Here is a 141,368-nt window from a genome sequence, read left to right as displayed (position 1 = left end):
TGAGACACGTTGGAGCAGTAGTCATGTTCCTCAAGGACCTACTCCCCTAACATAGACATAACCCCAACCCCTGGGATGTTAAATTAATCCTCTTTCTGTTTTGCACATGAAAAAAGTCAAAGCTGACTATGAAACACTTATCCTACTGATCTAGAGCAGCTGAGTTAGGAGAACACTCTCTAGTCTCACCAAGTCAAACTAAAGAGGAAAATCACCCCAGGTGTTCCTGCCCAGTCTGTCACCACAGCTCTTGGTTTCGGGAAAGACACAGCTCTAGAGACTCAAAGCACACACTTATGAGTGTGATGAGGTCTTGGCACATGTTGCCAAGAGAAGCTGTGACTGCCTCATCCCTGGAAGTGTTCAAGGCCAGGCTGGAAAGGGCTTGGAGGAACTGGATAGTGGAAGGTGTCCCTGGCCGTGACAGGGGGTTTGGAATGAGATGATCTTTGAAGTCACTTCCAATCCAAACCTTTCTATGATTCTATGATTCTAGGAACACAGCTAAGACTAATTGCAGAATAATCCATATTATCTCCATGTCCCCTTTCCTTTCAGCTATTTTTTTGCAAGTAGGAAGATACTTGGTCACGAAAGAAACCATGTGTATGTCTGAGAACACTCTACTGGGTCCTATGAATGTATCACTGAGACAGAAAAACACTTGATTTAAGACTGTTATGTAATTTACATAGAAAAGATTAGTTCTTGTGGTACAATACAAACCCTCTGTATTAAGAATACATTTCCAAATTTAAAAGAAACTAACTATGTCTCCTATATTCTATAATTACAGTATGGCTGTATTGATCTTCTAGTTAGCCTTTATTTTTTATTAAGTCTTGCTGCCCATTAACTAGAAATATTGCCCCTTTTAATCTCCTTGTATGCCAATCAAATTCCTTACTGAAATATAGACCTTCATAATCTTATTTTTTCTCACTATTATTTGCTTTGACACCCCTTGAGAGAACTCAGGAAAGATGTTACTGTTACAAAGTTCCTTCTAGCTTTTCATCACAGTGGAATTCCCAGAGAATCTGCAATGTCGTTTTCCATGTATCTAAACTCCTAAAGAAAATTCAAGATATCTTGCCTAACTGCAGATTTCTTAATGTGAAGGATCTGATCCAATGTAGCCTTTTACATTTTCCTTGGATAAAATGAATTTCTTGTAGAGAATGTTTTATCCTACTTTTCAGAGACATCTGCAAAGTGATGTACAGCCCTCTCACAGTTGCCCATCTCTCTTTATCTGCTGCATAGGAAGCTTAAACAACCTTTTAGATTGGAGACTTAATATGAGAAGATTAATTTAGGTCAGATGAATTCTACCTACTGTTGAACTACTACGTAGTTGTATTTCAGTGGAGTAATTATGAATCAGGCGAAAACCAGAACAAAGGAATGAGATCCAATTTCTGCAACTATTTATTTATTTATTTATTTATTATTTATTTATTTATTTGGATAGATAGATAGATAAATAGATAGATAGATAGATAGTATAAAATATCCCCTTTTTAATTCTAGAAGAGTCAAATTAAGGAATTCTCTTGTAGGCACATGTTAGGAACACACTCCTAACTTTTGCTCAGCCTGAAATTCAAGAATTTGAAGAACACAAAAAAAAGGAAGCCTGGCATTTAAGCAAACTGACATCTGTTTCATTAACAGACAACCTGGATAACTTGGTTTTGTGAGTAAGAAGGTTTGATTTGTCGTAACTCTGCAAACGGAAGGAACTGTTTAATCAGCTTCAGCAGAGCACAATCCCTGAGCTTTGATACTTTCCCCTCACAGCACTTAGCAATGCAAACAATATTATGGATACCCAGAAGCATTGCAGCAGATTCACAATAGCAACCTGTCATAGTCTGCCCAGGTGAAATTGTTCCTGAGAAAACAACAAAAAAGAAGGAAATTACCAAGAGAAAATGAATGTCATTTGGGAAATTCATATTAATTGCCTACAGTCATAGTCAATGTGAACCTACTCAGCAAGGAATATTTAACATCAAGGTTTGAGTAGTCCCCAGAAAATCAACCTCTGTTTTAAGTCAGCTGCACACTTGAACAACTGGCAGAAGAGGATTTTCAGTAAGCCAGTTACTCCATTGATCTGGAAATGACAAGATTTAGGGCACACATTTGTGCAGAACAGAGGTGGGGACAGCTTGAACAGTTAGCAGGATATGGAAATTTTCAGGAACGTAAACCTGAGGTTCCCATCATGGGCCATATGTGTGCCCCCAAGAGGCACCACCAAATAGGTTATCATGGGTGACTAAAGCTGTTTCAGACTGGCAGTGAGCAAGTCAGAAACATGGAGAGCACAAAGTGTTGACAAATGCAGGAATTATTCAAGCAGATAAAGTTTAAAACAAACAAACAAAAAAACTCAAAGCAAAACAAAAGAAAAAAACCACGAAAGCAGAAGCTCTCATTCATCCTCTGTGAACATCCCTGGACTGCAAGAGAATCAAGATAATCCATCCCTCCTCAAAACAGTTGGGGGAAAGAAGGGGGAAGGAAAAGAGGCAGAATGACAAAAATCATCCATATTAATCCCTGAGATCTCTATGATTGTCATGGTGGTCTGGTTCCTTCAGGACACATGACAATATAGTTCTGTTTATCATCCTTTATCGGTATGGAAACCACTGTCTTCCATAATGTTAGTGCTGATGAAGGTCTCATTTTCCTTTCTCATAGGCTTCACACAACATATAAACCACTATATGGGACCTTTTTTTTTCACCACACCTCTTTCTCCCACCTTGATTTAGCACCCATACCCCTCCCCTTGTGCATTTTTTCTGTATGTCTCTGAGAAGAATCTGTATCTGTGTTCTCTGCAGTCCCTGCTGGAATATAAATTACATATTCCTTGCTGATCTTCTCTTTTCCAAGCTGAACAAATGCAGCTCCCTCACCATCTTTTCTTAAGTCATTAACTCCTGCCCCCAGACATCTTCATGGAATATTTGGCAGCATTTAGGTTCATATTTGTGTTCTTACCCTTTACATGTGCTCTGCTTTTCTTCTGGGCTTAATGTGCAAATTCAAAAGATGAAAACTGCAGTTCATTTTAACATTAGGAAAAATCTATAATTCTAAATCCAAACTAGCTGCTTGAGAAATGAAAAGTACCGCAAATGGAGTTAGCATATAGCTCAGAAAACCACCAAATAAATTATTGATGCTTTCTCCAGACTCTTCTTTCCAGGCTCTGTTTGTTGTACCAGCAGGATCTTCTATGAGGAACCCTGATACCTGCAAGATTCCCAGGTGCTGTTGGAATCAATGCAGAATCAACAGCAATTGCTGAGATTTTGCTGGGTGTTTAAGAAATCAGTCATCTAGAAGAGTTGTAACACCAAATGAATTCCCCTTGACATATCAAAGCTCTGGAGATTTATCTCACTGAAACAATAAACTATTTCTGAGCAGAGCCATTGCTTCCTAAAATGTCACATTGCAGCTGAATGACACAAGGTTGTGCAACTACTAAAGTGCAGAAGAAAGTGTCAAGAAGTTCAGAAGAAAATAGGATATTTATCAGTCCTTCCAGGACTGGCACAGAAATGGGTACAAACAGTGATTAGTAAAATGGTGAAAGTGTTTCATTCCACCTGTAAATAATTATAAAATAATTGGTGTGACTATTTAATATGAGGGTGAGATGATTTATTTCTTTGTTTACAGATTCTTACATAACCTTGTTTAAAAGCTTTAATTAATTACTCAGGATTTTTTTTTTAAGTAGCAAAGTTACTTCTGTCTTTACCAAAACAAAAACAAACAAACAAACAAAAACAAAAAACAAACAAAAATAAAACAAGCAAACAATCAAACAAACAAAAACTTAAGTAGAAAGAAAAATCTTCATTCAGAAGTCCAAATTTTGAGTGTTTAGAAGAAAGTAAGATCTTTTATTTCAGTGATTTGTAAGACAGACATCTGTGCCCAATATCTCTGCAATCAAGGGAGCAGTGCAAGCATTTCCAGAATGTAATGGTCTTTAGTTATCCAAGTGGGTTAAATCCTGCTCCTGATGTCTTTTTCAGTCCAATCACTACAGGACATCTATATGATTATCTTAGATCAGACATCAGACTTTAACACATGAAGATTTTGTTGAAAAATTGCCTCACCATTCATACCTGAATATGGTTATGTTATTCTTTGATATAAAAAAAGAAAAATACCAGTTTTGCATAACTCTGATCAATAATAAGCCCTTGTTCTTTTATAAATTGAGTGAAAACTAATTTCTTCTATGAAGAAACATTTTCAATGCATCTGTAGCTTATTTAGACTAATGCAATTTTGGGCTGCGTGTGCAGATCCGGTGAATACAAAGAAGCTACTGAATGGTGAGACAATGGCAACTGCTTGAGATTACAAAAAATTAATAGAGAAAGAGCCCACCTTTGTCTATAATTTAATTCCCAGATATACTGTTATATAGCAACATTAGGGCATAATGAATGTGCTCTGTTATTTGCTGCACGGTGGGCTTGGAGCCAGGGCGTCATTCTGCCCGAGAGACAAAAGACGCTCTGTCTCTGCAGAGATCCCTGAATCTTCCCAACACATTTCCTCATGCATTTTGTGAACTGTCTTTCCCCTCCCCTCTCCCTCTGTTATGTGAGCTGTGAACTGCAGTGAAAATCTGTCTGTGACAGACACTTTCGGTACTTGGTCAGCTGTCAGACAAGCACGAGGTGAAAGACTTCAAATATGGCATTGTGCTCACAAACACACACACACACACACACATACAGAGAGAAACAGCATCACTGGCTACTGCTCATGTCCAAGCACGAAAACAACAACAAAACACCAAAAAAAACCAAACACCCCCCACCCAAAAAAAAAAACCACCACAAGGGAGAAAGTGCTTCTATATAAGTCTGAGATCTTGCAAACAAAGAAGGAATATTTTACAGTTTTCACAGGATCACAGAATCATAGAATGGGTCAAGTTGAAAAGGACCACAATGGGTCATCTGGTCCAACCTACCTGCTCAAGCAGGGTCATCCCAGAGCACATTTTTTTGTTTGTTTTATTAAAATCAAACACATAAGACCTAAACTGCAAGAGCATCTTCATTCTGTAATCAGAACTCATCCGTGACAGTATTTTCTGGAGGAGATTTTCACTTTGAAAGTTGTTTCCGTGAATCATTGAATATAGAATGGTTTGGGTTGGAAGGGACCTTAAAGCTTATTAGTTCCAAGCCTTTGCCATGGCCAAAGACACCTTCCACTAGACCAGGTTGCCCCAAGACCCATCCAGCCTTGTTCATGCTCTCAGGATGGTGTAATCACACCACATAAGTCTAAGGTTCATTGCATTGAAGTCAGTGTTTATCCAACGTGCTCCAAGTGAAATATCCTCTCTGGATCCTGTGCCATAGCAAAAGACTGTTGTCTCCTCCTACAGCATCAGCTAAATTCTGCCTATAAACACAATTCATTATTCAGGGAAAGCAAAGGAAGCATTCCAGCTGGATCCAGTTTGAGATCAGGTCCTGAAAAGCCTTCTTTGTTCAAGATCTCACCAAACTGTGCACCTGGGCTGGAGTACTCAAATGACACAAGAAACATCTTGATTTATTTTTGGTTCTGAGAGGGATATTTTAGATCCACTAGGCTGCAGATGTCTTTTAGTGTAACTTTTAAATCTAAACAAACCACGTGGCCCACATGAGTATCTCTAATATTCAAAGGTATTCCTAAAGTCTCTGGATGCCTGTAGATAACTCAGTTTTACTGCCAGAGTTTACAAGAGTCAGGACATCCTGGTCAAGCACAGACACCTACAATTAGGTATGTGAACTTGAATCTTGTCATAAGCTCATTTCTAGTCACTGGAGAAATATAGGCACCCAAAGTGGATGGTTCACCCTTTTCTAAGGTTGGATAAAGACATGTCAAGTATAAATTTGACAGAAGTGTCTGAAATTTCTCTTCATTGAGTCCTAAGGTGGACTAAATGGCTACCCTTTAGAGAGCTGAGTGTCCATTTCTCTCCCTGAGCTATTTTTGGCTGCCTAAAATGCCCTGACATACCTGAGACATCCCCCCAGGCTGTCAGACATGACAAAACATCAATGGGAAGCTCAAAATTCCTGAAGCAGCAGCTAATATTAAGGCATAATATTTTACAGAATCTCAAGATGGTCCCAGGCTCTGAAGCTGAGTAAATTAAATTATCGTTTGAAGGAAAGTGGCTGAATCAGAGAGAGGACTCTACTCATCTGCCCAGACTTTGGGATTTAGCATCATGTATCCCAACAAAGAGGAAGTCAGGCAAAAACACCAGAACAGGTTGTTCCTGGACATACTCAAACACAGAAAGGAAGCAGCTGACAGATAATTTCTGGTAAATCCTCAGAGTTTGGAAGCATAGCTAGGGCCAGGCAAGTTGACTCATTATGTGTGAAGCAATAGGGATGTGATTCATTTGCCTAAATATAGACATTTAGTGCTATTTTAAGTGCTGCAGGATGTCCTACCTAGGCTCCATCTGACACTCCAGAAGGGGAGTCTCTGACAAGGGCTGTGTGATACCTGTTAGTCCCATGCATATGTCTCAAATATGCTGCAGCAAAATTGGCATCAGACGTCCCTGTTTCAGCAACAAAATCCTCCCCTACATGTCTGCACTTCCAACTTCCCTGAGCATTTGGAAAACCCACCTTGCAAGTTGTCACCCAAATATCACAGAGCAGCAAGTGTCAGCCAGTGATGGCACAGAGCAGCACAGTGCAGTCTGGTGTGTGATCCAAGGCACATAACCCTCATTCCCGGGCAGTGCACATGGCTCTGGGAATGGAGACATTTGTTCCTTCCTTTCCAGCCAGCTGGGAGTTGGTCTCTTAACCCAAGCAACAAGCAACAGGACAAAACCACATGGCCTCAACATGTGCCATGGGAGGTTTATATTGGATATTAGGAAAAAACTTCTTCAGTGAAAGGGTGGTCAGGCATTGGAACTGGCTTTTGTAGGGATTTAAAAGATGTGTAGATGTGTCACCTGGGGACATGGTTTAGTGGTGGGCTTGGTAGTGCTGGGATAATGGTTGGACTCAATGATCTTTATCATCAGGTCTTTTTCAACCTTAACAAATCTGTGATTCTATAATTTTGGCAAATAATCTAAGCTTGTTCAGCTTTCCCTGCACTTAATATTGATGACATACCCAGAGAAGATGCTCAGACCCTTCTGGTGGATGAACAGCACATGGGTTAAGATCTGCATCATAAACATTTCTCGAATGACACTTGTTTTAAGAGTAGATGAAAGGAAGGGCTGGCCTTGTGTACAGAAGTTGAGTTCCATTTTTGACTGAGCCACAGCCTTCCTGCATTTGACAAGGAGGTCTTTTCCTCTTGTATCCTCTTATCTCATCCTCTAATTAACATTACTTCCCATTTTCTGATATAACTGAGGTGGACACATTCATTGATGTTTATCAAATATGTTCAGAAATACCTTTACCACTGAAACTTTTAAAATCCTTGGGGATTCTCACCCCAGGGATAATAATCCGAGTTTCCTCCCGACAGTCCTGAACTTTTTCACTTACCTTCCACTCCTCTTGTCCTTCTTATTTCCTTTCTGATGAGCACCAAAAAGCCCCTGTTAAGCTCCACAAAGTTAGCCTTCATCTAAAAACAGAGTTCACTTTCTTTTCCACAGCTTAGCTGTTGGTATTCTCTTCCATTTGCTCTGACTCTGACTGATTTCTACCTTTTTTTGGTCTATCTTCACAAGTGTGTCATACCCCAACCCTCTGAGAAACCAGAGAAAATTGTACAAAAACCAGAGAGAAGCTACAGAGTTTCTCCAGGAAAAGAAGAACAGAAAAGACTAGCTTTCCAGGGATGTGCATCAGCTCTGAATAGGTTATTCCCTTCCTTCAACGAATTCCCTCACCTTCTGTTACACATGTTTAGCCTAATAAGGCAAACTTTTAGTATCCCTTTCATTCGTTAGTTAAATAAAAATAATGGAAATAAAAAGGCAGAATTAAGAATATATGAAACTTTAATATGACCATTCAAGAATCATAAAATAAACAAGTACTTCTAGGTCACCACATGATTTTGTTTTGATGTCAAGTTCAGGATGAAATGAGACATGAAAGATGCCTGTTAATTTCTGAAGTCTGTGAAAGGACTCTTGCTCAAATACAGATGCTTTTGGTTATTTAAATTAATTCCATTTCAGGTACATAAATGACTTGTAGAATGTGGTCTTAATGATCTTCACAGTATTCCTTTCTCCAGAAATTTTTATCATCTTTCTTGGTGAATCTTGTTTTTAAGTGAATTCAAAGGGGATGTGACTACATAGACTACTAATACAGGAGATAGCCACAGCTATAATGTTGTGTAAACTGCATACTCATACTTCTTAAAAAGAATCGAAATGCACAACTTGGTAGAATTATCTATATTTGTATCTTCTACTGTTTTGACACAGCAGTTCTTCAGATGTGTAGGTTGATAGATAAAGTTTCTTGTATTGTGTATGTCTATTAACATAAAAGACCTGACAAAAAAAGATTCAACTTCTATTTTCTTTATACACATAGGGTTTAGTGTGATGATGGAGACAATACTACTTCCGAAGCCATTAGGGATCATGGCCTGGTACTTGATAGCAGGATATGTTTTAAACTATGGAAGAAATGGAAATTACTCCTAAATATTTTGGGGTTTCCCAATAAAACTGGAAATAAATAATTATTAAGCTTTCTGACTCTGGAAAATTTGTGCTTGAACATTTCCTGTGCATGGTATTAAACCAAGACCTTTTTGTGAGAACCAGTTCAAAAGAATTTGGGTTTTTTTCCTTTCTGTGGCAGGTCACAAGTTGTAATCCTGCACTGCCATGAAAGAGGACCTAAGTGCGTTCATAGACATGTTAAAAAGGTTCACAGGGGCTCTTCTGGTTTTTGGAGGCCTTTCTTTCTCCTATATATTCATGAAGGATATACTAAAGAGTACACAAGATATTGGGATTCATGTTTGAGTGGACACCCTGGCTTTGGCCATAAGAGATGTGACATTTCAGCTCTCAGGTCCTTTCACGTGCTAACACGTGCACCAAAACAGACAGTGAAATAATGACTGAATGTCCTACCAAATTGTCCTGTGTCAGCCTCACAGACTTGAAGATTTGTTCTGATGTGCAGTGCCTGGGGAACTACAGATGTTGGAACAAAATGAATTTGCACTGTGAACACAACTCTCCTTGACCAGAGGATTTCAGTCTCTATTCTGAGTCACTGAGAGATAAATAAACACATACAGAGACATGGAAAAAAGGGAAATATATTTTGGCCAAAAAATTTTCCTTAATGGAGTAAATTTTTAAATCCAATTCTACTTTCTTTATAAAGTACGCTGCTAGTCTTAAACACATTGCTGTTTCTGTAAAGGACTCTTGCTTTAGACAACCTCAGAGTCTGATCAGGCTAAAAACCAGGCTGTTCCTTAAAAATCCCATTGGGAAGAAGAGAAACGAATGCTCCACTAGTCCAGTTTGGAAATCAATGATGAAACTGAATTTTGGAACTTTGCCATGGACGTACTCTTTCCTTCAATGATCCATGTGCAACAAAGGGTATGAAATTTATATAAGTTATTTATAAAAACCCACAGAATGCTTGTGCTCTATCATTTTTTTCCAGGCACAAAATGCTTATCGCAAACGTTCTCTTCAATGACATCTAACATTTTCTTCCTGACCTTTTAAAATCAGCATAGATAACAGAAGGCATGCTGGGAATTAACTCTACCAAAGATAAGGCCTTATAGGAAAGCTTGCTATGGAATAAGGATGTTGTTATACAACCTTGCTATACTGCTAAAATAGTGGCAAACAACATCTCACCCTAAACACAAAAACACTTCTTTCAGATAAATTATGCAAATTTAATTTCATTTTTAGCTACATTTCTCTTGTGACTGCCTGGTCAAGTAGATCCTTGAAACAGAATCCTTCTAAATAAACACACTGTTGCTAAATGCATTTGCCATGGCAGAAGTCTGAAATTACAAAAAATTAATCTTCTTCAAGGTCATGCTTGCTTGGAGTTACTGGCTGTGGGAAGAGTTACAGAAGGGTCTGGGTTTTGTGCCCTCAGTAGAAGTTGGGGATGATGGAGAGGGAAGAAAGAGCCATTAACTTCTGAAAGAGCCAGCATCATCTTTAAGATGGAAGCACTGTGCTCCAGTGGTTGACTTTGCAATCAGTCTGTTCCTAGTGACACACAGTGGAGGCTCCAGGCTGCTGTTTTCCAAAGGTTTTGCTTAATGTCACAACGTTTCCACCAGTTTACTTGTAAAATTAAAGCCCCTGGGAAACACAAAAGCGAGGTAGAAATAAAAGCCAAGGCATTATGTTTCTCTTGGGATTATTAATATAGTTTGGAATCTCTGTAATGGACTCAAAGTACTTACCAAGCATGTTATCTGAGGTTTCACTGTTCACAAAGGAATTACCTCCCTGAGATAAATGCAGATACATTGGAAAGAGCACATTTTTGTTCAGGCTAGTAAAAAAATTGTATGCTCGAATAAATGAGAAAATTTTCATCATATGGAACATGAGAAGAGAATGTGGCTGATTATACCTCAAATACCAGTGGGAAAACTGCCAAGAAGGCTTTTAAGAACAATACATTTATTGACTGTTCCATTTGTGTAACAGTCATGAAACTCCAGATGAGCATTTGGGTTTTCAGTTTGCAGCGGACAGAAAATGAGACAACTCTCCCCATTTATAATGCAGGGCTGATGAATAGAAAAGGATTGTGTGGTTGTGAAGGTGAAATATCTCTCTCAAATGTTTTGACATCTCTAATTCAGGTGTCTGCTTTATTCGGTGAACAGCAATGTCACCCAAGGTTGGCATCTAAGTAAGATGAATCTGAAGGTTACCCACCACTGAAAGACTAAACTTGAGAAAAAATTTCTTTACAGTGAGGATGATCAAGCACTGAAACAGCTTACCTGGAGAGATTGTGGAGTGTCCATCTTTGGAGACATTCAAATCCCAGGTTGTCCTAAGTGACAGGATTTTGAGCAGGAAGACTAAACTAGGTAATGATCCCATTCCTGTGGAAGGTTGGACCAGGTGATTTTTCAAGGTCCCTTCCAACCTGAGGTGTTCTATGATTCTGGGAAAATAAATTACAGGAACAATTTTTGAAGAGTCATGACAGAACCTCAATTCACAGAAATGTTATTACTGGGCAGGATGTTGTTCTGAATCATTCACTTGGGTTTACAAACAGCTCTTACACTTGAATGGGGAGTTGATTCACAAGGTTTCAGTGTATATTAGGCAGAGAGATGAATGACAAACATAATCGGATATAGTCTTTACCTCATTGTTCACTGATCACCTGCATATAATCTTTTCATTAGTAATGGTTATAACAATTAAGCTACTAACACTTGTTTTCTCATATAACAATTAGAGCTTCTTATTGTAATTAATTCAACTGTCATATATGTCAACAAGTAAAATAATACAAATCTCATTTTGTGCCTTTCCAGTGTAACCAATATTAAATCACACAAGCTTAGAATAGTTGTGCAGGATCTCTGAAGCCCATCTGGTCCATGTTCAACCTCGTGTCTGTGTTGTAAAAGAGTCAGTCTCTGCCTTTCCCCTTTCAAACATAGTGGCTGTTTGTTGGCCTTACTCCTGTTTGTTAAAGTCTTTCCTGCACTGGGGACTCCAAAACTCGACACAGTAGTCCCGACACAGTTTCTAAGTTGCTGAAAAAGTGGGTACAATCACTATTTTCAGTACTCGCACTACTTGGTGACTAAAGCAGTGCCCTCACGTTTGCAAGGGAGCACTGATGACTCGTATGCAACTTGTCCTGGAGTCATAGAATCATTTACGTTGGAAAAGACTTCTAAGATCATCCTACTCATGGCAGGAGGTTTGGAACTGGATGATCTTAAAGATCCCTCACAAGCTAAACCATCTTATGACCCACAAGTCCAATCCCTCAGTGTTTTTACTACAGCTGCTCCCTGGACACCTGGTCTCTCCCCATTATTTTCAGATCTTTTTCATCAAATCACTTCTTCAGGTTTTTGAGATTCATCTGAATGACAGCCTTGTTATCCAGCATACAGACTGCTCCCTGCAATTTGGTGTCAACCCCAAACTTGCTGATAGAGTGTTTCTTTCTCTGTAATTACAAATCAACAAATCACACCTTTACCATTTCATCTGACAGATGTTTCCAGGTTTTCCAGGTACTGAAAAGTAAAGGCCTGTTCTGAAATCTTCACAAGGGACTGGGGTAGGAGTTGTGTGACTACAAAGAGGGAAGACCTGAATTTAAATAGAAAAATAACAATATTTGATATAAAAGCAAGCAATGACAACTGATCTGGTTAGCAATTACTTGTGACTGAATGTGGACAGTCAATGTGCACACAAATCCCTTCTGACCTGGTAATATCTCCACCCATGGCAATGTTTCTCACCACATGTACCCGGAAATGCCAAAACAAATATGTGTTTTAATGTTAGTGCACACAGTAATCTTTTAATCTTTATCCAATATTGGGTGAAAGTATAAACTACAGAAATATCCTTGTCTCCTTTTTTGACTTTTACACTATAGGATGGATGTAAAGAAGCCACAGCTTGAACAGGAACTTGGCCCAAGACTTTTTAAATCCCCATGGAAAAATCAACAGGCAAGATTCCATCTTGGTTAGAACAATGTCAGTCTGGAGACAGCTCAGTAGCCACCTGAGGTTATTGGCATTGCTGGAGATTAGGATCAAGTGCTGCTACAACTGGACATGTCAATCATTAGCAGAGAGCTTTGTACCACGTTCCCTCTGACTGCAAATTTCACATATAAGGAGTAATACACCCAAAACTCATTTCAGAGTATTCCATCTCTTCCAGTACAAGAAGAGGAAATTAAAATGGAACAAAAGCAAACAACCTCGTTTTTGGGTGAATTTGCACTTGAAAAATACATTGTTCTCTCTGGTCAGTACTTGAATTTTGCAATACCTGTGACGTTGAGTCACCTTGTCCTATCAGGAAGCAGAGGAACTATAAATCACCCTCCAGGGAAGAAGTCTGGTCACTGCCACAACTACCTGAAGAAATATAGAAGAAATTTCTGATCTTCTTGGAAACAAAAGGTAGGATTTACATTGATTTGTTGGCTTTGAGTACTGCAATTTTTTTCATGTATTAAAGTACAACTTATTGTCAGAAGGCTTCTTGAACAACTTAGAGCAGCCTCAGAAAGAGGATTTTATTTAGCGAAAAATAAGGATTACATAGGTAACCTTGTAACAAAGCTGGGAAAAAAAAGGGGAAAAAATTGATGAACAATCAGAAATGACAGATGAAAAGACACCTGTGTGCAAGAGAGAGTATCTTGGCAGATTATATGCACATAGAGAAAGGGACAGAGAGACAGTCAAACATATTGAATGGGATATACATTGAGCTCGGTATATTTTATTGGTATATGTTACTATCATCACCTATTTTCAGAGTGATGAAATTACTTTACTCCTCTTGTGCAAGGTGGCTGCTAAGTAAGACTTTGTGCAATAATGTTGTACAAGTGGAATGCCAGAGACTATATTCCAGGTCTTCTTCAAGAATAATAAAAAAATAATAGGGATGTTCTTTTGTAATGGATATTCAATTCAATGAATAATTTAGGATACACTTTTTTTTTTTTTTAGAAGGAGAGATGGAAAAACATATTCACACAAGTTTGCCAAATTGATACAAACTAGGGATGCTAAAGCACCATCTTTCAGTGGCAGATACTGGTATACAGATGGATTTGCGGGAAAGTCAGTAAGACTTGGCACATGTCCTGATTTATGTTTGATTGAGGGGGAACAGGGGAGGGGGAGAGAGAGACTGATTTTAGGACCAATGCCTAGAAATTAATGCAGAGCAATTAAATTTACATCTCATAAACTGTAAGCATTTGGTTGAAATCAGTGGGATTGCCAAAAGTATGTTAATATCTTGGAGTGGGAAACCCACTGGGTCTTAAAAAGCATTCCAATGGCATTTTGAAACTTGTATCATGTATTAAATTACCAATTATATTTAATTGTAAGTTAATTCATAGAAAATATTACAGTGAATGAATACTTTGCCTATGTCTCTAAGTTAGCTTTACTAAATAGAAAGCTTCAGAATTTCAGCAAAGAGTTATTTTTCCTTTAAAATGTGTTTTACATGCAAAAAGGATTGTTTGTATTTGCATATCATCATATTTTGCACTCAAAGGACATATTTTTGCTTGTAACTTGAATACAGCTAAAAATAACCCCCAACTCTACTTAATTTCTAGCTAAAAATTAGGTGAAAAGAATCATTTTTTCATGATATTGGGAGTATAATCTTTTGTTGCTAAACACCTAGATCAGATACATTGCAAAGTTTTGGAATGGCTCTGGGAAATAAGTGTTCGAAAATTTAATAAGAAAAAAATTCTGTTATCATAAAGCATTTAAAGGAGGCACAGGTGATGGCAGAGCTCAAAGCAAGTGACATAAAGCAGTACCAAGAACAGGAAATCAATTACTTTTACTGTTAAATATCAGTATGCTTTCCCCTGGATCAACCAGATTTTTTTCTCAAGTACAGGTGTTTGGAATAAGTCACTTTATTTTGAAGGCTGTGAGAGATTAATTGGACAGATGTGACCAGTCTGTCCAGTTTTTTAGCCTCTGAGCTGCAGCTGCCCGTAGTCACAGTCCACTTCAAAGGGCTTTGCTGTTTAGCAGAGCTGGAGCAGCGTCTCTGCCTACAGGTTGGGAACTGTGGGTCTCTTCCAGTGCCAGGTAATGAAGCTGGTGAGAAGCAGAGACCTTGCTGTATCAGTTGGAAAAGGGTAGTTTTTCTTTTCCACATGTTCTCCACAAATACAAATAGTGTTCTCCAGGGCACCTTGTGTTTTATATAAACTGGTTGCCTCAAGGGAAAGGGGCTTTGCTGAACATGAAAAGATCAGCAAACCCTATTGGCCTTCCCCCAAGAATAACTTAAAACCAAAACCAGCAGCCCCTCAAGACCAAATAAGTTAAGCTAATAATATATCTCTGTGGTAACATGCCCATAAATTCCCTTGGGTGGGAGGCTGGGAAAAATGCCAAAATGAGTAAATTCCACTCTAGTCACCTGCTTGCCTGTCCATCGTAACAGAAACAAGCTGCATGTAATTCGTATGACTAATTGTAGATACCTGAACTTTGCAGTGACCTCCTGGGTCACTGGAGTGGGGTGATGTGGTGCTTTGAGCCTCTAAAGTAAATGGAGACTTGGAGTCCAGATTCTGGTGGATGCTTCTTCAGTTAGAATCATATACATGTAGAATATCCTGAGTTGAAAGGGACCCACAAGGGTCATCAAAGTCCAGCTCCTGGACCTGCAGAGCACATCCCCAAGAATCACACAGTTAGAGAAGGCTCTGGTTTCTGTTGACATTCCACACTACCTGTAATATAATCAAGAGTTGTCTTAGACAAAAACAAATAAAGCTTTCTGAAACGGGTCTTTCCCTGGTCCATTTTTGGCCCAGCCAGTTCTGCCCCAGCTCACATGCAAGGCTTCACAATGCTGCTCATTGACTTTTAGGGTTTGAATCCTGACTCCTGGGTCTGCACAAGGATCAGTGTCTAATTCCCATTTCAAACTATGCACTCCAGTCAAAGTAGGCAAATAGGAGTAGGGAAATTTTCAGGCTAACCTAGACATAGAAACAAGCTAAAAGTAGCATCCTATCCCATTCCAGTTTGGCAATGGGCATAAGGCTTCTTACAGAAAGGGAAGCACAAACACCTCTGAATTCAGGTGGAGATATTCAGCCAGGATGACAGTAGGAAGTATGAGATATACAAAGCAATTCATTCATAGAAATTTGGAAGTGTGGGGGAATTAATTTTATTATTTTACTTGTAAAATGGGGGGAGGTGAGGAGGAAACAAAGAAAAAACCATATTACATTGCTACTTGGGCAAAAGTCAGGAAATGCACTGGAAAAAGATGCATTAATTATCAGAGAAATGAAAGCTATATAAAAAATAAATCAAATCCTCATTCTCCCTTTTCAGAGATGATTCTGCCAGTGGTGTTCCTGTGTCTCACGGCTGCACTGCCTCCGTCCACTGCACAGGTAGGATCCACACTTTGTACTCAGAAAATTTGGGTGGGCCCTGAGGCACTTGTGTTCTGACTGAATATGGCTTTTCCTGTACACACCAACCTCATGCATAAAGAGTCTGATTAGATATCTAGGATCTGGAAAACTTTCATCTTTGACGTCTGCTTCCATTTGAAGCAGTCAACTGGATGCACACTTGCACAATAAACCATCTAAAGATTCACTGTTACTTATGAATTGGACCAGAGAGAACTATATTTTCCAGAAGTTTCCATACACAGATCCAGGAATCAGGTTCTCCCAAAGATCCAGCCCTCTTCCCATTAGTTTCCCACAGGTTTACAGACAGCACTTACCTAATTCCTTCCTCATCCTACAGACGCTGAGCTATGTGCCTCTCCCTTTGCTCAAACGTCCATCCTCTCATCATGTGTCCCTGATTTCCTTAAAACAGCTAAATTAAGATACTGAATGCACACACATAGTGGTTCCTCCCAACCCATACTTAGACTGAAGTCTGTAGTTTGCTACTTCTGCTTCAGAATCATTATGACTGAAGCTCTGATTACTTTTTTTTAAATTATTTTCCCTCTAACTCTTCAATTTCTGCTCTCCAAGCTGCAGTCTAGAAGACTAGTTGAGAATTAATGTACAGAAGAGACTGAGTTCTTCACATGGCTCTTTTTTAATTAGAGAACACATGAAAAGTTTGAGAAATGCTATCAGTTATGGCAGAATTGTAACAAAATCTATAGCGTGAAAGTATAGGCATTCATTTCCTGCTCAGTGGGATGTGCTGGTGAAGTACCACAAGAGGTCTGTGATGATCCTGTGATTAAACAACAGTTTCCCTCAATTAAAAAAAAATAAATTGATAGACATAGTATAAGATACAGAAGAAGGGAACTACATTATAACAACATTCATGTCTTCAGCTGATTTTTAGATCCTGTTTCCTCACAACCTCATGTAGGAAATTATAATAATAGTAAACAAGCCTGATTTTGTTGCCTAAATTTAAGAGTCTACAGGCACAAGAGGCATTCCAGAATACCTCAGTCCTCCACAGAGGGTTGGAAGATACAATACAGGAATCAGTGTTGTTATTGCTAAGCTCCATGCCATGGAATCACTGTCATGCTGCTCCACATGGAAGTTCTCCTAGAGATACTTGGGAGATAAAACAGTAATCACAGAACCTCCTCCATCCCAAGGATCATCTCTTTGATCAATATAATTGATCAATACAATTATTTTGGTATTTTAGTATTTCTTAGAAAGGATACAGGATTTAGTTACATTCAAATAAAACAGAAATATAACATGTTCTTCCCTTTTAGGAGGCTGAAGGTGTCGATGCTCTGTCAACCAGCAGAGCAGATCAGCAAAAGCTGATTGTTGACAGACATAATGCCCTCAGGAGAGGAGTAAAACCAACTGCCAGCAACATGATGAAGATGGTAAGTTGTGTGCTGTAAATCTATTTTTAATGAGTAATGGACTCTATGAGAGGCACAAGACTGTATGCAGCTTACATTATTTTGTTTAGCTACAAATTCATTCTTCAGACCTTTCTCAAGGCCAGCACCAAGAGAAACATAAAGCTGGACAGATGAAAAAAACTTCTGAAAAATTTTGTGTTGTATGAAAAATAATGCCTCTTTCTTTTGGAGGAAAATGAAAAAGAGAAGAAGGATCCATGGCATTATTAATTTCTTTTCGATACATTCTTCATCAGTCTCCACAGTTTCTATTCCCTGGATGCATAGTAACTTTTTGCCTACCCATCCCTTCCCCCCAAAAAGGGGGATGAAAAGGATTTTATATTTTACTTTTTCTGCTTTAGAATGTAATCTCCAAATGTTGTTCCCTTATGAGGGGCTATTCATTGGCATGTGTCTGAATGACTGGTATTTTATTCTTTCATTAAGGAATGGTGTCCTCGGGCTGCAGAGAATGCCCAAAAATGGGCCAATCAATGTACTTTAAGTCACAGTCCTCCTAATCTGAGGAGAACAGGTAAGTGAAGCACAAGTGTAACTGAATAATGTCACATATGTTGTTGATGTGACCAGTTTTGAATTTGTTTGTTGGGGTTTTTTGAGATACAATTCATATAACATTTAGATTTTTTTGGGACAAAGGAAAATTTCTCGATATAAATCTGTCCAGCAAGCGAGAAAACTTCAATCCCATTCTCATCCCAGTTGCATCAGTTTTACATAGGAATATCCCACTTTCTACAGTAGATGAAAAAATATCATAGAGATAAAGCATATTCTTCCAAAATACCCACCAGAAAGAAGAGAATCTAAACCAAATCTAAGGTAGGAACCAGTTTGCATGTGCTGGCCCAAAGTATCTGGAAAGAAAGGGGTAAGGGGTGAAGATCCAAAATTGGCTGGTGGTGCTAAGCATAGTTTCTAAGACATGACAAATCCCCAGGCAACTTGCAGTCTTTGAGGTTCAGATTAACACTTCAGTCCTTGGATATTGAAGTTACAGCCATACTATGTTAACAACAGTCAGTGCCCAATGTGGTGCTCACTGACTTCTCTCTAGGTCACATTTAAGATATGGACAGTCCTGTCCATACTTTTTGCCTAAAACCCAAATTGTCTGTTTTTTGTTAAGGTGAATCCCAGATGAGAACTAATGCAATAAGTTTGGACCTAAATAAAAACAGTAGGTCAAGATAATGTGGACATCTTCTTGTGTACCAGGAGTTAACTTTGGATTATTGGGATTTTCCCAAGATTACTGGGCTGTGACCTGAATAATGATGGGGTTGGTAACTTCTAAATAACAAAATTAGTCATGAACCTGTGCTGCACATGTGCAGGTGTATCTGTAGTCATGCAGAAGGTCTGTCAACAACCAAACTACCAGACAGACTGGCTGGCCACGCTGCAAACTGGTCAAGTGACAACCTCTGTATTAACAAAGAATGATGTCACAGAACTGGAAAAAAACAACATCCTGCTGCTCCATCTGGGATGAGAATTTCTGTGAAAATCATCCCACCTTTTGTTGGGTTTTTTGGGTTTTTTTTTTCCTCACATGTGTATCCTTTATGCCTTTCTCAGGATCTTTCTCTTTTCAGATGTACTATGTGGTGAAAATATCTTCATGTCAACCGCCCCATTCTCATGGTCAGATGTTCTTCAGGCTTGGTACGATGAGGAGAAAAATTTCAAATACGGAACTGGAGCAAAAACAAAAGGTGCTATGATTGGCCATTACACTCAGGTAGATGCATTTATACATATATATATTTCAGGCTGAATAAATAAATATGTACATGTTAGTTAAGCAACTGTTACCCTTTCATTTTTAAAGGAAATAAGTGCAATAGAGAACTAAAGGGTTATTCTGACAAAACAAGATGGAAACTTTCAAACTAACAGAATTAAAATGAAAATAATAGGCTAAGTGTCTTATGGAATAAAGAGTAAAGATAATGGTATTTAAAGACTTCAGGAGGAAGCAACTTTTTTGTTTAACATCTGAAAATTGTCCAGACACTAGAAAAACAAGGTTATTAAAGTATCAACAACAAAATATAAATAGATTTGTTGCAGTCTACAAAGTTCCATTGACTCAGAGAGTTTCCAGTTGGTCAACAGCTTATCATAACCTACTTTTGTTCACCTGCACAAAACACAGGATACAAAATTTCACATAATGATTCCCACATTAACAATCTGCATTGAATGAAAATATAAGTAATGGAGACATTTTAACTCAGAGATTTTATATATATGTGTGATTAATTATCATCATATCCTCAATATTCTTTGGTTGAATAGGGGTGAAAGGAAGTTTTCAGCAAGGTAGGACTCATATTTTAATATAAAGGGCAAATAAGTGACTTCATTGCAAACATTTCTGTAATGCATATTGCAGTTAAATGATTTTCAAATATGTATTTTTCATCCTTCTATGATTTTTATTCTTATACCTACAGATGGTTTGGCACAATTCCTATAAAGTTGCATGTGGTCTCGCTTCCTGTAGCAACAGCAGATTCAAATACTTTTATGTCTGCCAGTACTGCCCCATGTAAGTATTGATTCTGATTTTGGAACTTCTTATTGCATTATCAAAATTACTTGGGAGATGGTGACATTTGTAATAGAGCACATCACTCACTTATAGCTGAGGAAGAGGTTTGAAGGGTGTATTAGGAATATCAAAAGACAGAAAGATGCTCATCAAAAGAGTTGTCAAAGAAGCAAAATCATAAAACACATAAAAGCAACATCCATTTTCAAATTAAACTTCATTTGCCTAAAAATCCCAATTTTCATAGCAGTAAATCGGAAAAAAAGTGTTTTCAACATTCAACTTGAAATCTCAGTTCAGAAAGGCAGATCAATATGTACAGTACAGTGAAGACTATAATTAATACCAAATAAACTTTAGTGGGAATTTTAAGGTAGAGTGATTATTTCATATGTTGCCTAAAATTCATTTCCACATTCACAGCGTAATATCTTGTGGTGGGTTGACCTTGACAGACCATCAGTAGTCCACCCCTCTATGATTCTTCTCCTCAACTGGACAGGGGAATTAAAAATATAACAAAAAGTTCATGAGTCAAGATAAGGGCAGAGGAGATCACTCATCACCATCATGGGAAAAACTGACTTGGCTTTGGGAAATTAATTTATTACCAGTCAAATCAGAAGGGGATAAAAAGAAACAAACCCAAACCTAAAAACACCTCCCACCTACCCCTCCCTTCTTCCCAAGCTCAAATTCACTCCTGATTTTTTCCACCTCCTGCCCCTCAGCAGCACAGTGGGATGGGAATGGGGACTCTGATCACTTCATCATACACTGCCTCTGCAGCTCCTTCCTCCTCATGCTCTTCCCCTGTTCCAGTGGGGGATCCATCTCGTGGGAGGCAGTCCCTCCATGAACTTCAGTGTGGGTCCTTCCCACAGGCTGCAGTTCTTCAGAAACTGCTCCATGGGTTCCTTCCATGGGGTGAAGTCCTCCGGGAATGGACTGCTGCAGCGTGGGTCCCCCACAGGGTCACAGGTCCTGCCAGGAACCTGCTCCAGCAGGGCCTTCCCACAGGACCACAGCCTCCTTCAGGCATCCTCCTGCTCCGGTGTGGGATGCTCCATGGGCTGCAGGTGAATCTCTGGTCCCCTGTGGAGCTGCAGGGGCACAGCTGCCTCACCATGGGCTGCACCATGGGCTGCAGGGGAATTTCAGCTCCAGCACCTGGAGCACCTCCTGTCCCTCTTCCTTCACTGACCTGGGTGGCTGCAGAGTTATTTCTCTCTGAGTCTCACTCCTTTCTTCTGCACAGCAGTTTTTACCCTTCCCTAAATGTGTTATCACAGAGGCTCTGCTGTCACTGGTGGGCTCAGACTTGAGCGGCAGCAGGTCCAACCTGGATCTGGCCAGCACTGGCTCTGTCTGAAATAGGGGCAGCTTCTGGTATCTTCTCACAAAAGCCAGTCCTGCAAATTCTCTCCCCTTTGCCCTCTCTGCCCACTGCCAAAACCTTTACAGATAAACCCAATACATATATAAAAATTGACATATAACCAAAGAGTGAGTGCAAATTAGTATACATAAACTCCTTTCTAATTATATTTTCTTCTCAGATATTGTATAATGTCTTCATAGCTTATGTTGATAACGTTGGTTTTTCAGGGGGAATCTACTAAGTTCCATGAAGACACCCTACAAGGAAGGAAAGCCCTGTGGGGATTGCCCTAATGCTTGTGAGGATGGATTGTGCAGTAAGTTCTAAGTATTTCAATTGTGTCCTGGGTAAAGTTGATGCTTTAAAAAAAAATAATAATTTATACAAATTGAATTTTTTTGGAATTATTTGCTTAAATACAGGGCCAAAAGCACTATTACAGAATCACATTTTACCATGTTGGTGCTTTACCTGGGTGAGATGAACTGTGAAATGAATTCAAAGAAGCAGGAGCCTGTGACAAGGGTGGGCAAATGTTAGACAGTGGTTGGTGTACACCAGTGTCCCAAATCCCTTAATTAAAGATGACAATGTCTGAATCTCCATGTGGAAACTCTCATGAACACTTTCCATCATAAGAAGAGTCGTGGTCTGCAAGTGAGGTCAAAGATATATTTATACCAACGATAGCACAGAAGTGTGAGCTCCAGATTTCCAGCAGCAATACATGTGCTTTTCTGTGCCCAGGAGAGACAATTCCCATCCTTGCATCTAGGAAATGCCAGGGAAGAAGGCAGCTTCTTTATCTTTTCTTCTTCTTCCTCCTCTGAATGATAGTGGCTGATCAGGTGGCAGTAGCAACACACTTGATGAGGGCAAGTAGCAGACCTGAGTTTTTAGAATTCTAATAGAAATCAAAACATATGGGCTGAGCATCACAGTGCAAGGTTCAGTCTTCTGTTATGGAATTAACCAAATTCTCACCATGGCCTGTAGCATAAAGGAAGAAAGCTTCAAAACACCTCGCTGGTCCAGTGAGAAATCTCCTTGAGGGAACTAAGAATTTTGGATGTGTGTGTTTGGATGCTCCTGTGAAGTAAATCACAACAACAAAGAAAAAAATTACAGAGAAAATAAAGGTTGATGAAAAACTATTCTGAAAAGAAACGCTGTAGGTCTTCATTTCCCACTCATGATTAATTTTGTGTTTCAATTCATTTTCAGCCAAGCCATGAAAGTTTGAAGATATTTTTTTCCAACTCCCTTGACAAAGTCTCCTGGAAGTACCCAGAGCTTCCTCAAGTTCATCACCCTGGTTCCTGACAATGCAAAACTGAAATAAAGTAACAGGCTCAGCTTTTCCCTTCCTGGACATCCATCCATCTTTCACAAAAGCTGCTTCCATCCAGCCTCTCCCACATATGCAGAAGGACCAACTTCAGTCCAGTGACTCCCACAAGAAAAAAAGCTGTTGGAGGATGTATATATTCTCTTTGTGTAATGGTCTAGAACATAGAGGTCTCAACTGAAATTTGTCATTTGATTGCTAGATACATTTAATATTTAGCTTTTTTCATCTTTCTTTTCCCAAAACACTGCCTAATGAGCATTGTTTAAAGTTCTATGATTCCATATATTTCATATGTTCTCAACATAGATGGAGAGTGCTTGGTCATGCAACTAGTTTAACTTGATGGACATTTTAAATTAATGTACTATGAACACCAGAAAATAAACAAGATTGTTTGAAACATGTTTTTCTTATAGTATAAGATTGCACTTCGGATAAATACAGGTACCTGAACCTGCCTTCTAATGGAAAAGGACTGTCTGAGAAAAGGGCTTTATTCACATTAACAGACAGTCAAGTGGGAAAGGTCCCTGTGTTTGGAAACTTTGATTTTACTAACAAGAAGAGGTGCCTTCCAAAATTATTTTTGCAATATCTTCTTTTGCTGTATCAGTTATTAAATTATTCATTCTTCACTGACTAATTCATCACAATTTTCATTCTTTCTTATTACTAGGAAACAAAGTTCACTAAACTTCCACCAACTTTATTAGCATTCGGTCCTGAGGGGAACCTAAATCTTTAGCAGCATAAGCACAAACAGGTCATGTGAGAAACTGAAGATTTCCTAGGCAAAAACAGAAGTCAGGTAAACAACCTTTCATAGGACTCTCTTTCAGAAAGAAGTAAAAATTAGAATAAATAACATGGAATCCCCACTCTGTGACCTTTGGGTGGCAAGATGTTCTTCTGTGCAGTCAGCAGTGGGAATAAATATTATTTTAGTCTCACCTTCCAATGGCTTCCCATTCCAGTCCTCTTTTACTGAGAAAGCTGCTTGAAGATTTCAAGTCCCAGAGCCTTTGGCACGGAATAATTTCAGCATACATTTATGACTCATTCATTTCAGTGGCATTTCTTCTAGTGTGAAAATGATTATTAAGTAAAAACCCCAATTTCACAACTCAGAGTGCTTGATGTTTCAGCTGTTTTTTTTCTCATTCATCTCCACCACTTTTCCCCTCCATGACATCCTGCCCTACCAGCTGGGGACATGCCTACTAGTAAATTGGGCAATGCCAGGGCACAGGTGTGAGTGCTGGAACATGACTTACTGCACCCTTGAATAATTAACACAGATCCAAGTAAGAATGAGGATATAGCAATAGCTAATCCAATGTTATTACCATTAAGGAAATAGGCAGAACCATCACCCTCATTCCTAAGAGAGTCCTTTACTATGAAGAAAGAAATCATAGAATCATTAAGGTTGGAAAAGACCTCTAAGATCATCGAGTCCAACCATTTACCTAACACAGCCAGGTCCACCAGTAAACCATATCCCTAAGCACCATAGTTACGCTTTTTTTAACACTTCCAGGAGTAGTGATTCCACCACTTCCCTGAACAGCCTGTTCCAGTGCTTGACAACCCTTTCTGTGAAGAAGTTTTCACTAATGTACAATCTAAACCTCTCCTTGCACAATTTGAGGACATTTCTTCTTGTCCCATCTCTTGTTACCTGGGAGAAGAACCTGACCCCTACCTGGCTACAACCTCCTTTCAGGGAGTTGTAGAGAGCAATAATGTTGTCCCTTTCTCCAGGTTGAGCCCTCCCAGCTCCCTCAGCAGCTTCTCATCAGATTTGTGCTCCAGACCCTTCCCCAGCTTCACTGCCCTTCTCTGGACTCACTCCAACCCCTCAATGTCTTTCTTGTAGTGATTTCTATTCCCTTCCACTGTAACTTATACTATAAGAACTGATTTTTCTGTCACTTGTAAGAGCAAAGTAGTGCAATGACGTAAAAATCAATCCTCATACATCTCACCCCTGAAGACACGGGGAATAAAGGTCAATAAGCCTAATTTAGATCTCCAGGGAGATAATGAAGCTAATTTTTTACCTGTCATTCTGTAATCAGTAGAGCATAAAATATCAGCATGGATCCTTCATGAACTCTTCTTGCCAAAACAAATTCTCTTCAGTGAGTCACTCAGATGAGTGGATGCTGTTTTGGCTTTGGTAACATGTTTGACAAAGCCACAAAAGTAATTTCCAAATTAGGGAGATATGGTTCAAATGAAAGTAATAAGACCTAGCACATACATACTGTTGAACACACACATCCATGATCCTCCTGTGCAGAGGGCAGAGATGGAGACTTCTGGCACTGCAGGGAGTAGCTGCACAGATGGACAGTACCCACAGCCAGAGTTAATTGCACAGTTCTTCCATGTGATGTCCATAACCTTCCTCTGGGGGCTGACCTGGTGGAAAGCAGCTCTGCAGAGAAGGACCTGGGGGTCCCGGTGGATAATAAGCTTCTCTGTGAGCCAGAAGGGTACCCTGGGGGCCAAGAAAGCCAGTGGTATCCTGGGGTGCATTAGGTAAAGCACTGTCAGTAGGTCTAGGGAGGTGATTCTGCCCCTCTGCTCAGCCCTGGTGAGGCACATCTGCAGTGCTGTGGCCAGTTCTGGGCTCCTCATCACAAGAGAGACATGGACCTCCTGGAGCAGGTCGAGTGGAGGGTGACAAAGATGATGAAGGGACTGGAGCATCTCTGATGAGGAAAGGCTGAGGGAGCTGGGGCTGTTCAGCCTCGAGAGGAGGCTGAGAGGGGACTTCATCCATTTCTGTCAGTGTCTGCAGGGAAGGGGCAGATGATGGACCAGGCTCTGCTCAGGGATGCCCAGCAATGGGACAAAATGCTACGGGCAGGAACTGATGCCCAGGAAGTTCCACCTGAACAGGAGGAAGAAGTTCTTTCCTGTGCAGTGACTGAGCACTGGAACAGACTGTCCAGAAGGGTTGTGGAGTTTTCCTCACTGGAGATATTCCAGAACCATCTGGACACAATCCTATGCCATGTGCTCTATGACCACTGCTTTATGTGTGGTCCAGCTACCGATGTTTCTAGGGCATGAGGGCAGTTCAGTGACTGACTGTGGTATCAAAGGGTCATGTTGCAATAAGACAGTGATGGTAAAAGACTTAAAAACCATTATAATACATTCTTCATAATTGCAAGGCAGCATGCCTTGTCCCTGATAGGTCCCTATGGTCACTGGGATCCCCATATCAGACCATACACTCCTCCTCTCGCATACTGTTCCCACTTTATTTCACCTTTCGAGGTGAAACCCTTGATACCTTAAGAACAGGACCTTAAGCAACAGGATGTGCTTGACTTGCCTGTACCCTGTACCTGCCCTAAGCTGCTGCAAATTAAATTCCCACATTCTCTCAGAGATGGAGCCATTCCTGAGGTGTGGGGAATGGCTAAACAAGAATATGTTTCTAGTTTAAATGTGCCTTAAGATCTTCAGCTGCAACGCTCGAACAAAATAGAAAACAGGTCAAACGAAGTACTCGTTAGTTGAAACCCCTCTACAGTGTTACTGCTAAGAATTTAGTGCCAGGGGAATACATTGCAGAGTCTGTTATGTATTTATCTCTCAGCTTATTAGAGGATGGTGTCAAAGAAAATGATAAGTAAAAGATAAGCTCATTCCAGACTGACAAGACCATGTTGTCTAGGTGGCTTGAACAGCGACGCAGCAATGTGTTAACCAGCATCATTAGCAGAATCAAGAGCAGGGATTGCATGCCTGATGGCACTTGTGAGGAGCAGCCACTATCTAATGAGTGCCACGGGTCCATGGTTAGTGCCATGTACTGCCAGCTACATCTGTGAAACAAGGTGAAGATAAAAGATAAGGAATAATAAAGCAGGATGTCATTAATCAGCTCCTACAGAAGTAGCGTATCAGTAGATAGCATTTAATAATACATTGCCCCAAGCAGCTCAGTGTCTGAGCCTGATCTCATCTTCTGCACAAAGCATCTCCCCTGAGCCCCAGCTGTCTTTGTTCACTTTGTGAACTGCAGCATCGGACCTGCTCTGCCGTCAGTGGGTGGCAGCAGGAGGCCCATCCTGCCAGGAAGGGATACACAATACACATGTTTTCTTCTGCTGCATTTAAGGAAATAACACCAAACAACAAGGCCATTTAGGCTGACCCCTCACCTAATGAGCCATAGTTGCCAGCCAGTCCATGCATTACCAGTTAATATAAAACAAGATTATACAGGTAGAGCACTGGTTGGCCAAGAGGGACCACACAGCTCCTGAGTAAACCAAAGCAAAGTTTACCCATTAAAACATCAGGAAAATTAATATAGGAGGTAAGATCCATAGAATCACAGAATCGTGGAATGGTTTGGGTTAGAAGGGATGTTAAAGATCATCTAGTTCCAACCCCCTGACATGGGTAAGGATACCTTCCACTAGAACAGGTCACTCAAAGACCCTTCCAACTTGGCCTTGAACACTTCCAGGGATGGGGCAGCCACAGCTTCTCTGGGTAACCTGTGCTAGTACCTCACCACCCTCACAGGGAACAATTCCTTCCCAATTTCTAGCATAAATCTACCCTCCTTCAGCTTAAAGCCTTGTCCTATCATTGCATGCCCATCTTGAATTACTCTAGCCATCTACATCAAGTTTAGTCCTACTGACAGTCTTTAGAGGGGATAAGGGAGAGAAACTGGTGAATTTGTGGAACAATTCGTAAGAAACTCAATTTATCTCAAACAGAGACATTATGTCATAATCTGTGTTGGCAAACATCTACACACAGGTCTGGTGCTGCACTGCAGGATCTACAGAAAAATGAGGGGATCATTTCAGACTGCTAAAAGCAATTGCTATTGGTCTTCATCTTTGTAGTCAGTGAAACTGTTTGCCACTATATTGACTTGACTGGACTAGAATTAATTTTCTTCATGGTAACTCTTAATGTTTTGGATTTGTAATCAAATCAATGTTGATTACACACTGGTGTTTTAGCCACTGCTGAGCAGGGCTTACACAGAGTCAAGGTTTTCTCTGCCTCTCATGCTGCCCCACAAGTGAGGGACCTGTGGGTGCAGAAGAAACTGAAAGGGGACGCAGGTGGAAGAGCTGATCCCAACTGACCAAAGGGATATTCTGTAACATATAACATCATGCTCAGCAACAAAAGCTGTGGGAAAGAAGGAGGAGGGGAGGGACTTCTCGAATAATGGTATTTGTCTTTCCAAGTCACCATTACATGGGATGGATCCCTACTTTCCTGGGGATGGCTGAACACCTGCCTGCCCTTGGGAAATAGTGAATGAACTCCATATTTTGCTTTGTACGTGTGCAGCTTTTGTTTCACCTATTAAACTGTCTTTACCTCAACCCACAAGCTTTTGCACTTTTACCCTTCTGATTCTCTCCCCCATCCTACAAAGGTGGAGTGAACGAGCAGCTGTGGGGCTCAGCTCCCCCTGAGGGCTAAACCACAGCAGCCATAAAAGCTTTGCCTTCTCTCAGTGTCTCTGTCCATTTTAGGAGGGCTAGAAGTAGATGATCTTTCAATGTCCCTTCCAACCATTCTATGACTCTATGACAAAGGAGGCTGTAGTCAGGTGGGGGTCGGTCTCTTCTCCCAGGCAACCAGCAGTAGGATAAGAGGGTACAGTCTTAATCTGCGACAGGGGAGATTTATGTTGGACATTAGGAAGAAATTCTTTACAGAGAGAGTGATCAGACACTGGAATGGGCTGCCCTGGGAGGTGGTGGATTCACCATCCCTGGAGGTGTTTAAGAAGACATTGGATGTGGCACTTTGTGCCATGGTCTGGTTGACATGGTGGTGTTGAGTCATTGGTTGGACTTGATAATCTCAGAGGTCTTTTCCAACTTAGTTGATCCTGTTATTCTGTGATTCTGTGAGATGTGTGTTATGTTAAGCACACCATGTGGGTGTATGAGCTCAGTTCTGGGGAAGCAGCAGGCAGGTTTCAAAGACAAAGTAGCAGTTGTGCAGCATGCCTGAATATTCCATATATATGGAATACATGTGCTGTGTGTAATGTTGTCACTTCCCATGAGGTATGTTGCATGTTCTGTGACTATGCCACTGGGAAGCATGCCAGCAAATGCACACTCTAAAAATAACCCTGGGATCTAGGGCAGGAGTGGGTGATGTGTGTACACATCACTGTGTGTTCACACATAGTGGGAATGATATAGTTGTGAGCAGCTAAGCAGCTGAAGAAGGGAAGAGGTATGATTTTGCACTGATTCTCACAGAGGAAACAGCACAATTTGATCATTCCTAGAGACCATATAGAGACACCATCAAGCAGGCTCCAAAGGTAACACGCTGATGAGAAGATGAATCCATTGGGAGTAGGTTTTCCTTCTGGTGACCTTGCACTTCTGTTTTGAATAAACATGAACTCACTCACATGGGTCTTCCTCACATGTGTCCATTGTAGAATAAAACACATTCCCTGTGTATTTTAGTGGATACATACACACTGTTGTCCATCACTAATTGATTTCTACAGTAGGAAGAGTAAATGCTGTCTCCATGGCATGACCTGAATCTGTTCTTAGCTTTAGGCCTTTCTTTTCTAGGTCTTCCTCTGAAACCTTTCCATCCATTCTTTTTTCCATGTCCATTTGTACTGACACATTACAGAGAGGCAGAACATAGGCTTGAGTACTAACATGGTTTTCTGTACCTTTATAATCTTAGTCCTTGACATTAGTTTGACTTAGACCAACCATCATGAACTTCCAAAAAAGTCTTGGTATGGTTGAAAGGTTAATAATGCCAAAGACCTTTCATTATCAGCAGCTTGGAAGACATGGTTCAAGAGGTAGAGTGTCCAGACCCAAACCAGCTGGCCTTGAGACCCAAAAGTTATCCTAGACACATAGTACTATAGACATAGCATTCATGTCCTTGCAGCTCTCCCTTACTTCTGTTCTCAAAACAATTATCTTCCTCAACCTTACCCTGAAAGAGATGTAGAATAGTGAATGGCTTCACCTATATGATACTTTTTTAAAAAATCTTGGTCATGTTCAAGCAGTCATTTACTTTATCTGCTTATCCAGCCTGTCTCAGGCACCTGCTGTAAGAAGAGGAGGTGAAATGCAGACCTGAAGTGCCTCCATTATGTCCAAAGGCAGCAGAAGGAGAATGGCTCAGAAGGAGAACCCTGGTTTCTAGAGCTGGCTGAGACAAATCCCACTCCAGCAGTCCAGATCATGCTCTTGCGGGGACAGGTCTTCCTCATCATCTGCAAATCCAAGTGACCTGTATCTATAGAGAGGTTAATTTTAATGACAACAGGCTTGGCTGGGGTGGAGCTGGGAGGTGAGGGATGTGCAGGGCAAAAGGGTGGTGGTTGAAAAGCCAGAAACTGAACAGTGGAGATACCGGCAGGTGGTTAAACACTGAGAGATTTTCTGCACTTGGTCAAGAGAAGAAGTTTAAGAAACACATTAAGACAAGTAGTTGTGAAACACTGCAGAGAAGTGAAGTGACTAATCCCACCAGATGAACTAGTTATTTTCCCCTTTTCAAATCCTGAAAGCACAGAGATCATCTACAACATGACACGTTCACAGGAGACCCCAAATTCTTGATCTCCCTTCAATTATATTACAGATGATGAGTCTGGTCAAAGCAGACAGTGACTGAGGCACAGGAGGCAGCAAGAGGGAGAGGTGTCACCACAGAACCATGCAGCCAAACAAATCATCTCTGTAGAATCATAGAATGGCTTGGGTTGGAAGGGACCTTGAAGACCTTATTACAAAGAGCATTTGTAACTAAAAGCTGCCTGGTTTTTCTCTGTTATTTTCTCTGATTCTGACTAGACCAGCGGGTCACAGCTGTGTGACATCTGTAGGGCCAGTGAAGAGCAGTGATTCTGTAAGCACCTCTCGCAGAGCTATAACCAGCTGGGAAAAAAATTTGTGAAAGAAAAAAATGTACTAAAAGTGTCCACAGGAAAAACACAACTGAGAAGAAAGGACTGAAAAAAGGGCACGTGGTCACCCCTGTGTTAGCTAAGCCTGGCTCTCCCTTGTGTTGTCTCACCTGAATGCAGGTTAACAGAGATGTTTCACTGGAGCAGAGTTGAGTGTGACAGTCTGATTTCAGGCTGTTCCTTCTCACTGACTTTAGAAGAAGGGTAAAGTATTCACCTGTTCAGTTTACGACTTGCTGTGAGAATCTGTCACTTTTGACATGGTGCCAGAACATGTAAATTGTTTGGTTTGCCATAATTCCAATCTCTGCTGACTCTGTTCATATATATTTTGATCAAATTACCAGAAGATCTTATATCCTCCTTAAGCTGCCTTTGCCAAATCTTCCAGTAACTAAAGAATTAATCTAACTTTAATAAATCCCTAGGAAGTAATTCAGCCTTGACAGAGCCTGTTAAGAAATGTGGTTTAATTTTGTGTGCCTAATAAAACAAACTTCTAATTTTCTAAAGCATTTTTCATCAGAAAGCCTTGGCTTTTTTTTTCCCCAAAAAAACTATGCTTTCTCTTCTGTCATCAATATACAAACTGCCTGGATTTTCTTCCTCCAAGTGTTTACCTTAACTACTGAAATATCATTCTAAAACCAAATAAAAGCTAAAATAGGGTCAAAAAAGCACTATAATATATGATAAGGATATATATACACATATATATGATATACATATATACATATATACATATATACATATATGTCCCTGACAGGGACAGAGTCCAGCTAAACTGACAGATGCTTCAGTTTCTACAGATCTGACTGCAGATAGTTGGTTTTTTATTATATATTGATATAAATTATTGGGTATCAAAACTACACAATCAACCCAAGCTGCATCAACTGTGGAAGTGATTTAATTTTTGTAACAGTGTGTATTTTCATGAACAAAGGTAAAATCACAGGACAGTGCAAGGGATACTGTATTTCCTAAAAAATGCTGAAATCTGGTACCAACACTGGTGAGACAGGAGGCCTTTTTCCTCCTCAGGAGGAAGATCCATATCCCTTGAATCCTGCATTAATCTGATCCTGGCCATATCAGACACTGTGCGTATGAACTGATTATTTATTTCACATGCATCAGCCTGACACAGGTGCAATCCTGAAGCCTTGCTGTGCCCCATCAGATGTCAGGAGGTTGCCCAGTGATACCCAGTGCTGGCAGATGTGTGACCAGGTGATTCTGCTCCCGCATTTTTCCCCTTACCGTGTTGCAGCTGGAATTGCAACACACTCACCAAGCTACGAAAAACTGCTCAGTCTTGTTCAGAAACTTGACTTCATTGAAAATATAGGAGTGCCCTCTGGTGGAAAACTGAACAGCTGAAGTTTCAGTGTCACTAAAAGTTTCCATTTTTCCTCAAATGCAAATAAGAATTTGTTGCTAGTAAACCAGAAGGTCAAGTCAATTCTTAGTTACGTTACTGGATATTTCAAGGTCAGGTTGGTCCTGAGTTTTGCCAACCTGCAAGGAAGCCTTCAGAGCCCTGAGGTTCCAGATTGTTATCCCAGGGGCAATGGTTAGATGAAAATGTCATAGAATCATAGAATGTTAAGGGTTGGAAGGGACTTTATACATCATCTAGTCCCAACCCCCCTTCCATGGGCAGGGACACCTTCCACTGGTTGCTCAAGGCCTTATCCAAGCCTGGTCTTGAGCACTGCCAGGGTTGGGACATCCACAACCTCCCTGGACAACCTGTTCCATCATTTCACCATCCTCACAGTAAAGAATTTCTTCCTAATATCTAACCTAAATTTCCCCTCTTTCAAGTTGCACCCATAAAAAGCATCTTCCATAAGGAAACCACACTGGGCAGGGTACTTCACATTAAAGTGAAAATTTCCGGGGACTCCTAAAAACACTGTCATCAACCCAAGGACAACTAAAGCAGCACAAGTCAAGACTGTAATTTCAGTTGCTCTGACATGAAAATGTCTGCTGGTGATACAACTGTCCCTGCTGGGAGTGGGTCTGTGTTAATATAATAACTCTGTGTCAGTATAAAGCCCTTCTGTCTGTATGTCAGTGTGTGTAGGTTTGAAACTTCAATCAGATACCACTGCCTGAGCAAATCTATCAAAATCATACAAAAATGTGGAAAAATAGAGCTTGCAAAGAGATAAGAAAGCCTCTGTCATGACACCCACGCAGTTGTATCCCCAGACTGTCTATCCAACAAGTTGTTGTGTGTGAAAGAGTGTGTCCTTAGCCATCCTGCCCCGCCCAGGAAGGGGATAGATATATGGTCTCCATCAGAAAGCAAAGGGACACCACTCTCACAGGACAAGTGCTGTCTGGAGCTGCTTATTAGTGAGAATATTCAGCAGTACATGGGGTTACATTCACTTTCTCCATGTTCAAAGGCTGAGCCTACATTTTAACTCGTGTGCTTGGTCATTCCTGGAGGCTGGAGGTGCAAAACCTCCACATAGATTGGAAGTAGTCCCCTAAGGCATCCTGGGAAAACCCCTGCACAGAAGTGGAGCATATAGAATCATAAAGTCATAGAGTCATAGAATCCTAGAATGGCTGGGACAGTAAAGGACCTTAAAGATTCTCTATTTCCAACCCCCTGCCATGGGCAGGGACAACTTCCACTAGACCAGGTTGCTCCAAGTTCCATCCAGCTTGGCCTTGAACACTTCCAGGGATGGGCAGCCACAGCTTCACTGGGCAACCTCTGCCACCACCCTCACACCAAAGAATTTCTTCCCAATATCTAATCTAAATCTCTCATCCTTTAGTTTAAAGCCTCTCTCCCTTGACCTATCCCTACCTGCCCATGTAAAATGTTGCTCTCCTTCCTTTTTTTTAAGCCCCCTTTGAGTCCTGGAAAGTCACAATAAGGTGTCCCTGGAGCCTTCTCTTCTCCAGGCTGAAGTTGTGATGCACAACTTCGACAGCCAGCTGAGCAATCTCATCCTCATCAATGCTAGAAAGAAAAGAAAGAAAAGAAAGAAAAGAAAAAAAAGAAAGAAAGGAAAGGAAGAAAGGAAGAAAGGAAGAAAGGAAGGAAAGGAAGGAAGAAAGGAAGAAAGAAAGAAAGGAAGGAAGAAAGGAAGAAAGAAAGAAAAAAGTATTTAGGGAGGAAAATCAAGGAAAGGAGTAGTAATTTGTTCTTAAACTCACACCCTCAGATGATGACGTTCTTTTAAAGTAAATATACATTAACTTGTATAAGTTATTATTTGATAACCTCAACAGAGTTTGTGATTTGGTGCTTGGCACTAAAAGTGTTCTTGTAGCAGATGAAAAAAATCCCTGCTTGTACAATATGGAATATTAGAGAAAAATTACTTTGACAAACAGCAAATTTCCTGGTAAACACTCTCTGGCTCTGTGGGAGTGGTACCTCACTGACTCAAAGTGTTTGCTTTCCACAGAGCAAAGGACAAGCAAGACAAAAGTCTGTGGGACTGCAACCTGCAGATCTGTCATATGAGAATGTCATGATGTAAAAGCTTTTTTCTGTCTCTCTCCTAATACTGCACAGGTATGGGGATAATCCAGGCAGTGACATTTAAACCCCTGGCCATACACAGGGGAAATGCAATAAATCTCCATGTAAATGGTACTCATGCAATGGAACACAGGACAGATCCACCTGCAAGATTACAGAGAGCAGTGAAATGGCAGAGGTGGAGTCAAGGCTGATGGAATTCACCTCCGATACTTAAAAGAACTAATTGAACAAACCTTTGAACTACGAACAAGTTTCGAGGCCAGGTTGGACAGGGCTCTGAGCATCATGTCATCCCTGCCCATTGGCATGAGGTGATCTTTAAGGTCCTTTCCAACCCAAACCACTCAGTCATTCTATGATTCCAACACCCGACTACATGAAGGCATTCATCACACAGAAGTATTTAGAGCTTTGCAAAGATAGATATGGAACTTCCACTGAAAAAAATTCCTAAAGGAGCATTTGAATCATTGACCTCATTTGATCTGAATCAAACTACTGAAAAAGCAATGCAAAAATCCATGGAAGCTATGTTGTAGCAAAACACATCTAATATTTCAAACTTCCATCAAGCAAGCCTGTGAGATGAAGAGGCCTTTTGGTAGCAAAGTCCTTAAAAGGGAACTTTTACATTTTCCTTTACGTACCCAAAGCAGAAATGTGAAACAAGTTACTCTGCTGCTCTGGTATGCAAACTGCTGGCACATGAGATAAGAACCTGCTTGTGTTCAAGTGGGAGAATCAAGGCTCAAATGGAATAATTATGTCAAGTGGTTGGATATGGTAAATTAAATACAGACAATATGAACAGAAAAATGGTAGGGCTGGTTTGGTTTGCAATGGCACTCACACTTACTGTGCCAGTAATACCATACACAGTCAAGACTGCAGAGGGAATGCTCAGAAATGTGGTTTGGATACATTAGAAGTAAAACTAGGTTTTAGGGGGAAAATGGGATTAGGAAAGGATTGTTTATTTGAGAGGGGTTGAAGAGGAGGTAATGGGGCATGAGGTCAGGGAAAATCTGGGGTCAAACTCAGAAAAAATGGAAAATGAAGAATAGAATCAAAGGGCACTAGAAAGTGAATCTTCTGGCAGCAAGAGTGTGGACACCTGCAGGCATCAGTGATACCAGCCTGTGGACATGAGTCCCCCAGAACAGCAGAGGGGCACCCACTGAACAACCCAATGTACTTTTTATCAGGTCAACATCTTGGCAGGGGGAAGAGGATTGGGTCACATTATTTATAAAATTGTAATCTGGATCTGTATCTTAAATTAGATTTAAGAGCTATAATTAATAATTTCATAGTTGCACATAACGCCTGCATTGCTATAGAGCAGTCAATTAATATTCATAGAATGACTTGTGTAGGAAGGGACCTTAAATATCATCAAGTTCCAAACCTCCCCACCATGGGCAGAGATGCCACACACTAGACCAGGTTGCTCCAAGCCCCATCAACTGGACTTGAACACTTCCAGGGATGGAGCAGCCACAACTTATCTGGGCAACCTGTGCCAGGGTCTCACCACTCTCTGAGTAAAGAATTTCTTCCTAATATCTGATCTAACCCTGCCCTCTGTCAGTTTGAAGTCATCACCCTTGTCCACAGTCCCTCTTGAGCTCTCTTGGAGCCCCTTTATGTACTGAAAGGTGCTCTAAAGTCTCCCTGGAGCCTTCTTTTCTCCAGGTTGAACAATTCCAGTTCCCTCAGCCTTTCACATTCATCTAAGCATTTAGTTCAGTTGAGTCCACAACTTCCTGAGGTGTCCCAGGGTATCCTGCCAGGGCTCCAACTACAATCTGGAAAGGTCTTCCACATGTACTTTGCAACATCTTTAGCACTTCAAGGGTGTCTTGGACATCTTGTTTTATATGAAATGGTGCCAAGTGCCTCCATACGGGTGCTGCATTTAGACTTAGGTCTCCACTAACCTAGAAGATCTCCTTCCCTCTGTCAGATTTAGAAATCTACATTTTAGATACCGTCTTTTAGTCAGACACAACTGTATTTTATGACTTCTCTCAAAAGAGTCTATTCATCGATTTATGAAGAATTGTATGTATTTGCTTTTCCCTGCCTTTTCCACAGAAAAGCACTAACATAAGCACGTGTACCAAGATATCATTGATACTGCTGTGAATAACTGGATATTCTCCAGCAGCAAAAAGCTGTAAAAGATGAGTATCAGTTTCAATTAGGAAATATTATTTCCTTACCAGTTATTTTTCTGCAGTCCATTACAGAACAGAGTGTTCTAGGTTCCTCTCTCTGGAATGAGTGTACATTTCCTATCAGATCATGTCTCTCTAAAGGGGAAAACATTGCAGGATGCAGAAACCAGAAATCTATGCCTCTCTTTACAGCACTTTTTCTCAGGGCCTTTTTCAGGAAATTACATACTCCTTGCCTTTTTTCCCACCCCATGTTTCCTGCACGTCAGGCTATGGAATGGCTCAGCTTTAGTGAGGGGTGTGGAAAGCCCTCTCAGGCAAGATATTCTGTGAATGTGTATATAAAAGACCCTCTGGTTATGTATGTTAGATCCATCTTTTATTAAGTATTTTCCAAATTCAGAGTGTTATAAAATCTATGCTATTACAAAAGAAATGGTGAGAAGCCACTCCACAAAGAACCTTGGCTGTGTCTATATGTAGTTAGTTCAGAAATTATTATGAGTCAAACTGCAATTAATCAGCAATATCATTTCCAAATGGCTCTTCAAGCTCGGATTCCATGATTTTAAATGGAGATTCAGTGAATACTTCTTTTCACTGCTCCAAATGTTTATCATTTGCTTACTATAACCAGTCCAATGGAATGCTCCATGTAAGATTTACTGATTTGTAAATTGGATTTTCCTTATATCTTTTACATTTTAACATAACTTTCTATTGCACCAAGTTCAAGATATTTTTTACCAACTGAACACTATTACAAGAAGACCAACCTTCTTTCTGTGCCATCTACAATGCCTCTGGTTTACTCTTAAGTCAAATGCAAGACTAAAATGCTCATATATAAACATTTAAGGAATATAAGTATGCAAAAGAATTCATTTAGGGCCCACCTTTTTTTAAAGATTTCACAGTAGAAGATCCTACATTGTTGTCACTATTGCTAAATTAGAGGAAACCTTTTTTCAAGCAAATTCATGAAGCAAACAAAAAGGAATTAACAAAAATCTTCAATTTGTGTAGCTTGTTTTTCACAGACACCCATGTCTGAAGTCATTAACAGTGTAAACTGAAGTTGAGCCTGTAAAACCATTTTTATCCATGAGTACAAAGCAAATATCTCCAGATCATCATTAAATTTGAGATGTCAATGACAATTTGAGTCTGCATTTTTTTGTGTCTTCCACTATCAACCGGAGGAAAACGGATGTATTTTCCACTTTCTTTGAAAAAAAAAAAAAAGAAATAAATAACTCACTTATTAATAACTATATCAAAGGTCAGTTTGCATTCTAAGAAATGTTACTTTGGTTTGTTTTCTCTGTTTCCTGTTCACCAGATTTATTTGAAATAACAGATTTGGTCTAAAAGATCCACTGTGCATGAATATGTTTTGTTTGGTTACACCTGACTATTGCAGACAAAGACATGTCTGAAAAAAATAGTGCTGTTCTACGTGAGGTTTCCGTGCTGAATTCCTTTGTGTTTACTTTCCTTGTATCCTTCCATATTATTAACATTCACTCATGACAACCATTCGTTTATTTGTTTTATGGGAGAGATGTGATTGAAGGGATGTAGCTTATCTCTGTCATTGACCTGTATCTGATAGCTTCACTTATTCTAATCTAATATTTTAAATAAATTAGATAAGCTGCTTCCTAAAGGCAACTTTAGAAGTGTGTTTTATCTATTTACTAAAAAGGAGATGAAAATGTCTAACTCAAATACAAGATTTTCACTTTTGAGTTGTCCCAGGAGTTGGAATGAGTTTTACCCCAGATTTCTTTTCTGGAGGTAGATTCTTGATGTCTCATAGAGTTAGAAAATGTTTCTAATTAATTACTACATCCAAAGTGTAGCTGAAGTGCCAATCTGTACATGCTTAAAAAAGACTATTATGCATTTTTACCCTGCTCAGCTTTGCCGCATTTCAACAGAGAAGATTGAAAAGAGCATGAACACACACACATATTGAGCTTTGATATGAAAAGTGTATCATTTTAGTGATTGACTCATTTACTAATTCATTTTGGACCTCATGAAAATGACTTTTACACACACACACAGAGCTTCCTTCTGCAATTCCATATGTTAGACTTTAAAAGCAGTTATAGAGCAGTAAGACTAGGAAAGAACAAGGTTTATTATCCAGGGAAACCATGAACTCTCCTTGCTGCAAATTTTTTAGAACCATGTAGAAAAACAACTCTAAGGCACAGCCTACTTTTCACAGATCATTTTATGGGGGCAGGAGGGATAACAATTTTTTTTTCAATTATTCCATAATACCGTGTTTATGTACAGTTACTGTTGGTTCATTTAGGTTTTTTGTTTATTTTCCTTGGTGATGAATAGTCACCAAGGCAATGGTTTCAAGTTTCACAGTGTCATGAAAGGACTTACTGTAATCACAGAACCCCTGAATGGTTTGGGTTGGAAGGAACCTTAAAGATCACCAGGTTCCAAACCCTGCCACAGGCAGGGACATCTTCCATTAGACCAGGTTACTCAGAGCCCCATCCAACTTGGCCCTGAACATTTCCAGGGATGGGGCAGCCACAACACACTGCCAGCCTGCAGGTCTTCCTCCAACAGCACACCTGAGAGGTCACCTGGAGTCAATGGTCCCTAAAATGTCTTCTTTTAAAGAAAATTTCAATCCCTAAAGGCTGCAGATGTGCCACAGAGGGCTCCAAGCTGACCAGAACATCTGTTTGGACTGAAAGGTGCTGGAGAAGTGCCATGATGAGTAGCTTGGCTCTCTGAAGACCAAAGGTAGACATGGAATGCTGTGTTTTTCTGAGAAGCGCGGATTTTATCTACCTGCTTTTCATCCTGGTTGAACACACACCTCCTCCAGTTCAACACTGATGGTGGAGAATTAGAATGCTGCTGCAGTCACAGTTTCCAGTTTGCAGGTCATCTGTGCCCAGTACCTCAGCCCTGGTAGTCCAACAGCCTTCAAAGACACTGTTGGCATTTTCGTGCCTTGCCTTTGCCTGGGAGAGATTTTTGGTGAGGCATCCACCCCTCTGACAGTAACTGATTGATTTATTAATTGATTGATTGATTACTCTGTTGGTTGTCTCCTCAATAATAATAATATGGAGAGGAAGGTGAGTTGGGTCACTTGGAAAAAATCAATAATGTTCCTTTTTGTCAAACAAGGTTAAGCCTGCAAGGTGTTCTGCATAGCTAAGAAAAAGATTTATACAAACTCTGAACCACACAGAACTGCCTGAATTTTAATGTAAAGCATTACTTGAGCTGTCATTAACTTCATTGGAAATAAAGAATTGAAGAAACTGGATTTTTGTCTTCCTTGCTCAAGATTAAATCACATTTTTGCAGCTCAGGTTTGCGCAAGTGTTGGAAGAAGAACTTACAGTCAAATGTCTCAAGCTGAAATTTTTTAAGAACTTTCCATAGGTTTATGTTTAAAAATATACATATATTTGCAGAACTCTCTGGAATTAATTCTTAATTTATTTTTTTAATTAAATTGTTCCATCCCTTCAGGTAATCCACATGAGGAACTGGAAATTGCTATGCTACATTGTTCTTTGTACCATGGTTTTGGATGTCAGTTTTGTTAATCTTTTTTTTACTTTCCAAGTATTTTAGTCATGGACCACTAATTGTAGCATATCTGACAATAATTCTTTATGGAACAAATGGGTTTAAGTATTTAAACAGGTGTGGCATGTTTCAAAGAAATACTTTGAGTAGTACAATTTCATTTGAACTGTACAAATAAAGCTCAGGTGACTGTAGAGAATCAATGAAAATTTCTAGGTACAATGGATGGAGTAAAATAATGGAAGTGCCTCCCAGGACACTGAGAAACTGGAGATCCTAGACTGTCTCCCCTCACAGTCAAGAAAAATCCAATCTTAATAATCATGGTAGGTGGCTTATTAGGCTTTCTCGTGGTGATAACCTTGGTCTCATCAAAATTGTCCCAAGCACTTCAGATAAAAAAGCACCTTTTCCCTTATCTCAAAACATGGAAGGATGTGGGAGACCTTATCACAAGTGACTTCCCATCAGTGCTGCCCGCTATACAAACAAAGAACAAGGGCAGCTGTGTTTTCCAACACAGGGGTTATAATTCGAGATTAAAATGCTGGCAACAGCACATAGCTGCAGAAATTCTGCAGAAATCTGGAGACAATGAAACAATATTGTATTGTGGGCAGCAACCTCAACCCAGCATGGTGAAAAGGGTGCTCAGTGCAACACACCACAGCAAAGGCAAGGACGAGGAAGGGAACTCAAGAAAGGACAGGGGAGATGTGCTGATGCTTTATGCCTTCTGAAAGCCAACAGACACCACAGAAAGAAGCAAGACAGGTTGTGTTTGAGCAACAAGGACCTGTCAAAGCTGCCTTTGTGATATTACCTTATAAGCGAGTGAAAGCAAAGAGTCTGCAAAAAGGAAAGGTGAGTTGAGTGATGCCAAGTTGGACAGGGCTCTGAACAATCTGGTCTAGTGGAAGGTGTTCCTGCTCATGGTAAGGGGTTGAAACTAGAAGATCTTTAGGTTCCTTTCCAACCCAAATCATTCTATGCCTCATTAGAGCAAAACACATGTTCCTCATCCCTCCAAAGAAGGAAAATGGAACACTTGCAGCCATTCTGCAAGTACCTTACTCTTAAACAACACATGGAGTGAGCTCTGTGTACAATAACCACAAAATCACAGAATCACAGAATCACAGAATGGTTTGGCTTGGAAGGAACCTTAAACACCATCCAGTTTCAACCACCCTTCCATGGACAGGGCACCTTCCACTAGCCCAGGTTGCTCCAAGCCTCATCCAACCTGGCTTTGAACACTTCCAGGGATGGGGCAGCCACAGCTACTCTGGGCAACTTGTTCCAGGGTCTCACCATGCACTTAATAAGAATTTCTTCTTAATATCTGGTATAAACCTGCCTTCTTTCAGTTTAAAGTCATTCCTACTTGTCCTATCACTGCATGCCCTTGTAAAAAGTGATGCCTAGTGCCACATCCTTAGTGAGCTAATGGAATACAAACTTTATTCAGCAAATGGAAGTTCAGGAACCACTTGGAAGAAAATACCACTGTGTTGCCCACTGTGCAACATTGGGCATTCTGCACGTGGCAAAGTTGCTGACTTACGTCTCTCCCTCAAAATATTTATCCCACTCTTTTGCCAGGGTCAGAAAAGACAATTGCAAAGCAACCAGTCCTAACTTCAAGCTTTTACTTTGTGAGCACATAAGCACTGTAGCTTGCTAAGCAAACTAGAAGCATTTTGGCCCAGTCAAAGTCAAAATGCTGCAAAAGGACAGGTCTTTCATCTTCTCTTTTTCCTTACCCTGGAGACAAGCAAAAGGAATCCAGAACAATGGAGCTGTATTGGTTAACTTTCAGGCACCTGTTTCTTGAGAAAATTCCTTCTTCCAAAATGGGCAGCCCCAAAGCTGATGTCATTTATCAGCAATAAATATTGACAAGGAAAAAGAAGGGAACATGTATATATAAAGAGAGCACTGGGTTGAGGAGAGCCTCTCCCTCTCCTGCCACTTCCTTAGACGCAGAAGGACTCTGGCTGGCTGAAGGTAAAGTATGCAAAATTTAACTTCAGGTTTAGGATTTTATCCAAAGAGTCACTTGGGCAGTATTGATTGGGCACTGTGCTATGGAGGTTAATGGAGTTAATATCCAAGCACTGTCAAATGTGATAATTAAAAGAAAATGCTTATATTATCTCAGAGGAAGAATGTAAAATAAATAGTATCTTCTGCTCTGAAAGCACATCCTCCACCAGTGGGGGTGAGAAATGGCATCAGTGGAGTCTAATTCCCATATTTCTTTAGATCAAAATGTACCACTTGGACCCACTTGCTTCATTCTTCAACTGTGAACATAAATAAATTCCTTTTACAGAGCATGGTCCACAATGGGAAGTGTTTTTCTAATTTCTTTTGGATTATTTTTATGTTGAATTTATTTCACCTGAATATTGGGATATACCAGTACAGCTGAACTCAGAATTGTGTCATCTCTAAATGTTAACTATCTGTCCGAGTTTTCACTATTTAGGCTACTAAAATATCTAATACATATTATGTATGCAATAAGCTGATTGTCTTTTCTTGATACAGAGTGAATTTTTTTTTAAATGAAAATAGTGTAAAATCAGAGAAGAAAAAAGCTATCAAAGTTTCTGAAAAGACAAATATTCCCCCTTTTCCAAACTTTCAAACCTGGTTTGCCCTGAAAGCTGATTTAGCTGGCAGGAGAAAGGTTCTGCTGAGGAGTGAAACACCAGGCTAACCATGACTGTATTTTTAAAACAGAACATGGTTTCTAGCTTTGTAGCTATCAATTTTTATTTTTTTTACACTTAATCAAATTAGCATGAAACCTCAGGTTTTCATGTAGAGCTACCTAAAAGTACATTGCTGGCATTTGTCTTTTCAGAAGGATAGAAATAATTTAGTGGATTGAACACTATTGACAGTGAAGGATAATTGTATCTGGGAATCACCATCTTTTGACTTTGAAAGTAAAACCCAACACTTTTAGTCCAAGGGACAGATTTGACGGTACAGTCGAAGATGTGCAGAAGTATTTTAACTGTTTAACTCTGGATCTGGAAATGTTTTATGTTTCCAGCTGCAGCACTTATCTGGGGAGTCCCAGGGAGATTTCGTTTCTGCATGTAAAGGCAAGATAACTACTCAGTGGCCAAAGATACCCCTTCAGTTTATGAATTTATTCATCAATATCAGTGAGATCCCTGCCTCTACCTCACGCAAGTGATTTCCCTATGAACTTATGGGAAAACAAGCTAAAGACCAAATATCTGAATGACATGATAGGACAAGGGGTAATGGTTCTAAAGTAAAGGAGGGTCAATTTAGAGCAGATGTAAGAAGGAATTTTACAGTGTTAGTTTCCCTATCAGGCAGGATTTCCTAGATCTCTACCACTGACTTGTACTGCTCACATTGTGGATTTTTCTCAGAGGCCAGATCTAAGGTTTATTATGTTTAATGGTTTTTGTCTATTTTCCTCTTACTTCAATCTGTTTTAAGGTAGCCTCTTGAGTTCAGCTAGTCTTTCTCAGGGTTTTGCCACATCTTTGCATTAACTCTTATATATCCTCATCAGTACAAAGACATGTATTTTTTGCTTCTTCTCATTTGTAGAAAAAACATCCTATATACACAAGTGGGTTTCAGACTGTCTGTGTATCTCTGTGGTATTTGCTTCTATAAGGTGTCTTAGGAGTCAGAGGGCAATAGTCAACATTATTTGGTAATATTATCATATATGAAAGTTTTCTTTATGTCTCAGTGTCAGGTGTAACATGAGGGTGATCACCACCATTAAATCAGCCCTTATGAGTTTGATTTAATGAGGAAACAGGGAGCAGGGACAGAAAGGGAGACAACTGTTGGTGTGTTTAGTGCTCCACACAAAAAAAACAGTTCTCACTATGGGTGATGCTTGAGCAGGACACTGATGTGACAGCACTGAACACATTAATGGTTTTTTTTTTTAATACAAGGAAGTAAAGATGAAAGAAATGCTGCAAATTCAAGATATCTTGAATAAAGGAGTTCAAAGGGGGACTGATCCAAGGAACACATACCTTTATGCTACTTACAGTCCCTGCTTCAATGCAAGGTGGAATCTTCTGTCTGTAGGAGACAGTGGTGCCCATGCACCATCATACACTCACTTGCACAGTTTCAGCACATCCAACTTATATTCAGGATCCACTAAAATAAACTTCTTTGTGCAGGCTTGACTTTGTAACAGTTTTGCATCTCTCTCACATACCACGTTATGTCATGAACTATATGGAACAGAGATTAATGGACTTTGGGGTTTTGTGGTTTTTTTCCCTCTGTAGAAATGAATCTACTAACTGCAATCATTTTCCTGGCTGCTCTGCTACACCAGTGTGATGGACAGGTAGGAATATTCATCTATGCAAAACAGTCATATCTGAGCACATTGTGCAGGTACCTGACCTGGTCCAGTCTGGTCTAGTGATCTCCAGATATTTACAGTTCAGGGGTGGAATTATTGTTAACATATTAATATAGCACACCAAAGATGAACACTTATATTTCATGAGGTTTGTATTATTATTGTTATTATTATTGTTATTGTTATTATTATTATTATTATTATTTGTATATTGGTTGAGCAACCTGATCTAGTGGAAAGTGTCCCTGTCCATGACAGGGGGGTTGGAGCTACTGAATCTTTAAGGCACCTTCCAACCCAAACCATTCTGTGATTCTGCCTATCAAAATATTCTTCCCTTTGTGAGATTAATTTTAAAAACACATTTTCCACAGATAAATAAACAATTTAGCTAAGAACCGGAAATATGATTTTTAAATCTCTTAGAGAGGATTAACCTTGTAAGATGTAGAGATCTATTATGTAGGAATTTAAATGTGAGCTGTTTATCAAGATCTTATTAATGAATGAAAATAAATAAGTACTTCAGGGAACAAAATAATCTCTTTCTTCTATAAATCTCAGGGGAAATAGGTCTTAAGTTGCTTCTTTCCTTTACCTGAGTATAGCAGCAGCCTAAAATAAGTAGCTGAGTTGTTATTTCTACCACTGCAAATGTCTTAATTTAAACAAGATGTACTACACTTCTTCTTGGGGTAGGTTCAGTTGCCCAAACACGTCTCAGTGCAGCTTGAGACTCTCCAGGGTCCCTGAGCCACTCACAAGTGGCTGTACAGTGAGCTACACATATCTAGGGCTCTCTGGACACCTCAAATGGCATTAGATGCCATTTTAAGCTACTAACTACATTCCTTAAAACCTAGAGTTGAGCTGTGAAGGCAAAGCAGTGGGATTCATTCATAACATTTGGACATTTCAAAATTTAGTCTCATTTTATGTTTTTTTCATTGACCATAAAGGTAAACTGAGATGACTTTTGGATATTTACATTTATTCTATTGATATCTAGAACTAAATAAGATGAACCAGTACCTAGAAAAGAGACCTTTGCACCAATGGTAGAACCCATCTCACTGACTTCAGCATCAAAGTATTAGTTGTTCAAATCTCTGTCAGTCTCACTACTAATGGAGGAGGAGGTACTTAAGAAAACGCTTCTTCCAGTTCTAAAATGAAGTGCAGATGTCATGGACTGAGCTTCCTGTGCCCTCTCCAGTAATGACAAAGACAATGAAGGTGTCTATCTTAGGCTGATTTGCCTCAGGTTTAGATATTAAGTAGGAAGAATCTTTTCCTGAGGGATGTTTTAGCCTGAAAACTCCAATGTAAGCATTGCAGCTCCTTTTCTGTGCAAGGATTGATGCCCTCACAACATTATTTAAGAGACAATCCAAGTCATTCATTGCTTTCTTGACCTAAAGTACTTCAGAAGGTCTGCAAACAGTCCTAAGTTCTAATGCAGCTTCACATACTTCCAGAGTTTACAACACACAAGAGCTAGAAGAGGCTTTCTCCAGTGCACACAAGAGGTCTAAGCCAGCCTTGAGATTTGGTTCCAGAGCTAAGCTTTCTCCATGTTTGATGTGGAGAAATCTGAAGGCAGTATTCCTACCTACAAATCTCATTTAAGGTCACATCTCCTAATGAAAAGTGCACTTTAAACCAAGGAGGGAAGGAAAAAAATATTGTAATAATAGAAGAACAAATAAAAGATTGTTGAGAATTTCCAAGAAACTTTGTATTGAGAAGCTCATAATTTATCTTGTTTATTAAACTTCTGTTGACTGCGACCTTCATTGTTGTTGTTTTCCAGGGTTTTCCAGATAAAATAGCAAAAACTTTGTCCTTTCCTCATTCTAAGTCTAAAAACCAAAAAGAGATCCTTGATCAACACAATGAAATACGCAGATCTGTACTTCCCACGGCCAGGAACATGTTGAAGATGGTAAGCTATGCATTACAACTTGCCTGCTTTTCCCTTAAAAGAGAGGATAGAGAAACCCCAGTATCAAAGCAGTCTGAGGGATGAAGAGGTTGAGAGCAGCCCTGAAAAGAAGGACTTGGGGGTGTTGGTGGATGAGAAACTCAACATGAGCCAGCAATGCCCACGTGCAGCCCAGAAAGCAAACTGTGTCCTGGGCTCCTCCCCAGCAGTGTGGGCAGAAGGGAAAGGGAGGGAATTCTGCCCCCTCAGGTGAGATCCCACCTGCAGAGCTGCCTCCAGCTCTGGGGTCCCCAACATCAGAAGGACATGGAACTGGTGGAGTGAGTCCAAGGGAGACCACAAAATCAGAGGGCTGGAGCAGAGGGCTGTCTGCTGTGCAGACAGACTGAGAAAATTGAGGCTGTTCAGCCTGGAGAAGAGAACGCTCTAAGGAGACCTTAGAGCCCCTTCCAGTACCTAAAGTGGGTCTATAAGAAAGATGGGGGAAAACATTTTATCAGGCCCTCTTGCAATAACAGAAGGGTTAATGGTGTTCATTTAAAAGAGGGTTGATTTAGATTAGATATAGGAAGAAGATTTTTAATGATAAGGGTGGTGAAACACTGGCAGAGATTGCCAAGAGAAGCTGTGGCTGCCCCATCCCTGGAACTGTTCAAGGACAGGTTGAATGGAGCTCTGAGCAGCCTGGTCTAGTTGAAGGTGTCCCTGCTCATTGCAGAGGGTTTGGACTAGATGACCCTTCGAGGTCCATTCCAACCCAAACTATCTATGATTCCATAATTCCTAAAAGCAAAACACATGCCCTGGATGAAGCAAAGAGCATGTGAAGCAAAGGTGGAGCAGCAGCTTCTGAGTCACACACTGTCAGGGGGGAGATAAAAGACCTAGATCTGCATAACCATTTGTCCTCACCTGAGTTTGCTTTGCCCATCATTTCTCCCATCCCTTTCACTCCTGATATTCCTTGTTATCCCTATCCCATGAGCAGATGAGCTGGTTGGTGCTTTGTGGTTAAGCCTGCACAGTGAGACTTGGAAACATTCCCCAGGTTCAAAGCCCAGCTGGTGCTTCTTGGTCCATCTCAGCTGTACCTGGGGCGAAAATCAGTTCTATACTATTTAGTGCACTGCTCCCTGCACTGTTCACTCAGACACGTCTGACAGAAAGCAACAATATGTTATAAAAATCCTAATAATGGAGAGCATCTGGAAACCAAGATTGATAAAACTGTGTAGAGTTACCTGCTCTGGAATCTTCAAGAGCAGAAAAATGTGGTTCCTGTGCCCCAGGAGTGTAAACTGGCATGACTCCTTTTCTTTCTGTTGAGGACCATGGGAACATTCAGTACCAAAGACCCAAGCCATTCCTCATTTTTTTTTTTATTTCTCATGAACAGCACTAACCTATTTATGACCTGGATACTTCTTCCTTTGTGTCTTTCAGGTGTGGAGTGATAAAGCTGCCAAAAATGCTCAGAAGTGGGCAAATACGTGTCAGATGAGAGTCAGTCCAAGGGAGCAGAGAACCCTTAATGGTAGTGACAAGGATGGAACCTGAGCTGATGGGTTAATGTTTGCAGATGACCCCTGGGAACGTGAAATAGAAATAAAGATAACTTTTAATCTGTTGTAGAACTGCTTTTTAGGATTATAAGAATAGTTATTATTATTAGAATACCTTTTTAGGACCTGGTCTAGCAAAAGGTGTCCCCATATGTGGCAGAGGGACTGGAACTACAACCCAAACCATTCTATGATTCTATGATTATTAAACACAAACCCATCATCTTTGTCAGATAAATACCCCAAAGGACAATTTGTTTGAACTGGAGAGTATGTACTTGCCCTATATTTGTACCTTTCAAGTGTCCACTTTTGTCTCCCACTGGAAACAAGACAGTGCCATAGATGACTGTTGGTGTGACTAAATACAGACATTTTTGTGTAAAGTTTTGTGGTCTAAGTATCTGTGCCTGAAAGCTCATAAAATCAGAGTAACATTTCCTGCAGCTTTCAGAGGATGAGGTGGACTGTCCTCCTCTTAAAATCACAGGACAAAGAGGTTGGCATCCCAGACTTTTTTTTTTTAGACTAAAACTCCAACCCTTCTGTCCCACCTCCCACCCCACAGCTTACTTCTCTCCTAAGGAATAAACCAAACTTATTTCTGCTGCAGGAGTCACCTGTGGTGAGAATGTGCTGCTATCATCTTACCCAAGAACATGGCCTGAAACAATCCAAACATGGTACAGTCAGTCCTCCAATTTCAAATATGGGTATGGAGCAACCTCCAAAAATGTCAACATCGAGAGCTACACTCAGGTAAGGAAAACTGAAACACAGTGCACTAAAATTACAGCAGTACAGTTAAGGCAGCTGGGAGTTATCTATAATTATTAAAAAAAAATATGAGTGTCATCAAACTATTATCTATCATGTACATTCTGATGCGAAGATGAATGATAAATTAAAATTCTTTTCTATCTAATTATGCAGCAATGGAACCAGTATTTTTTAAGAGCTGTCCATAAAAGAAACACTATTCTGTAGAAATAATTTAGAAATACCTTTAATTTAAAAATACCTTTAATTTAAAAATATCTTTAAATAAATACGTTTAATTTAGAAATAAATACGTTTAATTTAGAAATAAATATTTTCTATATATGGATTAAATTCCTGATAAGAATTGTCAAAACAAAATACCCAAGATGAAAGTATTTGACCTTAAACTTAAGTCTCCTCCCAGAAAATATGTTCAAAAACATTTGGAGATGATAAACTCGTATTTCTACGTATTCTTTCTGACTACTAAACTGTAAACTTAAAAGCTAAATAGAAAAAAAAATGAAAGAAAAAATACCTTCTGTTATTTTGTGAGCTTTTTGTTGAGAATTCAATAAAGATGATTGAAATAACGTGCTTATTTTTTATTCTACAGCTAATCTGGTACAACAGTTACCAGGTTGGATGTGCAGTTTCCTACTGCCCTACCAACTCCTACAAGTACTTTTACGTTTGCCAATACTGCCCTGCGTACGTACTGCCTGCTTACTCATTATGGATATGGATAATTGTGGATTAGGGATATGTTTCCCAACCCCCCTGTGCCCCACTGGCCATGTGTAGGATAAAATGACTGCAGTCTACTTTAACCTTTTATAGTTTTAAAAATACTGATGTGAATTGTGAGCTTAACAGCAGGTTTAAATAGCAATATTTATTTTATTTCACATTGAAACAGTTATTAGGGAAATTTCAGCAGATGAACAAAGGTGTATGTCTGGCAGAATCAGGCATAAACCATGCTATAACTTGGACCACAAAGCAGAAAGTCAGATGCAAAATGAAAGCCAACAGCAAATGAATATTTAGAGGTAAATAGCCCATCTCAAGCAGCTGGTGTCAGAAAGGGTCTGCTGAGGTTATTAAGCAACCTGGTCTAGTGGAAGGTGTCCCTGCCCATGGCAGGGGGTTGGAACAGGGTGATCTTTAAGGTGTCTCCCAACCCAAACAATTTTATGATTCTGTGATTTTATGATTGCCTTATAAGCCCCAAACACTTGCAAACCATTAGAAAAGCAGAGCTAGAAAGCACATAATTTTTTTGTAGATAATGCTACACAAGTAGTCAATTAATTTTGTTTCTCTAAACCTTATTGTCCCTCTTATTTAAAATCAAATTTATTGTTTTCTATGAATATCTGAAATTAAAACATGACTGCCTATGAAAATACTTTTACCCAAAAACTTCTGGTTGCCTTTCACTGCGATAACTCCTCTTAATGGCCCAGATCTTCATGTTAATCTTGTCATGCCTTGTATTTCTTTCGAATTTCAGAGGAAATAATGCAATGCAAATAGCTACACCTTACAGAAGTGGACCAAAATGTGCAGACTGTCCTGGCCACTGTGACAAAGGGCTTTGCAGTAAGTGACTCTGTTCTCCTCCTGAAAACAAACATTGCATTACCTCAGATAGTGATGTTGATCCTGTGTAGCATTTTACTTTTGCATAGTTATTTCTTGCTAATCTGGATGAAAGATCCTAGAGCTGCCCCTTTCATTACCCACCCCTTGCAATAATAGTGGTTAAATATCCCACCAGAACAGGCACAACCCTGAGCAGGGGCGGGTTGGACCAGATGACCTCCAGAGGTGCCTTCCAATCTCAACCAGGTGGTTGATGCCCACCTTTCCACCTGCATTCCCTTTCTATAATATTCAAGCAACATTAACAGCAGAGAAAAAGTACAAAGGTTATATAGACAAGAAAAACTCAAATCTTTTTGGAAAATGCAGAAGTATCAAACCAAAACTTGGTTTTCAATTAATATTTCACGTCTTTGTTTCTCTCTCTTTTATTCTAGCCAATCCTTGCAAGTATCAAGACTTCCTTGGAAACTGCAAGAACCTGAAAGCTTTGTTTGGCTGTAGCCACTCACTGGTGAAGCAGAAGTGTCCTGCAACCTGCAAATGCACCACTCAAATCATATAAAGTCCTGGTGGATGTCATTACAGTTGCTGTGAGACTCATAGGAGAAGCGTAGAACTCACTGTGAAGTGTATTCACCCTCAGTGCATCTGCTCAGATTGACCTATAGATAACAATTTTATCTGGAATCTGACCATTACTTTAGTCCTAAATTAGACTAGTACCCCAAAATAAGTTCTGATGTTATTTTAGGCTTTGTAAAAATTATGCTTAAGCTACTAAGGTGTTATTTTGTGGCTTTCCTTGCAGTGGATCTGCCACTGATTAATTTCTTTTTAATGGGAAAAACACTTTTAAGACACTTCAGGGGTTTTTTGCATAATATATTAAATGCCACTAAACTTTCTTCTGTTACCTTTTTGCTGATTGTCAGTGGAACATATTCCTGCTAAATAAACACATGATTTACCACTGGTTCACAAACAGAGCTTTTAATCAAAGTTATTTGTAAATCAAGGGTTTGGTTTTTTTAATTTGGAAAATTCTTGCTGGATATTTTGAGGCTCTTTTACACTTCATGTGACTGTGGACGAGACAGGAAGAGAAATACAAAGCAAAGAGAGATGTAAGTTTTGTACAGGCGAAATAGGAGGCACACATTGAATCTGACAACTTGTACTTTGTGATCTAAACACAAAGATTCTGATAAATCTGTTTGTGCGGGTGATAAACGGTGCCTTCCTACTAATCTTTTTCCTTACGCTTTCCCAAAATGATACATCCTGGTGCCATTCAGGATTCACTAGGATGCCCCAGAGGCACTCCAAGTGCTCCTCAAGATTGCTGCTGGTCTTCCATAGCTCTCCAGTCACATATACCAGCCCTGAGCAGGGCAGATCCTACTTGTCACCTTCCCTTCCTATTTTAGACCAGTAAAAATAATTTTCTCCTTAGGACTGCAATTCTGGTTCAAGACACAGGAGGGTGAACCATACCCAGACATTGATCTGCTTCGCTTTTTTCATTTTGCTACCTGTATAAAGGATTTCTCCTTCCTTTAGATATTAAATTTCTGGGCCTGCCATGGCCTGATTTTAACACTTGCTTGCACAGAATTTCTTAGTTAATACTGGCTGAATAAATAATCACTATATATAGAAGCTGTTTGGGAGTGGTTTCTTCCCCTCTATTGTCTCATCCTGTCTCTGTTGGTCAGATTACTATCATATTAAAGCAATTGATAGCATCAAATTAAGGTTTCCAGGATATCCATGACTAATTCTGGTAGGCTTGATTTTCTCCCTACCTGAAGCTCAGTTTCACCATCAAGACTGTGCCACAATGCAGGGCTCTGAGAAAGCTGGAGAGGGACTTTTTACAAAGACATGGAGTGACAGGACAAGGGGGAATAGCTTCACATTGACAGAGGGCAGGGTTATATTAGATAACAGGAAAATATCCTGGACAGTGAGGGTGCTGAGGCCCTGGAACAGTTTTCCCCAGAGAAGCTGAGGATGCCCCATCCCTGGAAGTGTTCAAGGCCAGGTTGAGTGGAGCTTGCAGCAACCTGGTCTTGGAACAACATGATCTTTTAGGTCCTTTCGAACCCAAACCATTCTGTCATTTGTGGAAAGTGTAATTCAAACCAAAGCTGTGTGGAAATTTCCTAAGTAACCTATGTTTTCCTCAGAAAATACTATTCTATGAAACCTCAACTCTCTTACAGGAATATACACGATTTTGGAAAAACTTTCAGGTGTTTTCTGGGTTATTTTTCAAGATTTATTTTTTGCTTTAAACCAAAGACATGGATGTTAAAACTCCTTCCACACACACATTTCCTCTTTCCTCCTTCTCTCTCTGGGCTGATAAATATTTAACAAGGAATTATTTTATTATTAGAGATTTCTGAGAGAGTTGCCTCCCCAAAGATCCAGCTTTTGTGCTCTGTATATCTGGCTATGGTGTTCGAGCATGGAAGCAGCAGGAACTGGAAGGGATCTTCTGCAACCTGAAGTGCCTCAAGTGAACCAACTTGGTTACTGCTGGGTATCCAGGTACAACTTTTATACTTCTATAGGGGATTTCATAAGATTTTGCTTCCCTACCAGTGTGGAATAGAACAAATAGTAGGTGAGATTAAATGCCACCTGGATGTTCCTTTTTCTTAGCACAGGCACCAAGGAGTCCTTGGATCACTTAGTTGTTCATGTCCCTGGAAAGACTGAGATGCTGCTGAACGTGGGCTTATCAAACACAGATGAGGTAAAAGCAATATGGTAAAAGCAATATGACATTCACTGAGATCCAGCATTTCAAATGAAATTTTTCTTCGTTCTTTGACTGTATTTTCACAAATTTATTTTTCATACTGATGTCTTGACAGTTGTTTCCTTTATGGTACTAGCAGATGCTTTTGGAATGTGCTGCATTGTGCTACGTTTTAGGTGTTAGTCCAGGCATGAAACAAATAACACCAGGAATTTCTTACAATTTCTGTTCTGGTTCCAGATATACTCACAAGAAGCACATATGCTGAGAGATGATAAGAGCAACTACTATGGTACAAGTCTAAGTCTTATCTGTGGGGAGTGGTGTAAGAGCTCTTCAGCAGATAATTTACATGACAAGGGTTTTAAACATAGTTTTGAACAAATGTTATGAAGTAACTTAACAGTCTGACAGCTTCTGAAGAAAGAACATTTTTTGATATTTAAAATGCACCAACTGCAATAGTACCATTATCTAATTTGGCTGCCTGAGAATCAGCCTCTGGGCTAAGCCCAGTGGAGGTCTTTCACTTCCAGTATCTCAAAGCCTTGCTGAGAGGTATGGACCTGTATCTTACCTGTTTTTCTCCAGCTGTTGGTATGTTAGAACAAATCTTCCATCAAACTTGCCTCACTGATGTCTTTAACATATCTCACCTACAGTAACAACAGGTTAAGCAGCAAATTGCAGAATAATTAAGGTTGGAAAAGACCTCTAAGATCATCTAGTCCAACCCTTAACCCAGCACCACCACGTTCACCACTAAACCACGTCCTCAAAGTGCCCCATCCACATACCTTTTAAACACCTACTGGGATGGTGACTTCACCACTTCCCTGGGCAGCCTGTCCCAGTGTTTGACAACCCTGTCCACGAGGAAATTTTTCCTAATACCCAACCTAAACCTCCCCTGGAGAAACTTGAGGCCACTTCCTCAGGACCTTATACTAAATGGAAAGCAAGGGCTGAAAACCTTCACATGCCATTAGAAATTTGTGTTGTCAGAATGCCTCCAAAAAACCAAAAGTCTGGCAAGATGGTTGAGCAAGACCAAGCAGCAAAGGTCCATCAGAGCAGGAACAGGACAAGGATGTTTCCCACCGCTGGGCTGCTCCTGGTTTTCTAGGCCAGGCTGCCAAAAATTGCATTCCTCTAAATGTAAGGGCCACAGCTAAACTGTGGAAAAACAGAAGATGAACTTTCTCATTAAGAAGTTTCTTGACAGCTACTATCTCTGCTCTGGGCTGAGAGCAAGACATTTAACCTTGAGCTTCAGACCCACCGACTGCAGCACAGAGATAATCCAAGACATTCAGGGTAAGGAAGATTAATTAGTGAACGCTGAGAAAGAACCTATGAAGCACTGAGACCTGTTAAATATAGTATCACATTTGATAGCCACACCTCCAGTGTAATTGTATCTCAGTTTGACCACGAGTCAAGGGGACAGGGGGCACCAGGAGATACAAGGAAGGAGGTGACACTCCCTCCCACGCCGCGTGGCTGGTGACATCTGAAGGTTCATGGGCTGGTCACTGGGCTCAGTCCTCTGCTCTGGGGTCTGTGCAGTGCCACAGCTGGGCTGTTCCCTAGGACTAACAGAGATACTCTGTCACCAGCATCAATAACAAGTCCCGCAGAAAGGCAGTTTTTAGGAAAAGTTAGGGCAGCAGATCGACATGGAAATGCTCTCCCCCCACATTGAAGAAACGGCCCATATTAACTATTCAGTCTGTTATTGATGGGCAACCCGAGGCTCAGCAGGTGAGTAACTGAAAGTGACTCTTTAAAATGGTTATCATCACATTCCTGGGGATTTTTTTCCACAGTGATGGAAATGACCATTTCAAAACAAATGACATTTGTCACTTTCTGTTTTGTGTCAATAACACTCCTCTGCTTTCTGCTCTACCTCCCACTTCTGCATAAATTGGTGGAAGTAAAGGAGGAAAGCCAAGCTGCCACACTAAAATCAAATTAAGGCTTTTGTTCATTTTGTTGACAAATTTTGAATGAAGTACAAAATTTTTTATTTCATTGATTGACTTTAAAACACGAATTTTTATTTTAGGGCAGGAAAAACCATTCACCTATCTTCTTTTAAAAGTCTTTTCCCAATGGAAACAAATTCCAGAAATGTATACTGAAGATAATAAGGAAATATATGTTAAACCATGTTATTTTTATTTAGCAATACACAGCACTCTTTGTACAGACACATATGATAACTCAAGTTTCCCACCAAGTGATTTCTAAAAGGACAAAAGATGTTTATTTCAGCAAAAAAATGTAGCCCTTGTGATTTTTGCATAGGACTGAAACACTGAGGAGTAGGGGAGAGTTTCTAAGAACTACTAAGACACAGAAATTACATTATTTCTGCAAATTCAAAGCAAGAATGGATTCACCTCTTGTGCAAATGTGACTGCGCAGCTCTGGCCATACAGTGGAGGAGATTTTCCACCCTCACCCAATAATGTATCAGAAAACATATAAAATATCTCCTGTTTTTTTGGAAACAGACTCTTAAGTTGATGGGTTTTTTAGGAGTGGCTCCTGTGCAGCTGTCACTATTTCTTATGGCAGGAGATGTTTCTCAACATCTTGGTCTTCATTCTTAATTTTTAGCACAAAATCAAGGGTATATATACTGTGTGACCAAATTTGGTGAAAAAAAAAGTTCTAAACATTAAAACTGGAAAAGTCAGCAGCAGCCTTCTATTGGAATGAATCATAGAATCAATCACAGAATCATAGAATCAACTGGGTTGGAAAAGACCTCCGAGATCATCAAGTCCAACCCTTGATGAAGAGGGACATAAAAACTTCACAAATAGAGAGGAAAACATTTATCTAAGGTGGTATGTACTAGCCTACCTACAATTGCAGGAAAAGTCCTCAATGACCTAAAAATTCCATGTTTCTAAGCAGACAAATGCTGGGTGATTGAAGAGGCAAAAAAAATTGGCCACAATAAATAAGGTGTTGGAAGCAGCAATCTTGTTTCTTCCACAATGTTCCTGAGGAAATCAGTTTATAAATCAGAAAGGAGAGAAGAGGCAATGGAAATGAAATGTATAAAGGACCATGAGGGAAAAGTGAAATGAAAGCAAACTGTAGAGTGTAAAGATTGGGAGAAAAAACTTGTGATAAGGCAGAAGCCATCAAAAAATTTAGAAAGCTTGCTGGACAGACAAAAATCATCAGAAATATCAATAGTCATCCAAACTCAGTATTTAATAATGAGCATTAAGGAGTTTTTAGTGTACTCAGGGCACTCATGTTAATGTCCCTGACCAACTCCCCTTGAAGGTTCTCCCACCACCTGCCCATGGCCCCAGGAGCCCCATTTTGGCTCAGCCTGTCTCATCTGTGCCTGTCTCTAGTCTTGGGTTTGGCCCTGTCTCCTGGATTAGCCTTGGACCATCCTTTCTGTAATCAATAAACATAAGGATGGATGCATTTGAAACCCAAAACCAATCCAGATGACTTTGACATAATATTGACCATACTAAGTCATAAACCAAGCTTTAACCCTTGGAGCTTAGATTATTCCAGCAGGTTCACGCTGGGAGTCATTGCAGATCTAGACAGATCTGTTGAACAAACCAGTGTAAAAGATTTTTATCCAGTCCTATTTATTTATTGCTTCTATGCATGTTTTAGAGGTAAATGGGAAGTATCTAAGGACTATATGGCATCTAATGAGCTATGGCATGAAAACTTGTGTCTTTCACAGGTTGGCATGAATGTTTCAGAGACTGGATTTTTCCACTGAGGTTATTTTTCTTTATATACCCATTTATTTGCTCCCAATTCACAGTAGTACCTCCAGTGCTGGCTTGTCCAGGAAGGGGTGTTGTGTTTTAGATAGTAAGTTGGGTTGCAGTTGTTCATTGAATTTGTCCTTGGCCCACTGTGAGGAAATAATAAATTCATCTTGTCAGTTCAATAGCACAGGGCTACCTCTGGTTACTCAGTGATTTAGTATCCACTTCCTGATAACTAAAAAACCAGCGATGTAAATTAATTATGAAAGTCACAAATCGTGGCTTTCATCTGGTCAGTTCTCAAGCTGCAAACAAAGTCCCTACTGTCTCAATATTCAGGCAACTGCAGGAGATGTTAGTTGTACACAGGAAAAACAAACAATAGGGTAGTTTCTTGTAGGAATTTGTTATGTACTAATTGTTCTACCCACATTTGCAGCTCGTGCCAAGGTCAAAATGATTAGAACCTGTGGATCAGTGTTAACACAAGTACAAACCACACGGTTTATGTTGGAGTTTAAGTTGTGGTGTGGCTCAGAGATTACTGCTTTCTGCAGTCTCAATCTACCAAACACCCCCTCCAGTCTGGCTGCTGTGGATGGATCGTTGTGCAAAGGAACCCAGGAGCTCCCTTAGCTAGGGAAATTGAAGCTAACAGACCTTTCCATTGAGGAACATTCCCTGATTTTGACTCTTTGAACCCTCTTTGACTCTTCATGCATGAATTGCAATTATTGTGGCAAACTTAGCATCATGTATCTCATTTGAAATTTCAGTACCATTTGTACATTCTGCAAGATTTGGAGGAGAGAGAAGTATTTAACCTTCTCAACAGGAGGGCAAAATGAAGGGGAAGGCATGGGAACAGGCTCTCTTGCTGAAACAGAAAACATGCTAGTTTTCCTGGAATCATCACTCAGGTGATGTGGCTTTTCCTTACAACAAAGAGAGCACACAGGACTTTTGCAGGAACAGCACAGCCTTTTACTGAGTAATGTTGTAACTGTGAATCATCATCTGTGGCAAAATAAATAAAGAGGATTCATGAAGTTGAAAGGGACATATCCAGTTTACAGAAAATGGGGAAATGGAAATCACCAAAATTACCATTCACAAATAGTGGAAGAGACACCTTAAAATTCAGTAACACAGAAAAGTGGTAAAAATTTGATACAAGGAAAAAAAGATCCTGGGCCACAAGGCAGGGATTATAATTCAGCTTGTTACAGACAAGGCAAAGAGATGAATACACTTAACACTGCAGTTACATCAACTAATGTCATAGTTGTCTAGAGACACTATTTCTCAAGGCATGTACTGACAGGACATGGGGTAAGGGCTTTAAACTGGCAGAGGGCAGGTTTAGATTGGATATGAGGTAGAATTTCTTTGCTGTGAAGGTCATGAGGCCCTGGCACAAAGAAGCTGTGGCTGCCCCATCCCTGGAAGTGTTCAAGGCCATGTTGGACAGGGCTTGGAGCAACCTGGGATAATGGAAGACGTCCCTGCCCATGGAAGGGGGGTTGGAATGAGGTGATCTTTAAAGGTTCCTACTTGTGCCAGTGCCTCAACACCCTCACAGTAAAGAATTCCTTCATAATACCCAAGACTCAACCCAATTCTCTTCAACTTTCTTTAGAAGTGCCCTTTCCTAATGCTCTTCTGGTACGATGCAAAGAGTGAACACAAATACAGGTGTACTCGCAGCTACAGCCTGGATTTTGAAATCTAGAAGGAATCCTCTGTGAGGAAAGACAACTGAAATGACACACTGCCATGTCTGCAGTCATCTCCTTGGGCTTTTTCAGAAGCTTAACACCTACTTACCCTCAGAGCAAGATTTGGTAAAGGACTTTATGCTGGCAGGAGCAGCCACCTCAAGTGCCCAATTGTGAGTAAGCACAGAGAACTACTGGGGAGCAAGAAAAACACAGTAACATAAGAAAAGTCAATAGACATACATGACTTATCACTAGCAATTTTTGTAAGCGCCATCTGAGACTTAAAAACAGACATGTAATTGTTGCTATTTTACTCTTTCTTATTGCTCTCACAGGATAATAGGTAGAGCCTTTAGGTGTATGCAAATCATCCATCTTAGCAGAAGTAAGCCCTTTTTATCACCAGAGCAGTACAAACAAGCTCACTGGCCCTTGTAGAAGGGAGAAGAGCCCTGTTATCTCTTGTAAACAGCTTTTCTGCAACTTTGGGATACACCTCAACCAAAAGCTTCTGCCTCTGTATTTTATTCCTGCTTTGCAATGCTCATGCAATAAAAGTCAAATATGAAAGAGTCAAGTTTTTAAGCCAACCATGCTCCTTTTCAAGTCCCACTTTAGCCAAACACATTTTAGCTGCATGTAATTCTCTGGAATTCCTTCTAGTGTTTACTCCTATGAGTTCTTTGTGCACTGGAAAGAATAAAAGTATTGTATAGTAATCAAGTAAAGTCTTAGAGAACAAAGTCTGTAAGCTTTCAAATGGAAAAACAAAATGCAATTACTTCAGCAAGAGGCATTGTAATATTGACCTAAACTAAACCATCATCTACCTATAATCTGTGACTGGTTTTTGTCCATTTCCACTTGCTCTTCTGGTGGACATCTTAGTGTTTCCTGTAATAGATTTTAAGTGGTGCCTTAGTGACTTTATTTTCCCCACATTTGCAAGAAATCAGGTAAGAGGCTGGTGGGGGTGATATGGACCCACTGAAGACAATCTCGTTGCTGTCCAAGGAGTTGCAAAACCCACTTGCTGTTAGTTCCCTCTTTAAGGTGAAGGCTATTTAAGGACTGCATGGACAAACTGCATTTACTTGGCTGAGCTTTCAACTTGAGGAGAGGTAGGAGGTCTGCTGACTTAAAGAATTAAAGTTAGTGTTTAATGAAAAAACACTTCTACTGTGACACCACAGAAATAGGATAAATGTCAATGTTCTGAAAAAAACTTACTCAGCTCAAAGGCCAGGAGATCTAAGAAATGTTTTTGCTACAGTGTGCTCATGGGCTGCACCTTATCCTACCTCCCTGCTCTCTGTAGCTGTGTTCACAGCAAGAGCACACACCAAGAAGTAGCTTAAAGATTGGTGTGCACCCAGGTCATGCTCTGTAAATCCATATCACTGACTGGGGGATATTCATATCTCAAACTTCAATGAACTGAGCTCAGAGTCTCAAATAACATCAGCTTCTTCTAGGAGACATCCTGAACTTGATTTGAGCGTTTGTCAGCCAACAAACATGTCCAAAGGGGATTTTACTGTCCTAGAATCCTGAAACTCTGCCATAACTGTTCTCATTTATTTACATAGAGGTTGTGCTATGCCACCAACACCCTCTTTTTTCATCATTTGGAAAAATAGGATAAAAGCCCCAACAGCCATTTAAAAGACAAATACCTAAAGTTACTTAGTAGATCCAGGTGTGCAACAATATTTATAAAAGAACAATCTCACTTCTTCCATTGCATTTATAGCCATCTGGATTGGGATGAAGCTAATCAGGAGACACAAGGGAATTTCCTGAAGACCAGCAGGTCCAGTTGTGTACATTTTGATTGCCCTATGCAGCATCTGGATGGACACAGAAAGACTTTGAAATGAGATGTTGCAGGTGGTTGCTGCCCATCACCTGAAAAACCTGTGTCAGAAACAAGACAATCAGGAAAATAAAATGGGAATGACCAACAGCCATTGATATGGAAGTTGCTTCAGCTGGGAAATATCCAAAATGCAGAACCTACTAATTTTCTTCTGTGAACAAAGGTTTCAACTGTGCTCTAGGGCTGCAGGATCCAGCCCTTGTTTTCATGATTTAACAGGATAAACATGCCATATTCTCCACAGATGGCATGATCTAGGGCCCATGACCATCTGTAGAAGTTTAGCAATTTAGTAGGGAACTTCATTCATACACAAAACACCTAAAAAAAAGTGGGAATAATCTCCTTTCCTTTAGATAATTTCCCCCAGAGAATTTCCACTAGAGAAATGAAGCTATTTTTGTTTAGAGCTGTGTATACAGGGGACAGTGGTTACAGATCCTTGTCAGTGCCAAATGCTCCTCGTGATTTGATTTTCCCTTTTTTCTTGGAGAAATCAGATTTGGCAGAGAGGGGAGTCTACATGCTGTGAACATGCCTTTTTGCTGTCCTGTGAAATTCTTATCAGGTTGGGATGAGCTACAAAGAGTCTAAAACTGTCATTTTCAGTGCTCTGGTTAGAGCAGCATCTTGTCACAGTCACAGAGAACAACAATCCAAGGTTTAGCTGAGGAAAGCCAGGACTGTTTTCCTTGCCACCACTAGTGACTCAGGGTATGGATATTCATCCTTGGAGAGGCTTGAAGAGAATATCCAAAAGACCTGCCATTTCCTCAAGCAGTGCCCAGACCCAAATTTGACACAAGTTAAAGCCCATTGTAACAGGCAAAAAGAGAGGGTACGAGTCAGGCCAAACTGGGTTTTCCAAAAAAAATCCAGTGAACAAAGTAGCTCAGCTCCACCCTCTGGATAAAACAACTCCTTTCTCCCTGGCAGCTGATGGTACCAGCCCTTTTTTTGCTTAATGCTGGCAATATTTGAAGTTAATTGGTGACAGATTCCACCTTGTTCATGGTAAGAGAGAAATGTTTCATTTATTTAGAAGAAAAAAATACTGGAGTATAAAAATATTGAAATATAATTTCTCCAGAGTGCCTATTTGCATGCAAATCATCTGTACATATCTATGACCCAATGATCTGTGGCTGCTTGACATTGGTCCACCTCAGCAGGATAACAGCTTAGTTACTATTTCTGGCCCCAAAAAAAAAAAAAAAAGAAAAAGGCATGAATACTCTTTCGATATAAGTGGTGTGTCTGTGTGTTTATGTATCTGAATGCGATTTAAGATATAAAGTAATAACCACAGAGAAAGTCCTGATTGAATGGAGCTGACCCATTTCAAATTTTAAACACTATTAAAAGGCACTTTCCCCAGTAAGATTTCAACAAGGAAACTTTTCCGTGCCCCTGAGAGGACTTCAAATAAGAATTGCACATATGTCATGTGAGATCTTCACCAGGGAAAGCATTATGTAACTGAAAAACACAAGATATTTATGGCCGAGCTCTGGGTAAAAATCAATGAACTTTGCTCATGAGTTTGTTCTTTTTTAATCACTTCCCGTGCTAATGTAAGAGCTCACAAGTCCTCACAGTCAAACCTGGCTGTCTGTCTTATCCTGTGGCACAGCAAGGATGAGCAACAGTATTTTAACAAAGCCCTGTTTCCTCTCTTTGAGCTGTTTGAATGAAATACAGTCTCTACAAGGAAAAAAAACCACGTATGTTCTTATTTTAGCTTTACCACTTGTTTGATTCTGTGATAGACTGGTGTGTTCTTGCTGAATAATTTGATTTCCCTTCCAAATGCACAGATTCATTTGCGAGGAGAAAAAGCTGAGATAATTTTAAACTTAGTTTGGATTACTGCCTAATTCTACCATCATATTAGAAAACTGTGAATTGGACTTAGGAACAGAGAAAAAGCCATGGCACTGCCCTGTGCACCAGTACAGAGCTACTTTAAAAATAACTGAGTTCTTTAAATCTCATGTGAGCAGTTTTCCAACAGTATCTCTCCAGGACAGTAGCCCAGTGGAACATCATCTCCAAGAATCTATATATTAAGCTGATTTCTATACCCAAGGACTGATACAGTGTTTTACTGCTGTACCCTGGCTCTACTGCTTCATCACCAGTTAGTCTACTACTGCAATATCATCCCTTTTTTTATTAGGTACAATTTTCTATTAAATAAAGGCTCCTACTATACAATTTTGACCTGTCTTCTGACGAATGAAATAAGAGAGACCAAGTTACTCACCATCACATCAGTATGACTTTTTATCCTTGAAACTTTGAGGAGCCAAAACAAATTTTGACAAGTGATGTGACTCTCAAGAGCAAAAGATCATGCAACAACAATCTAGGTGAAATTTGGGGTTCTCCTTCATTTTTTGAGAAAGCTTATAATCTGAGCTTTTTAAAACCGTGTAACAGATTTGGTCTCTGACCTATTTGCATTGTCTGAGTTAAGGGAAATGCAAAAAAAAAAAGGCAATAATTCAAATTGAAAAATTGAGTTGTTTTCTTCAAATTCCTTTTTAATAATGTAAAGCTTTCTTTTTTAAGAACTAGGAATAACCTTTCTACTTATAAAGAAATACAATCATTTTCTTTCTAAATAAAAGTTTACAATTACACTTTGTGCTCTGAGAATGAGAACTTCACAGTGAAATAAAACCAAGTATGTCTTCAGGATGCTGAAAGAGATTCTCTTTGCTTTATCACATCCTATATGAGAAGGCAGGAGATTTTCCATGCTTTATTTGAGATGAGAAATTATTTACCTTTTCAAAGAAGAGCTACAACTTGAAAATATTATTGACTACAGGAAACACAGTTGAGAGTTGCTGTGTTCCTTACTACGTGCAGCAAACCAGGGTCTGTGAGATTTTCTTGAAGGCTATTTCCTTTTTGAAGGGAGGCAGTGAGAAGCACAACTGTAGCTGAATGAGCTGGTTTGCAATACACATTGTGGGGGGGGAAAGGCATGTAAGCAGGATTTCACACACAGAAATAGCCTGGGAAATAGAAATCGCCGTGTTGATCCAAAATATTTCCCTCCCATGGTGGGTGTGACGGTGTGTTCGTTCCCCTGTATCTCTTTTTTTTTTGCTGTATCACCCAGACCCACTGAATTAGGCAGCTCTGCTGGAGGCAAACGCCCATTATCAAGCTCTCCCAGCCCCCTGCTCTGCAGCAATGCCTTCAGCCTCGGACACCAACATGAGGTTCAAGTTCTCCATCCTAGCGCTCCTTCTGGAAGTGATCACCATTGTTTTGTTTGGGATATTTGTGGAATATAAAATCGGTAGTGACTCTGACGCCTTATACCCACGTAAGTGTTGCTGTCTAAGAATTATTGAAGTTAGAATTTCTTTAAGCTAATCCTAGGCAAGATTTCTGAATAACTTAAGAGACCTGCTGATACAGACAGAAAATAAAGTCGTGCTTTGGGGCAAACAAATTTTTCTGAGGTGTGAAAGCAGCAGGCTTCAAAGATAAATTCAAGTTGAGCACATATAAAATTCTGTAAGTACCTAACTGCTGAGAATTTCACTGTTCTGGGAGAGAAGAGTCCTGAAAATAGTTCTAGTGTTTGCACAACAGGTCAAAACTTGGAGAACTATGTATTGCTTTGAAAGATTCTAGCATTTTCCAGAGATGGATGGGAGCGTTTCTTGCCAGAACTTCTATCCTGATAACTGTATTAAATAGTTAAAATTATTAGAACATTAATCATCCAGGTTTTGAAAGGTTGTCTTATGAGAACATGGAAACTGGGCAGCATGTGCATCATCATTACAAAATGTTTGCAGAATACAGACTCCATGAAGGGCCATAGTTTTTGTGAGAAGGTGGATAACCCCCTGCTCTCTTCCAAAGCAGTGGCTCCCTTAGGCAATGATAGTTTAGCCTTCAAATGTTTCTGTTGATTTGTTGCTCTGTAAATGCTTGATGAAATGAAGGAGAAAGCTTTTTGGCCTGAGAAGTAGTTGTTGACTTCTCTCACTCTCCTCTTCCTCATGCAAAGATAAGATTGTTGTGAATAAACAGAAAACAAAGTTTGCAGAGCTGCAGACTGTGTTTTCCCAGCAGTACTGAAGGTTTCTCATTCTTTTCCTTGGCTCTGATGTCTCAATGACTTGCAGCCCTGATTTCAGTCCTCTTAATGAGGATCACAGAAGTACAAATAGTACCCTTGTAATTTTGAATGCATCCCTCATTTTGTCTCATTCTAACTGTCCTTTCAGTGATTATTACAGGGGAATGTGATCTCAGGGTCTAGTCTTGTGTCATGTATTCTCACAGAGAGCATTGTCTGGCTGAAAGAACAGTGAATGCACAGCATTATTCAGCTCCAGATGCAAGTCAGCTGATGAACATCAGGAGCTAATCACTCACATTTGGGTTAACTCCACTGAAATGCAGCAGTATCCCTGAGATACAGGGACTTAGGCTATGCCAGAGCCCATTCCATTTCTGAGATACAGCTTGGCCACATCAATGATAATCACAGAGTCAGGGAATGGTTTGGGTTGGAAGGGATTTTAAAGATTATCTCATTCCAACCCCCCTTCCATGGGCAGGGACACCTTCCACTATCCCATGTGGCTCCAAGCCCCATCCCACCTGGCCTTGAAGACTTCCACCGATGGGGCAGCCACAGCTTCTCTGGGCAACCTCTGCCAGGATCTCACCACTCTCAGAATAGAGAATTTCCTCCTTTATTATCTGCCTGTTTAGAAAGTCATTCTCCCTCTTTTTCATAGCCCCTTTAAGTAGTGGAAGGTGCTCTAAGGTGCCCCCAGAGCTTTCTATTCTCCGGGCTGAACAACCCCAGCTCTCTTAGCTGAGGTCATATCAAACTATCCCAATTGTATTGAACTACCCAAGTTCCTAAATTAGGTGGCCTTAGCTAGACAGTATATTGGGAATGACTCTTGGTCCACTGTCACCCAGGAGTTGACACCTAGGCAAAAGCTATGCCAGAAACCACAGTAATAATTTGACAGCACAGATAATTGTACTATTTCCTTTTTTTTTAAAGTAGCTGTTGCCTAAAACACCTCTCCACCTACCCCTTCCCTGACTCTATCCCAAAAGAACATGACAACAACAGATACAACCACAGAACAAAATTGTTTGGGGCATCTTTGTATAATTTGGTAAGCCAGAAGGATGATGTTTAGGACACAGGACCTTTTGATTCAGTTTACTGATTTTTCACCCCTCAAGAACAGAGAAAATGACTCCTCCATTCTCGATATCACACCTCTGGCTCTGGTACTAAACTGATTGCATTTTCTTGGAGTCCCCTTTATACAAGGGAAAATGAAGGAAAGTGCATTGGATTCTTCTGCTTAATGCCAGCAATTTAATAGTTTTACAGTACTGTGGTGCATTTCTGAGTAAACCTGTTCTGCATGGAGGTTGCCTGTACCACACACATCACCATGGGCACTGTGTTCCCTGGGGAGCTCCTGGGGTAGGCTGCTTTAATTTGATATCTCCATTTTAAAAAGGCATCAGAGAGAGGGCAGAAACCTCACCAACATCACAAAGAAGAGGTCTTTAAATGTAACCTATCCAGTTAGGGACCACCTATAGTTATTTCTTCCATAATACCAGTGTCTAAGAGGTGTGGGAGGAATTTCCTGCTGTCTCCCATGGCTCCCTGCAAGGTCAGTGTATGACTGTGCTGCTCCTGTGTGCTGTCCCTCAGCTGCCCACACTGTTAACCTGGGAGCAACATTCTGGAGCGGGTTTGGCTCATACAAACCAGCTCCTTTACCTGCTCCTAGGTATGACTTCAAGCATAGCATGGATAAGGGACTGCTTTTAATAAGTAGTACAGGTGGGAAAAGTTGGGAGTGAAGAACAGGTAGCTGTACAGGTTCAACCTGTGAATCAACCTGTGCCATGTGCCTTTTGGCCAGGCTGCTCACTTTACCAGTAGAGACATAAACTAAGCAGACACCAGGGATGTCATGCTGGACTTGTCGATGTTGACCTGACAGAGCTCATGGCCAATAAAGAACTAGAATAAAAAGCAGGATTTCCTGATACCTGTATTTTCGCTTCTAAGACCCCTTCCTCTAAAATTTAGCTGTCTACAAAGTGCACACAAAAGCACAGTTTGCCTGAGGACCTGACAGAAAATTAATGCTGTGGTTGTATAGGTTTATTAGGATATACTTTGAGCCAGGACTTCCCCTGAGTCCACAAAATGATGTGTTCAAATGGCTTCCCATGCCATCCCCAAGGATGTTAACACATCTGTACCTCAGAGATTTAATTGTTCCTTCCAGGGGTAAATTTATATTCTCAGAACTGCAGTGCAGGGCCTGATTTTATATGTCTTAAACACCTCAGCACAAGAAATTCGAGCTGTTTCCATCGTTTTGAACAGAGGAAAAAATGAAAATAATAATGGAGGATCACCACAGCTTTTCACTCAGGGAAGGAACGCTGAGCTGAGATCATTCCCAACATATAGCTTTGCATTATACTATTTCTACTGGATGCAAGTACAGGCATGGTAAACTGGATGGACAACTTCAGGTGCCCTGTGCTGCTGGAATGGGAGAACAAGGGGGTGTGATGGTTCTTCAAGCACTCCAGCAGGATTTCTTTAGTACTGGTATCCTTTATGCATTGTCTGTGATTGATCCATGACTCAAGGCTTAGGAAAACCAGTGCACCCCTCTTCAGGGTTCTGTGGTATACTACTGTAGGCAAAACAGTTTTAGTATAAACTTAGATACCACAAGCATCTCTGTGTTAAGACTGACCACCTTGCATTGGAACTATTATGTTGGTCTTGGGCAGCCTTGGAGAATCCTGTGCAATGGTTTTGCTCAGGATCTGCTGGAGCATTTTTCCAATCTTTGTTTTCCTGCCTCACAGAATAGAACTACTATGCTTTCCTAAACACAACTAATTACTGAAACAGTTCAGTTCAAATCAGGCTGTTTTCTTCATCATTTAAAATCATTGCAGACCTACTCTTCTCTATAACAAAGCATGAAGGTAGTTAAAGCTCAAGGTATAGGCTAGGCTAGACTCAATAGAATTTGTCCTCAGCATCCATGAATTAACCTAGTTTTAACCAGGACTTCTAATTTACACTTATTTGTGTAAATAAGTCCAGACAGCTTTAAAATATCTAGTCTGAGGAGGAGGCAAAAGGATTGGGGATATTTGTGAACCACCTGCATTTCTATAGAATTATAGAATGGCCTGGCTTTGAAAGGACCTTAAAGATCATCTAATTCCAAGCCAACTAACAATGCCATTTCTTAGATGCAACACAAAGGCTGTTACTACACACCTGTAAGTGTTTCAGTGCTAGGTCAGGGCTGGAATATGACACTGCAAATACAGAAGTTTATCAGGAATCTCCAGTAACTTATACTTCTGGGCCCTCTTTTGGCTGAATCTGGTAACACATATAGCAAAACTAAGGATTGCTTAAAGTAATTGGAATTGTAACTTCAAGCCAAATATTATACTAACCAGCTCAATGTCTCAAGTTTTTCATGCATATTGGTACGTAAGAGCAATGAAATAGAAATTAAAAGAAAAGATTTCTCTACACTAGAGGTTCTTACTAACAATAAATCAGAGAAAAAACTGTTATTATAGCACTCAAACCTGTTTGGTTTAGAGTTGATTAAATCACATAAAACTTAAGAGTAAGGAAATATTTTAAAATATAAAATATTCATGTTGTGGTCATAGACTCAGTTGGTATTAAAAGCCTAAAAATAAAGAAAATTAAACATAATAACTTTAAAAAGTAGAAGAAGAACTAGCCATATTTTAACAAAATTCATATTTAGAAAAAAGCCCAAACATTTGAAGAAAGACTAAGTGTGTGTTGACTAATGATATTAATTTTTTAATTTAAACTTTACCTTAAAATGACTTTTTCTTTTATCCATGTAAATAAATCAATGTCTTGTACAGTAGTTTTTAGGGATGCCAAGCATAATGTTCTTTCTATAATGATATTAGGAGGAATATTATCAATAATTAGGTTTTACATTTCCCAGACACTCAGTCTTCAGCTAGTAGACTGGTCACGAAGTGGGGAAGAATGTGTCATATCCATGAGAGAACTTTGGAATTCTTTTCTATTAAATCCTCCTTTATCCCTAGCTTTCTGCACTTCCCAGTCACTTTTCATTGTCACTACACAGACATGTTTTCCCTTCAGATTTTCAGGATGTCCACGTGATGATATTTGTTGGATTTGGTTTCCTGATGACCTTCCTGAAGAAATATGGATTCAGCAGTGTTGGCATCAACATGCTCATTGCTGCATTCGGTCTCCAGTGGGGAACCCTGATGCAAGGATTTTGGCACATGCATGGAGGGAAAATCCAAACTGATGTCAGAAGGTATATGTGAATTTACAAAAATTGATATTTCTATCCCTTAGGATATCAGGAGAAGCCATAAACTACACTATCTTTGGGATCAGACTTTAGGTTCACCTAAATTTCATTAAGCCTTACTGTCCACCTCTCCAAATCCATCTCTTCACCTCTAAGGGGGCCACACCTGGGCCAAAGGAGCCAAAGGGTGGAATGAAATTTGAGGTGCTACATTATGTGTGGGCCATAAGTCCTGCAGAGAGATTGCTTTGAGTCTCTGGACTTGTAGAAGCTGGAAGATTTCAGCAGTAGCACAGCATATTCTGCATCCAGCAGGCATGGAGGGATCTGTCTTTCCATGACTCACAGGGTCACAGAAGAAAGTCTGGAACAGCATCTCTATCCACTCACAAGGTTTTCTTCTACTTCCTGAGGAGTGACTTTCATGAGCATCACACTGCAGTAGGGTCTGAACACCGATCACAGAATAAGAGACCTCATGAGCAATGTCTCCAGCAACTTTTAATCCCTCTCCCATTCATCTATCCTGCTTCTACCGAGATCTCAGAGTGTTTTTCACATCTGAAGTTCTATTTTCTGAGGCAACTTGTAGACAATTTTGAAAGTAACAGCATCCAAACATTACTGTGGGACAAGCAGGAATATGCTAAGTAGCTCCTTAATGCTCACAGGCAGGCATTTGTAGACGGATCCATAATTTAGTGCCTCTTTGTGCTCCAAGTTCTTGACAAATTTGTAGTTTTATTTACCTTTACCATTCCCCAAAACATGTTAATGCTGAACCTACCTGACAGGTCATGCAAACGTGATGCACAGTGACAGAAAGTCATGCAAGACTTTCAGAATGATATAAACCATCAGACTGAAGCCGAGACCTCCCTGTCATCTTTGAAATCCAAGTGGCAGTCAGGGCTGGTAACTGAGGTGCTGGAACGTGTCCAGAGAAGGGCAACAGAGCTGGGCAAGGGTCTGGAGCACAAGTCTGATGAGGAGCAGCTGAAGGAGCTGGGGGGGCTCAGCCTGGAGAAAAGAAATCTTGGGGGGACCTTCTCGTTCTCTACAACTTCCTGAAAGGAGGTTGTAGCCAGGTGAGGTTTGGCCTCTTCTCCCAGGTAACAAGCAACAGAGCAAGAGGGAATGGCCTCAAGTTGTGCCAGGGGAGGTTTAGATTCGTTACTGTGAAAAATCTCTTCAAAGAAAGGGTTATCAAGCAATGAAAGAGGCTGTGCAGGGAACTGGTGGAGTCAAATCCCTGGAAGCTTTTAAAAAAACATGCAGATGTGGTGCTTAGGGATGTGGTTTAGTGGTGGACTTGGCAGTGCTGTGTTAACAGTTGGACTTAATGGTCTGAGGGGTTCTTTTCCAACCTAAATGATTCTATGCTATCCCTGCACATCTGCAGTGTACATCTCATCTGTTTTTTCATTATAATTTCAACCAGTTAAGCACATTTATGATATAAGCAGGAGGAAACCATCCCACACTTATTCCTCAGCAGTTGGTAAGATCCCTACAAAATCCATCTGGAAAAATTTCATTTAATTTTTACCCCCAAAGATGATCTTGATAATTTTATACTTGAAAAGTTAAAGCTCTATCATATTAATATGCCATGTTGGATATTACAGCCTTTAAACTGCTTTTCTCTTTTTCATGGTTTTTTGCTTTACCTTGTTTTGTTTTTATCTATTTTCTTACTATCAGCATGATAAATGCAGACTTCAGTACAGCAACTGCTTTGATTTCATTTGGAGCAGTTCTGGGGAAAACAACTCCCATTCAGATGCTGATCATGACAATTCTGGAGATCACCATCTTTGCATGCAATGAACATCTAGTTGCCGAAGTACTTCAGGTACAACTATCTAGCAATAATTGTTTTCTCTTTATAACAAATGCTTTCACTTTGCAATACTTCCTGTTTGCATATTCTAGGTTTTAGTTTCTACCATAGAAATTAAACCATTAAAGTCATCCAGACTTCTCTTTCATCAAATCTTCATCTTTATGTTGTATAAAATCTGAAGTCTTATTTTGGGTCCCTATTACAGGCCACAGATGTTGGAGCTTCAATGACTATCCATGCTTTTGGAGCTTATTTTGGTTTGGCTGTAACCGTAGTGCTGTATCGTCCTGGTCTGAAAAACAAACATGAAAATGATGAATCCACCTATCACTCGGACATGTTTGCCATGATTGGTAAGTGAACTAAGAGTGAGTGCTGAGCAGTTAGTTGTTTATTCCTCTTCTATCTCTATTTTTAACTGTTTACCTATTATTGCACTACATTCATTTTCCTAAATATACTCCTAGAGGTAAATTCTTTATAGTCTGATGCATGGACCATATTTTCAGTGATACACATATATTTATACAGCTTTTCCATGGTTAAAAGAAAGGAAAGATCAAAGTAAAGATGCGTTTTCACTGTGTATTCATGGTGACTTCCTTTTTGTTAAATCTTCTGCTTTTAAGACGTATTTCCATAGAAAATCATCATAATTAAAAGGATTGAGTTGTGCCTGTCATGGTAATGACTGTGTACCATATACCTGTGTGTCCGTGAGATCTATTCACAGACCAATTAAACAGCTAGAACTATTAGTTATATCTATAGGTGATAAAACATTTGCATATGAACTGTCTTGCTAATGCCTCTTATTCTGATTGGGGTTTCACATTGCTCTGGCAGTAAGTGGTTGGTGACAAGGGGTCACAGCATGTTAGCAAGATTTGACAGAGATCACGTGTCAAAATCCCAGCTGCCAGTGTCAAAAGCTGTGTATTCTATTATTTCTTCCAGTATTTTGGCTAGTCCATGTTTCTTATTAATCAACTCTCTCATTTCTTGTAGCTACCTGTGTTGTGTTGGGTCTTTCACATTAAAATACTCTTTGTGACTGAATAGCCTTTGCTTTGTTTTGTCTTGTATTTCACCCAGGTACCCTGTTCCTTTGGCTGTTTTGGCCCAGTTTTAACTCTGCCATTGCAAGTAGGGGAAACATGACAACAGCAATTATCAACACTTACTATTCCTTGGCTGCAAGTACCATTGTAACATTTGCCCTCTCCAGCTTGGTGGACAAAAGAGGCAAATTCAGTATGGTAAGAATCACATCATAACCTCTGTTAAATCGAGTCAACCCTCTACAATAAGAGTGTCATGTGAAAGGTGGGAGTTCAGATATTTGCTCATAAATCCCCCAGGAAAGTTGAGACCCTGGTGTCCAACAGTCTGTCAGTGTTTCATAAGGAGACCCTTCACCACCAGATCTATCGAGCGTACCTCGACCTCCCTTGTTAGGGGCAACTCAACAGAGCCTGGACCCCTCAGCGGGTCCTGCCAAGGTGTTATCCACCACCAGCAACTGCAAGGACTCACTTTAGCAATTTACAGAATAATATTTTTTATTAATACAAATTCTGACAGATTAATAAGGTTTGAAAGTTGTCGGCCATAGCGTCTACTGCAAAAATATATTTTAAAGCAATCTACTGATACAAATATTAAGCAAGTACAAGCTCTGATACGAAGCAATCTAATTAATATACTATGGGGTAAGCACAAGCAAAAGCTCTAGTCCTAAAAGCAGCATTTAACGTGTATAGAGCATATTTCTCATCCCAGGCATCCCTCTCAGGGAGGGGGGGAGAGAATGGACTCAGCCCATCAACTGATCCCAGCAGTTTCAGTGCAGGTCTTCTTCCACTTTCCTCTTATCCCCAACTTACTTTTATACTATTTTCTTTATGTTTGCGTGGAGTTTAGTCTTTCTTCAAATGTTTGGGGTTTTTTTCCGAATATGAATTTTGTAAAAATATGGCTAGTTCTTCTTCTACTTTTTAAAGTTATTGTGTTTAATTTTCTTTTTTTTTTTTAGGCTTTTAATACTGAGTCTATGACCACAACACAGATATTTTATATTTTAAAATATTTCCTTACTCTTAAGTTTTATGTGATTTAATCAGCTCTAAACCAAACAGGTTTGAGTGCTGTAATAGCTTTTTCTCTGATTTTATTGTTAGTAAGAACCTCTAGTACAGAGAAATTATTTCTTTTCATTTCTCACAGAAAGGGTTGGAAAGCACTGGAGCAGACTGTCCAGGTGGTGATGCAGGGTTGATGGTTGGGCTTGATAACATTAAAGGTCTTTTCCAACCTTAATGATTCTATGAATCTATGATGATTTTCTCTTGTCCACAGGACCTGCTGGATCATAGTGACATTAGTCCAGTGTTCAGGTGGACTTCTGGGTCTTATTCCAAAGACAGCCCTATTTGAGTTATCTTATTACAAGAGCCAAAATAGGTCTCCCAAGGCAAGGACCTATTCCCTGACAATCTCACAGTGCACTTGCACAACAGGGAAAACCAAACTAACTTGAGGCTGCCAGGCTGACAACCTTTCATCTCCTGGCCCTAAAATCCAGCCCTATATTTTCACCCACTCCTTTCCCCCAGATGCAGTTTTGTCTGAGCTGCTGCAGTTTTGTCTGAGCTCAGCATGATCAGGATCGGGATTTGCTGCTGTTGTAGGAGGCAGCTCTCACTCGCTCAGCCTGGATTCTCAAGAGATCATATGAGTTTTGGTGACTTTGCAAAAGCTGGACTTCATTAAAGTGGCTTAGAGCAACTTTGAACAGACAGCAAGAATATGTAACAGGGAACTTTGCTTTAAGTCCCTGTTCCTTCTTCATTGGAAAAATCTCACCTGAAGAAAAGGAAAAGTTCTGTGTGCAAGAGAGCCTTCAGAGGTACTCAGCCCTAAAAGGAAGCTCTGTTCCTCATGTATCACCTCCCCCTCTGTGTCCCCTTTGCAGGTTCTCATTCAAAATGCCACCCTGGCAGGAGGAGTAGCAGTGGGTACCTGTGCTGACCTACACATTTACCCTTTTGGTGCCATGTGCATTGGGATCCTTGCTGGAATTGTCTCTGTCCTTGGGTTCCGCTTCCTGTCTGTAAGTAGTGGGGACCCACCTCTGCTCTCATTTACTTATTGCCCTTTGGATTTCCTGGAGCTCCATGCATTTGCTAGAAAGGGAGGATAGAAACTGGCTGATGCAGCAAACTCTAGACAATGGTGACTTTTAATAATTTGATTATTTTAATAATAATGATTTGATTTTTGTACTTCTGCACTACTTTCTTTTGCACATCATTCTAGAAATCATGGAATTCTATAAACTCACTATAAACTTCCGATTTCCCCTCATTTCAGCCTCTGTTGGAATCCAAGCTGAACATTCAAGACACTTGTGGAGTTCATAATTTGCATGGTTTGCCTGGAATTCTGGGAGGTATCGCTGGCATCATAGTAACTGCGGTAACACACCAGACAATGTGAGTTACAGAGAGATGAGAGAAAGGTTTTTTTTAATTTTTGAACATCTATCTTAATTTTCTACCTTCTTTGGATCTAATTATGATTTTTTTTTCAGAAATACACCTTTGATTTAATGACAGGTATCATATTCTGGTTTGAATGGGATTCTTCTTAATCTCCTGCCTTTAACACACTGTTTAAATGCCAAGTTTGTTCCAGATTAAAAATGCAAATAAAAACAAATAAATTAAAATCATCATTAAAAAACTCAGTGCACAGAACCATTCAAACATAGAAAAATATTTATTATGATTCTACAATTGCACTGCTGGTAACTGTAATATTTCAAAACAAATTGGCAAAATGGGCCTTTTCCACTATCTTATAAGACTCCAAGAAGACAAAACACTGATCTTTTTGACAACAGGGAGCATTCTCTAAAAGCTTACAGGGTACTAATAATCTTTTCAAAGAACTTGTTTTCATTTGAAGTCTAAACCAAGTCAAATTAAAGTCATGATTTGTCTTGTACACAACAATGGCAGGATTTGTTGGACCTAATGTTCTTGGAAATCTTTTCCAACTTTGATGATTCTAGGATATTTTCCTATGAGCCACCTAGTCCAGCAGGCAGCAAGTACAATGTTGTAAGACCAACCATCAGCCTCAAAGTGTACCAGTTTTTCAATAGTCAATGGTTTGTTTTCTACCCCTTTCAGGCATGGTGTCCAGCTAACCCCTGCCAAGCAGGTCGCTGCCCTGGGAAGTACACTTGGAATTGCACTGGTGGGAGGAGCATTGACAGGTCAGTCTGATGCATGTAGCAAGTGAACTATGTGTGAACTTAGAGACTTTTCCATGGAGAACATCAGTGTATCAACAATTTCATGTGAATAACACAAAATAGAAGTAATGCACGATGACACACTGGCAGAAACTTAAACGTAGAAATGCAGTTTTTCCAATATTTTTTTCTTCAAATAAAGTCCAGATTGGACATAAGAAGAATTTCTCCACTAAAAGGGTTGTCAGACATTGGAAGGGGCTGCCCAGGTGGTGGCCTCCCCATCCCTGGAGGTGTTCAAGAAACGACTGGACGTGGCACTCAGTGCTCTGGTCTGATTGGCAAGGTGATGTTTGGTCAGGGTTGGACTTGATGATCTTGGAGGTCTTTTCCAACCTTCATGTCTCTATGATTCCATGATTCTAGATATCCTACTGAATACATGCTTCAAAGATACTGAGTTTTATATATATGTATATATATATATACATAGGAATAGTAAGATGTTGTTCTGGATGGAATTCTTCTCCAGATTTAAAATTCTGAACACTAACTAGTTTGAGACTAATACATATTCAATGAGGTGTCACATGTTTCCATGTGTTATTGAATACTTCCAAACAAAAAAAACCCAGGAAATTTCGGTCTGAAGTCTGGGAAAGGTTTGAGCAATTAAAAACAAGCTCTTATTCATGTTTATATGAAGAAATCTGCATCACCCCTCAGAATAAGTGGCCTGATGTTCCAAAATGGTTGGATATTTCAGTAGATAAGGAAATGAGTCAGAAATCTTAGCTGACTCCCCAGGGCACATCTTAGGGACATTTATTTGGTGATTTTCTCATTTTTTTTAACCTCTGATGCTGTTTTTCCTGCAGGTGCTATTCTAAAGCTGCCCTTCTTGGGAGAAGTCTCTGACCAGAACTGCTTTGATGACTCTGTTTTTTGGGAGGTAAGATACAACCTCCTTTATTTTTGTGATATTGGAAAATGTACATCACACTGCAGCCCTGCTCTCCTGAGTTGGTGGTTTGCACACTTGAGTCAACTTTCAAAAATGATGCTCTGCCTCGGGCTGTGGATTTATCAAGGTCATCTTCAGGACCTTTTCTGGACTTCTTAGCTAGTCATGGCCTTTTGAACAAAAAGTAGAAATACAGTCAACAGATTGATATGTCAGTGGAGCTCTTTATCTCTCTTTTAAGTGCTCACTGTATCAAGTATCCTCTTCCTTATTAGAGACTGATGACATACTCCTAATTTAGACAACCTGAATTTTATCCTTTATACCAGGACAAACCCAAAAAGGCAAGGCAAGAATTAATACATGACATACATTCATTGTAAATAAAATGTACTGAAGCAAAAAGGAGTTCTTGTTAAGTGTTTTAATGAATTAAATTCCAATATGGACCAGCCACACAATTTGGCTTTTGATGAGAGAAGGTTTGCAGTCTAAGGGAAAGTTTTGAGCCAAAAGATCAGCTGCAGCAATGACAATCAGAAAAACAAAAACAAAACCACAAAAAAAACCCCAAACAAAACCACAAACAAGCAAAAACCAACCAACCAACCAGCCAAAAAAAAAAACCCTAAAATATTTTAATGACAACTCTGCAAGATATGTGCTGGTTGACCTTGGGAAAGTCAAAGACCTAAAATGTGTTGTCACATGTAAATGTTAAAAAATGTCAGGAAAAGTTTTACAATGGCTGAAGAATTTACAGCCTGAGTTGACCCGTGATAATAACAGCCCCTGCTCTACTGAAGGTCCTGTAGTATCACTAACACTGATCAAAAATACTCAATTCCAAATGAGCTTTATCAGATAATGGGAAGGAACATTGATATCTGGCATAAAACATCATCTATATTTCTTTAGAGAAGTCTCCTTGTTTCTTTATAGCTCCTTGAAAATCCCAGATATATATTCTGTACTCTCATGGCTGACATCAGCGTTAGGGAATTCTTCTATGAACAAAACCCTAAATTCACCCCTCAGAATCCAGAACTGGTGGTTCATGTCAGGCCGTGCCAATGCTGATAAGCAGACACATAACATACACAAATAGAATTACATTCTCAGCACATTTTAGTCTTCTTTCATGACAAAAGTAAGTCTATATTTCATTAACTGAACTCTTCTGTTTTTTATGGCAGGTTCCAGAAGAGGAGAAAGGACATGAAATTCACTCCAGCAACCGTGATGAGAACAGCAGATTTGAAGCTGCCATGTAGAAAAATAATTAGTCTGTAATGTTTGTGCTAATTAAGCTCTTTTACATTTCTAATGCTAAGAAACAACATCCAAGTATTTTCCTTACCACCAGGGGGTTTTAAGAAGTAGCTGTAAATAACTATATTTTTGTAATATAAAACAAGCTTGATTTTAGAGTGTGTAGTCATTATGCCAAGCCCAGACGAATTAATTAGGTCTCTCTAATATATTTGTTCATCGTCAAAATTATCTATATTTTATCTTTGGTTGCCACTGAGTCAATATAGCTATTGTAACAAATTTTGGGTTTCAAGATTCCTCCAGGATAATATATTTAACTGCAAGCTTTCTGTGTTACAACCACATCCTTCAGCTGTGTAGAGGTAATCAAGAAGAAATTAATTGATAGTTTTTATTCAGATTCTAACAAGCTTTTCACCAGAGCATCCCATATTAACTTTTTAGGAAAGTTTGTTGTCCTATTTTTGGATGGGGGTGGGAGGGGAATGGGCTGTGTTTTGAAGATTGATTACGACAGGAAACAAAATATTGAAGTCATTCTTATGGCAAAGCACAGAATACAGCGATTGATGAGCTACTCTAAGTGGCAATATGAGTATCAAGATTCATTGTTAATATGTTTATTGAAAGGGAGATGAAAGTGAAATTGTGAAAAATTTCATTACAGTCACAGATTTCTTTAGACTGTTTCAGGGACACAATAAGGGAATTGAGTAGGAGCTGTGAGAATCAGGTAGTTGCATAATATGTCTTATTACATTCAGCAGAAATAAGTGGGTTGTGGCACTGGTAATGTTAATAAATATGAACTGAACTAATGCTAGCTCCAAAAAAGCATGAGTTGTTAGGAACTGATTGGAAAGAAACCATGTCCAACCTACAGAAGACTCAGAGAGGACTTCCATGTGGTGAGTCACTGAAGTCACTGTCTCCTAAAACAAGAGAAAGCAGAAAGAAGAAAATTGAAGCTAAATTAATGTAAATTAACTCCACCTGAGAAGTGATGACAGTGGCTGCTCAGCTAAGAGAGAGAAAAATTGAGGAAGGAACTCTACAAGATGAGAGTAGCCGGGAGCAGAGTCACACCCCACATCTGTGCCCATGTGTCTGGAGTAATCCAGGGAGAAGCAATGGATGGGAAATCTAGCAGAAGGAACACTTCAGTGCATTATTTGGACATGGAAAGCTACCACTGATGTCTCAGAAGAACAAGCTAAAGTGGGTGAACTTTAAAGACTTTATTTATATTAGCATCTTATTTCAAGTCTGACTCATCAGACTAAAGAGAAAAACTCCTCTCATATAAAATAGCACATATGTTTTCAGTTCTGCTGATGTATTTTTCCTTCAAAAACTTTAGAAAGATACTAGTCAGGGTTGTCTCATGTTATATCTGTTGTATACTGCTATATATGCCACATTTCTACCTATAGATGAAAACACATTTGTTGTAATACACTTCAGATATGCTCTTTTGCAGATGTACAGCAATTGACTCTGTTCTACCTTGTTGGCTATAAAATATGCTTTATCCTTTCAAAGTTTTCACACAATCATATTTGTAAAAATGGAGAAGGTATTTAAAAATGTAAATATTGCATATGTAGATATTTTAGAAGGGATTTTGTATAATTTGCAAAGTACTGAAGTACTTCAAAAATATGTAGACAGCCTTTAAAAATCTTATATTCAATACAGGAATGTCACCCCTCAAAATCTCGTTTGGGGATTCAGAGGGTCTTTCTTTCACCTTACAGAGGTGAGGTAATTTCACTGATTCTGAGTGTTGACCACCCAGGAATGCCTGAGTGAAGAGGTACCACTCACTGTCAGTAAATCTTTCAGAATTATAGAATCATTAAGGTTGGAAAGGACCTCCAAGATCATCAAGTCCAACCTGGAATGGAATATCACCTTTCCCACTAAACCATATTGTGAAGTGCCGTGTCTACTTGTTTTTAGAACCCTTCCAGGGATGGTGAGTCCACCACTTCCCTGGGGAGCCTGTTCCAGTGTTTAACCCCTCTTTCAGTGAAGAATTTTTTCCTAATATTCAGGCTGAGCCTTCCGTGGCGAATGATGCCCTCAACAGTTATCTTTAGCTTTTAAAACAAAAAGGGGAAAAATTAACTATGCAGTTTGGTTCTCCAGTTCTCCTTATAATCTCTCCATAGTAATCCAGACCCTCATCCTTCAAGAACTCATTATTGTCCTCTGCCTTTTTTTCTCAGAAGTTTCCTGTCCCAGAGAAATCAGTCATTCAAGTTCTCTCAAAAAACCAGAGGAGGGAGATAGATCGTTTTGTTTAATCAGAGCTTCAAATGTTACTTTCTTTCCCATGTCAGTGTGCCCTTGAAGTGTATGATTTGTTCTTCTGAAGGGTCATTTCCCTAATTGTTCACCTCCATACTTCAGCTGCCAGTGGCATTTGGTTCTCTGTGTTAGGATATTTTCTTTGGTTGGTTATTTCCCAGTTAATCAAAACTTTAAACACCCTGAGTCAGTAGAGTTTCTTTAATAATTAGTTACAACTTCTGTGTAATATGTTAATGGACATAAAATATTTTACCAAGAACTTTGCTCTTCCATGAGGGAGCCTCACACTGGCAGGAAAGGAAAGTAAGGAGGAAAACAAGAGATGGGGTGGAGGACAAGCTTAGAGGTTGGGACTGAAAAGTAAAGCAAACTGCTCTAAATTCAAGGTTTATGATCATCAGTGTTTCTTTTCTTTCTTATAAAAGACTGACAATTTTTTATTCCTTCCAATAACCATTAAACATTCTGTCTTACCTTTGTTCTCACCTTGACATGTTAGTTTTTACGTTAAAAAAGCTTAAATAAGGTTTATTTTTTTAAGCAAATAAAAACTTTAATTATATCTTATTTAAACTAACCAAAGGTCAAGCTTATTGTCAAAACACCAGTGGATGATCATAATTTGAAGATTGGTTTACAGTTCTTCAGCTCTGTCAGAGTAGTATCTTTGTATTTCATTATTGAAAGGTAAATTTATTTTAAAGCCATTGGCTGAATATTTGCTTATAAAATTTCTTTTCATATTTGTATTCAAATCCATTGCTGATTAAATGCATGAATTTAATGATCAGATGGCCAACTGTATTTGTTTGACATTTCTTGAGGATGTACAGTCTTCTTTCTCTCTCAGTGGGATTAACCTGTTAAAAAAGTATGCATTGTGAGAGTCTTGCCAAAAGAGAGCTCTTCCTCTTCTTCACAAGCCTTCCTGCAGAAGTTCACCTTTCAGTCACCCCTCAGCTCCTTGTTGTTAATTAAATTCCGGATATATGTGGAAAGACTGACATTCTCTGTGCCTTTTTACCCCATCTGGGAAGGTGGAGTAGAATCAGGCCAAGTGGCACTCAGCTGGACACATGCCCTGGACTTTTTCCAGGATGCATTCCAGGCAGGTGAAATGTCTTGGTCTGTTTTTCAGAGACCCTGGGACAGTAGCAGACTCAAGGTAAGGCAGTACAAGAGCAGGCTTGTTGGAGCTCCTTTTCCAGGCTCCCAGCCATGTGCCAGGGCACTTTTCCTCTAGGTCTCTGCACCTGCATCCCCAGGGGCTGACTCCTCTCCTCTGCCTCTGGTCATATCTCTGCAGGGATCCTGATGCTTTTAGGAGATAAGAGCCTGGGCACCTCCCTTCACACAGCCTTCACCTTCTTGCCTCAAGGCCATGTACAATTTAGGGCTCTAGACTTCTACTAGAAACTCTTCCAAACACTGTTCTTCAGGCTGTGGCTCAGCTTCTCTGGCCAGTCTCAGTGAAAGACCTGGATGGTTTCTTCTCCACTGCTGCTTCTTCTAACAACTCCCTCTCTGATGCTCAACTCTCTTAAAGTCTAAGACATGAGTCAGACTGTACCTCAGCCCAACAGAGGACATCTTTTCTCAATGAGGTGTCCAATTTTGGGATCCCCAATACGAAAGAGGTATGGACAGACTGAAGAGAGTCCAGCAAAGGGCCACAAAGATGCTGAAGGAACTGCAGCATCTCTTATACAAGGAAACACAGAGAGATTGATTGTTTAGCTTAGAGAAGACTCAGGGGGATCTTATCAGTTTGTATAAACACCTGGAGGAAGGTTCAAATAAGTCAGAGCCAGACTCTTCTCAATGCGTGCCCAGTGACAGGACCAGAGGCCATGGGCACACACTGAAACAGGGGAGGTTCCTCTGAACCTCAGGAAATACTTTTTTGCTGTGAGAATGACCGAGCACTCCAGGTTGCCCAGAAGGTTGTGGAGTCTCTCTCCTTAGAATCCTAGAATTGTTTAGGACCTTGGAGATATTCAAAATCTGTCTGGACGTAGTCTAGGACAACTGGTTCTTGATGGCCCTGCTTGAGGAATGGGCTTGGACCAGACAAATTCCAAAGTCCCCTCCAATCTCAATCATTCCATGATTCTGTGATTTGAAATTCTCAGTGCATTCAATGGAATCAAAGTTATGCCAATTCCTAGGTATTTTAAAAAAATAAGTCTGTGCACTACTCCCTTGGGCAGTGGCATTTTGATTTCAGTTCTCAGGGTATCAAGGCTGTATCTGTACTAATGACAAAAACTTAATTAATCAGTAACCAGGACAGTGTACAGAGTTTATGACTTTTATACCAAAAACCAGGTCAAGGACCATGTTCTTGGACTTTCATACTCCAACACTGAGCTACACTCTCACCCAGTCACACACTTGGCTAGCAAATATTTACCCACCTCTGTACCCTGCTGAGGTATAGCACAGAGGGAGAGAACTAAACCAGTCACAAATTGCAAGAAAAGTATCTGGGAAAGAGGTTTACGGACTAACACAGAAGTCTCCAAAGGGAAATTTTTGCAGGAGGACAGAGATCCAGAGTCCACATTTTCTCTTTTCTCTTCTGTGGCAAACACTTTGTTGAACAGAGATGGACTGGAGCAGCAGCACTTCCATCGGTTTAGTGTTCATCCTGGCTTTTCTATACATTTTGAAAATAGCGGGTTTCTGGGACAACAACCAGAGAAAGAATTTTCCTCCAGGACCAAGAGCATTACCTATAATTGGAAACCTTCATTTATTTGATTTGAAGAGACCCTACAGGACTTATGCACAGGTAATAATTTTCTTTTCTATTGGTCCCATAACTACACATATCACTGAGCCCTCAGTCCAAGATGTCAGAGAGTTTCTCCTACTGTCCCTGACATGTTGTCTCCATGGATGATCCTTTAGCAAGGGACAGGAGATGGTTATTTGAGTAGAAAACTTTGAATGCAGAAAGATTTGTTCTTTACTGTAATATTTACTCCATGCAGCTTCATGCATCCAGGTTTCAGCCTTAAACAACTCTCAAATTAACAACAAGGGGCCACCTTATTTTTGTGATAATTTTGAGGAAAAGGAGTGATTTTGATATGTGGTCTAACTCCCTCTGCTTTCCACTGATTGATGTGTCTGGACCTTACTGGAGCTTCTTGCCTCCACTGATTCAGAAAACTTTCTAATCTCTCTTTCCTCCTTCCTTCCCCAAAAGCTGAAGATAACTATATACACTTAATATTCAGGGCCAACAGTTGCCAGAATAATAAACTTTTTGTTTTTCTTCTAGTACTTTCTCCACCCAGTTTATTGCAGGGCTTTCCTGACTTTGAGTCGGAAGACTTCAATGAACCTGCTCCTTTCTTAGAGTTTTTTCCACTTAGACATTGCAATTACACATCCTCCTTGCTGATGATTTCAAAAGGGATATTCGCACCTACAAATCTGGATGTTGCATCCACAAATCAAAAGATTGCTGAGATGCACAATCTAGAATATCACTGTAGCTATCCAGTACAGCCTAATCATGTTGACAAAAGCAAATTCCATGTGTTTTCAGGCCAACAGAACCAACATGTCTCTGCTGTAATCCAGTGATTCCACGCTAATGCAGGAGGTTGTTTCTCTGACGAGTATAATTCAGATATGTGTCACTGCTCCTCTTATTTCATATATAGTTGGCTCTACTTGCTTACCAGTTGCTGAACATTTTCCACATTGTTGCTAAATAGCTGTTTTCTATTTCTCTCTGCAAACACAGAAGAAAATAAGGACAGTCAGGAAAACCCCCTCCAATTGTCAGGAGAATTAGGAACAATGAGTTATATAAAAATAAATCTACCTGTACCAGCTAAAAAGGTGTCTCCAAAACAGATTTGTGGAAGATATAGTCATGTATAAAAACTGTGAATTTACCTAATGCTAAATCCTGGCCCAGAAAACCAAAGGGTTTTTTTTAGGGGGGGGAGGGGGGGGGTTATACAATAATGGTAGCAAAGGTTTGAACAGGTTTAGCCCGTGAACAAAAGAAACACAGTAGCATAGAAATAAGTATGAAAACATGAGTAAAAAATAAATTTAGAGGGGTTTCTGAGGGAAAACAGAGCTGTCAGCATAATCCTTTGCTGATCTAGGGTTGACACTTCTGCTTACTTTAGCACAGTGGGGCTCCACTCCCAACTGTGCCATTTAGTCATTAACCATCACAATGTCTGGCACATTCACATTATTGAAATCAATTCTCTTTCCCTGGACTTGGGAAAATATTTAACATGGTAGAAATTCAGAAGCAGGACAGGGAAATAAGCAGCACTGAAAGGATGAATTTCTTATAAGCTGTAAAGTCTGTAAATCCCTGTTCTCTTCTCCTGACAGCTGTCAAAGGAATATGGCCCAGTCTTCAGTGTTCAGATGGGGCACAGGAAAGTAGTTGTGATTTCTGGGTATGAGACAGTGAAGGAAGCTCTTGTAAACCAGGCAGATGCATTTGCAGAGAGACCTAAAATCCCAGTCTTTGAAGATTTGACCAAAGGAAATGGTAAGTTGTTTTGATTTTTCCTTTGTCAGCTTGACTTGTTCAACTTTTTTTCCTTCCTGTAGACAAAGCAGGGAGCTGGGATATCACTTTGGATCAGAGGCCACACAAGGCATTGGAAATAGGGAGCAATCTCATTGACTTTAGTGGATTTATTCAAAGTTGAAACTACTGACAGTGACAACAAACCAGCCACAACTCTAAAAATAACCACAGCAACAGACAGTGGATATTGTGACAATTTCAGAATCTAGAACAGGGCATCCAGGCCACAGAAGCATTTCTAGCTCTCATGACATGGCTCTGGACTTGTGGTTTTTCTGAATATGGTAATAGAACGGAACACAAACAGAATTGGGGATCTATTTTAAAAGGGAACATACTGTATACTGGGTTTCAAAATGGGAATTTCATACCGAAGCTTCATTCTAATTTAGCATGAGAGTTTCATATTTACATCTCCAAAAATTACACCCTTGGGCAAAGTCAGGAATAATTCTGTGCACATTTTAACAGCTGTATTTTTTGAACATATTGTGCACTTAAGCTTTCTTTTCACTTTATTTTTTTCTTTGGAGAAAAAATATAGCTGAAGTCATTAGTTATATTGGTGTAAAAATTTCAGTGGAAAGAAAAACCTGACTGTGGAGGTTTTAAGATACTACCTGAATTTTAAAGACATTTGTGTCTAGTCAGTTTTGTCCAGAAATTATCATACACATGAGATCTCAGTTCAATTCCACTTCCAAACTATGATGATCAGTGGTTTGAACTTGAATTTCCAATGCCATCTTTCTTTCAGTGACAAGTGTCTCTTAGGATATATACTCTTCTTAAGATTTGATTAGCTACATCTTAAATAGTTATCTTTTTTTTAATGCAACAAAACTATTGTTGAGGACTGACAATACTTAAGACAAAGCTGTTTTGACTCAGCCAGAAGTAAGTTAGGTTTTAAAAGTGACTACTACTAAACAGCTCCATTCCGTGTCTAGAAAAATCAGTTATTTCTAATCTTCTGCCACCTTGAAATGTTCTCTTCGTGTCAGGGGTTGTTTTTGCCCATGGTGAAAACTGGAAGGTGATGCGAAGATTTACTCTCACAACCTTACGAGACTTTGGGATGGGGAAAAGGGCCATTGAGGATCGAATTGTGGAGGAATACGGGTACCTGGGAGACACCATTGCCTCACAACAAGGTGGGTGGGTGATTCATTCTTCAAACCTGCAGAAACATGGAATCATGGAATGGTTTGGGTTGAAAGAGACCTTAAGGATCATCTCATTTACCTTCCTGCCATGGGCAGGGACACCTCCCACTATCCCAGGCTGCTCCAACCCAGCCTTGAACACTTCCAGGGGTGGGGCAGCCACAGCTTCTCTGGGAAATCTCTTTCAGTGCCACCTCTAAGGTTTTGCTCAAGGACCCAGAGGCCTTCTGAACCTTCTCAAGTTCAGACCTTTTTAAGAAATAGGCTGAATGAATTTGATGGATTTGGCTCCTCTGGCATTTCTGTGTCATTGCATGGTATTCTGGCATTGAATGATGATCAATAACGGCAATCAATCATAGGAAATAAATAGCAATAATTAGTATTAAATTTACGTTTACAAATTACATCTCTTGCCACAACATAACACATTCTTTTGTTCATTGTACAGGAAAGCCCTTTGACGCCAGTAAAATAATTAATGCAGCAGTTGCCAACATAATTGTGTCAATATTACTTGGAAAACGATTTGACTACAAAGACTCCAGATTTGTGAGACTTCTAAATCTGACCAATGAAAGTGTGAGGCTTGCTGGGAAACCTTTGGTCACGGTAATGATAAACATACTAATGTTGCTTTTCCACTGGATTCCATGGGAAAGTAGCAATACTGGTAGTGAGTGTCTTCTGTTAAACAGGCAAATCTAAGACTTTGGGAGATAATAGGTTTACAGAGCAATTTCTTGTGCAAAACAAAGCTTGGGAGACAGTCTGGAAATCTTGAAGCCAACAATCAAACTCCCAGTCTCTCAAAAACAAACTTAAACTATAGTTTGAAGAGTGCTAAGGAGTAATAAATATTCTCTGATACTTGCATGCAATGCTGCCTCACACCAGATTAATTTCTGTTCCTTTAGGCTTTGAAAAATAAAACAGAGTTAGTGGTAAAGCCAGTTAAAACAGGAAAAAAAGGTGCTAGACAATATTTCCATCTCCATGGTGGTAACTTGCAGCTGTTTGAGTCTGACATCAACACTACTCCTGCAAATTAATAATTTGGGGCTGAGAATTTTCCTCGTATTCGGTGGTCCCTGATGCATTATCTACCATGAATTAGTTTTTCATATTCTAAAGAACAAAATATTAATGTTAAGTTTTTGTATCTGCAAAATGGACACAATATCACTAATTTGTTTCTGCAGTGTTTTCAGACCTCTAGATGGTAAATTCTAACAACTTCCACTCTTGCAGGTGTACAACATCTTCCCATACCTTGGATTCTTGCTAAGGGCTAACAAGTCTCTTCTCCAAAACAGAGATGAATTCCATGATTATGTAAAAGTTACTTTTGTAGAACATCTCAAAAACCTGGACAAAAATGACCAAAGAAGCCTTATTGATGCTTTTCTGGTTAAGCAGCAGGAGGTAACTGAAATTTTTCTCATTCATTCCAACTTTTATGGTTCTATGAAGACACAACTTCCTTCCAGTCCTTATAATTACAGCTAAATTTCTTTAGGAAATCTATCTTCGACAAAACACATACAACAAAGTGATAGAGTTGAACAGATACTTCACTCTGTTGCAGTTCCAAGCCCTTTTATTCAGTAAACATTTCTTCTTATTTATTTCCTTCAGACTGTATCCATATATTTACAGAGGCTGCATCTCTTTTTTAATCTGCTTTCTCTGTTGTCCCAGACTTTCTGGCTCTTTCAAGAACATAACTCACCACAGAATAAAATCACTACCTGGGCTTTACTGGGACTCTTATTTGGGGTCTCTAATATATCTGGGTTACCTTCTCCATAGAGAAAGCAGCTCCCTTTGCAGCTGGCCCCAGTAAATACAGAGATCATGCAGAATATAAAACCTAGGTCAGCATTATTCTCCAGGTACAAGCCCAAAGCTCTTCTTTGCCTTTCATACTCATTTTAAAATACAGTATTTACTTCTTAGTAAATGTTTTTCTACATAAATTGCATTCTCACATGGAAAGCTTTAAGTTTTCACCCTTTTATCTCAACCACTTTTTTCAGGAGAAATCCACTACCAATGGTTACTTCCATAATGGCAACTTGTTAAGCTTGATGAGCAATTTGTTTACTGCTGGTGTTGAGACAATTTCCACTACACTATACTGGGGCTTTCTGCTGATGCTAAAATACCCTGAAATTCAGAGTAAGTGGTTTTATGACAGATACTGTTACACTCAGGGCATTAGGAACCAAATGTGAAGCTGGAGGGTCAACACATCTGTTAATACACAGTTACAAAAAGCCAAGATTTCCCATCAATTATAGTCTAGGTAATGCTGTGCCCTGTGGTCCAGGCCCAGTGAGGGGCACACTGGCCAACCTACCACAGATTAGAAACAGAGTTCATATAGACCAGGCCCTTTGCTCAGGAAAATCTCATTAATTAATAAGACATGAGCTGTCCTGTGTAGGGTAATGAAATTGTTCCAGGTTTCCCTCAGAAATGGGCTGTTGATAAACCAAAGGCCTGTGCAGATGTTAAATGGACTGTACTGAGGCATCAGATACCTGAGAAGATGCAGGGAATTGCCCTTTGTCTGACATCTCCATTCCATTTGATGGTATAGGGTTGTTTGGAGTCAAAATGGATTTCTGAGACTCCAGTTGGGCAGAGTAAGAACTTTAGACAGAAGAGAGGGCACAAAAAAAAGTCTTTAGGTTTCTTGTTCATAAAGAAACAATCAAATACTCAAATCAAATTCTGTTCACCTTCCATTATTTCCAAACGGAAAAAAAAAAGACTTTTGGAGAATTTATGATTTTCATTTCTTTTTCTACTTTACATCAATAAAGCACAGGATGTCTCAGGGATGAATGAGACCTTGTTTCTTTCTCATATTTGATTCTTTCCTCAGGAAAGGTCCAAGAAGAGATAGATCAAGTGATAGGGTCAAACCCCCCACGGATCGAGCACCGAACTCAGATGCCATATACAGATGCTGTCGTCCATGAAATCCAGAGGTTTGCCAATATCCTGCCATTGGATCTGCCCCATGAGACTGCTGCAGATGTCACCCTCAAAGGCTATTTCATTCCCAAGGTGAGATGCCTACAGGAGTGTTTTTTAACATTTCTTCTTCCTGAATTTGTCCAGGGATTAATTCCACTGTCCTGTTTTGCAGGGAACCTACATCATCCCCTTGCTGACCTCAGTCCTGCGCGACGAGTCGCAGTGGGAGAAACCAGACATGTTCTACCCTGAGCACTTCCTCGATGCCAATGGGAAATTTGTGAAGAAAGATGCTTTCATGCCCTTTTCAGCAGGTGCTTCCTCTTTTCCATTTACTGTCATTGCAAGTAACTACTTTTTGCAAGGGCTACTTGCACTTTTTGCTGCTGAAGCCTGGCCTCCATATGATCTTTTTAATGGGGCCATTTCACACCCCATGTTTCACAGATTTCTGAGGGGACACCTCTGATAAGAGCAAGTACTCCCAAATGGCTGCTAATTCCTCCAGCCTCTGGATGTTATTGGTGTCTCAGTTAGCACTGAAAAAATATAAATGAGTCTTTGTGGTGCTTTTTTAAATATGAGGAAAGTTTTCAGCAAATTCCAGGATGGTTTAGGTAACATATATCCGCATTATAATCTGTATATGTTTCTCTATGTTTTGGGTTTGAGTCTTACCACACCCAGTTGCACTGTCTATGACCACAAAAAGCACACAGCAAAGGTGGTTTCTATATCTTTCCTGTTTCATTTTTCCATGTCCCCTTTAAAAAAGTCATTAATAACGTCAGCTGGGTCAAGATTTCATATACTGTGACAACAGGGAGGAGCTGTCATATAAAAACCCAAATTCTGTGTAAAATCAAAGAACAGAAAGGGGTTGCATTTTGAGGTTTTTTGAGGCTTTCCCAGAGTGTGACATACATCTGAGTTTAAAAGGCAGTTTAAAAGCTGCTGCAGTTCAACAGGACTGAGAAAAATTTATATTTACAGCACTTTTGAATATCCATAGAATATGCCTCCCACCTCCCCTCTCAGTCCCACTCTGGCCAGCATTTGTGAGTTTCCAAGGAATTTTCTGACAAATTTTAATATAAAAAATTGCCTATATATAGACTAACAGAGCCAAAGTCTAGACTCAACCAGTTGGTCTGGAATTCAAAAATTGGGCCAAGTAGACAAAAAAATCTGAAAATGAAGAAAAAAATTCAGATTTTATTGAAAACTAGAATTAAGGAATTCAGATTGCATTTCCATACATTTCTCCCCAAAATGCAAGCATTTAGACAAAGGAAAACTAAAAAAACACACCACCAGTTGGCTTTGTTATCATACCTCTGAAGATCACTTCTTTACTCAACAGACTTTTAAAAGCTGCTAAGTTCTTCATTCATAGCTGGGATAGGACATTTCAGGTGTTCTGGACTCCCAATGACCTTTCTCCAAATAAGAGATACTTAAGGTTTTTCTTTTCTTCTAACTATTGAAGAAGCAGCTCCCACTGAGTCTTATTTTATTCCAGGGAGGAGGATCTGTGCTGGGGAGACTTTGGCCAAAATGGAGCTCTTCCTCTTCTTCACCAGCCTCCTGCAGAGGTTCAACTTCCTGCCTCCACCTGGAGTTTCCACCTCAGACCTGGACCTCAGCCCTGCTATTTCATTTAATATCATCCCCAAACCCTATGAAATGTGTGCTGTGACACGTTCCTAGAGCTCTAAGCAGCATTTATTTGTTTCAAAAATGTTCAAATTACTTTTCCATGACATCTGCCTTCCTAATCCTTTGACCAAAATAATTCACAACTAAATGAAGGTTTTCAGTACTTCTAAACCAAAGTGGTGTTCTTTTATTTTTTATTTATTGGGGAAGGGCAGAAATGGACCAGAAATATGAACTAATGTATGGCTCATGTTAGATCACCTCATCTGGGCTAAATAATACAGACCCTCAGCTTTCTTATTCTTATTTCAGTTTTCACTGTTTGTTGAAAGTATATCCCAAAAAACACTCCCAAGTGCAGGTTTCTCCAAAGAGACATATGGACCATGAAGCTGTGCCTGGCTTTTACTACTGCACTTAAAGATAAGCACTGCAGAGCCTCTGTGGTGAATGTGGGATGTTCAGAGCTTCAGGTTTTTAGAACAGAAGGGCTTGTTCAGTCAGATGGGTTTGAAGCTGGGTTGGGTATCCTGTTCCCCAATGCCTCATTGCAGTTTCTTCCCTTGGCTCTTCTCCCTACTCCTTCCACTGCCACGTGCAAAGAAATCAGAGTTCTGTACCTGTTATAGCAAATCACTTCTCAGGAAAAACCTTAAGCCAAGTTGACCTGAGTCCAGAGGGTCTTTAAGACTTTTCCTGAATCTCCTGTAAATGGATAAGCTCAGGAGAATAAAGTGTACACCTGCAGAAAATGGCTGGTGATTTTGTAATGAACCCTCTAAGGGGTTGTTAAACATTGCATAAACATTGTGAGCAAATTCTAGCTGACAGAGGGCTCCCACCTCCTGGCAACTGTAAAAGGAAGTTAAAACTGACTGAGAGCCAAAGCAGCCTTGGGCTGATTCTGCTTCAAGCCTGTGCAACTGCTCTGCCCCTGAGGGCAGCGTGGGAGTTGGGTGGTGCTCTTGGTTCAGGTCCAGCATCCTCAGGTGCCACCCAGACACATCAGGGCTCATGGCCCAAGTGCTGGGGACATGAACAGCGTTGTTTACTGAGTGATCCCTATGGAGTGCATAGGGGACCCTTCCCTCACCAACCACAACAAGGTCACCTCTTTCCTGACTCTTCTATTGACTGAGAAAAATGGAAAGTTTCTGGAATAGTTCAAAGCCTTTACACATCAGTGGAAACGTGTCCATCACAGCTCAGAAGTGACTCTCCCAGACATGACAGTGTAAACCTTATTTTCCTTCCTCCTATCCCACCATACAGTCAAGTATTTCTGGTGGTGCTCTGCCTAAACCTCAACCCAGATGTAGAATGACAGGTATTAAACAAAACTCCACCTAAAAGGAGGAAAACTTCAAGTATTACATAACTCGTTCTCCTTACTGTAGATGCCCTTTTATCACATCACCACAGAATTTCTGATTTATCTCAAAAATACTTTTGACAACTAAAAGAGATCATCTCAGTTATGAATAATCCCTATTGTTTGGGATTAATATACAAAGCACAAAAATAAGCAGTTATGGAGAGGCACAAGATCATGGATGACTCTGTGAGGATCCATAGCAAGGACATCAAAATATCTCTCCTGGGATCAAGCCTGCTCCAGTACTGAGCAGGCTTGGGATCTACTCTGCAGATCCCAAAAATCAAAAAGTTGACAGCTTTGTCTGAACTGACCCTGCTCTTTCCTCCAGAACCTCTATTTGCTGAGGCAGTCTGAAATTCTGCTTTTCACATGGCAGGGCTCTGCATTGCATGATCACCTCAGGCTCTTCGCTGAGGTGTCTCTGTTTATCAGGTGGTTAATTTCTGTCTCCAAACCAAACAGCCACCAGATTTAGTTACCTGGAAATTATTCTCCTTCTCATTAAATGTAGGATCTCCACAGCTTCTGTAAAAATGGTCTAATTAGGCTGAATAAGAATCTAGAAGTAGACATCTGGCCCTATTGAAGGCAATAGCAGAATTACCAAATCCAATTACCTGGATTTGAAAAACACAGTGATGTTGATAAATTCAGTTTTCCTAAAATACTAGGCTGCCTTGAATCCAAACAGGCCTTTGATCCATTTCCCAAAATTCTCGCTTTTCTATGGGCTTGCAAAAAATCTCCATTGTGTGCCAATAGTTCCCTCCTGCTGGGATTCCCTGCTTTACTTAAAAAAAAAAATCAGTTTTTAAAAATTTATAAAGTAGAATCATGGCTTGGTTTTCCAAAAACGAATCTTCCAGCCCTGTATGAGTGACTCAGGTGCACACACTGTCTTTCAGATGGCACTGCACACACAAATGCCATTCTTATATTTAACGTACTATAAACCTTAGAAATCTAAAATATTAATGGAATATTTGACTATTAGGGAAATTAAATGTGTCAATCCATCTTTCTGCCCTCCTTCAGAGCCTTTCTGTAGGCTCTGTTCTCTCAAGTCCTTTCCCTGAATTTCATGATTCGTTGTCTCAGGTAGAGAGACAAGGTTCACCTTGTTTCTCCAACAGACTAACGCTGCAAATCTTCTTTCCCTTCCCCCCATGCTTTGTCTCTCTGTTCCCATCTTTGTTTCGCAGACAAATTCAGGAATATACCTGCAGAGCTTCACAGGTTCCCTTTCCAACACTTGGACTCTTTGTTCTTTGTCCATCCTCCACCCTCTGCTCTCCTTCCTTTGCCAGGCAGGACTGGTAAAACTGGTTCCCACTTAGGCTTTAGATAATCTCCTTTTCAAAAAGAGATTCCTTTTATTCTGAACGGAATTTCTGTGAGGTGCCCTTTCAGTTCAGAATATAAACACAAGCTTTAGGCCAAATCTTAATAGCTCCCATTAAGTATTTAATTTAGGACTATGAGGAACCTTACCAGCAGTGCTGCAAGATTTTATCCAGCGTTGGCATGTTTAGCTCTACCACAAGTAGCAGATGGACAGATAGATTTGTCTTGAGCATAAAGGAGACTTGTTAAATAAGCATAAACAGACTTGTTGCTGTATTAGACATTAAAAGATTTCTTTATAAAGCTTTTTTTTTTTTAGTTCAGACAGCTCCTTGCAGATTTCTCTGCTTAATTTCACAGATTAATCTCTTTTAGACCACTTTAGGGAGAGGTTTGAGGACTTATTCTAAGACAGGTAAATGGGTTAGAGATGTCCAAGGATCCTGCTGCAGATATTCTAGAAAATGGTTATACAGAAGAAATAATTCTTCAGTCAGAAGCAGCACAATTTCAACTGAATTACAGCAAAACTATTACACTTAGAACTATCGCCCAGTCATTTGGAATTGCCATGAGCACAGATTTCCTCGAGCACAGAAGTCATGAGCATTTACTACCTTTGATTCTAGGATTACACAAGAAACTCTCCTATGATTTCTGATCTCACCCAAGTTATTAAATTCCACCAAAGTACTCCAGCAGTGCAAAAAAGCTGATCTGAATGTAGGTTTGTGAGGTTTGGCTACAAGTGAGATTTGGCTAAAAAATGAAAAGGTGTATGAATCACTCTGAAAAATGAGCAGGGAAGGAACTGGGCATTCATGCTTTTCAGCAATGTTATTGATGGGATATTTATCTCCAGGACATTACCCTGAGCTGGAAAGCCACACCTGTGCAATGTCTTAGCTAGAGTAGTAGCCACAAGCCTGCTGTAACCCTTCCTTCGATGCTCTGGCAGGGTGTAATTATGAATCATGGTGGCAAACTGGTCTGTCAGGCTCCAGGAGAGGGGATTTCCATGTTCATCCAAGACACAGGCACTGGGGAAGCAGCAAATGAGGCCAGCAAGATACTTCTGGCACCTTGGGTTGCCTCCCCGTGACCAGGTTTTGCTGAGCAGGCTGGCATGGGAGACATCCAGGTGAGCCAAGGTCAATTTGGGGTCCATCCTAAGGGATAGCACAGAAACACTGTTAGGCACAAAGCTGTGCCCCTCATTCTCCAAGCAACTGCACTACATTTAAAGCTGCCTTCTCCAGCCAAATAGATTTCCAGGTCTGTATCAGAAAGGGGAAATCAAAGCAAGCTGAGTTCATTAGGCTGGAGATTTAGAAATAACTGTAGAAGGTAGCACCTTTCCAGTTTGGGGGTTTGTTTTCTATAAGCTCCTGAATCCACTCAGCACACTCCAGAAGTGCCTTATTCCTTACAGAAAGACTGGAGAATATCTTAAGGAAGGCAAGGAGACATTACGTGGCACAAAGGAGTGGAAAGGATTTCATTTCCAGTCTTTCATCCTCCAAGACTGATAGATTCTTTCTGGATTTCAAATACACAGCAGAGAAATTTTTTATAGGAATAGTGAGGCCTCTGGTTCCCCTACTCTTCTGCTCTGATGTCAGACCAATATTTCACCAGCAGAGGGATGTTAGAAAACTGAGATTCAAGGAGGTGTGTAAAGCTTGCTCTGTGAAAAACAAATTTGGCAGGAATCCAAGATCCACCTATCAAATCTAAGAAGCTTTGACACAGGAAAGTCAAAGGACATAAAGAGCAGATCTGTGGATCCCATGTATACATGAGGAGGAGGGGATGGGGAGTATCCTGAAATGTAAAAATGCAAGAGTGATTGACTAATTAAAGAAAAATCTTGATAAGTATTTAATAGTTCCTTCCTTACCAAGTAATTCCTCAGTCAGGTTTTTGAGACAGTCACAGAGAAAGCCTAACAGTCTTCCTGGTATTTTGGATGTCAATGTACTTTTAGGAAATACATCACTACAGTAATGACTTCAGTAAATGACATGGAGTGCTCACACATACTGAAGTTTGACATCTGGTAGCATGTCTGGGTCTGGATGGATAACCATCTGGAAAGAGGATGTCTTCACATCTACTTGCTTGGATAAAGCCACAGTCCTGGATATTTCACATATTCCATCCTGGAGCCCTGTGTATACAAAGATAAATATTAAGGCACTTGACAAATAAAGCAGTTTTTTTTAAAAAAATTCTTTTTTTTAGGTCTTGTCTGAGTTCAGCTTTCACTAAACCTCTAATGACACATTATTTACTGCTCAGCTCAGTCTGTATGTTGTCTACAGAATCCTATGGCCAGTAGAAAAATTAAACATCAATAAGCATCCCTTCTTGACAAGGAAATAAGTTCATCTGTGTGAAAGCAGAACTTGAAATGGTAGCAGTGAATATGATATGGATGAAATTCAGAAAGCTAAAAAAATTCCATATCCTAGATCTTGATTTTTGCTTAAGTACAAAAAACCCCACCCTTTCTGTAGAGCAGAATGGCAAAGTCTATAGTCCATGAAAACTACCCATTCTGTTTACTCTGAACCAAGTAAAACTGGATTGCACCTTGAATCTGAAAAATTTGTCCCCAGTTGATGGCATTTGTGTTTTCTAGTAGTTCCCAGTAAGTCTCCAGCTCCTTGTAGAAAACTGCATAAGCATTGGTGTAATGGTCAAGGTCATCCATCTCAATCTGGGGGGAAAAAATATGGAAGAATTACAAATTCTGCCCCTTCCCACACACAAATTTTTCACATTGGAATCAAAACTCACTAAAGGCCAACTCCAGAGACATAAAAAATGTTATTTGGTTGCCAAGGTCTTCAGACCACACCTCTTCTGGAAAACAAAATATGTTCCCTGCCCCTGAAAGGGCTGAAATAGCACAGCCTGGCCTCATCAATACTATTGCACCCTCTTACTCTCCAAAACAGGCTGGAAAGACTCAAACTGCCAGTTGGGGATTGTTCACATCCTGTGCTGACTCCTTCATTGCTGGTTGTCCCAGAGACCTCGACAAGGATTTAGTAGTAGCTCATATGAGCCTACAAGAACAAGGGATTGTTATCTGAGCCTAGAGTTGGGGAAGCATCCACGAATTTGTGCAGCTCAGAGATTGCTTTATCACAGTGGATAGAGGGAGTTATGGTAATGCCTCCTGTGAAACCCTCTGTAGCACAGCCTGTAATGAACTACAGGAATGCAGAAGGACCCTTCTTTCACCTTGTAGCAGCATCTGCCCCACCATAAGGTCACTAAGGTTCTTTTTTGTGTGTCTATCTGCACAAAGGCTGGAAAGACCAAAGAATCCTTGGAGAGGTTTGGTCAAGTGGGATGAGTGCAAATAAAATGTGTCTCTGCATAAACTCTGCAAGTTAATCTTCAATCAGTGTAATCAGGCTAATTACAATCAATTAGAGCATGTATTTCATAACTAAGTTTGTTTATGCTAGAATTCCTAGGCAGAATGTCTCAGGAAAAAGCAGCACTCCCTACAGTGTGCTTTGTGCTGGCACCCACTGGGATGTCCCATGGCACTATGGTTCCCACCTCCCCATTACACACTTCCCAGATACAGCTGGCTCCATCCATAAAGCCCTCAGAAAGCTGGGAGGAAGGCTCCAGTCATGTTGGATCCACCTCTCAGAAAGAAAGATAAAAACCACCTCCATCTACCTCCCTCTGTGGCCGGGTGATAACAGCTCTGAAGTCTGGCCATGAGTCCACCACCACTTCTGTCCTGAAGGGGTTCCCTCGGCTGATGTTCATCACAGCTCCATAAACCTGCAGGAGGAAGAGCCAATAGAAGAAAGACAGTTTGAGACATGCTACCATGTGTTGTAAACCAGAGACTGAACCAGTGACACAGAGCTGAAAGCTTCACACACACACACATCTCACGTAACCCTTCAAGTGTGTAGGCTGAGACCTACACACTGACCAGTAAGGCACAATACCATGAAGATAAACCATTATCTCATTATGCTAACCCTAATCACTATGGAGAGGAGGTGGACCAATGTTCTTCTTCTCTTAAGAATGGAGACTTGGGTTAGTAATCAGGACCAAAGGATAAGACAGGCTGAGAGAGTTGGGGTTGTTAAGCCTGGAGAAGGGAAAGCTCTGGGAAGACCTTAGAGCACCTTCCAGTATCTAAACGGGGTCTAAGAGAGCTGAACATTTTACAAGGGTCTGGAGTGACAGAACAAGGGGGAATGGCTTCAAACTGAAAGAGGGCAGATTTAGATTAGAGATTAGGAAGAAATTCTTCCCTGTGAGGGTGGTGAGGCCCTGGCACAGGTTGCCCAGAGAAGCTGTGGCTGCTCCTTTCCTGGAAGTGTTCAAGGCCAGGTGGGATGGGGCTTGGAGCAACCTGATCTAGAGGAAGGTGTCCCTGGCCATGCCAGGGAGTTGGAACTGGATGAGCTTTAAGATCCCTTCCAAGACAAATCATTCCTTGATTCCATGATATCTCAGATGCAGTTATCTAAACAGCAACTGTCAGTCCAGAGGAAGCACAACCCTTTCCCAACAGTTTTGATTCCCTGACAAACAACCAAAATCACTGATGGAAATACCACAGAAAATGCAGGTCAGTGCTGTGTTACCTTAAGGGACTCAGGAAAACTCTTCCTTAACATTTTCTCAAGCATCTGCAGCTTCCTGGAGCAGTTAAGTACCAACATCTCTCTTGCTGGGAACACACAGAAAATATAAAGATTCACTCAAAAAAAGAGATAATGTGAAGGAACTGAGTGGCATAATTGCTAATTTCATAAAATACAGTATCTCCCATGAGTGTCTTGCTTCAGAATGTACCTGTGTTAAACAAACAAAACAATTTCCAAAACCAAAAGGTTTCTGAGAAGCCAAAAAAAAAAAAAAAAAAGAGTAACTTCACTTAAAAAGTCTAAGGGAAGAATTCAAATCCTAAGGTTTCTCAGAGGTAGCACAATGTTCATTCTTTCTTTTACCTCTTAAATGTGCACCATTTAATCCTAAAAGCATTTCCCTTTGCTGCATTTTGTTATAAATATTAACATACCTTCAGAATTACTGCAGCCATCAAGTATCCACCTTCCTAATAAGGAACATGTTATCAACAGCCACCCCTCAGGATCACAGATCAGCAACCTCATCTAGTGGAAGGTGTCCCCGCCCATGGCAGGAGGTTGGAACCAGTTGAGATTTAATGTCCTTTCCAACTCAAACTTTCTGATGATTCTGTGATTACATGTAGGTATTTACCTTCCTTGAAGCTTATATTCCATTTTCTCACCATATTCAATGGAAAAACTGTCTCTGGGTCACTGCATCACTGTACGTGCAACTGTATCTAAAGGCAGCATCGGTACATGTTTGAATTCACAGCTACTTTTACTTAAGGACACTTCTAAGACCTTTATGCCTGGAAATACTTTGATTTGGAAAAAATATTGATATGTATAGCCCACTTGATCCCTTACCTGCTTTGAATCTTGGAGCTTGCCCTTCTGAAGTGCAACAATAACTTGAAGTGAGGAGACTATAAAATACATCCACTTCGTGGCTGCTTCTGCACAGGGAATGATGAGAGTCCTCGTTCAGAATCTCAAACCTATAAATTTATTGACCCAAGTTGTTCTAAATTGGTATACTGTTCCTAGCAGCTTTGTTCTGTCTTTTTTGGGGAGAGCATGGAAATAAAAGCCAGAGCCAGCCACACCTTCAGAGGAGGAGGGACTCTGTAAGAAAAGTGACACAGGGCTTGTTCAGGAGTATACGTTCTAGAAAGAACTTTTAATTTTTTCATGAAGACATTTAATCTCTTTGCATTCATACCAGTGAATGGTATGCTCTGCACACACTTATAATGATCTCTTTTCTTCTCAGTGGGAGGGAAATTAGTCAGTTCTCATTCTCAGTGCCAAGGTTCTTACCATGAGGTAAACTGAGACCAGAGAAACCCAACCCAGCTCAGTGGCCCCAAACACCACTTTGAGGTGGCAGCCCTGTTCCCCTTTTGCCTGAGTTTTCAGTTGTCCCTGTCAGTCCAGTTTGATGATGTTAACCCATCCTGTCCTCTGGATTTGGACTGGATAACCTACAAACAAGGCAGAAGAGTCAATACAGAATGTCGAAGTGTTACACAAGAGGACATGCAGATGTCTTGCTTGAACATAAAGAAAGGGTTGATATGGGATACAGATGAATGTTACTGATATATCTTAAGAAATCTGTAGCTTATAACTTACTGCTTGAAGCCAAGGCTTGTGAAATTGAAGTTTCAGATGCTCCCAGGTCATATCACACAAGTTCACAGCTCCACACAGACTGATCAACAGTGAACCTGCTCCTAGAGGGGTCTTCTAATCTCATCAAAGCCACAATCTGACCATTCTGCACTGAATAAAGTGTACTCAACATTAAGTAAGTTGAGCTGAGGCCACTTCCTAAATGTATGGATTTATGTTCCTGGTTTATGTTTTTCTACTTATGTGTGCATGACAACCCCAAGATAACAACATCCTAAGAACAGCCAGCCTATCACAAATCACCTAGTCTCAGGAAAAAAATAAAATTAAAATAGTTAATTAAAAAAATTAACGTGTACCTATCTATCTCTGTAATGTAGAAGCTCCTTCTTCAATTACTGCTCTCTCAGCTTTCCTTGTGTGGAAGCTGTATCTGACTTCTGCTTACTGCCCTTTTCCACACTTTCTTTTGAAAGTATTAAAAAAAAAAATGAAAAGGTATCCATTGGTTCAGGCAGTTCAAAACCCACATCGTCATTTGCTCACAAGTAAATCACCCTTAATGAAACAAAGCAAAAATTAAGATGCTGGCATGCAGGAAAATCATGGGTTAAAGTACTTTTGGGTAAAGTCAGTAAATGCTCCCCTTGTCAAGTAATCAAAAATTTGAGAAATATTTTTAAATAATTATGCATGGGAAAACAGATTTTTTAATCTCATTTTCATCCTCCAAAGCCAAAAGGTATTTGACAGTTAATGAAATACAAGGTAAATACCAACTCTGAGATCAGAGCTTAGCTCTGTAACGTTCTCAAGTAGTTTCCCCAAGCACCTGGATAAATCAGGTGGGGTTATTTTTTAGCAGTGAACATGCAAGTGCAAAAAAATCCTATACAGTTGATAAAAATGATTCAATTTCCTGCCATGGAGGGTGTTTTACTAAAAAGGAAAAAAAAAAAAAAAAAAAGTAGAAAACCGAACAGGGCATTTACAACTGAGTATTAGAAAATCATATTTTTACTAGGTGGTTCAGGTTCAAAGAGGATTTAACTCTTACTTTGGTAAGAGATTCTGCCTTCAGTGATCTACAGATGTAGATATAGAAGTGCAAATATAATGGAATAGTTACCTAATTCTATAAAAATGCCCAAATAACCCAGGATCCATTTCCCTCCCTTCTCCTAAGACAGGATATATCAACATTAGAAGTCATCACAAGTCAAAACCCAAAAGAATCCTTGATAGTTGACATAAATCACTGGAGTCCCAGAATGTATCTACAGATTTATATACCAACATTCATAGAAAATGTTTTAAGGGAAATTCAGCAGTCACAACAGCAAAGCCATTAGAAAGAAAACAGTTTCCATACTGAGCATCCTGCTGCTCTACATTAACACAGAGTGCTGGCCGACATTATCTCCTTCAAAGGAGACTCCACACATTTCATCTTCTCAAAGCAAGTCCACCTTCTCATAGGTCTTTTCAATGAGGGTTAACAAGTTCTTCAAGTCAGCTGACTGCTGAATAGTGTTCAAATCCTTTAAGAGACCTTTCTGATTCTTTGTCTTCAAAATTTCTTCCTAAAGAAGGGAAGAATGATGGACAACAAATAAAACCCGCTTTTGTCAAGTGCAGCAGGAATTCCCCTTTCATGCAGCCCAGCTGTAGCCAAAATAAGATAAAAAAAGATTCAAAAAGACAAAGAGTAAGTCTTCCCTTCAACAGTTATAGATATGTTTCAGGTATGATTACAGTTTCCCTAGGACCACAGGTTTTTCTAGGAAGAGACAAGTGATCCTTCCAATCAGAGAGTGATTTAGCTTAGAAGGGACCTTAAAGATCCTCCAGTTCTAAGGCCCCTGCCAATGACAGGGACACCTTCCACTAGACCAGATTGCTAAGGTCCCATCCAACCTGGCCTTGAACACTTTCAGGGATGGAGAGAGTTTCCAGGGTTTTGTTCTCTTTTTAAAACATAAGTACATAGTTCCCAATGAAAAGAAACAAGAAAAAAAAAGGAAAAAGAAAATCTCTCCAATTTTTCTGAATTTTCAGAATTGCCCCCCCTGACAGAAGATGTGATAAAAGCACATTCTGTTGCTTTCCTTCTCATAACCAAAGTATTACATATATATATTTTATATAAATAACTGTTATCTATATGTATATAAATATATTACATATTCCACACTCACCTGCAAAGTAGGTGCCTGCAAACTGTGCTTGGGGAGTTCTGGAAGGTGGAGTGCACCACTGCCATTTTCCTGGAATACCTAGGAAGGGAAAAAGAAGAAATAATCCAAAAAAACCCAAACATCAGGCTCCCCAGTAGGAAAATAACCTGGCTGTCATTACCCATCTTCTGAAAACTAAACTTCTTAATTTTGCAACTAAAGTTGGTAAAATTGAAAAGAGTCATTCCCAAAGGCAAACGAGGCCTTCCTTAAATGACATTCCCTGAGAAACAGCTTGTTTATGACAGCTCTGGAAGTTAGTCCATTCCTATAGGTTAGAGTACAGAAGTATTTATTGGAGGTACCTTCCTGGCCTCTTTTTCATCTTCCTCTAACTGGTTCTTCAGCAGCTGGATTTTGTACTGCAGTTGCTGCACAGTTTCCTCAATGTGCTCTGCTGATCGCTCAGCTTCAGTTATTTCTTCCTAAAACAAAACAGACACAAAACCAGAATAAAATTTACTTCAAAGATAGGGAGCCTTTTGTACAGAACAATCCAGACAGAAACACTGCTGTGCAGCAAAGGTGGGTGATGATGAGGAGTGGACACTCCCTCCACAAGAACATAGGCACAGCCAGCTCTCTACTAAAAGGTTACAACACACACTGAGTAGCAGCAGCTGGGAAAGGTAATTCCTTCCCTTTCTTGCCTTTTTTACCTGCAGTTGTGCCAAAGATTCCTCATTTGCCTCAAGCATTTGTCTCTCTGCCATTTGAAGGCTTGGGATATTCTTCAGGCTGTCCAGCTTCCCTGGAGGCACCTTTACAGTCTTGAAAACTCTCAGCACCCTTAAGTGTAGAAAAAGGAAAACATGACTTGTTTGGAATTCGAAATGACTAATTACTTCTCTGGGGAAAAACTAAACTCAGTTTAGCCCAATTGCTGCCAGTGAAGTAAAAGGCTCCAGACAGGAAGGAAAGCTGTCTTGAACTCTTTACCAAAATCATGTGGAATAGATGTCTATCTAAAGAAGGAACCAGGAACAAGAAATCCCACCATTCTCACCTTTGCTACTGCACTGACCTTGTGTGATTTCCATCCCACTGGCCTGCACACTCCCTGATTATAAACTATTCTGACCCTTCTGCTTTTCAAAATAAAACTAAGTTCTAAAATCAGCATTTTAGCTGCTTCCAAATAATCAACATTTTAGTAAAACCTGAACATGATATAGGATATATAGCTTTTTGTCAGAGGGAAAGTTTAGCTTGTCCTCAAAGCATGGTACAAAATAACTGGGTAAAAAAAATCTCTTCTCTCACTCTTATTTTAATTTATAATTTCTTACCTTTTTTTCAGTACATTGAGGTGCTTCTGAACATCATCTTTCTCCTTCCTCTGTTGGTACAAAACAGATCTGGAAAGAAAATAAAGGCAGAATTCCTGTCACAAAGCCTGCAAGCACAGAGAACACATCAAATGAAGTGCAGACAGTCAGAACTTCTCTAGGTAAAAATTTCCAATTTCAGATAGAAAGTGTTATATTATATTGCATAAAATATAGACAGACAGCCATATTGCCCAAAAAAGCTCCAAAGCATTTCCAGTTCAAGCAATACTACAATTTTTACTTTATTCCTTGTGGAAACAAAGAAGAACCATCAGGATATTTGGCACTTACAGTACTGCTGAATCCACTACAGTTTCCAGAAATTGTCTACTGCTCTCTGAGAGGGTCTGCCAAGATCCTATTGTAGCACTGGAAAGCTTCACTTTTTTTGAAGAAACATTTTCTCCTGTTAACACAAAGGAAGAAAAGGAAAAAATATGATTTGTCAAACCTGGACAGATGATTTTGTGACTCATTTCAGTCAGATGGGAGTCAAAGGTGTAACAGTTCAGATTTAACAGGAAAGAACAAGGTCCTACCTCCAGGGGAATAGTCTCTCTGCTCCTTAACTGTCCTTTTCACTGTCTCAGTGACCTGCTGAAGAGAAAAATTTGTAGCAAATGTGGCAAATTTGAAACATCCTCTGCTGTGCCATCATCCATCCACTACCATCAACCCACTGTGTTAGTGCCTGACAGAAGCCTTTGATACTAACCACTAAAAAACCACCTTTTTTGAACTGTGCAACAGTAATTCATGCCAAACAGGCTAAGAAAAAAAAAAAGCACTCTTCCCAATTCCTCTCATTCCAAGAATGAGATCATGAAATAAATGCACAGGATGTTTGTCTGTTCAGCAGCATCTTGAGATCGTGCTGTTCAACAGTTCAGTGGCTGGGCAAGAGACCTTGTTGGAGAACCCTGTCCTGAGACAGGCAGAGAATATCTTCCAAAGGTGAATAAACTGAGCTGAATGAACTCTGACCTGATCACTCTGCTCAATCAGATGCTGTTCAGCAGCTCTTCACAACTGCACAGCCAGCTTACCTTTTTGCTCATGATCAGGCAATGCTTCCCTCTACTTGTGACAGGCACAGTAGCACCCAACTAGGAATTCTGGAAACCAGGAAGCAGTCAAGGCTGCTCAAAAGAGCTGTTCACACTGGGCATTTCCTCGAGTTACATTTAATTACTTAATTGTTCTCTAGAAATTTCAGTTTAAAAATGGGCAAAAATACCTCTTTCCCCCCCCCCTTTGGTTACTTTTCTACTTTGATCCAAAATAATGAATACCTGTCTTTTTTGACCTTGTTTTCTTCCTTCTCCATCTGTTCCTTTTTTTTTGCTGGAAGGCCTCAGTTTGTGTTGAGACTTAAAAGGGTTTTTTGCTGATCTCCCACCAGGGGTCTCCCCCATTTTAGTGGAAGGTTTGTGGCGGGGTTTCATTATCTGTAAACCAACGGGAACAGAAGGAAAAGACAAAATTAAAATCTAGCAATTACGAGCCTAAATGAGCACAAATGTTCGCATATTTGCTAATCTAAAGCCTAAATCTCGTATATTTACCTAAGTGCAGGACTCCTAAAAAAGCATCCCCATCTGCCTTTTAGACAAACTCTTACTTGTTTCACATCTGTTTATAAAGTCAAAAGGCAGCATGACGGGTATGTCAAAGAGCAGCAATGGCAAAGCAACAGAACTGACCTGAGAAAAGACTAATTTGTTCTTAAAGGTTTCCATCAGTATAAAATTCTCTGCCTCTCAAAAGACCCTACTTGTAACACTGTGTCCAGCTCTGGGGTCCCTAAAATAAGAAGGATGTGGAGCTGCTGGACCAAGTCCAGGGGATGCCACAGAGACACTCTGAGGGCTGGAGCACCTCTGCTGTGGAGACAGGCTGGGAGAGCTGGGGGTGTTCACCTAGAAAAGGCTCTGGGGAGAACTTAGAGCTCCTTCCAGTGCCTAAAGGGGCTCTAAGAGAGCTGGAAAGGGACTTTGCCCAAGGGTCTGGAGGGACAGGACAAGGAAGAATGGCTTTAAACTGAAAGAGGGCAGGTTTAGATGACATATTAAGAAAAAACTCTTTCCTGAAAGGGAGGTAAGGCCCTGGCACAAGTTGGCCAAAGAAGCTGTGCCTGCTCCATCCCTGGAAGTTTTCAAGGCCAGGTTGGATGGGGCTTGGAGGAAGCTGGGGTAATGGAAGGTGTCCCTGCCCATGGCAGGGGAGTGGGACTAGATGGTCTTTAAGGTTCCTTCCAACCCAAGTCATTGTGTGATTTTATCTTTCTAATGCACAGTCATCCAATTACCAGACCTTCTTACCTTAGCCTCTAATCACAACAGTCCTTGCTGCCATTCAAACCTATAGTTTCTTTTCTTACTTACCACAGAGACAGAGGGAAGAGCAATCCCACAGAAGGGAACAGCCACAACATCCCACCCCCCTTCTCTTCCCTATATATATTCAGTTTTTCTTTCATCCCCTCAGGCCATTTTCCCCTCACTCAGGTCCTGTCACGGCTCACCAGGGGAGCGTTGTGACTGACCCTACACCAGGTAAATAAGCCCCAGGCTTATTCAGGCAAGCCATGTTAAGAAGCCCTATAAGAGGTAAATAATGCCTAAACGAGGTAAGCAAGCCCTATAAAAGGTACATAAACCCCAAACCACGTAAGTAAGCGCTGTCTTTCCCCTCCACAACTGCCGATGCTGCCGGACAGCTTTCGCAGCGCACAAGAGATGGCGTGAGGACTACAACTCCCGGCATGCACCGCTCCCCAGCGCTGCTCGGCGCACTCGCACACCGAGTGCAACGCAGGCTGGGAGTCGTAGTCCTCTCCACCCATACTCCCAATACCCCTAAACGCCCGCTCTCCCGCCGCTGCCTAATAACACCCCGGGTAACATCTCCACAAAAAGCTTCTCCCTCCTCCCGGTTAATCCCGCCCCGAGCCTCACCGGCCCGGCGCTGCCGCCTCCTCTTCCTCCTCCTCAGCGCTCCGGCCACAGCCCGCGGGGACGTTATAAAATAAACCGCGCTCCCCGCGCGCACGCGCACTGACGTTCCCGCCCGCTGCGCGTGCGCGGGATCCGAGCGCTGACGGAGGGGCCGAGACAGGTAACGGGAAGGGGGGACGGGGGGTTGTCTGTCCCTATTCCCATTCCTGCCCTTATCCCTGTCCATATCCATGTCCGGAGCCCCTGTCCCGGTCCCTGTCCTTGTCCCGATCCCCTAACCCTGACACCATCCCGGCCCCGCGTCCCCATTGGCCGCCGAGGGGGCGTGTTTGTGGGCGGGGGGCGGTGGCGGGGGGCGCCCGGTCACCCCCCGGCTGTGGGCGCTGAGGGGGGACAGCGGGCAGGGCGGCTTTGGGGCTCCCTCGGGGTGAGGGGCTGGCGATGGAGAGATGGGCAGAGAACTGACTGAAGCTCAGCAAGGGCCGGTGCAGCGTCCTGCGCCCGGTGAGGAACAGTCCTGGAGTGTATTAGTGACAGCACTGCCAGCAGGTCAGGGGGGAGATCCTGCCCCTCTGCTCAGCCCTGGGGAGGCACATCTGGAGTGCTGTGCCCTGCTCTGGGCTCCTTAGGACGGGAGAGACGTGATGCTCCTGGAGCGGATTGTTGTGATCAGATTATTACGATTATTAGAGATGCCTCTAGCCCATTTAAAGTGCAAGAGGGACCACATGCCAGTAGTACGGATTTTATTTAACAGTAAATGTGAGGGGGAGAGAGAGAGAGAAAGAAATAGAAAAGAGAGGGAGAGGGAGAGAAAGAGAGTGACAAAGAGTAGGCAGATATCACCACCTCATGGATTCAGAAGGTGTCCTGTAGTCCTCTTGCCCGTGGCTTCTTGGTGGCGAGGGTTCCACAAAACACCGAGTTCAGTGGATTAATATAAGTTCAGGGATATGGGGTGCCCAAGCACCTCCCCTGCAGGAGGGAGTTTTACACTGTCTTTTGCAACACTGTGGATCATAGGGTGGAAGGGCTCAGAAATGAGTCTGGGGGCTATGGCCTCCCCCTGCCAGACCCAGCCAGGGCTGATTTTCAGCACAGCTGCTGAGTTGGCTTTCCTTGTGGATACATTCCTCTCCCCCAGGCTTGTTTAATTCTCCTTAGATCTGAGATAATTGGACAGTAGTACCGCCTTTATCTTATCTCAAGTTCAGGTGGCTTAACTCACAGTCCAGTTTCCCAGTTTCAGGAGGCGTATTTGGACAGGGTGGGCTTCTGTGGTTGGAGCTTCTTTATACAGTTTGGGCATAGTAGGCAAAGTCCTTCAGTGATCTTAACAGTGGTTAAGACAATTATGATTTTTAAGTCTCTTACATGGCTCCAGCAGAGGGTGACAAAGATGATGAAGGGACTGGAACATCTGTCTTAGGAGGAAAGGCTGAGGGAGCTGGGCCTGTTCATCCTCAAGAAGAAAGTGGGGACCTCGTCCATGTCTGTCAGTGTTTGCAGGGAGGGGGCAGAGGATGGACCAGTTGGGGTTTCCCAGCAATGGGACAAGAGGAATGGGCTGGAACTGGTGCCCAGGAAGGTCCACCTGAACATGAGGAAGAAATTCTTTCCTGTGCAGTGACTGAGTACTGGAACAGGTTGCCCAGAGAGTTTGTGGAATCTCCCTCACTGTAGATGTTCCAGAGCTGTCTGGACACAGTCCTGTGCCATGTGCTCTGGGAGGACCCTACTTGAGCAGGGAGGTTGGACCAAATGACCCCTTGTGGTCCCTCCCAACCTGTCCCATTCTGTGATTCTGTGACTGATGCAGCAGTGGGGGCCCAGGTTACCTTTCATCCTGGCTGCAGCATCACATGCCCACAGGGAATGAGTGCTCCTCAGGTGCTCCTCTGTGCCCAGCAGGTTATATACATACCACATTTAGCATATATATTATTAAAGCATGTGTTTGGAGTGTTGCTGCAACACCATAATGGTGAGAGAGGTGTTTTCCAGTTTTATGTGATATTTCTCATAAGGGTGTCAGGGAAGTGTGATTTTCCAGGGGTTGTGAAGGAAATGAGGCAGAGAGGAGGTGAGTGGCCCTTGGAGCCAAGCTGTAAAGGTTGTGGCTTCAGAAAGAAACAGGGATAGGGTATGGAGAGCAGCAGCAAAGGAACTTACAGCTTTCAGGAGTTACTGAGCTTACAGAATCACAGGATGGTTTGGGTTGGAAGGGACCTTAAAGATGATCTCATTCCAACCCCTTGCCGTGGGCCGGGATGCCTTCCACTACACCAGGTTGTTCCAAGCCCCATCCAGCCTTGAGCGTTTCTGGGGACGAAGCAACCACAGCTCCTCTGGGCAGCCTGTGCCAGGGCCTCACCACCCTCACAGAGAAAGTTAAAGTTGTCTTCCATACCAGTCTCACGTGTGGAGGCATGAGCTCTGGAGCTCTTGCATTATCCCTGTGTTCTCACACGCCACAATCTTTTTCTCCTTTTTTTCTCAGTGTCTCTGGTTACCATCCAGCCCAAGCCACCTTTACCAAAGTTTGTGATATATCAGCAATTTTCTGACAGTCCACTTTCTGCAGAGTGCCTCCTTGATGTTTGATATAGGAAGAAAACCTTCCCTGTGACGGTGGTGAGGCCCTGGTACAGGTTGTCCAGAGAAGCCTTGGCTGCCCCATTCCTGGAAGAGGGTCCTTCTTTGCCTTTAAGGAATTCATAGATGAGAGAGATGGGAAGGTCAGAGGGTAGCTGGGCATGGCATCTTCGTGCCTCACACTGGCTTTTCAGTGACTGATTAACGATGGTGCTGCTGAGGGACTGAATAAGTCACACATTTACGATGTGAATATAGACGGGTTTGGGAACGTTTCCTTGGCTAGAGGAAAATGATAATGCAGATATGTGTATTTATTTTGTCCAGCTCACCCCAAGCTGACAGCTCAGCCATGCTGAGGGCCAGGGACGTCATCCTGCGGCTGCGGCCGTGCCACCACACATCCCCGGCACAGATTCCAGCCAGCCGGAGCACGTGGCGTTCCCTGCACAGGCAGCCCCTGCACCCAGAATGGGCTGCCCTGGCTGAAAAGCAGCTAAAAGGCAAAAACCCCAAGGATTTAATCTGGCACACCCCAGAGGGGATCGACATCAAACCGTTGTACTCCAAGAGGGACACCAAGGACCTCCCTGAGGAGCTGCCAGGGGTGAAACCTTTCACTCGGGGGCCCTATCCCACCATGTACACCTATAGGCCATGGACAATCCGACAATATGCTGGATTCAGCACGGTGGAGGAGAGCAACAAGTTCTACAAGGACAACATAAAAGGTAGGGCAGCTGGTTTGGGAAAAAACATTGCCTTGTGAAGCAGTGGGGAACATGGATTCAGTGAGTTACATGGCAAATGGGATTGTTTTGCCTCATGAGTTTGGGTTTCTGATGGGATCTTCCCAGTGGCGCTGTATTTCTTTATTATTGGGAAATTGGATCATTTCTGGAACTGCCTTTGCTTCATTTTGCTGTGGAAAAGGAATGTGTTAAATGCTGGTTTTAGTTATTGCACCTTAACACATAGAGAGACGTAATTTGGCTCCATCCCAGAGTCCAACCAGCAGAGATTATGGAGCACTTCACACTTGTTTTGAGACCATGAGAGAAAATTGTAGTGGAAAAAAAATGTTGAACTATGTAACTTAACTTCTGGTGATAGCACATTCTGACGTTTTCGGTTTCCATCTCATATTCTGAAGGAACTCATAAATACCTATAAATAGTGTCATTCATGGCATATTGCTAAATACAAAGTATGGGGATTTTCCTTATTTAAGAACAGTTTTCCCAATATTTCTGCAGAGTGTTGTCCTTTGCAGATGTCCCTGCCCATGGCAGGGGGGTTGGAACTAGATGATCTTTAAGGTCCTTTCCAACCCAAACCAATTCTCCGTGGTTGTTGAGGAGTTGTTTGGGGATTTCTACATCTTTTGATACCATGGTTTTTTGTTTCTCTTTCCTGTAGCTGGCCAGCAGGGATTGTCTGTTGCTTTTGATTTGGCCACCCACCGTGGCTATGACTCAGACAATCCACGAGTTCGAGGAGATGTTGGAATGGCTGGAGTTGCCATTGACACTGTGGAAGACACCAAAATCCTTTTTGATGGAATTCCTTTGGAGAAAATGTCTGTTTCCATGACAATGAACGGGGCAGTGATTCCCGTGTTGGCAACATTCATTGTGACTGGAGAAGAGCAGGGAGTGCCCCAGGCCAAGCTGACAGGGACAATCCAAAATGACATCCTGAAGGAGTTCATGGTCCGCAATACGTACATATTCCCCCCAGAGCCATCCATGAGGATCATTGCTGACATCTTCCAGTACACCTCAAAGGTATTCATTGCTTAAATGTGCTTCTGTTACTATGTCAAGTTAACTATTTATGAGGCACTTTGGAGAACAAAGCACAAGATGGGAAGACCTGTCATAGTGAAGAATAGTGAGGTTGTGGAAAGGGCTGGCAGGAGAAGTTAAGATCCCAAATCACTTACAACATAAATGTGAAGGTTTTTTAAGTCAGTCCCAATCAAAGTCAGATTAAGGTGAGCCTAAGCCTGAAAGGATGCAGGAAGCTTGGAGATGAGGAACATTCAGGCTGTTCTTTGCAGAGACAGTAAGAAGCCACATAGTTAAGCATTATTTGCAGGAGCAAAGAGGTAAGAGTCTTGAGAGGCTTCTGCTGCAAAATTAAGCATGAGAAGAAGGTAATGAAAGGAGTGAAGTCTGGAACTGATGACTAGAAGTTCAGTGCTCCCAGTTGTTTTCTTAGTTGCATTTTCATTGGAAAGGTGGCACACAGCCTGTGATGGAGAACAATACTTAGCATGGTGAGTGATAGTACAGGCACAGTGAATAGTGCAAAAAGGTGAAACCACATGAAGTAAAGATCTGCAAACACCATTTCATAGGGATGGATTATATTTGCAGTCTACAGGGAGTGCACAGAATGGGCTGGAACACCTCTGCCACGGAGACAGGCTGTTGTTCAGCCTGGAGTGGAGAAGGCTCCAGGAAGAGACCTCATTGCAGCCTTTCAGTGACTAAGGGGGTTTATAAAAAAGACTGAGAGAACTTTTTACACAGGCAGGTAGTGATAGGACAAGGGGAACAGTTTTAAACTAAAAGAGGAGAGATTCAGGTTAGATACTAGGAAGAAATTCTTCCCTGTGAGGGTGGCGAGGCCCTGGCACAGATTGCCCAGAGAAGCTGTGGCTGCCCCATCCCTGGACGTGTTCAAGGCCAGGTTGGAGCAACCTGGGACAGTGGAAAGTGTTCTTGCCCATGGCAGGGGGTTGGAACTGGGTGAGCTTTAAGGTCCCTTCCAACTCAACCCGTTCTGTGATTCTGTGAATGGATTATTTGTGAATGTTGATAGAGCAATTATCCACCCTACCCCTTGCTGTTATACCCTGTTGTCTCTTTTTTTCACAGCATATGCCAAAATTTAATTCCATTTCCATCAGTGGGTACCACATGCAAGAGGCAGGAGCTGACACCATTCTGGAGTTAGCTTATACTATAGCAGATGGCTTGGAGTACTGCAGAACTGGGCTTAAAGCTGGCCTCACCATTGATGAATTTGCACCAAGGTGAGCTCAAGAAATTTGCAAGTATACAACTCACTTTTTGGTAAAACCTCTAAGACAGTTTAATATGAAATTCTGTATTTTTAGGCATACAAGCAATGTTGGCAATGCTCACGTTGCAGATAGGTTTGGGTTTGTTTTTGTTATGTCATTTCAGTTGTAAAATCTATTTTGTCCAACACCTAGGCTAATAAACTGAATAAAGCTCATGCACAAGCATTGTCAAGGTCAATTTTAATTTAATTTTCAGCAGAATATTGTATTTTTTGTATAGTTAATGCCAGACTAGGCAAGAATTATAGTTTCAGTAGTCTTGTTTATTTACAGATTCCCTAACTATACAGTGAGTTTAAAAAAGAAGAGGTGTGGTGCATGGAGCCTGTTGCACATTCAAGCTGTAGAAATCAAATGAATTAACCCATCCCTGACATCTGTGGCAAGATCCAAGTGGATCATGTAGAATAAGACACAGCCTTATTTTCAGACTTCGAAGTGACAGGGAATTCTGTAAGAGCTTTTGGCACATTGTTTCCATAGCTAATTCACTGTTAAAAAAGTGCATCTTTAGTATAACGACTTTTACTGGTGTGAACTGTGCATGTTTACATTTAAAAATCATAAAAGCTGTAAGTAAGTAAAAGTATATTGATCAGTCTGTTCCCTGATTAAACTGATTTGGATTTTGATTAAAATTATCAGGAAAAGGATGAAAGCCTGCTTGTAATATGTAATGTCTTCTCATGATAAGTAGTTTGTGAGTGTAACTGCAGTAGTAGATGGTGTCTGGGAGTATTCCCTGGCACTACACTGTCACTGTCTGTACTTGCTGGAACACTGCTTGAATGAGAGCTCCCCCAAAACAGTCCCTGGGGACAGTTTAGCAGCTCCAGGGGCCGCTGGCAGTGGCAGTTTGCTTGCAGTCACCCTGTTTGGAGGCTAAATCACTTCATTGACATAAACGTGTACGTTCTGTAGCAGCTGGTATCAGTGTCCAGGAACATTCCCATCATCTGCAAAAATAAATTATCAGAGACCTTGCTGTAGGATTTATCCTTTACTGAAACAAAATTATTAGAATGGTTTCATGTTTTATCCTTTTCATGTGCTCTTATTACAGGCTCTCCTTCTTCTGGGGAATTGGGATGAACTTCTACATGGAAATAGCAAAGCTGAGAGCCGGGAGGTGGCTCTGGGCTGACTTGATTGAGAAAATGTTTAAGCCCAAGGATCCCAAATCTCTTCTGCTGAGAGCTCATTGTCAGACTTCGGGCTGGTCTCTCACTGAGCAGGTTAGAAATGGGACTGTCATCATCTTCCTCACTTAAATATGTTCTCATGGTGTGGATCTAAAAGGGGCCTGCTGGTGTTACTAAGGTGCAGCTTCCTGAAGGAGGACACCTGTCCCACTCTTGAGTTTGACAGATGCATACACAAGCTTTGGATACATCTTTATATCCATTCAGGACTCAGAGCATGAAGCCCCCTCTTGTATTTGTCCTGTAAGTTACCTTTTCAAAATGCAGCTGAGGAAGGAAGTAGAGGCACGTTTTCTCGGGATCACTGGCTTGAGAATGCATATGAGGAGCCAAGGAAGTCACTCATGCCCCTGATGACAGCTGCTGAAGAGGGAAGGAATGGTTACAGCTCATCTGTTCTTTAGAAACTGGGTGCACTCTCTGTTCTTCCTGTTCACTTACATTACAACTAGAAAATAAATCATTGAAGCACATATAGTTTCCCAGGTGAGGTCAGAGCTGAGTTCCAGCTCTGATTCCAAGGCCTGCTTCTCAATCAAAGTCAGGCAATAGGAGTTATTTTTAGGTTGTGATTGCAACCATTGTTATTTGACTTCTGTGCCTTGGTTTTATTCTTGTTTTTTGGTTGAAGTAAATGTAATTTTTACTTACATTGCAACAACACAGTACAACTAAAACAATGGAACTTTCTGAGCAGTGGCCTTTGTGGGTCCTCCAATTAAAAGTATTGTGTGGGTACAAAAATATTAATATTACTAAAACGATATTCAGCCATCTTCAAGTCTCCAGTGTAAATAATTTTCTGCCTGGATCATAACTCCTTTTTTCATGTCTAAGCATTACAGTTATCTTAATGTAACTTCTCAGTGCCCGCTGTTTACTCCAGTAGGTTTCACCAGGCAAATATATTTTCCTTTGACCTGCCTTTAGATATGTACCTACTTATAAATCAGGTGTTACATTCTTGCTTATCCAAATCCCATTTATCTGTAATTCTTTAAATGGAATACTTGAACCAGAAAGGCTCCAGTGCAGGCAGAATTACCACGTTCTGTAAAACAGTGATATTAATTCCAATTCTTTATGGAGGATAATATAACTCACATTGGTTCAGTTTGCTTTCTTCAAGGCCACATTGGTGGCTCTAAATTTTTTTGTATACATTCATCTCACCAAAGCCCTTCAAGAAGTAGGTGTGCAGTCTTGACCTATCAATGAATTCTCTCAATAATCACATTAAAAAGTACAGGTAGCTCACTGTGTGAGTCTTCACTCCATCTCAGAACATGGAGACCACCAGAACTCCTCTTTAACTGTGAGGACACTCACATACAACTCAACTCAGGTGTCTGAGAAGAGCAGATAAAAATTTTGACCTAAAGACTGAGATTATATTCTGTAATACTGACTCTATTTCTATAGCTATCTTTCAATTTTCTAGGACTAGCAAGTTGCAACTGTAATTTCTACCTTTAGGTAATGTTGTCATTAATGAAAATATTTAAGTACATTTAGTTCCAAAACAGATCTTGACTAGTAACCTGTCTGACACACTTGCTGTTCACTGTTCCAAGAATTCTGGATTCTGAGAATGGAGGACATCAGGCCTACCTGTTCCATCCTCTCCAACTTGGATTCATTAAGGCCTTCTAAGCACCACTAAGGATAAGTTAGGCTTTGATTTGTTACCATCATCAATTTACTCACACACTGATAATGTTGTCTTTCTTTCTGGATTAATCTCTGTTAAGATACTGACAAGTGATAAATCCATTTGATTTGATGCCTGTTACTGATTGGGCTTTTCTCAGCTTTTGTTCTGATTCCAGTGTTTCAGTGGGAAGTCTTGCACCCGTTTCCCTGCAGAGAGTGTGTGACCAGCCATGGCAGAGCCTCTGAGTTCCAGAGCTGTCCTTTCCCTTCCAGGATCCCTTTAACAACGTTATCCGCACCACGATCGAGGCCATGGCTGCAGTTTTTGGGGGAACACAGTCCTTGCACACAAATTCCTTTGATGAAGCCCTGGGTTTGCCCACAGTGAAGAGTGCTCGCATTGCCAGGAACACACAGATCATAATCCAAGAGGAATCAGGAATTCCTAAAGTGGCAGATCCCTGGGGGGGATCTTACCTCATGGAGTGCCTCACCAATGATGTCTATGAAGCTGCTTTAAAGGTCAGTTTGCATAACCTATCCTGGGAAAACTTTAGAGATGGGAGTTTTGAGAAATATATTTTAAGGGACTATTTGATAAGTTGGTAACTTCTAAACAAGGAATTATTTTACACTTCTGCTTCAGTGATTTCTTTGTGAATGAACTTTACAAAATACAGTTTAGAGCATGGGACTGGACAGGTAGGCATAATAAAAATTTGGATGGTAGTACAAGTACAAAGCTCATTTTTTTAGACCTTGTTACTACTCACTTTCTCAATCCTCTTCATTTCTCAGCTTATTGAGGAGATAGAAGAAATGGGTGGAATGGCCAAAGCCGTTGCTGAGGGGATTCCCAAACTTCGTATTGAAGAGTGTGCAGCCCGGAGACAAGCCAGGATTGACTCTGGTAGGAGCAGGGAGATGAAAGTAGGGAAAACTGCCACTAGAAACCTTTGTATAAAGGGTTTTTTACACACGTTTTCATTGGGTTTTTGTCATCTTGGTTTAAGAGTAACAGATTGTGAGTGGTAAAATGAATGGTGATAGTTTTATGCCTGTGAAAGCTTCTGGAAAAAGATTTGTGAAATACAGTGCCAGTGCAAAAAGCCTTACTTGACATATTGAAGATTAGACTAGACAAGGCACTAGAAAGACCATTTTAAAGGGATATTTGGAGCCTTCAATACTTAATAGATTAATTTCTGATAGGAGCTTTTATCCATGATTCCTGAATTAAAAAGCAGGAATGCCACCAGATGGCGGTATGGAATGCAGCTGGCCAGATTCCTGGGGTTACTGGAGAAGCCATTATTCCTGAAGACCAGAAAAAATGCAGTGCAAAGGATGATACAGCTCTTTATTTGTGATATACGAATGTGTATATGAATGTGTACACATGTGGTATATATATATATGTAGAGATATTTTTACATGTGTCCTTATAACTCTATTCTACTTTTTGTAATCTGAGTTTCAGTAGCAGTCCAATAACAGAAAACAGGGATAACTCATACATAAAAGAAGTTAAATGAACTTCTTTGTATAGAGGATAAATTTGAAGCAGGTCCTAATTAAGACCAATAAAGAATAATCAGTCAAGTTCTGTGTTTTCTCTCCCAAGGTAAATTACTTGATGTTGCTTCAAAGAGCATATTAATGTTATCAGGCACTGCAAAAAAAAATGATTGATAAGTTCATACTGGCTGAAAGCTAAAATATAGTTTTCCACTCCATTTTTATTCACATGGAGTAGTTTTAGGTAGGAACTTCACTCTATTTGATAAGTCAGAAAAGTAAATGCAGAGGAGTGCAGGAGACCAGCACTTCTGCTTAATTCTATAAGATTCACTTATGTAAGCTTAAAAATAGAAAATGGCCAATGTATATTAGGGGCTCATTACTACATCAGTTTGTAAGATAAATATTGTTCCATTTAATATCTTTTTTTCTGGCCCAGTGTTCCCTGAGTTGAATGTTCATACATTTAATCACCTCTCATCATAAAATCTGGAGAATACAGACTTAAATCCTTTCTATAAGAGAAAATCTTACATGTTTGAAATGAATATAGTTATAATGCATTATAATGCTCAAAAAGTTCTTGTCCTGTTGATACTGTGTCTTTTCACAGTAGTTTACAAATGTATTCTGAGTTTCTGGTGTTTCCACTGGAAATAGGGTCTGAAGTAATTGTTGGAGTAAACAAGCATCAGCTGGAGAAAGAGGAGACAGTGGAAGTTCTGGCCATTGATAACACTACAGTCCGTGCCAAGCAGATTGAGAAGATCAACAAGGTGAGAACAACCTTTTTAAAAAGGGAACTTCTTGTAATTGCAGATAGAACTTGAGTAAAGGTGCTTTGCTAATTTCTCTAATACTGAAACACAGTATTAGAATCTGGACAAAAATGTTTTCGTTACATTGACTTGATTTTCCTCATTGTATTTCTGATAGTCTCGTGAAAATGTATCTAACCTTTAAAAACTGGGAGCATTACAGGTCCTGAAAATAAGATAGGAAACAGCTATGCAATGTTCTGCTCTAAAAACAGGTAACATTGCTTAGTCACTCAGTCTGTTTGGTGCAGCTTGTCAAGAGCTACTGAGGGACAGGGTTATGGAACCAGAAATCAATATCTACTTTCATAATCAGTAAAAATGTAGATAAAACTGGCTTAAGAGTTATGTTATGGACTTGTACGTATTTTAAGTTTTGAGGTGCCTTTTTACTTTAATCTTATTGAACTATATAGTGCATATTGCCAGTTCCATGCCTTCAGAATTAATATTTGAGATCTAACAGTCTTACACACTCAAATTCCCATTTCACTTTGCAGTTTCTTTTAACCCAATATCTTTCCCCTGCGCTGTAGGTGAAGGCCAGCAGAGATAATGCAGCAGCCCAGCAGTGCCTGGATGCTCTGACAAAATGTGCTGCCACTGGGGAAGGAAACCTCCTTGCTCTTGCAGTGGAAGCAGCACGTGCCAGGTACTGGGGGTGAACAAGCAACTACTGCTTGAAAAATCAGTGGCTCATTTTCACCTTTTCACTGTTACTGGGTGTGGTGCCAGTGAGATTGGTGTCTTGAGATGTTTTGGGATTTTTCTTCAGAGGTGGAAGTAAAAAGTGGCTGCAGTTTCACACTGTCAAATAGACCATTATTGTATTTTACAGCCTCTTAAGGCCATGCTTTAATTTCTTACAAGGAACCATGCAGTTATAAAGAATCTTGTGTGAACTGAGATTGTTCATACACACTGTGCTGTTTACAACTCATAATCTTACCAGCTTCAGGATGTAACTGGGTTTCTCTGTCACCCTGCTGGTTCATGGGTCAAGGAGCTTAAGAAGTGTCTGAGATGTGAAAATGGATATTCACAATCTCATCATGCTCTGTTGCTTCATCTTTCCTTGCACCACAGATTGGTGTGAAAACATTTTTTGACTGAAGGAGAAATCAGTTTGCTTAGTCAGGCAAAGATGTCAAAGATGCTCGAGTGGTGCAGTGAGACATTCTCAGAGTCTAGTGGAACAGTTACTTTTTTCACCCAAGGTGCTTTTGAGGCTGTTTTCTTTCCTGTTTCAAGGTCAGCATCAGTCTCGAGAATAGATCCTGTCTGTCTGTTCCTTAATTAACTAAATGCCCCAAAAATGAGCAAACCAAATTCACTCTTTATTGGAGTGCTGGCCTCTTTTTACTGTGATATCTCAAATTCTTTCATTGAACACTTAACAACTGTATTTTGAATACACTTTCTCCCATACAGAGCTTGTCAGGAGTCTCCAGCAGCAAGTCCATGTTTGTCTGTGAACTGTGAAGGTCACATAGGAGGGTTGTGTTGGATTTACAAGGGAGTCATATCTTCTGTACCAAAACTGGCCAGTTAATTCCCAGTTTCTTTCCTTGGTGACCATGTCTTCATTAATTGTAAAAGCTTTAGTAGACTGCAGATCTACTTTGTAAGCTGCAAACACAAAACTTAATTCTGCCCCAAAGCTATAAATGAGGTATTACCAAGAAAGAAACTGTCCTGGCATCAGGTACAGAGCATCTGAAGGGGGACTGTGAGCTCTGGGAACATTTATGGGGAGCCTTTCTGTTGGGGCAACGTGGGAAAAGCTTTTCAAGGAAAGCACATTCACCCTTCCCAAGCAGTAGACAAGTGGGCCAGTGTCACCAGCAAGTGACAGGTGCCTCTTTCTTACTGAATGGAAAATGATGGATTTTGATTATGATGTCATCTTATTCACTTGGAATAAAATAAGTGACTCCATGGACTAATACAGAGATTTCAGCTCTGAAAAACACAAGTAGAAAAGTAATTTTGGTACTCTGACCAAAGTAATAAGGCAGATCCAAGGTGATAGAGAACAGCAGTGCTGCCCCCCTTCTGTGCCTCATTTCTCATGAGAAGTTACAGGCAAATGGGTGTAGTTAGGTAGGGTATGAGGCAGGTTATGCCAAGTTCTTTCTCACCTCCATCTGTGTTGCTGTTTTTCTGTCCCTCTCCAGACTCCAGTTCCTGCTGTGCCAGCTCCCAGTGATGGAAAAGGAAAGCAGGAGTGCATTTTATCATGTTGTTCTGCTCCTTTGTCTGCCCAGCCTGTTACCTCATGGTACTTGGTCACCTGATTTCACACTGCTGCCACTCATTACTGCTGAAATGCACAGGCAGGAGTGTGAGGCTGAGCAGACAGAAGGTGACAGTTCTAACGGGCACATTGTGGTCATTGATTTTCTTTGAATTGGTATTTGGGCAGCACAGCCTGTTGTGAGCCACTGGGTGAATCACAGCATAAGTTGCCAAAGGAAACAGATCCTGTGCCCTGTAGGACACACAAATGAACAACATCTTTGCTGGTCACAGTTGTGCTTTTTAATGAGATTGACCCAAAGCTTAGCCAAGAGCCAAGCTCCTCTTGTTGGGAAATCACCTGCTTTTGGGGAAGCACAGGGAATCTCTGAGCAGTGAAGGGCTCTGATCCAGCACAGTTGGTCAGCAGTAATTCTGAGCAGTTAATAAGGCATAAACAGTTTATATACAGACATATTGCCTCAGCCACCAGATATTTTAAAGGGCTATAGACTGATAAAAAATCTCACTCTGTTAAGAAAAGAGGCTGTATTCCTGCCTCCAGAGAGAGCTATTTCATTGTGGATGCATATGTGGCAGAGATTTTAAAAAAAAGTTTATAAGTTTGTTGGTAAACAGTAGGAGAGCATTCATGAGTAGCTGAAAAGCAAAACTCCTGTTATTACTTAAGAACTTTAGATTTAAAGGTTTGCAGGGATTTTATCTCTCTTTTAGAAGGGCCCAACCTCCACTTGGCTGCTACCTCCTTTCAGGTGGTTGTAAGGAACAAATGTGGGAGAAAATGTGAATTCCAGAGGTTTGAAATTTGCTTAGCAGTAGCTGAGTTGGTTGGTTGACTGGTTTGGTCTCTATGTCTCAGCACCTGTGTTTTATTAAAGCAGTATTTTTATTTCTTTCCTTTGACAAAGTTTGCAGCAAGTTGTATTCAGCACGAATTTTTTTAATTGCTTTAGGACAGAGGCTGTTATTTCTGATGTTTGTACAAGAAAACAGCACAGCCTGGTTTGCTTTTCTCACTTGTGCTGCAGGAGTAAAGTGTGTATTATTTCAAATGTGCACAGTGTGTCCAGTAGCAAACAAAAGTTGTAACTTGTACACAAATAAATTTCCCAGATTCTTCTGCATCTTAGTGGATAAGGAGTCAGGAGTAGAGGAGAAGAGTAATAAACACTGAAATAAAAACATAAGGGAAAGGCAAGCATATTCCAGTTAGAATGTTAGGTGTCAGTCTTTTCTGTGTGTTCTTCCTGGTTTTGTCCCCTCTTGATTTATATTTTGTGTTTTAGTATGCATCCAAATGCAAGATCCTGCAGTCTGAGCCCCCCAAAAATCCCTGTTCAGAAAATCTGATTAATTTTCTGAAATATTTTGCCATGCAGTGGTCTCCATTGCCTTGTCACTTGTAAATCAATTCTCACATCAGCAATAAAGTACTTTCTTAAAATTACCTTTGCATGTTCTGTTAGTGGGTGACAGTGGGGTGAGTCACATGTTCAGAGTTGCAGCACCGAAAGGGAAAGGAATGGAAATTAATTTGTCCTGCAGCAAGGGAAATAGTTGGGCCAGTGCCAGTGATGCCTGTGTCCTCTTTTCCTTTCAGCCTCCTGATAATATTCCTGCTTTGTGTCTGTGCCTCAGGTGCACTGTGGGAGAAATAACAGATGCCATGAAGAAGGTGTTCGGGGAGCACAAAGCCAGTGACCGGATGGTGAGTGGAGCCTATCGCCAGGAATTTGGAGAGAGTGATGAAATCCTGCATGCCATCAATAGGTGAGAATTGCTTCCCAGGTAGCCAGACATCTAATAACCTCACATTTAATCCAGGAGGTACATGTGCTACTCACTATGCCCTAAAAAAGCATTTCCCAAACCTGAGTGACATCCCCAGATCAAAGCAATGACCTGCAACAATGACCTGCAAAGCATGACAGGCACTCTTGTGCCTATAAGCAAGGAAGGAGAATGACAAGAATTAAGTGCAGTAAGACAATAGTAAAAAATTGAACTTGTATTTGCTTGCAAACACCAAGGTAATGTTATGATTTGAGGATTTTGTTCAGATAGCCTGTGCAGCCATAGGATTGAGAAGCTGAGAAACTCCACCTGAAATGGCTGTACCTTGGGTTGCTTCTTTTCGAGGCTGTGTAATAGTAATCTCTAAAATATTTCCAGCAATTCATATTACAAAATCTTGATCTACCCATAATTGTTCCTTACTAAAACTGTCAGGCTAAAATCTGTCTGGATATCCACGTACAACTTCCAGTCTCTGGGTGCTACTTACTCATATCCCAATGGAGAAAACATCTGAAGATGGTGGTATGTGTGAAAACAGCTGCCTATTTGTGCCTTTTCTCAGCTTCTGCCTTCACTGCTGCCCTCAGGGGTAAATTGCTGTAGTGGGAGGTGATGTAATTCCAATCGATGCTCATCAGTCCCTGCTGTGTTGGGGCTTACATGTTAAAGAGTTCAGGCTGTCTGGAAAGGGAATTAACTTGATGGCTTCACAGTGGTGATGTTCAGATTGACTTGAAAGTAGTTGTGCTGGAGAATGTCTTATTTTAAATATTTAAGTTTAGGTATTTGTAATTATGGTTTTTACGTGAAACTGAACTGAACTAATTCCTTGAAAATCAAGATGTAGCTCCCTTTTTTACAGAGAATCACAGAACCATTTAGGTTGGAAAAAACCTCCAAGATCATAGAATCCAACCTTTGACCAATCACCACCTTGTTAAGTAGACCAGACCACTCAGTGCCACGTCCAGTCGATTCTTGAACACTTCCAGGGATGGTGACTCCACCACCATCCTGCCTTTATGTCCAAGGTCATGTGTACCACTTAGTAAACATGGTGACAAAACTGGATTTGCTGTGTGTCACTTTGCACAGCCCTTCATAAGGGTGATTTCTCAGTGCCCAGCACGTAAACCAAACCCAGAATTCCAGGGTCTCATGTGGTTTTAGCCTTGGCAGGCTTGGAGCACCTGGAGCTGTTCTTGTTGGGAAGGAGCCTGTGGATGGGGAAGTAAGAAAACAAGAATGTGGAAACAGAAAACAATACAGAGAAAAGGATTTAGAGATGTCACAAATCAATTCAGGTACCTGCTTCACTGATACTCTTAGCAGTCCTTAGGCTGGCCTGACTCCTGTACACCCTCAAGCACAAGCTCTCTCAGTTTGCTTCCTCAGGCTGTCTTGACGTAATTCCTTTTCAAGCTGTCCAGTACAATATTAAAAAAAAAATCAAAACAAACAAACAAAACCACAAAAGCTTTTCTTTCTAAGAAGGGGTAGTCTTAGTGTCCCACTCACAGACAAATCCTGGTGGTACATGAATAATGAGCAATAAGATGAAAGAATAATATCTGAGGCTCTTCAATACAAGAGAAATATCAACAGCTACTATCCAAAAAAAGAGGGGCAATGGAACAAGTACACAGAATATGGGATACAGTAATCCTTCTCTGGACAGTCTTGTGCCCAGTGGAATGGTGATGATGCACAGTGTGATATCCAGGACCTCTCTCTATAACCTGTGTGCAAGTACTTTTGAAATAATCAGACATAATTATTCTCAAAATATAAAAATTGTGGTTTAGTTTGTTGTAATTCAGCTCATTAAACCCTCAGAGAATTCAGCATTTTGTTAGAAAGCAGAAGGGTAGTGGAGTGGGGTTTTTTTAAAAAGAACATTTTATTGGTGAGGCTGATAAATACAAGAAGTGAGTTAGTGATTGTATAACATGAATATTAATATAGTGGTTAGTAATTATAAAACATGAATTTAATATATTAATATATTGCATAGCCAAGCCATGACTTAGAAGATGTTTTTATCTGATGTACAGAAATTATGCTACACTTGCAGCCAGTGCATTTTTTATGTGTGGAAATACTTCTAATGCTTCTCAGTGACTTGCAGTGATACAAGAGGTGTTTTCCACCAGAGTTAACAAGTTCATGGACCGTGAGGGGCGCAGGCCTCGCATTCTTGTGGCAAAGATGGGCCAGGACGGCCACGACAGAGGGGCCAAAGTCATCGCCACGGGATTCGCAGACATCGGCTTCGACGTGGACATCGGGCCCCTCTTCCAGGTAGGACTGACTGAATCCAGTGTGTTCCAAATGCATCCATGTTCCCTCTGAAAATGGAGGGAAGCCCCAGGCCGGGGCTGTTCCCTGTCCCATGCCCTGTCTCCGCGCAGACCCCGCGGGAGGTGGCGCAGCAGGCGGTGGATGCCGACGTGCACTGCGTGGGGGTGAGCACGCTGGCGGCAGGACACAAAACCCTGGTGCCCGAACTCATCAAGGAGCTCAACACCCTCCACCGCCCAGACATCCTGGTCATCTGTGGAGGTGTCATCCCACCTCAGGTACGGGGCAGCATCCTGTCCATCCAGGCCAAGAGCTGCTTTATCTGTGCTGTTTTATCTGTTTCCTCTATCCTGTCGTGTCAGAGGGGATTTACAGGTACAAGGTGGTCACAAAGCACTGTCAGGTCTAACTGTTCTGATTTTTGCTACACCACATCCTGGTTTAATTGTGGGATGGAATATTAAGCTGTGTTATGAAAAGATGAGCCTCAGGGAGATGTTCTTTATGCTCTGTTGTTTCCCATCACCAGTACTTTGCATGTCACTGGTACAGGCTGTCTCCTGTCGTAAGAGACCTCATGGCTTCCAGCCATAAATTTGGGAAGAGCCACAGCTGGTGACTAAGACTGCTGGCAGGTCCCATCACACATCTCATTCACTGTTCAGCCTCTCCTCACCATCACAATCATTAGGCCTCAGTGTTGCCTCTCATTCCCTCTGCTTTCTCCTAAACTACTGAACAGTTTGTTTGATTACTGTGCAGTCACATCTGTGCTTTTCTCTTACATTTTTCCTTAGCTCATCCACAGTTTGCCTGGCTGTATCACCCTTAGGGTTATCCTCTGTCTAGAGTGATTCAAATTGATTTTGCACATAGATCTCCCCTTTTCCCACACTTCTCTCTTTGTTAGCTAATTAGGAAAGCATTCAGGAATTACAGACTTTTAAACTGAACAAACAAAACTCGTAGTATTTTTCTGGGAGACAAATTGTGTTCTATCCAGTATCTCTCGAGGCTGCTACTAACCTGTGGTTGAAAAAGGTACAGAATACCTTATATAAAAGTAAGAGTGAATGCAGAACTGCTTCCCAGATCTTTTTGATATTTCAGGACAATCATAAAATTAGATTAACTTAGATGGCAAGAGACCACAGGGAGTCATCTGCTCCAAGCCCTTGTTTACAGCAGTATTTTCAAAATTAGAAGTTAGATCAAACTTAGATTAGGTCATTCAGGGTCACAACCAGTTGGCTTTTGAAAATTTGTCAAGGATTGACATGAGTCTGATTATAAAGAAATAAAATCTTTCCTATGGATTTTTTTTTTTTATATTTCTTTTTTACCTCCTAACTACCCTACTTTTCCCATCTCCTTGAAGCTGTGCTGCCTTTCTCTGGGATTGGTTGCTTTCTCAGGGCCAGCATACAGGATAGAGCATACACAGCTATAAATGAAAGAGCAATTTTCAGCTGAACCATTAACTATAGATCTTAAATCTATTTTTGAACAGGATTACGAGTTCCTGTATGATGCTGGCGTTACCAACGTGTTTGGTCCAGGGACTCGCATTCCAAAGGCAGCTGTGCAGGTGTTGGATGACATTGAGAAGTGCCTGGAGAAGAGGCAGCAATCCATGTAACTCTGGAATGTCACGTCACAGCAGCCTTACACCACTTGCCTACGGAACGGGATCATCACAAGGGATGGCCAGCCACAAACTGCTTCTACTGCCCCCTGGCCTGGTGTTTTGTGCTTTCTAAGAAAGTTGTAAACTCTCTGCTTTGTTCTATTAGAGGATTATTTATATATGTACTCACCAGAAAATTTTATCTCTAGAACTGTGACTTCAGGAAATGAAGGGAATTCACGAAAGTGTGTTTGGAGTTTTTTTTCCAGATATACTGATAAATAAACTAATTGCAGCTCTTTTGGTTGGTCTCTTTTGCATGTAGAGAACTTGTTTTGCATTTTTTTGGCAGTCACTGTGGACCTGGAACTCTTCAGGCAAAATCACTGAAGTTCAGCAGAGATATGGTTGAATCCAGCAGCACTTTGATTTGGAAAATGGTGACATCTCAGGGAACAGCAGTGCTGTAGAGAGAGCACAGGTGCACAGCTGCTCCTGCGTGGGCTACTGCCACATACAATATTTGTATCTTATTAAACCATGAAATTCAAAAATTATGGTTTATCTACCTCCTCTAGTGGGAGGTATCCCTGCCCATGGCAGGGGGTTGGAACAAGATGAGCTTTAAAGTCCCTTCCAACCCAAACCATTCTGTGATTCTATGAAGCTGTTCATCAAAAAAGGCATTGAGTTCCAATTTATTTTAATACAAATCAGTGTTAATTTTCTTATTTAACTTTATATGTCATCATCTGAGTAGGGAGGAGGAGTATCCTCAATGGAAAGAAAGGAGCCAAAGGTGGTTCACTCAGGTGTGGGTGTCTGCATTGTAAACTCCCTCAGTTTGGTGAGAGAACTCCTAGAATGTGAACAGGCCAGATCTGTTGGGGTTTTTACCTTAAATATCTGTTTGCATTGGGGTGACTGTGCTGGTGATTGCAAACATAAGGTGCCCAGACTCACTCCTGAGGGAAGAACTTGCATTCTGCTTCCATGTCTGAAAAGATCATTTTGTTGACAGCACAGTCCAGAGCTGGATGGGAAATACCATGGAATTAGTTTATATTTTTTATATATATGGAATATATATATCTGGAATTATATTATAATTTGACCATAAATTAACTTCCCAAAACTAAAAAAAAAAAAACAAACCCAAACAAAACAAAACAACTAGTCCCCTGATATTAATGCTATACTGGCTTTCCTGGATCTTTGGTCAAGGGCAGCCCTGCCTTTTAAATTTCCTATATATAAGATAAACCCACCTATGATTCAGAGTTTCTACTGGGGAAGTTTGGATTTGCTTCTTACTGAGTCTGAAAAATGAAAAATAAATTTGAGCCATATTTGATACACAAACACCTGGATTGGATTTTTAAAAATTAAGTACATAAACAGTTAATAATAGATTGGGCTATTAAAGTGTTGTATTTAAACATGAACAGGATACAGATCTTTGGGGTTTACAGAGTTTTTCCTGCTACAGAGCGGCTTATTTTTCATGTTACATACACTTTAAAAGCATTTACAAAGGGATGTGGACCTGTTCTGCTCCTAAGTTTTTCCCAGCAGAAGCTCCCATTACACTACATTATTAACTTGGATGTCCTTGTTCCAGTCACTGATCTGCAATCAGCTGATAGGAATATTTATTTTACTCTTTATTTTAAACATCAAGAAATTGAGCAAAAACTCTGAGGAGGTGGTGGTTGAATTACAGTTTCATTTACCTATCAGGTTACTTTTTAAAGCTGAAAAAGTACTGATAGTTGACATTTGCCATGAGAAGTCCCTTTCCACACTTGCATAAGGCTCTCCTGCCTCTTCTTCCCATAGATTTTCCTTCAGTTTTCACATACTCCCCTCTCAGTTGCTGGTGTTTTCTCCTGCTCCTCACATTCCTCTCCCCTTTTCCCATTTTCACATGCCAAGGGCTGGTGGAGGTGACTGTTTTCCAGAGGATGCTTCACCTCACTGTATTTGGAGAGAAGGCTGAGTGCAGCCTTGTTCCATATGGAGCATCTGTGAGTGACAACCCAGGACAAGATAATGTCCTGGAGGCCAACTTAATTTAGGGATTTTCCACAAATTTTTAAAAATAAAGCTACTTTAGTGCTCACGACACTTCCAGTGCAGGATTTCAAGGGATTTCCTTATCATTTTCTAATCCCCAATTTAGGAATTACTTAGTGCCTTAGTGTATGTCACAGCTCCTGCCTAATTTTCTTTGTTCTTTTGTAATCCAGACATGTAACAGGAATTCTCAGAGCCACAGAAGTCTTTAAGCCTATTTGTAATCCCACACTTGGCCTTAGCTGCAGTTTACAAAATGGAACTAATTATCACGGTTTGAGTGTGGCAAAAGTTTTCAAGAACTGAGAGTCCATTCACTATTGTTGTTTAAAATCTGGGCCAAAGCTGCCTGTGACTTAACTCTTCTTGCCTCCACCAAACCCAATGCAAAGGTTTGGTGACGGTTCCACTAGACCAGGAAGGTGTTCCTGCCCATGGCAGGGGGATTGAACTGAGGTGGTCTCTAAGGTCCCTTCCAACTCAAACCATTCTCTGATTCTGTGTGGTCAGGGGAAGCAAGAGCTGCTGCAGCCACCAACCCATATTTTGTCGGAGATTTCAAACCCTGAGGGTAGGTATTGTGTCCTTTAAAATCACAGACAGTAAGCTGGAAAAAGATTTAAGCTGTAGGAGCTCATCAATTCCACCCCAGAATCTCTTTGGCTAAACCTGGTGTGATTGTACTTATCCTTTAACCTGAATCAGCAGCCTCTGTTTTCAGTGGCAATCATATCAGTGCCCCAGCCAGTGGGGAACTCAGGATCTCAGGAGCTCCCATGGAAGCCATGAGAGCCAAGACCTCACTGCAGGACAATTTACTGCTGGTCAGGTTATCTTGAGGATGCCTCGTGTCATCCTATACAGAGCATTCCTCCAGAAAAAGGGTTGTAAAGCATTGGAACAGGCTGCCCAGGGAAGGGATGGAGTCACCATCCCTGGAATTGTTCTGAAAACATTGGTATGGCACTTGAGGACATGGCTTAATGGTGGGGGTGCTGGGCTGGTGATTTTAAAGGTCTTTTCCAACCCTAACGATCGTGATTTAAAACAAATGCTCCAACAGCTTTCATGGCAGAAAAGCTGCTGTGCCTCATCCAGAAACCACCCGAGTGCACCGTTCCTTCTGCTGGGAGCTTCCTTCACTTCCCACTGTGCCATTTGGGACACACAGAAGGCATTCTTCACTGGCTGCCACGTTCCCACCTAACCTCTTCCAACTAAGGCTGCTCGACTCCTTGAACTTGTGTTTTGAGGAGTTGGAACTACACCTCTGAGGGAGCAAGGAACCACAAGACGCTTTGAGAGCAGCCACGTTACCATCTTTCCCTGGCAGGGAATATTTCTTGCTCCCCATATGGTTTTCAGTCTGTATTGCTTGAAAGTTACACTCTCAGCTGTATTTATTTGGTAACACTTTGTGTGCAGCCTACGATTTCCTCTGATGGCTGTTTTACTGCTGCAGCCAAGAGCTGGCAGATAAATTGCATTAAAAAATCAGGAGTATAAGAAAAAAAAAAAAGACGAAAATAATAAATTCCCTTTTAATTATAGCTGCTTCCCTGAAAATAAGTTTAGTTTACGTGATTTTATGTTTAGTACATAAATCTATTTCCTCTAAAGTGGAAGTTTTTGAAAAAAAAAAATAGATTTTTTTCTGTGTAGTCTAAAGCCAATATTTGAGAGTTGCTTAAAAATGTATAATTAAACCTCTATATTTGGCATAAGATGTGCAGTGACAACCCCACGTGCTGCATCCCTACTTATTTAGGCCCAGGGCTGAGCCCAGGTTTGACCTGTGCTGTGAACCCCGTGGCTGCGTTTCAACGAGCTGCAGCTCCCGGGTTCTCCAGCTTGACCACCGGGGAGAGACGGACGTTGTCCCTCCCACTCCACATCATGGACGCGGGATTCTCCGCGGAGTTGTCGGAGCTGAAGTAACGGACTCGCCAGCCACAGCAACACTGCAACTTTTTAATCTCACAGCGGAAGGTTTTGCTGAAGACGTAGTAAATGAAAGGGTTGTAGGCTGTGGAGGACTTGGCGAACAGGCAGGGCAGCAGCGTCACGATGGGCTGCAGGGAGGTGCTGGAGTTGAAGATGGACCAGAAGCTGGCGGCCGCATACGGGGTCCAGGAGCTCAGGAACCCCACAGAGATGAGCACGGCCATCTGGAAGGGAACACAGGCCTTCAGTTCACAGCCTGTACCAACAGGGCCTCATACTCCAGCATGCTTGAACCTGAAATACCTGGAGCTGTGCTTGTTGAGCTGTGCCATGAGCACATGTAACACTGGACAGGGCATAGAGGCTTCTAGTCCCACCCAGCAGATCTACACCGTGCATTTCTTATGAGGCAGCTGTTGTTTTCATCTCCTTCCCTGACCTGTCCTGGGAGATGCAACCCCAAAACAGCTCCACCAATAGACTTTCCCCCTGTGCTGGGCACTGGTGAGGTCCCACCTCGAATCTTGGGGTCAGTTTTGGGCCCCTTACTACAAGAAAGGCATTGAGGTGCTGGAGGGAGTCCAGAGAAGGGCAACGGAGCTGGGGAAGGGTCTGGAGCACAATTCTGATGAGAAGCAGCTGGGGGGGTTCAGCCTGGAGGAAAGGAGGCTCAGGGGTGACCTTCTCACTCTCTACAACTGCGTGAAAGACAAGTGGGGGTCTCTTCTCTCAGATAAGAAATTGTAAGACAAGAGGAAATGCCCTCAAGTTGTGCCAGCAGAGGTTTAGATGGGATATTGTGAAAGAAGTCTTCGCTAAAAGGGTTGTAAAGCATTGGAACAGGCTGCCCAGGGCAGTGGTGGTTTCACCATCCCTGGAAGCATTCAAAAAACATGTAGAAGTGGTGCTTAGGGTCATGGTTTAGTAGTGGACTTGGAAGTGCTGGGTTAATGGTTGGACTTGATCTTAGAGATCTTTTCCAACCTTAAAAATTCAGGGATTCTATGACTGGCCTCTAGAAATCTTGGATTAATTCTGCTTTTCCACAAGAAATGCACAACTGAAGTGCATATTTGAAAAAATGTTGTATTAAAAAATCCTGTTTCCATACAGAATTTCTGTGGAGCTCTCTCTCAGCATAGCCACTCTGTCAAGTGAAAATATCTGAGATGAGAGAACAAGACCTTCATTCCAACAGGAAGGCTCCAACAGCTATTCCAGCATGACTGGAAATCTATATATCCATGAAAATCTTGGTGCAACTGCCTAAAGATTTAACAATCTGTTCTGTACCTGTGATAGGTTATCCTGACCAAGCTGCTGAAATGATGAGGTTTTCAGGAGCTCTGTGCTCCTCTGAGTATGGATGAGACTGGAACCACATCTCCAACTTTGGTCAATACCAGACAAAAGCAATGAAGGGTCATTGTGAGGGGGAAGGTCATCATGGGGGTTGGACTAGATGACCTTTAAAGGCCCTTTCCAACCCAAACTATCCTATAATGGCATGATTCTATGAGTTGTGCATAGCAGAGCCAGCTCTCTGCAAGCTCCTGATTACTGCAGACTCTTCCAAACCCATCAGGGGATAACTCACCAGTGTCAGCTTCTTCTCCAGTTTGGCTGCATTAGGGATCCTGTCAATATTCTGGATTTCTTGGTAGGCCTTATGAACCTTCCAGGCAATTCCCAAGTAACAGGCAACGATGGTCAGCGCAGGCAGGACTGTGCACAGGAGGAACATGCTCAGGATGAATGAAAAGCCATTGGAGGAGTTGTGGAACTTGCTCCAGGCTATTGTACAAGAGATGCCAAAGGGCTCAGGGCCATAGTAGCCCCAGCCTACCAAGGGCAGGATGGCCCAGAGCAAGGAGTAGAGCCAGATGAAAGCAATCAAGATGAAGATGGTGTTCTTGGTGATTTTGTTACCTGCAAGAAAGAGGAAGAGGAAGTATATATGGATCTCACCTCAGACACATGGTTTTTGCCATAACTGCTCCTCAAACAGAAGGATGGTAGCTACAGATACACCTGGGCTGCTGCTGCAGTTCCCAAACCTTTGGTCTTCTTGAGAAAGTGTCCATAGATTGGGTGAGACCTGAACACAGCTCTCAGTGCTCATCAAAAGCTTAGTAAGTCAGGGAGCTTTAAATGATCAAGTTGACCACAAATTTACTGTAGTCCCAGCCCTGGAATGCCAGGAGAATACTCCTTTCTCAAAATCCAGTATGTCTGCTTGGATACAAATAGGAGGAGAAGACAGTCTGGTCCAGCAAAACATTTGGGCTCTCCGCTCTCAGGTAGTTTCATTTGGTAAAACTGAGAAGTGGAAAACCTCACTGGTTAGTAAAGAATTTAATCAGATCGTTCTGGAAACATCAGGATTTGATATTGGACTAAAAGCTGAGGCTTATTCTACTGTTACTGCCCTGATACTCCATGCCATATTCCACAACAGTCCTGCCCAAACACACTACTACGAGTTTACCGGACAGGTGATGACTCACTGTTGGATTTGGATGAGTTGGTGACGAGGAACCGGATCACAGCCATGGCACACAAGGTCATCATGCTGCAGACTCCAAACAGGAAGCCCATAAGGGCATAGTAAATGCAGGAGGCATCTCCTCCCAGCCAGGCGTGGTTCCAGGCGGAGGCGATGGCCAGCGGGTACATGCTGATGGCCATCCCAATGTCTGCCACTGCCAGGTTCACTGTGAGCAGCTCCGGTGACTTCAGCAGGGAAGAGCGTTTTGCAGCTGTAGCAAGGACAGCTGAATTTCCAAGGATTGTCAGGATGGCTGGAAGAGAAGAATCAGCACAGACAAGAACAGAGTTAACACACCTGTGAAGTCCCTGGAAAGGATGTGACGTATCTGAAAGGGGCTGCAGGAGGGACTTTTTACAAGGATACGTAGTGATAGGACAAGGGGCAATGGCTTTAAACCAAAAGAGAGCAGGTTTAGGTTAGCTATCAGGAAGGAATTCTTCCCTGTGAGAGTGCTGAGACTCTGATACACATTGCCTAGAGAAGCTGTGGCTGCCCCATCCCTGGAAGTGTTCAAGGCCAGGTTGGACAGGGCTTGGACCAACCTGATCTAGTGGAAGCTGTCCCTGCCCATGGCAAGGGGTTGGAATGCTCCCCTTGTCCTATCACTGTCTGCCGGTGTAAAAAGTCACTCTCCCTCTTTTTTATAAGTCCCCTTTAAATACTGGAAGGCTGCAATGAGGTCTCAGAGCCTTCTGTTCTCCAGGCTGAACACCCCCAGCTCTCCCAGCCTGTCTCCACAGCAGAGGGGCTCCAGCCCTCGGAGCATCATCACGGCCTCCTCTGTGCTCACTACAGCAGTTCCACGTCTTCCTTGTGCTGAGAAAGAATATCCTCACTTCTCTTTCCTGCTGAAGAGCTCCAGCTGAACTGCCTGTCCTGCCTGCCTGTCCTTTCTCATCTATGTGCCCTCCACTTCCCAAAGCCTTCCCTCTTTGCAACGCATCTTCCACTGAAACCCTCTGGGCTCTGAGCTGCCCCGATGCTGTGCATGTGCTGGCTGGGCAGCTCAGGGTCCTCACTGCTCCCTTAGAATCATCACGTGCAGCAGTTCAGACAGCTCCACTCTTCTGGTGGTCTCTGAGTGCAGTGGGACCACGGGAATTGTTTAGCCAGGGGGGTGCAACAGACCCAGAGTTTGCCTCGCAAAAGGACCTGTCAGACATATCTTATTCAGGTGTGCCACAGGGCTTGTTCATGACAGCAGTGTCAGAAATGCATGTACCAAACAACTCGTTTTCTCTTTTTTTTCAAGTGAACATGGTGCTGGAGAGACATTTTGTTCAAAGGTTTTCCTGAGGAGTTGTCCTCTAAACTCAGATGTGAGATAGGGAGACAGAAAAAGCTTCTGTCATGTTCCCCTGTGGGTGTGGATGCAGGAAGGCTGCGTTTGCTCACAGATGCCACTTAACTAAGTGCCCACTGAGGAATTAAGAGAGGCACATGGAACAAAATAAAATAAATGTATTGGCATTAGTACAAAAATCACAGAGATGTCAAGGGCAAGGCTTAAACAAAAGGGAGACACAAATCTGAGACCTCACGTCCCTCATTCATTCCCTTTCTGACAACACATATTCACTTGGCACCTCTGGATACACTGGAAGAGTTCCCTGAGCTCTCGGGAGCTGTATTTCTGCACACACAGGAGGATGCCCACGGTGGCCCAGCACCTGCTGACAGAGAGCAACCTGCAGCTTGGTGGGAAGAGTACTCTCCTGAAAAATGACAGCCACAGGCTGGGACACAGAATCATGGAATCACAGAATCCTTTGGGTTGGAAAAGACCTCCAAGATCATCGAGTCCAACCGTTAACCCAGCACTGTCAAGCCCACCACTAATCCATGTCCCCAAGTGCCACATCTACATGTCTTTTAAATCTCTCCAGGGATGGTGACTCCACCACTGCCCTGGGCATGCTCTTCCAGTGCTTGACAACCCTTTTGGTGAGTAAATCTTTCCTAATATCCAAAGTAAACCTCCCCTGGCACAACTTGAGACTGTTTCTTGTCATCTCGTCACTTGTTACTTTAGGAGAAGAGACCTTCCCCCACCTGGCTACAACCCCCTGTCAGGGAGTTGTAGAGAGCAATAAGGTCCCTCCAGAGCCTCCTTTTCTCCAGGCTGAGCCCCCCCAGCTCCCTCAGCTGCTCCTCATCAGACCTGTGCTCCAGGCTCTTCCCCACCTCCATTACCCCTCTCTGGGCTTGCTGCAGCACCTCAATGTCTCTCCTGTAGTGAGGAGCCCCAAACTGACCATCCTCTGGCTTCAGGAGGAACATGAACCCCATTGATTTGCTTTTGAGAGAGCCCTAACCACTAAACTGATGTAAGAAGTTGCCCTTAGTCTCACCCTCAGAGAGAGACATCCAAACCCACCCTCCCTTTTGCTTCATCTGCAGCTCTTCCCCTCCATCCCACTCTCCGTGGGACTGCTGGCTGGCATGGGACAAAACTGGACAAGAGTGGCTAGTAATCCAATAACTGGTGATGAGTGCTGCAGCCCATGGCCTGGCCTTTTTGTTTCCTAATAAAAACATAATTCCTGGGGATAAATTGGCAACCCCAGTGAGGTGGCAAAGCTATGGATAAATACAGCATGGTTTCTAGTTAAACTCAGTCCTTCATTTCTGAGAGCCCCTATGCAATACAGTGAGCCTGGCTGCCACACAGAGCTCTTGATCCAGTGCTGGGAGCTGTGCCTGAAGTTTCAGTGCCTAAAAGCCCTTTAGGAGAGGTGTGAGACTATAGCATGGTGGCACATCAGCAAGGGAAGCTCCAGCTTCCAGCCCTTTGTTGCTGCCCTTCCCATTCATTGCCTTAACTGCATCTATATATTTACATTTCTGAGAGAAGGGAGCTGGCATCCTGACTTGATCCAAAGAAAAACCCTTGGATGTTTTGTGGGCATGGATTTTCCTCACCCTGAGTTGTATTCTGTCAGCACAGCTGAGAGGACAGCACAGGACAGTAGAGTGCAGGGAGAATTGTGCAGAGCAGGGGGAGATGTGAAATGCTGAAGCCCAGCACTGCTGCCCAAAGCCTCAGTAATAAAGGACACATAGGCTTATCTTCCCTATCTCAACCAAGGTTTTCAAGTGAGCTGAAGGAAGGAATTTTTCACCTTGGCAAAATCCAGGTGGAAAGCATGCCTAGATCAATTCCACTCCTCCCCAAATCCACAACAGTAGAAAACAGATCCTTGTGTACATGCAACAAGGTGACAAGGAAGACAACACTTAACTGAAGCCACGTTGGAGCAGGCTAGTAGATATCCCCACTTGTATTTCATTTTAACTCTGCCTGCAGCAGGGCAAACAGGCTGCTAAAAAAAAACCAGAACTGCTATTTGGAAACACTTTGCTGTTCTATAGCAGTTCATCCTACCAAGACACAGCAAAATGACACCTCCCCCCACCAAAGGGTAAGACCACAGTTGCTTTCCCGTGATCAGTCCCATGAAATGAGCTGCCTCGACTCAGCTCACATGGCTGAGATGCCAGAGTAAGAGATAAACAACTTATTTTGAATACTTGTGATGCCACAGAGGCAAATTCATGCTGGCAATTCTTCAGCATCAAAACAAAACATTGTGAATCCGAGAGCAGAGATTAATCCTGGCATCCAGGAGGGCACTAAGCAGAGGAACCTGTGGGGAAATAGATAGTCTGTCATTTCCCTCCAGCTTCCCCTGTCTGACCACGGCACAGCCAGGGAGTCCCTGTGTGCCTGTTCCCAGGCTCCAAGCAAATGAGCAGGCTGTGAACTCACCTATGATAAGAAGAAAGACCCCAGCTCCATAATCCACTACCGGGTGGAGTTTGGAAATGTACTGCTCCTCCATCATCCCTGCTGGAGGTGGGTAAAGGTTTCAAATCAAAGGTGAAGTGGCTGCAGGAGCAAAGAGGCTCGTCCTCATGGTTTGCCTGCTGCAGGTGTGAGCTGGGTGTTGGGTGCTGTCAGTGCAGGGATCCTTCTGCTCTCTCCTTCTCCCTCCCTCTGCTGTGGCAGGGGAGAAGCCTGGAGTGAGAGGAAGGCTCTGTCCCTGAGGAGGTACAGTGAAAGCCAGGCAGGGCCACTGCCAGAGCGATCCCGCCTGCCTGGCTGGCAGAGCATCTCTCCACCCACCCTCTCCTCTCCCAGCCCTCTGCTCCTTGGCATGTCAAGAAACTTCACAATGCAAATGCCCTCAGATGAGTAAAAACAATTGTTTTTCAATGATCAGCAGCCCTGGGAAATAAATCCAGGCTGAGGGATCAGGCAAGGGAAGGAAGGTTGGGAGTTTCGTTTTCCAGGTTAATGGCTGACTATGGGAGAGACGAGGTTGGGGCAAGGGATCTCTGTGTTGAGGTGTTAGAGGGAAGCTGTTTGCTGCAGGGGCTCAGCAGAATCAAAGTCACACTGCTGAGGGCAGGGCTGTCAGAGCTGCTCCAGGGCAGAACTAGAGGATGCTGAATCTGTGAATGACTGCAAAGCACCAGAGAACCAACCTCAAAGGTCACTCCTGTGACACTCTGGCTGTTTGACCTGGCAAACAGCCACAGCAGGGCCTCATCTCCATGTTTGCCTTCACCTTATAATATCTGAGCCTAAAATCATCATGATCTAAATAATCAAACCATCATAATGAGCAGCCTGGTCTAGTGGAAAGTGCCCCCTGCCCATGTCAGGGGGATTGGAACAAGATGGTCTCTAAGGTCCCTTCAAACACTTTCTATGATTCTGTGATTGTATAATAATGCTCTTTCTGTCTGTTTAAACAATGCCAAGTTTGGCTCCAGGCTCTGAATGTGTGTCACAAGCCCATCTCTCTGTTTCCATACACAAGTGTTGATTTTGGTGCACAGAGACTTACAGCTCTGTAGTTGCAATGTCATTAACTTTAACTTCACTTTCAACCAGGGCAGCACCCAGCCAGGACAGTGAAGGGCTGATCTAGGCTAAATTATTTAATTCCAGTACCTGAATATGCTGCATTAGCATCATTCTCTGCTTGCCCTATTTTACTCTGTTCAGACATAGATGGATGCCCCATCCCTGGCAGTGCTCAAGGGCAGGTTAGATGGAGCAACCTGGTCTAGTGGAACGTGTTGGAACGAGATGAGCTTTAAAGTCCCTTCCAACCCTAACTGTTCTATGATTCCATGATAGGGAAATGTAAAATTCACAAGAGTACACGGGGCATCACATGTGCAATTTAGGTGCTCAAGTATAGCAGTAGCAGCCTAAATTGTGAAAAACTTACAAATCTGGGAGACTTCAGAAGTTTTGAGTGTCAGCAGAGTTTTGAGTATCTCCAAGAACAGAGACTCCACAACACTTGTTCCAGTGCCTCTGTGGTCTCATTCAAAGCCTCATACAGTTTTTGAATAAAGATACCACCTAACTCATGAAATCAAGCACCTGCTTGTTGGTTGTTCAATGCAGATCCTTCATTGAATGTTTCTCAGAAGTAGACATTGAGCTGAATGTTGCAATGCTCTCAAGCTCTGGATGTATAAACAAGCATCAATTTAGTCTAGGAATGTAGGATATATACAATATTAATTATAAAAGGAAGTCTTTCTTTGAGAAAAGGCTGAAAAAGGACAGAGATATCTCAAAAACATGCCTAGTATTGAAAGTTTTAAATAGCTTGATCAATTTAGTGTAGTCTGTTCAAGAAAGAGATCCCAATTTGGGAAAGAAAAGTCTCTTAGAGTAGCAAAAGACACAGTAAATCCTGTGACAGAAAGTAATTTGCTGTATTCTGACAATTAATCCAGTATAATGCACACAAACCCACGGTACTGGTAAATTAAACAATGCCAGATCACCACAAAGATGCTGAAATCTGACTGTTCACCTGTTATATTCACAGAGCAGTTGCTGGGACTCTTTTGGGCTGGGCCAACTAACACTGTCCTGAATCATTCCCAGGCATAGGTCAGCTAAAATGAGCACTGGATTGTTCCCAGGAGGCAGGAAGGTCATTGCTTTTGAAGACAAAGTGACACTGTTTGTTTAGTTCCCTGGTACAGGTGTTGCCCATGGGTTTTGCTCTTGTCCTGAGTGTGAAAATTTAGGTGAGAAATAGATTCTCAAGGTACAGCCATTAGATGAGAAATTCTAAAGAATTATCAGTGCTCAGATAGAGGTTACAACTCTGATAAAATTCTTTCCGATAAAATTCCCTTCTCCTGCTTTCCCACTTGTTGCACAGTCCAGCCTCTCACTCCTGAAATAAGACACTGCATTTCTGCAGGCAAGCAAAGAGAAACCAGAGGCAGGATTAAAACATTTTGCTGAGAATTTAATGACTCCCTGGTGACTGCACTGGCTACATCAGGAGCCCAGTCTCCTGCCAGCTCTTGTGGGCACCTTAGATTACACTGTGGCTATTTCATGCTGGTTTAGATGGCATTTTGTTTATTGTGAAACCCTCAACTGAGCATTCACATGGGGTAGGATTATATCAACAGTTCAGTTACGAAATGGAAGACAAGAAAATAAATTATTAAAACCAGAAGAGTTGACTGATTCCAAATCCAGTGTATTTTTCATGTGTTGTTTAACAATAGCAAGTTGTACTCACCACTGTCTTCCTGCACATCAGATCAACCCAGATGAACTATTTACAACCAAAGCATAGTCAAAGTTTATACATCTTGACAGTGTGTGTGGAGGGGTGTCATATTTTAGAACTGTTTTGTGAAATTTATTTTCATTCTAAGAAAGTATTCTTCAAATGAGACAGGTGGAAGAATAAAGTTGCTACCTACTCATTTCTGAAAGGTTATGTGAAACTTCAAACAAAAAATGAACTCACCATGAAATTATATATACATATTTGATGTAAATACAGACATATATATAAAACAAGTTCCCACTGTTGACATAAAACAGAGTGTGAGTTGAAGAATTACTTGATGCTACCAAGTGAGAACGTCCTACAACTTTATTTTTATTTTCCACAGGAAAAAAATAAAAGAATATTCTGATTCAGTAGGAATAAGGGAATTGCTCTGAATTATCACTTTACCACTATGTAGCAGTTCATTTTGCAGAGATAAAATGTCTCACTGTAGTTGTTTGGACCAAGAATATTGGGTTGGGTTTGGTACCATATATCAAAATCATTAGTATCTTCTGATATCTGGGTCGGGCTATGAATGAATCTGTGTCCTTACCTGCACAGGATTTATATCTATCAAAAATAATCTTGTATCGTTTAGAAGAGGACATGACTTTGTTATTCTTGTTTATCTCTGGCTCCTCGGCCCAGATCTTCTCTTTGTGAAGACCCTGAGATTTCAAGCTGAGCAGAGTCCTGCAAACAGTCCATGTGGACACTCCCTTTTGGGACAGTCCCCTCTCCTTTCTCTGAAACGAGTCTACCATGATGCACACTCAGGCTTTTTCATTAACACATGCCACCTTTTCCAAACTCCTTGGAGGAGATGACTTCATCATCTTCTCCAGCAATTCCTACAACTTCTTTCCATTTAAATGTTCATCTATTTCTGCAATCTTACTTTTGGAAGCTCATCTTTGAGCTGAGACCTCAAGCTGAGCCTCCAGCTTTCACCTCCATTTATGAAAACCAGAAACAGCATTTTAAGTGGAATTCTCAGAGTCTGCTCATGAAGTTGTATGTTTTCAACAACCAAATCTTGTTTAAGCTGGTATTTGCAACTTCAAGCATAGTAATTTTTAAAATTGTTTTCTTCTGGATGTCTGCACTGCCTTGCATGTTACTGCCTGAGGGGTTATTTATTTACAAAGTCTAAATTCAGTGTAGGGACACTAACCTCCCTAAACTCTCCCAGCAGGAACTGAAGGTAGTTGCCCCCTTAAAGAATCCACTTTGGATCAATATATTTTGCTCTTTTGTTTACATATAATAGTTGGCTGTTGGTTAACCCAGTCCAAGTGATCTTCACCATAGCACATAGAGACTCACCAGAAAAACCTGAGTTGAGCTGTTATTCCAGTGATTTGACTCCAGAGCAGAAAATGGGCTCCAAACCCAAGACCATCTTGTATGCACAGGACTGAATGATAATTCAAAAGGGGAAGTGGAGGGGCAAGCAGTGATCTCTTCTCTCTGGTGACCAGTGACAGGAGCCGAGGGAACACCTTGAAGCTGAATCAGGGGAGGTTTAGTTTGAATATTAGGAAAAACTTCTTCATCCAGAGGGTGGTTGGGCTCTGAACAGGCTCCCCAGGGCAGTGGTCACAGCACCAAGGCTGCCAGAGCTCAAGGAGTGTTTGTGCTCTCAGGCACATGGTGTGACTCTTGGAGTGTTCTGTGCAGGGCCAGGAGTTGGACCCCATGATCCTTGTGGGTCCTTTCCAACTCAGCATATCCCGTGATTCTGTGACTTATTAAACAACAACATCATCATTTGTTTGTAGCTGGGAACCATTGACACTCATTCTGCACTGGTGAAAAGGAGAGGACAAGGTGTACAGCTGTCAGCAAACTGGTCTAGTGGAAGGTGTCCATGGCAGTGAAGTGGGAATGAGGTGAGCTTCAATGACCTTTCCAATCTACACTGTTCTGTGAAGTTGCATGTGAGCTGATCTTTTCAACAGGGTTGCCCTCTCAGGGAAGTTTAATTTTTATTTATTTTTTTTTTACAAATATGCAATGAAAGGCACTGATTTGAGAAGCAATATGAAAACAGGACAAAGATCAAACATAGCATAAGGTTTTGAAAGAAGAAAGAAAGGTTAAGAAAGGGAAATATGGTAATGGGATACAAAAAGGTGAATTCAACATGCAAATACGAAGCACATTACAGCTATTTCTTTCAAAGGTGTGAGAAACAGACTCCAATACACTATGAGTGGAAAGGAAATGGCACTAGAGGTGCTAACATAAAATGAAAACTACTATTATGCCAGAAAAAGAGAAGAATAAAATATATTGCCCATAGTGGGATTTGGCAATGCAAACCTGGTCAGATTTAAAATGGTGAGAGACCTCAGTTTAACAGTCATATGAACAGCATTCATCCTCTCATTTACAAGGGTTCAAAGACAAAATCATGCCCTGTTATGCTGGATATTACACAAATAATCATATGTGGACACTTGCTTGCAGTGTAAGTATTTTTGCGACCATTTATTGACGTGTAGTTTTTGGTAGCAAGCTCCACTGACTTTTCCTTTGCATTTGGTCCTGCACTCCATTTATTCACAGTTCCTCTGTGTCATTCAGACCACGGGAAAAACTAGTAAAATTTGTAGAATGGACAACCCAGGACTCTACCACCACAAGAGTATTGCTGTGCAGGAGCATCGTATCATCATCCTCTGCACACCTCTAGGGTGTGCACAGCCCTGGGCATGCAGGAGTGTGGCTGAAGAGAAGATGAATGGGGAAGCAATACATTCCAGCCACTCTACATTGCAAAAAGCCAGATTCAGCAGATTGAATTATTTCAGACTCTCTGGTTCTGTGTGACTGGATCATGGTGGCAACAAAGACTCGACTGTTTGTGATCCTGAGCTCAGAAGTGTTCTGGAAGCCTCAAAATAGCAAATAGCACTCGGAGACAAGGGATCAGAGTATGTAGGGTCGGTACTATGCCTGCCCTGATCCCTCCAGCAGCACTGGGAGCAGGAAGGCCAGCTCTGCAGCAGTCTGCCCAGTTTCAGGACTAGTCTCAGCTCTGCTCATTTGTCTCTTTTTCCTGTGACCTAGAACTGCTTTGGATTCCTTCCTCTGATGAATGACAGAACTTCATCCTCTCCCCTTTGCTGGGAAATCCAGAACCATGCTGAGAGGGAGCATCCCTCCAACAGCACAGGTGGAATTGATCCTTCTTTTTGTTCCTTAACTTTGATAGCAGGACTAGGCAGAATTGAGACAGAACAAAACAGGCTGTGGTGGTGTTGGCCATGAAGGGGAATTTTGGCATGCAGGGTCATGTGGAAAGGCAAACAGTGGAGGGACTTTTGAACATTGGCACGGGGACAGTGAAATTCACCCAGTGCTGACTCTAAAAGAGTTCATGGATTGCATTCCCGCTGGTGTTGGTGTTGCACACTTCGCTGAAGGAGGGAAAGCGGGATTTGTTTTGAAAGAACCTTTTCACATTTATTGAAAGGTAGTCAGAGGAAAGGTTACCAGAGTGGGAGACAAGGGATCAGGGCACTTATACTACTTTTGGAGACAGAGCTGACATAATATTGATAATCTTTACCCAAGTGGTCTAACCTAGTTGTGTTGACGCCATGGAGTCTCTGAACACTGTTTGGATGCACCCACCTCTATTCCCTG

General features: G+C 41.1%; 8 protein-coding genes and 1 long non-coding RNA gene across 15 annotated transcripts; 5 read left to right on the top strand and 4 right to left on the bottom strand.

Moving 5' to 3' along the window:
* The first annotated feature begins 13,138 nt into the window (after positions 1–13,138).
* LOC127481959 (cysteine-rich venom protein pseudechetoxin-like) lies at positions 13,139–23,409 on the top strand. The gene is made up of 8 exons (XM_051811864.1): positions 13,139–13,215; positions 16,162–16,223; positions 17,552–17,671; positions 18,143–18,230; positions 19,315–19,460; positions 20,179–20,273; positions 21,885–21,973; positions 22,882–23,409. Exons 2-8 carry the CDS (start codon positions 16,164–16,166, stop codon positions 22,890–22,892), a joined length of 609 nt encoding a protein of 202 aa, XP_051667824.1. The 5' UTR covers positions 13,139–13,215; positions 16,162–16,163; the 3' UTR covers positions 22,893–23,409.
* Positions 23,410–26,611: 3,202 nt separating this feature from the next.
* LOC127481976 (uncharacterized) lies at positions 26,612–33,524 on the bottom strand. The gene is made up of 3 exons (XR_007908390.1): positions 33,421–33,524; positions 30,151–30,313; positions 26,612–26,856 (listed from the first exon to the last, which is right to left on the bottom strand). It is a non-coding gene; the product is annotated as an uncharacterized LOC127481976 (long non-coding RNA).
* An 8,730-nt stretch (positions 33,525–42,254) lies between these two features.
* Positions 42,255–51,250, top strand: LOC127481952 (serotriflin-like). Its single transcript, XM_051811850.1, has 8 exons — positions 42,255–42,284; positions 44,591–44,652; positions 46,484–46,615; positions 48,059–48,149; positions 48,791–48,936; positions 49,556–49,650; positions 50,456–50,544; positions 50,985–51,250. The coding sequence occupies exons 2-8, from the start codon at positions 44,593–44,595 to the stop codon at positions 51,110–51,112; spliced, it is 741 nt and encodes a 246-aa protein (XP_051667810.1). The 5' UTR covers positions 42,255–42,284; positions 44,591–44,592; the 3' UTR covers positions 51,113–51,250.
* A 12,469-nt stretch (positions 51,251–63,719) lies between these two features.
* Positions 63,720–81,983, top strand: RHAG (Rh associated glycoprotein). Its single transcript, XM_051811670.1, has 10 exons — positions 63,720–64,033; positions 68,918–69,101; positions 70,803–70,953; positions 71,150–71,297; positions 72,040–72,203; positions 73,919–74,056; positions 74,317–74,438; positions 75,141–75,226; positions 76,084–76,157; positions 77,366–81,983. The coding sequence occupies exons 1-10, from the start codon at positions 63,898–63,900 to the stop codon at positions 77,441–77,443; spliced, it is 1,281 nt and encodes a 426-aa protein (XP_051667630.1). The 5' UTR covers positions 63,720–63,897; the 3' UTR covers positions 77,444–81,983.
* Positions 81,984–82,168: 185 nt separating this feature from the next.
* Positions 82,169–90,328, top strand: LOC127481844 (cytochrome P450 2K6-like). The gene is made up of 9 exons (XM_051811588.1): positions 82,169–82,554; positions 84,135–84,297; positions 85,344–85,493; positions 85,957–86,117; positions 86,757–86,930; positions 87,545–87,686; positions 88,399–88,583; positions 88,666–88,807; positions 90,016–90,328. The coding sequence occupies exons 1-9, from the start codon at positions 82,369–82,371 to the stop codon at positions 90,201–90,203; spliced, it is 1,491 nt and encodes a 496-aa protein (XP_051667548.1). The 5' UTR covers positions 82,169–82,368; the 3' UTR covers positions 90,204–90,328.
* Positions 90,329–93,586: 3,258 nt separating this feature from the next.
* On the bottom strand, positions 93,587–100,284 carry GLYATL3 (glycine-N-acyltransferase like 3). Of its 2 annotated transcripts, none has more exons than XM_051811754.1 (6): positions 98,370–100,284; positions 97,512–97,597; positions 96,580–96,687; positions 95,470–95,596; positions 94,918–95,044; positions 93,587–94,043 (listed from the first exon to the last, which is right to left on the bottom strand). In XM_051811754.1, the coding sequence occupies exons 2-6, from the start codon at positions 97,587–97,589 to the stop codon at positions 93,617–93,619; spliced, it is 867 nt and encodes a 288-aa protein (XP_051667714.1). In that variant the 5' UTR covers positions 97,590–97,597; positions 98,370–100,284; the 3' UTR covers positions 93,587–93,616. The 2 variants fall into 2 exon arrangements, with proteins under 2 accessions (XP_051667714.1, XP_051667723.1); XM_051811763.1 differs by having other exon boundaries at positions 97,512–98,986; positions 99,138–100,284.
* Positions 100,285–100,409: 125 nt separating this feature from the next.
* On the bottom strand, positions 100,410–105,756 carry CENPQ (centromere protein Q). 3 transcript variants are annotated; one of them, XM_051811777.1, is made up of 9 exons: positions 105,663–105,756; positions 103,998–104,153; positions 103,245–103,302; positions 102,997–103,111; positions 102,664–102,732; positions 102,034–102,163; positions 101,680–101,799; positions 101,336–101,413; positions 100,410–100,720 (listed from the first exon to the last, which is right to left on the bottom strand). In XM_051811777.1, the coding sequence occupies exons 2-9, from the start codon at positions 104,148–104,150 to the stop codon at positions 100,592–100,594; spliced, it is 852 nt and encodes a 283-aa protein (XP_051667737.1). In that variant the 5' UTR covers positions 104,151–104,153; positions 105,663–105,756; the 3' UTR covers positions 100,410–100,591. The 3 variants fall into 3 exon arrangements, with proteins under 3 accessions (XP_051667737.1, XP_051667754.1, XP_051667744.1); XM_051811794.1 differs by having other exon boundaries at positions 103,245–103,299; XM_051811784.1 differs by lacking the exon at positions 105,663–105,756 and adding an exon at positions 105,372–105,483.
* MMUT (methylmalonyl-CoA mutase) lies at positions 105,756–124,831 on the top strand. Of its 4 annotated transcripts, none has more exons than XM_051811509.1 (13): positions 105,756–105,822; positions 108,585–108,988; positions 109,677–110,044; positions 111,143–111,300; positions 112,415–112,586; positions 114,480–114,728; positions 115,005–115,116; positions 116,388–116,503; positions 117,082–117,197; positions 120,443–120,574; positions 122,755–122,902; positions 123,013–123,180; positions 124,413–124,831. In XM_051811509.1, exons 2-13 carry the CDS (start codon positions 108,610–108,612, stop codon positions 124,539–124,541), a joined length of 2,247 nt encoding a protein of 748 aa, XP_051667469.1. In that variant the 5' UTR covers positions 105,756–105,822; positions 108,585–108,609; the 3' UTR covers positions 124,542–124,831. The 4 variants fall into 4 exon arrangements, with proteins under 4 accessions (XP_051667469.1, XP_051667490.1, XP_051667479.1 ...); XM_051811519.1 differs by lacking the exon at positions 105,756–105,822 and adding an exon at positions 106,060–106,166; XM_051811500.1 differs by lacking the exon at positions 105,756–105,822 and having other exon boundaries at positions 108,535–108,988.
* A 3,594-nt stretch (positions 124,832–128,425) lies between these two features.
* Positions 128,426–134,942, bottom strand: LOC127481643 (opsin-5-like). Its single transcript, XM_051811150.1, has 4 exons — positions 134,870–134,942; positions 131,057–131,350; positions 130,147–130,478; positions 128,426–128,773 (listed from the first exon to the last, which is right to left on the bottom strand). Exons 1-4 carry the CDS (start codon positions 134,940–134,942, stop codon positions 128,426–128,428), a joined length of 1,047 nt encoding a protein of 348 aa, XP_051667110.1.
* Positions 134,943–141,368: the final 6,426 nt, after the last annotated feature.

The sequence above is a fragment of the Manacus candei genome, unplaced genomic scaffold (genome assembly GCF_025592945.1).
Source record: "Manacus candei isolate 608988 ecotype Guabito, Panama unplaced genomic scaffold, ASM2559294v1 h1tg000007l, whole genome shotgun sequence".
Taxonomy (NCBI): Eukaryota; Metazoa; Chordata; class Aves; order Passeriformes; family Pipridae; genus Manacus; species Manacus candei.
Note: the sequence above shows the minus strand (reverse complement) of the source record. Positions and strands in the feature narration are given on the sequence as shown.

What these genes read in the sequence shown, in the direction of transcription:
- GLYATL3 (XM_051811754.1), bottom strand. Translation starts at nt 97,589, where the DNA reads ATGTTGGTACTTAACTGCTCCAGGAAGCTGCAGATGCTTGAGAAAATG. An exon ending in ACAAATTTTTCAGATTCAAG is followed by an intron (nt 95,045 to 95,469) that starts GTGCAATCCAGT and finishes TTGTATACACAG; the next exon opens with GGCTCCAGGATGGAATATGT. An exon ending in CTACCAGATGTCAAACTTCA is followed by an intron (nt 94,044 to 94,917) that starts GTATGTGTGAGC and finishes GCTATCCCTTAG; the next exon opens with GATGGACCCCAAATTGACCT.
- RHAG (XM_051811670.1), top strand. Translation starts at nt 63,898, where the DNA reads ATGCCTTCAGCCTCGGACACCAACATGAGGTTCAAGTTCTCCATCCTA. An exon ending in GCGGTAACACACCAGACAAT is followed by an intron (nt 74,439 to 75,140) that starts GTGAGTTACAGA and finishes TACCCCTTTCAG; the next exon opens with GCATGGTGTCCAGCTAACCC. An exon ending in ATGACTCTGTTTTTTGGGAG is followed by an intron (nt 76,158 to 77,365) that starts GTAAGATACAAC and finishes TTTTTATGGCAG; the next exon opens with GTTCCAGAAGAGGAGAAAGG.
- LOC127481952 (XM_051811850.1), top strand. Translation starts at nt 44,593, where the DNA reads ATGAATCTACTAACTGCAATCATTTTCCTGGCTGCTCTGCTACACCAG. An exon ending in ACATCGAGAGCTACACTCAG is followed by an intron (nt 48,937 to 49,555) that starts GTAAGGAAAACT and finishes TTTATTCTACAG; the next exon opens with CTAATCTGGTACAACAGTTA. An exon ending in CTGTGACAAAGGGCTTTGCA is followed by an intron (nt 50,545 to 50,984) that starts GTAAGTGACTCT and finishes CTTTTATTCTAG; the next exon opens with CCAATCCTTGCAAGTATCAA.
- LOC127481643 (XM_051811150.1), bottom strand. Translation starts at nt 134,942, where the DNA reads ATGGAGGAGCAGTACATTTCCAAACTCCACCCGGTAGTGGATTATGGA. An exon ending in GGTCTTTCTTCTTATCATAG is followed by an intron (nt 131,351 to 134,869) that starts GTGAGTTCACAG and finishes CTTCTCTTCCAG; the next exon opens with CCATCCTGACAATCCTTGGA. An exon ending in CAACTCATCCAAATCCAACA is followed by an intron (nt 130,479 to 131,056) that starts GTGAGTCATCAC and finishes TCTTTCTTGCAG; the next exon opens with GTAACAAAATCACCAAGAAC.
- LOC127481959 (XM_051811864.1), top strand. Translation starts at nt 16,164, where the DNA reads ATGATTCTGCCAGTGGTGTTCCTGTGTCTCACGGCTGCACTGCCTCCG. An exon ending in TGCCTCCGTCCACTGCACAG is followed by an intron (nt 16,224 to 17,551) that starts GTAGGATCCACA and finishes CTTCCCTTTTAG; the next exon opens with GAGGCTGAAGGTGTCGATGC. An exon ending in TGATTGGCCATTACACTCAG is followed by an intron (nt 19,461 to 20,178) that starts GTAGATGCATTT and finishes TTATACCTACAG; the next exon opens with ATGGTTTGGCACAATTCCTA.
- LOC127481844 (XM_051811588.1), top strand. Translation starts at nt 82,369, where the DNA reads ATGGACTGGAGCAGCAGCACTTCCATCGGTTTAGTGTTCATCCTGGCT. An exon ending in TTCTGGTTAAGCAGCAGGAG is followed by an intron (nt 86,931 to 87,544) that starts GTAACTGAAATT and finishes CACTTTTTTCAG; the next exon opens with GAGAAATCCACTACCAATGG. An exon ending in TTTCATGCCCTTTTCAGCAG is followed by an intron (nt 88,808 to 90,015) that starts GTGCTTCCTCTT and finishes ATTTTATTCCAG; the next exon opens with GGAGGAGGATCTGTGCTGGG.
- CENPQ (XM_051811777.1), bottom strand. Translation starts at nt 104,150, where the DNA reads ATGAAACCCCGCCACAAACCTTCCACTAAAATGGGGGAGACCCCTGGT. An exon ending in GTAGTGGATTCAGCAGTACT is followed by an intron (nt 102,733 to 102,996) that starts GTAAGTGCCAAA and finishes TTTTCTTTCCAG; the next exon opens with ATCTGTTTTGTACCAACAGA. An exon ending in ATGAAAAAGAGGCCAGGAAG is followed by an intron (nt 101,414 to 101,679) that starts GTACCTCCAATA and finishes TTCCCTTCCTAG; the next exon opens with GTATTCCAGGAAAATGGCAG.
- MMUT (XM_051811500.1), top strand. Translation starts at nt 108,550, where the DNA reads ATGATAATGCAGATATGTGTATTTATTTTGTCCAGCTCACCCCAAGCT. An exon ending in CTACAAGGACAACATAAAAG is followed by an intron (nt 108,989 to 109,676) that starts GTAGGGCAGCTG and finishes TCTTTCCTGTAG; the next exon opens with CTGGCCAGCAGGGATTGTCT. An exon ending in GCTGGTCTCTCACTGAGCAG is followed by an intron (nt 112,587 to 114,479) that starts GTTAGAAATGGG and finishes TTTCCCTTCCAG; the next exon opens with GATCCCTTTAACAACGTTAT.